General features: G+C 38.4%; 11 protein-coding genes across 18 annotated transcripts in view; 4 read left to right on the forward strand and 7 right to left on the reverse strand.

Moving 5' to 3' along the window:
• Positions 1-9,997: 9,997 nt before the first annotated feature.
• Positions 9,998-11,796, forward strand: LOC103705801 (transcription factor MYB54-like). Of its 2 annotated transcripts, none has more exons than XM_026804151.2 (3): positions 9,998-10,508; positions 10,733-11,152; positions 11,240-11,796. In XM_026804151.2, the coding sequence occupies exons 1-3, from the start codon at positions 10,394-10,396 to the stop codon at positions 11,413-11,415; spliced, it is 711 nt and encodes a 236-aa protein (XP_026659952.2). In that variant the 5' UTR covers positions 9,998-10,393; the 3' UTR covers positions 11,416-11,796. The 2 variants fall into 2 exon arrangements, with proteins under 2 accessions (XP_026659952.2, XP_008787882.2); XM_008789660.3 differs by having other exon boundaries at positions 10,001-10,508; positions 10,736-11,152.
• Positions 11,797-17,317: 5,521 nt separating this feature from the next.
• LOC103705802 lies at positions 17,318-35,711 on the forward strand. 3 transcript variants are annotated; one of them, XR_003385417.2, is made up of 9 exons: positions 17,318-17,562; positions 17,910-19,024; positions 23,510-24,866; positions 25,425-25,704; positions 32,698-32,805; positions 32,917-33,195; positions 33,754-33,811; positions 34,268-34,411; positions 34,964-35,711. XR_003385417.2 is itself a non-coding variant. In XM_008789661.3 (8 exons), exons 2-8 carry the CDS (start codon positions 17,950-17,952, stop codon positions 35,150-35,152), a joined length of 3,432 nt encoding a protein of 1,143 aa, XP_008787883.2. In that variant the 5' UTR covers positions 17,318-17,562; positions 17,910-17,949; the 3' UTR covers positions 35,153-35,711. The 3 variants fall into 3 exon arrangements, 2 of the variants coding, with proteins under 2 accessions (XP_008787883.2, XP_017697946.2); XM_008789661.3 differs by lacking the exon at positions 33,754-33,811; XM_017842457.3 differs by lacking the exon at positions 34,964-35,711 and having other exon boundaries at positions 33,754-33,961; positions 34,268-34,365.
• Positions 35,712-41,654: 5,943 nt separating this feature from the next.
• LOC103705864 (fasciclin-like arabinogalactan protein 21) lies at positions 41,655-42,677 on the reverse strand. The gene has a single exon (XM_008789748.2). The coding sequence runs from the start codon at positions 42,675-42,677 to the stop codon at positions 41,655-41,657; it is 1,023 nt and encodes a 340-aa protein (XP_008787970.2).
• Positions 42,678-43,668: 991 nt separating this feature from the next.
• Positions 43,669-59,512, reverse strand: LOC103705803 (anaphase-promoting complex subunit 6). 3 transcript variants are annotated; one of them, XM_026804164.2, is made up of 16 exons: positions 59,178-59,512; positions 58,465-58,599; positions 57,839-57,915; positions 56,354-56,393; positions 53,488-53,533; positions 51,646-51,725; positions 51,326-51,507; positions 51,113-51,238; positions 50,045-50,119; positions 48,153-48,278; positions 47,695-47,764; positions 46,457-46,527; positions 45,942-46,055; positions 45,276-45,375; positions 44,777-44,812; positions 43,669-44,010 (listed from the first exon to the last, which is right to left on the reverse strand). In XM_026804164.2, exons 1-16 carry the CDS (start codon positions 59,424-59,426, stop codon positions 43,918-43,920), a joined length of 1,620 nt encoding a protein of 539 aa, XP_026659965.1. In that variant the 5' UTR covers positions 59,427-59,512; the 3' UTR covers positions 43,669-43,917. The 3 variants fall into 3 exon arrangements, with proteins under 3 accessions (XP_026659965.1, XP_008787886.1, XP_026659964.1); XM_008789664.3 differs by having other exon boundaries at positions 46,457-46,539; positions 57,839-57,912; positions 59,178-59,511; XM_026804163.2 differs by having other exon boundaries at positions 46,457-46,539; positions 59,178-59,511.
• Positions 59,513-63,872: 4,360 nt separating this feature from the next.
• Positions 63,873-77,558, forward strand: LOC103705804 (transmembrane 9 superfamily member 3-like). Its single transcript, XM_039134368.1, has 8 exons — positions 63,873-63,887; positions 69,132-69,392; positions 70,227-70,267; positions 70,368-70,950; positions 72,940-73,077; positions 73,285-73,441; positions 73,644-74,128; positions 76,962-77,558. Exons 2-8 carry the CDS (start codon positions 69,238-69,240, stop codon positions 77,179-77,181), a joined length of 1,779 nt encoding a protein of 592 aa, XP_038990296.1. The 5' UTR covers positions 63,873-63,887; positions 69,132-69,237; the 3' UTR covers positions 77,182-77,558.
• Positions 77,559-80,182: 2,624 nt separating this feature from the next.
• Positions 80,183-83,246, reverse strand: LOC103705805 (protein indeterminate-domain 16-like). The gene is made up of 4 exons (XM_017842442.3): positions 82,564-83,246; positions 82,045-82,444; positions 80,425-81,189; positions 80,183-80,326 (listed from the first exon to the last, which is right to left on the reverse strand). Exons 1-4 carry the CDS (start codon positions 82,688-82,690, stop codon positions 80,230-80,232), a joined length of 1,389 nt encoding a protein of 462 aa, XP_017697931.2. The 5' UTR covers positions 82,691-83,246; the 3' UTR covers positions 80,183-80,229.
• Positions 83,247-105,367: 22,121 nt separating this feature from the next.
• On the reverse strand, positions 105,368-107,314 carry LOC103705807 (protein Barley B recombinant-like). Its single transcript, XM_008789668.4, has 2 exons — positions 107,204-107,314; positions 105,368-106,851 (listed from the first exon to the last, which is right to left on the reverse strand). Exon 2 carries the CDS (start codon positions 106,736-106,738, stop codon positions 105,905-105,907), a length of 834 nt encoding a protein of 277 aa, XP_008787890.1. The 5' UTR covers positions 106,739-106,851; positions 107,204-107,314; the 3' UTR covers positions 105,368-105,904.
• A 6,404-nt stretch (positions 107,315-113,718) lies between these two features.
• LOC103705808 (homeobox-leucine zipper protein ROC8-like) lies at positions 113,719-121,341 on the reverse strand. 2 transcript variants are annotated; one of them, XM_008789670.4, is made up of 10 exons: positions 120,532-121,341; positions 120,287-120,404; positions 119,978-120,166; positions 116,416-116,877; positions 116,225-116,326; positions 115,942-116,145; positions 115,666-115,846; positions 115,269-115,546; positions 114,932-114,988; positions 113,719-114,649 (listed from the first exon to the last, which is right to left on the reverse strand). In XM_008789670.4, exons 1-10 carry the CDS (start codon positions 120,624-120,626, stop codon positions 114,272-114,274), a joined length of 2,064 nt encoding a protein of 687 aa, XP_008787892.2. In that variant the 5' UTR covers positions 120,627-121,341; the 3' UTR covers positions 113,719-114,271. The 2 variants fall into 2 exon arrangements, with proteins under 2 accessions (XP_008787892.2, XP_008787891.2); XM_008789669.4 differs by having other exon boundaries at positions 114,932-115,021.
• Positions 121,342-131,412: 10,071 nt separating this feature from the next.
• On the forward strand, positions 131,413-132,340 carry LOC103705865 (zinc-finger homeodomain protein 11-like). The gene has a single exon (XM_008789749.4). It carries the CDS (start codon positions 131,458-131,460, stop codon positions 132,037-132,039), a length of 582 nt encoding a protein of 193 aa, XP_008787971.2. The 5' UTR covers positions 131,413-131,457; the 3' UTR covers positions 132,040-132,340.
• A 1,095-nt stretch (positions 132,341-133,435) lies between these two features.
• Positions 133,436-133,867, reverse strand: LOC103705866 (E3 ubiquitin-protein ligase ATL23-like). Its single transcript, XM_008789751.2, has one exon. It carries the CDS (start codon positions 133,865-133,867, stop codon positions 133,436-133,438), a length of 432 nt encoding a protein of 143 aa, XP_008787973.2.
• A 6,282-nt stretch (positions 133,868-140,149) lies between these two features.
• Positions 140,150-144,179, reverse strand: part of LOC103705809 (calmodulin-like) — a 7,049-nt gene continuing 3,019 nt past the window's right edge. Inside the window, exons 3-4 of one of the 2 annotated variants that reach the window (XM_008789672.4) lie at positions 140,896-140,976; positions 140,150-140,721 (exon numbers count right to left, since the gene is read on the reverse strand). In XM_008789672.4, coding sequence (XP_008787894.1) covers positions 140,587-140,721; positions 140,896-140,976 — 216 coding nt within the window. In that variant the 3' untranslated portion in view covers positions 140,150-140,586. The remainder of the gene's footprint in view (positions 140,722-140,895; positions 140,977-144,179) is intronic. The other variant, XM_039134369.1, reaches the window with a different exon arrangement.

Below are 144,179 nucleotides of genomic sequence, written 5' to 3' on the forward strand. Positions count from 1 at the left end.
TGATAGAGAAGAGCTATTTTCTATTTTACTTTAGCAGTGAAAGAAAAGTAATCCCTTTTTTAGCTCACTTCGTTTTCACGTTTCCATAAAAATACACTAAAGAGAAGATGTATGTTCCAAAGGTTTGAAAACAATGTATGGCGACGGTTACCAGTCTCATGCGCCTCTCTTCTCTTTGAATGCATGAAAGGAAGCTAATTGTATATTGCTTTGTTTACAAGAATTTATTCAATTATTCCCTACCATGGAGGAGGGTGTTACGTCAATAGTTAAAGTAGACTTCGTACCCTTCAAGAACCTAGAATGCCTCGGGCTTAACAATTAATATTTGAAGTTAACGGATAACGGTACCATAGTTCAGTTCCACTGCTCCCGTATCAGGCTATACTACAATAAAACGGAAATTATTCACCCTCTTAGAAGACAAAACCACCACCATCCCATCGCCGTCTTGGTGGGAATGCCACAATCTAGCTTTGTAGTTTAGGACCTTTGTAGGTGCCTGGCTGCTGATCTAAATACTATCGGCCTTATTATTTTTGAAACTACTTTTGAACTTTTAAGAACTCTCTCTCTCTCTCTCTCTCTCTCTCTCTCTCTCTCTCTCTCTCTCTCTCTCTCTCTCTATACACACACACATACATACATTATATACATGTATATGGTCTTTTGAGATAAAAAAATCATCTTCCAGATATGTATACTATGATGACTCGTATGGGCATGTGTTTAGTCCTACATTGATTATTTGTTGGATAAATTTTGGATACTTATACAGGATTAAGGAATCAAAATAATATCTTCTAACCAATCTTTTTGAGTGAGATTCTGAGTTGTGACAAATAGCATCAGAGCGGACCCGATCCATAACTTATGTGGACTAAAAGACACTGCAGTACGAATCTAAATAATACCTTCCGGCTAGCCTTTTTGGATGAAATCTTAGATTGTGACATATACGGTCTGCATTTGCAGCACATACCTCAAAGCAATTTTATATGGCATCCACAATGTTTCCTAATATGTAGTCTCTAGCTTAATTAACTTGCATGCCCAAACCATCTTTCATTACATTTGAAATGATTCAGTCACGCTGGCTGTAGATTCTTGGTGTGTATGTGTTGGAGCATCTGGATCTTTACCTCTAGACTAGTTAAATTAGACCAAAGCAGCTTACATAGCTTTCTCAAATTTCCTACATTGGCAATATTCCTAACCGTAACTTTTTTTCTTTTTTGAGAAAGTATTCCTAATCTTAATATAACTAACATACTAGCATAGAAATCTTTGGTACTATGTGCTGCGATATTTATTGTGATCCTACGACCTATTGTAAATCACTTGAATATTTAGTTAGATTTAGTCATGGCAGATGGATGTAGAGAGGATTCGATCACAGCTAACCATGAAACTCTAGGTCTCTTGAAGGCCTTGACAATAAATTAAGAAACATGGGCGTGTTTTTTTTTTTTTTTCCCTTGCATGCATTTATGAAATGGCCATTCATGTAATAAAAACACAAGTATGGGGTGTTTTGTCAAACATGTACCCATGACAGCAACAACTCACTGGGTAGTTCTAAATACACCCCCCCGATTGCTCAGGACACCCCCCAAAAATTAAAAAAAAATTAAATACTCTCTACACCCCCCCATTTGCTAAGGACACCCCTAAAAAATTAAAAAATCCTAAATTACCCTTCACCCTCCCCACCCCCTCACCTAAATTGCTCTCTACACCCCCCAAACCCCCCCCCCCAACCCCGCTCTTCCCCTCCAAAACTCCACTCCAGCCGGCTTCTCCCTTCCGCCCAAAAAACTTCGCCTCAAGCACCTCAAGCACCTCGCCGGCGGCCAAACCCCCTCCGTCTCCCCCTTCTCCCTCGCCCAAAACCCCCCCGTTCCCCCTTCTCCCTCTCGTCGCCGCGGCATTCTCCCCTTCTCCCTCTCGTCGCCGGCATTCTCCCGGAACCACCTCCCCGGCCATCTCCCGAGCAACGAGCACCTCGCCGGCGCCTCCACGACCACGTCGAGGTAGCTCCCCGCCCCCCCGCCTCCAGTGCTCCGTTCGGCACTGGATCGCCGAACAGAACCCTTCTGTTCGGCTGAACAGTGCCGAACAGAAGCCCTCTGTTCGGCAACACTCAACCGAACAGAAGCCTTCTGTTCGGCTGCACGGTGCCGAACAGAAGCCTTCTGTTCGGCTGCACAGTGCCGAACAGAATGGTTCTGTCCGGCTCTGAGCAGCCGAACAGAAGCCTTCTGTTCGGCTCTGTGCAGCCGAACAGAAGCCTTCTGTTCGGCTCTGTGCAGCCGAACAGAAGCCTTCTGTTCGGCACTGTGCAGCCGAACAGAAGGGTTCTGGTGCCAAATCGCGTGCCGTGCTGAATTTTGTGCCGAACATTTATGTATGCAATTGAATTATTTTCTTTGATATAGCCTAACATTGAATTTCTATATTTTCAGACATGGATCCCCGTCCCGCCAGAGTTAGACCTACGGCGTCAGCTAGGAGACGTCGTGCTAGGATTGCTTCTCCCGAGCCTGCTCATATGCCATCGGACTCTCCTGAGTCAGAGCATGATGATATGCCCGCTAGGGGCGAAGACGATGAGTCTGTTGGACCATGTCCAGGAGGTCCAGAGGATGAGTCCGTCCTGATCAGTTTCAGGACGCATATAGCAGCTTCCATCTGGAGGCAACAGGTATTGTTTATTTGTTATAGCATTATATTTTGTTTATTGATGTTTTATAAAGTAGTAGTAATTATACATTTATATTACAGGAACGAGCTCCACTAAAGTGCATGAACCATACTGCCAAGGTTGGTGAATGGAAGTGGTGGTCTTCAAACCAACCAAATACCAGGTTCAGAGCACTATTGAGGCAGTCGGGCCTCGTAGAGTTAGTACAGTGCTCTTATCGATTCATCGATAAGATTCTGATTTCGGGCTTCGTAGAGAGATGGCAGCCCGAGACGAACACCTTCCATATACCATTTGGCGAGATCACTATCACGTTGGATGATGTATCCGCCATTTTAGGGATTCCTGTCGCAGGTTCCTCAGTATCAGTTTCTCCTGAGAGGATGAGTGATCGGGATGCTGAGGAGCTACTTGTGGAGTTGTTGGGGGTGTCAGCTGGAGACGCGCGTCAGGAGGTACTGTCATCGCGCGGTCAGTCTGTGAGGATGGAGTGGCTGAGGACTCAGTTTCACTCTGTATCTGATAGAGACAGGCAGCAGAGGATAGAGTGTGCAGCACGAGCCTATTTGTTATTTTTGTTAGGCTGCACACTCTTTGCTGATAAGAGTGGGACCAGGGTGCCTATAGCGTATCTGTGTTTACTGCGGGATCTGGATAGGGTGAGCACATATGCCTGGGGTACAGCTGCCTTAGCATATTTGTATCGGCAGTTGGGGATTGCGTCGAGGTCATCAGTGAGACAGATCAGTGGTTATATGACGCTTCTGCAGGCATGGATTTATGAGCATTTTCCAGCACTCAGTCCTCACCCGTCGCTCGAGTATACTGATGCCAGTCCCCGCGTGCACCGCTGGATGCCCGGTACTCCATCCCGTACCATGATGGACCATTTAGTGGTTCTACGTGAGTCATTGGACCTTTTGAGCATCGATGAGGTACGTATCATATTACCATTTGCTTGTGTTTGTCAGTACTTTTAATATGCGATATAGTATAAAACTGAAATGGACCTTTTGTTTTACAGGTTATTTGGGATCCCCATCATCGGCTTCGGGGAGATCGCCCATATATACCCGTCGCATTTTTTAGTGGCTCCATCAAGTGCCTTGATATCGTAGAACCCTATCATCCAGAAAGGGTTCTTAGACAGTTTGGTCGTATTCAGACCATCCCTCGAGCGCCACTAGCCCCTACGCGAGCCAACAGAGGTTCCACAGCAGGCTCGTACCGGATACATTACTCCTATATGGATCAGCTTTGGGAGCGGTGGGAGGACCACGTGCTGAGCCAGGCGAGCAGGAGCTACCCAGTTACCCGGCCATCAGACAGCGTACCGGGATACATGGAGTGGTATCTCCGTATCACGCACGTTGCAGTTCAGCCTCCTCATCTGCGCTCGAGTACTCATTCTGGAGCTAGGGGAGGTCATGATGATGCTGACATGCACCGGCGGCGTAATGCAGCTGCCCTCGGTATCAGTACCGACATTGTACGGATGGGTCCCTCAGAGGCTACGTCACTAGGTGCCGGGCACCTATATGATGCTATTTCTCAGATGCATCAGGTACTTCTGGGTGATGAGCCTGGCCCGAGTACAGCACCCTCTCATTCGGATCCAGGACCCTCTCATTCGGACGTACAGCAGTACACACGTCGACGATGGCGTCATAGGGATTGATGATGGAGCCTTTGTAATCTTTGTAAAGCCTTTGATATTAATGAAAAATATATATTTTTGGTACATTTACGTGTAATCTTTGTAAAGCCTGGCCCGTTCTATTTTACACAAATATAACAGTGCACATAACAATCAATCTAACAATGCGAAGACAGATATTTTTTGATTTATATTGATGATGGAGTTTCACAGTACATGACTCTAAGAGGCCAAAAAAATTTACAACTTTCAAAAATTGTACATATATAAATAATCAATCTAACTCTACTGTCTCGCTAATTATAACATTAGGTGAGATGCTCTCTTTGAACTGTTGAATCCGTGCTTCATATGAATTTTCCCATCCGGTAGCACAAGAAAGATGATATTTTCGCCAGTTGGTCGCTACTGGCGGAACGGGATGTCCCGGCAACAAGAACACCTTCAAAATTAGAAATAAGAAAATATTAATAGCTACAAAATTATAAATAAGCAAAATTAAATAAGCAAAATTAAATATTCGCAAGTGTTGTGAACGTAGTACCTCAACAAAATGATTTCCATTTACGAATCCGATAGCGATATCTTTGCGGGATAGAAGAGGTACTGGCACAGAACGGAGAGGTAGGAAGGTCAGACATTGTTGCAACGAGAGATGGTATAGGACAACATTATAGCAGGATGCTATAAGATGACCCATGTCCGGCATAGTCATCCATCTGTCATATGGTGGACAATCATCATAATATGATAATGCATGAGTGATCTCAGCAATCGTCCCTTCCACACCATATAATGTGCGATAGTGGTCCGAATGACATTGCAACTCTTGCAATAAATCCTTCCTAACACGCACCCAGTCATCTTCTCCAAATCCCAGTAAGTCAGCTATTGCCCTAAATCCGCAATTCCCATCAGCTTTTACATCCTTGATATGCTGGATGTATGGTCTCAAGGCAGAAGGAATAGCATCAATATAGATAATGGGCGTATGTGACTGGGCTCTAGTACGAAAAACCTGCAAATAATATCAAATGATAGAAAATATGTAACAATGGCAGAACATGTCCCGTATCGGCACATCTCGGCACGGCACATCCCGTATCGGCACATCTCGGCACGGCACATCCCGTATCGGCACATCTCGGCACGGCACGTCCCGACATGTCCCGTATCGGCACATCTCGGCACGGCACGTCCCGACATGTCCCGTATCGGCACATGACATACCGGCACGGCACGGACCGTCCCGTAGACGTTGTGATACCTATTGTAAGGAAATAAATATTTGGTACTTACCTTTTGCTTGGGCCGTCTCTTTTGAATCTGAGTAGATGGATTGCGGATGGTAACTTTCTCAACACCAGGTGAATAACTATCCTGTCCAGATAGAACCAACTCAAACGCAGATGGGTCACGTCGAGTAGACGTATCAACCTTCAGTGAAGCGCGCCCACGTGAACCGGTCTTCCGTTTTGCAGGCTCTAAAAGAGGTGTACTATCTGGACTTGCAATCTCTCGTAACTTCTTGATCATCTGCAATTGAGAAGCCCCATCTAACTTCTTGAATCGTAGCGCAATCAAATCTAACTCTGCATCACAACTCAACTGAATTGGCTGCACAGGGGGGATAGGCAGAATATCAAGTTTCCTCCAATGAGGATCTATGCAGTCGAGAGGAATGGGCCGACCTTCCACCCTGTACCGCGCAATCTGGTGAGCACATGGTATACCATGTGTGCGTCGAATAGCGCACCCACAATTTGAATCATCAAACCCAACTGAATTGGCTCGTTTCGATTGGGCGAGGACATGATTTAACGCACTTATAGATATGAAACCTCGCAACTCTTTGAATTCAGCTGGCTTGAAGTTGTGCTGCACTACCAATAAACTCTTCTCCAATGAGGCTTTAACGGAGCTGTGCTGCAACTCAATCAATCCATGTATTCTAGTCCAAGATGACTCGAAACTTCCTTGGCTTGATCCAAGCTGCTTTTTGAGCTTTGCATGTGCACTCTCGACCCTAGTAAACAAATGAAAGTTAGATATAAGAATTGAGGCAAATTAAAATTAAATGAGTCTTTATTTGTGATACCTATTTGTCGTCACATTTCCGTAGTGCCTGCATGTATCAGTCCACGCCGCAACAAATCTTTCCTTGTATTTGCTCAGCCAAGTATCTGACACATACTGTAGTGCATCTGGATAGGTACCGAACTCTCTCTGCAGTGCACTCCAGCGATCATTATACTCGTCTTCCGTGGAGGACAGCACTAGTACATTCCAACTCATAATAAATTTATCCCATTTCTCCTTCAATTCGAAAAATTTTTTGCACTTGGCCAAAACATTCCTACTAATATGCCATCTACATAATAAATGTCTAGCAGTAGGAAATACTCTATGAATTGCATTCATCAAAGCCAAGTCTCTATCTGTAACAATCAACTCAGGCAAAACATCATCAGCTATGACACTGCGCAATCTCTCTAATGCCCAAGTATAGCTTTCTTCCCCCTCAGAATTTAAGTATACAAAAGCAACTGAAACATGTCAGTAGATGTCACCCCCACAATCTCTAAGAGCGGAAGACGATACCTATTCGTCTTGTACGTGCAATCCATTATCAACACACGGGGAAATGCACGGAACAAATCAATGCTGCCAGGGTGTGCCCAAAATAAGTCATGCACAACATCCGTATTAGTACAATTCCTATGCCACTCAATATATTTAGCCTCTGATAATTTACCTAATAGATGTTGCATTTCAGACCTCCCGGCTTTCTCTGCAACCTTAAACCGTTGACGTACATTGTAGATAGTCTTGATAGTCGTAACATTGAGGGCATCTCTTTCCTTCAATGTGGATAATATGTCCTTTGGACGAACCAAACTCTTCGACATATCCACTAACAATTCCGTCTCCTGCTCAGATAATCTCCCTGCATATGAGTGCCCCTCCAGATTCTCTGCAGCGGGATGATTGTGCACTCCACATACGACCAGTAATATCCAATCATCCGCAGTATCCAATTTCTTTCCTCTTAATGCAAAAGGGCATCCACACTTCTTTGTCCCACAGGCAGTCTTTATTCGCTTTTCTTTTGTGGTTCGGTACGTCCCACCCCTCTCACAACCTAACGTAATTCTGGGTTTCTTAGAAATGGTACCTGCATCGGATGATTTGATTACAACAACAAAACCATTTCGCCTCCCAGCTTCACGACACCAATTACACAAGTCCTCTCTACTCTTGAAGATCTATACATTAAACAATTTATGTAAGTACACAGTTGTAAAAATAGCTCGCTAAACTAATACAAAATTGCACAATATATTATAATACCTCGTAAGTTGTAAATTCGCTTGTGTAATCCAGTACAAATTCTGATCCAATTATACTCGATTCGGTTGTAGCATAGCCCTACATATAAAATAATTTATCACCAAGAATTAATGAATCAGAGGATCTGTTCGGCACAAAATTCAGCACGGCACGCGATTTGGCACGAGAAGGCTTCTGTTCGGCTGCAGAGTGCCGAACAGAAGCCTTCCGTTCGGCTGCAGTGTGCCGGACAGAAGCCTTATGTTCGGCACTGTGCAGCCGAACAGAAGCCTTCTGTTCGGTAGAGCGTTGCCGAACAGAAGGCTTCTGTTCGGCACTATGCAGCCGAACAGAAGCCTTTTGTTCGGCGATCCAGTGCCGAACGGAGCACGAACCGTGAAAAAAAAAACTTTCGAAACAAGGTGGAACACGTACCTTTGCGGCCGATTCTTCGTCCCAAATCACTAGTTGCTTGTCCATGCTTCGAATGGGGCTTAAATCTCCTTCAAAGATCGCCTAAACGATGTAAATGGATCGAGGGGTTTAAGGGGGGTTTGAGGGGTGGTTTTTTTTTTTCCTTTTCAAAACGAAACGGAGGAGGAGACGGAGGAGGAGGAAGGGGGGTGTACTGAGAAAATTTCAAGGGCAATATGGTAATTACACTAAAGGGGGTGTCCTGAGCAATCCGGGGGTGTCCTGAGCAATCCGGGGGGTGTATTTAGAACTCCCCCAACTCACTCTATGCTCGACCCTCGACCACATATTGGCTCCAAGTTTGCACGTGCCATCTGATTATACCATTATTATCTAGCTTAAATATAACGATCTAAATGTAGGAAAGGAAAACACGTACGAGCCCTCCCGGGTCATCTGATCACTTTAATTTGTTGATAACTGATAGACTACTATAAAATAACTTACATAGAGGCCACCATTTGTGTATCAGGGTTACATGCGGTGACTTGAATATATATATATATATATATATATATATATATATATATATATATATATATATATATATATATATATATATATATATATATATTGCTGGAAACTGGATCCGGAGATGACCGGTCCGCTGGGAAGGAGGAGCTCCGGCAAGAACTGGCGGGCGGCGATCCGTCAACGGGCGTCGTCCTCCGCAAGTGGCCTGCAAAAAGCCGGTGGCCGGGGTTTCTGGCGCCGGCCCTCTGATGGCTAAGTCAGAGGGGGCAAGTGTATTCAAAAGTGGGAGGGGAGAAAAAATAACTCTGAATTTTTTCTTTCATATATATATATTCGATATGTATTAATGGCTTGCCGTGTGAGATCAGGTCGGAGCCAAGGAGCTGTCATGACGGATCGGACGTAGCCGAGCTAAGTTGCCGTGAAGAGCTTGAGGCCCATAGATAACAGGAGTCGCGTGCATTAATTGTTGAGTGAGCTGAGGGTCTGCAGAGACCATGTGCATTAATTGTTGAGTGAGCCGAGGGTCTGCAGGGACCATGCTCATTAATGGTTGAGTAAGCCAGAAGTCATGCGCGTTAATTGTTAGCGGCGGTGACAGGGTATGGCCTCTGGTTAAGCTTCAGAAGGATGTGACCGTGGTGAGTAGGCGGCGAGGTCGGGCTTCCGAGGTCGGCGAACTCCGAGGTCGTGCGCCTGGTCGGGCGTCAGGCCGGGCGTCCGAGGTAGGGTGCTTAGACCGTAGTTGCATGTCAGGTTGGGCGCCTTCAGTTCGGCCGCCCTCAGGTCAGACACTTAGAGGTCGGACGTTCTCAGGTCGGGCGCTGGCAGCCGGTTTACGGGCCTTGGGGCTGTTTATTTTCCCCCAACAATATATATATGTATTTGTGTGTGAGAGAGAGAGAAATAGAGAGAGATGGAGGGATGGGAACTATACTCTTCGTGTAAAAGTAGATTCGTCTTCCTTCCAACCCATCTATCATTTGATCATCTATTGTTTATGCAGGTGGATGCATGATTGAGGTTGGAGTGCTTTCAGATTTGTGCAATCGATGATCTAATGGTGCAAGAGCATGAACGTGAAGGTGAAACCTTCTTTCGCCCTAACGATACAACCTCGTTCCAAAGAGTGAGATTTTTTTTTTTTTGCGCATGCGGAGAAAAGAGGTAGGTTGGTTTTGGGCAGCTGTAGGTTGGAAACATTGATGAGGTCGAAAGCGGATCGGTGTCCACCCCACCAAGCAGCCCTATCCCACCTCTCCCTCTCTCTCTCTCTCTGTCGCCCCCACCTATATATAATAAAAATACTGTTTGTCAGCCCTCTCTCCCCCATCTATACATAATAAAAATACTGCTTTTCAGCCCCCACGTACCATCAGTCCCTGGTGTGACAGTCTCCTAACTCTCTCTCTTCTCTCAGACTAACCAGAAAAGCTCTTTCTTTATATACCTCCTCTCAAATCTTCACACCATTTTATGCCTTTGTCTTCTTCCTCTCAAAATATATTCCCCCCAACCATATCTATCCCCATCCATATCTTCTCCACCGATAGAGATTCTTAAGGGCAGCTAACAAAAAGAACTCCCACCACCTGGTGCAATAAACTTCGCCTTTAGCTTCTTGGTCTCTCTTGGCCCTTCTCACGGTTGGAGAAAATCTATCAAAACTAAAGAAGGAGAAGCTTTATCAATAGATATATTGAAGTGTTTTCTTTATCTTTCCCTCTAGCTCTTCTTTGTATTCTTCAGATAAGATGTGCAGCAGAGGCCATTGGAGGCCAGCGGAGGATGAGAAGCTCAAGGAATTGGTCGGCCAATATGGCCCTCATAACTGGAATGCAATCGCTAAGAAGCTTCAAGGGAGATCAGGTTCAATTTAGTTCATCTGTGACTATTTCTTCTTTTTCTTTTTTCCTTTTCTTGGCAGAGAGAACTGCTTTTTCTAGCATATTTTCCTTCTAATGTTTCTTCTTTTGAAAAAAAAGAAGAAAAGAACGTATTGTGTAAACTTGAAGATTTGTTTTTCTTTTGCATATGTTCAAAGTTTTGAGTTCGCTTGTGAAAGTTAGTAACATGTTAAACAAAATCTAAAGCAGGCAAGAGTTGCAGGCTGAGATGGCTCAATCAGTTGGACCCAAGGATCAATCGCAGCCCCTTCACCCCAGAGGAAGAAGAACGGCTCCTTGCTTCTCACAGAATTCTTGGGAACCGATGGGCCATCATCGCAAGGCTCTTCCCAGGTCGTACTGACAACGCGGTCAAGAATCATTGGCATGTGATCATGGCACGAAGGTGTAAAGAGAGGTCGAGACTTTACTCCAAGAGAGCTTATCGCACTGCAGTCAAAGATGAGAAATCCAAACAGAATAAAGAGAGGAAATCCGAGTCTAGAAATATTGTTATATTGGTGGAGAAACATTGTAGAGGGTACAGTAGCTCCATAGCTACTAACCATCAGAAGCACAAAGAGTTTTATTCTGAGATCCATGGTTATTATCCCAGCATGGTTGCAGGTAACTGAATTTGTAAAATTTAGTTTTATTGCATGGTGAATTCATTACAACATAGTTCTCACTGTGTTGGTATGCTAATCATTGCAGATGGAGATAGACATGGAGAGAACTCAATTGAGTTTTATGATTTTCTCCAAGTAAACACTGACTCTAATGATACTAGGTGTTGCTCGAGCATAGTGGAACAGGAGGAGACCAAGGAGAATTGCAGCGAGGCTGTTGTTCCTTTCATAGATTTCTTGGCAGTTGGAAGTTCCTCTTAACGATGGGTATTAGCAAAGACAAGCAGACACATTTGATAGCTATCATTTTAGTGCACATAAACCCTAACATCGTAGATCTTACTATAAATCTGTAAATGATGCACAATATATATAGCAGAACTTAGCTATATAAATTGCATCAGTGGTGTGTGAAAAAAAATTCCACTGCCTTATACTTGGTCTTCTTGACAAATGGTGATAGGTTGCCAATCAATTTGACCATGTACGTATGTGCAAATAAGGATTCGTGAAAGTATGTTCATGCTTGGAGTATATCTTAAACAAAGAGTATTTCCAAATGTACATTTGCATCGAAGTTCAAGTCTTCTGAAATGGACTGACAGCTTATATCTCTTAGTACTTGCAATAAAACGCAGTTGAACTCCAATTTCTCTTCTTCCTTGTAATAACCTAAGAAGATATATATATATATATATATATATATATATATATATATATATATATATATATATATATGGACATTTACATATATGTATGCATGTATATGTAATTTATGTGCAAGAATCCTATTTGTGCTATTTTCCTCACAACATTAGTCATGGTCGGCACCCTTTTTTTGGGTAGTGATTGTGCAACTGCTTGTTCGAATGTGGTTAGTGGTTACTCAGTGCGCAGACAATTATGCTATGTCCAAATTGGTCACCATCTTCTATAGTTATTGGCACCTGTTTTTTATTGTGGAGATTCTTGATAAGTCTCATGTTAATTAAGTCTCACATCAAAAGAATTTTTTTCACTATTGACCTTATTGTCATGTAGGCTAATGACTAGTACTCTATTGGATGGTAAGCACAATATAAAAGATCATATTCTGAGTGGTAGTTGGTAGTTTGCAGCAATCCTTCGAGCAAGTGGAATGATCCTTGTGTCTTGTAAAGCCTTAAGCTTTATCGAGCATTACGGTCACATATCATCTTAGACTTTCAACAAATTAGTAGTAAGGAAGCAATGATGTCATGATATGACATCTAACAACCTTGGACAGCTATCTCCATACTAATAGCAAAGCCACCATTTGGAATATTCCCACTTACTTGTCTCTTAGAGATGATGGGCACATTTTGACATGGGCTTCCATGGATTATTCTCGGCCAAAGTTGCATCTTATTTAAATTCTGTCGTTCATTCATTTAGTAACAATCATGAGTTCCCTAGTGAGAGTGACAATATTGGACAGTCATTAGCAACTCAATATGCAATTTTCTGAGGTATGATGTATTTATCCATGTCTTCGTAGATGCATAATTTTTTCGATAAATAGCATCCAATCTCTCCTGTTGAAGTGCTTTGCCAAGATTTTGCTTTCACTTTGTAAGAACTTCTTCCATAATTACAATTTTCTTTTATCTTTTGAGGTATCAAATGTATGAAATCCTCTTAAATGCTCATGCTTTCGTGGTTACTCTCAAGAAATCTAATCATTAGTTGCTGCATACATTGGCAAGAGAGGATTATTCAAGACTTACCACAATGGGCATCCATGAAGAAGCTAAGGGTGCCATGCAACTAGCCAGGTTGGTAACCTCTCTTGTGTTGATGAAAGAAATATAGGATTCATCTTTTCACATACACACACAAAGAGAGAACTAGGTTTGATCACTCTAATATTTGGCTAGGTTTCCGCCCATTCTAGTGAATGAAGAAGCTTCTGTAAAGGTTGCTAATAATTTGGTGGATTCGTATCCTAGAAAGTTTAATGAGGAGCTATATAGAAGTCAGTTGATTCTTGATGGCATGAAACAAATGATTGTCCCAAACCAATTTGTAAAAGTCCATGAGTCTGATAGAGAAATAAATACTTTGAGGTTTGTGTAGGTTTTGTTTATTTCTTAATAATAAAAAGAAATACTTATCATCTATTGATGATTTGTCCAGTGAAATAGGTTTTAACCATCTTGGTCTTGTGGTGTAAACTTTAAGATGGGTACTATGGGAGGATATTGATGGCAAATTTATTATGTGAAATCCACTTAGTAAAGTCGATTTGATGCGGGCCGGACTCCACCTCTCACAATCACAAAACCTTGGGGCGATCTCTAGAGCACTCTTAATCCAACTAAAAAAAATAACAAGGTGATATATAATTCATATATATTCAAAGGACTTAACATTCTGTCTCAGATACTTTCCAGTGCACAATAGTCCGAAACATGACTTCATCCTGGTTGACACAAGATTTGATGCTCAAAATACTTTCATGACATTCCCATTGTGTAAGCTTTCCAACATCATTTAATCGCCTCAATTGGAGCTCAAGTGAAAAGTTATAGTTGAATTACTAAAGTGGTGTTAGTGCAATCTAGGCTAGAAATTTGATGGCAGATTTTATGGTGTGAGAAAGTACACCATCTGATGATAGCTAGTGTGCTATCAGATTGTTATGATGACAGAAACTTTCCATCAAATTATTTTTCATCCAAAATTCTCCTAAGTCTAAGTATTTATTTTTAGATTTCTTAGTTTGCAAGTTATTTGATCCTAGTTAAACTCTATATGGACAACCACTCATCCCTATCAATGTAAGAAGCTTTAGAGTCTATAAATACTCTCCTATATACTCAATTTTTCCACATAAATAAAATCTTGCTTATCTAAATGACGTTAACTTGTGTCTACTCTAAATTCTTTTTGGGTGGTGGATTTTATGTCATCCCTAGTGGATCTTAGAGCAAACACCGATGGATTTGGGGATCATCGGCAGCAATTATGGTCATCTAGTGGATTATGGTCATCTTTGATGAAGCTTGGTGGATTCTAGTAATAGTGAAGACCTTCGAAAGCAAGGCAAGCGACTAGTTACCTTAGGTAGCCTATAGTTTTGCCTAGTTATCCCTCTACCTTTAGTTTTAAAAATCAAAATCTACAAAACCGACACTGATAACTGTACTGATACATTACCAGTTCAGTATAGTACAATTGATGTAGTACAATATGCATCCTATATTGACATAAGTTCTTAATAATTTTTCTCACTTTCAGCCATGGTATCACCCAAAATTAGATAGCACAACATAGTTTTGCTTGGTTTAGACTATTACAAATCAGTTCAGTATATAAATTGAACTGAATCTCAATATCATAATGATACCTCATTGGTATGATTCTACATGAAATGGTCTTCTACTGACTTTATACAAACATTTTAACTTACCTTGGGGGTGGAAAGGAGAGTTGAAGATCTTTACTCGTCAATGAAAACTAAGGATAAATTGTGCCATTCATATTCGCATTTCTCCAAGCTATTGGTACTCCACTGTTTTATTCAAAAAACAAGTATCAGACAATAAGGTATCATGAAGTTTACAACTCAGGGGCCAAATTAGACTTTATTTTGTACTTTTTAAGTAGTTTTCTCATTAAATGCTACACATATCGAGAATGTAATTCAATTGCAGGCTTTACAAGGAATTAGGGACCACAAGATTTCGGAGTAATTACAATTTTAGTTAGGAACTAGCAGAGAGTATAACGTCCTAAATGTTCAGCAACCCAACCTCTCCCCCATCCCTTCGTCCTCCTCTTCTTCTACCTTTCCTTCTCCTTCGTGTTCTTTCACTTAGAATTAATTCATGGCAACCGCTGCTCTCGAATTCATCCTCTCTCCTTATCCGTCATGGCCCATCTCATGGTGATACTAATGCGCAAGCCACAAGCTGCTTAAAAGGCCGGCGAGGAGCTCACAGGAGCATCGCCACACATTTTTTTCCTTCCTTCTTTTTACTCTCTCACTAAGGAAAAAGCTATCTTTTTTCTTCCTTTCTGAAAGACAAAAAAAAAATTAATTCAATGAGCTTTCAATTATATGTCGGCTGCCTATCTTAATATCCTAGAATTCTTTGGTGACATAGATATAGATTTTATCTTCCCCTGTTAGTTTATTACTGAATGCCTGATCTTGCATTAGCACCGAAGGAATCGATCCACATATAAATTTGTGACACGAAGCAGGTGAATAGTTCTTTCTCTGTATTTTTGGTAGAATATCGAAGCTCGTGATCTCAAAAAATGTCAAACTCTCATGTGAGCCAAAAAAAAATCTCGTTAACAGGATATTCTTTTTTTCTTTTATGTCATTGTCCGTGAGATTTCTGAGTGCATGAAATCACGGGCTACTGGTCATGGACGGATGGTTGGCTCCTCACTCGAAGAAGTACATGGAAAAGTGGATTCCACAGCATGGTCCCCTCCCTTGGCCCTCCTTCTCTCTCTTTCTTCTCTGTTTTTTTTTTTGGTACAGTGGGGGGTGGGGGCCATAAGCCCCAAAGGAAAGAAGAAACATAAGAAAACGTTGAAGCGAGTAAATTGAGAGAGCGTAGAAGAAGACCGAAAGTGATCCCTTGGCCCTCCTTTGGTTGTTCCTGGAAGCATCACTTTATAGCAAGAACACCATAATATTGAATGAGAACTTTTACACTCCACACAGGCAGCAATAGTGCTCGTGGACAGATGCAAGGCTTCTACCAATTAGTTAAGAACAATAGACTTCATGTTACCAGGAATGTGATGCCAGTTTTAATTTCTTTTTTTCTTGAGGAAAAGTCCTACTATTAGCTTTTCCTGATCACTTACAGCAGCAGGTTTCCATCCATCACAAATTTGAAATTGAATGACTTGTGGCACATATATATTGAACGCATGGTGGTTTACTTTAGGTTTGAGTTACCCGTGATCTTAATATTTTAGGAAGCAAACACAAAATAAAAACTAGAACTAAACAACTCTTTGGGAAGACACAGAAAAATATGGGTCAATCCTTGAAGGCTAGAAGAGATGATAAACAAAGAAATGAGCTAAATAAATAGGAAGAGGAAGGGGATTGGAGTAACTCGAACACTGAAATCCACTTCCTCGTTTAGTTAGAAACTTGATACAAGCAGAGAGGCCACCTGCCAAGAGATTGAGATATGTGGGAACTAAAGAAAAGGTAGCTGGAATCGGATTTCGTATGAAATATATGTTGAGAAGTGTGTATAGCAATCATATAGCATTATTACTTCGATCTGGACTAAATTGATTAAAATTTGTTATTGAATACATAGACATACTATTGATGAATATTTTACATATTCATCAATTAGATACATTTTGCTTCATCTCTTTTGTTATTTCAAAAGGTTGGTCCATGTCTATGGTTGCTGCAACATATGTAGTGACTGCTCTAGGTTGGATTCCATCTACTGTGCAACATATGCACAATATATTTTGTGCTTCCCACATGTAAAACGTGTGTGAGATTTCCATATTTTCTATATATTGGTCAAAATACTGGATACACCAACTTTCCACCATAACATAAATCCATATATTAATGTCTGCCCCATTTGGTTTGAAACCTAGCGGCCAACATTGTGGATACAAGCATCCCATGACAAAAATATGTGCGAGACTCATAGGAGTGTATATTTAGTCCTACATCTGTTATTCGCTAGTAGATCTTGTATACTTATATATAATCAAGAAATTCAAATAATACCTTCCGGTTAGCTATTTTTGGTAAAATTCTAAATTATTAAAAATTGTATCTAAACAGACTCGACCTATAACGTATGTGGAGTAAGAGATACTGCAACACGAATTTATTGGGACTGATCACGGACTAATCATAATACTAGTGATTAAATTTGAATGAATTTGAACTTCTAGCAATATGCTTCTAATGTCTTATGTTTTTAACAAAATCTAGTTTTTAGAAGCAAATTGGGTCCATGCTCATCGAACCAAGAGTAGCATAAAAACCTGCACTTCTGATGGATCTTGATGCAGGATCCTGGATCCATGGAAGCATCAAACGGTCGGAAGAAATCCCCAAAACAAACATATTTACATCCGTAATTTAATATTGCGCAAGTCAATAACCTGAGCACTTTCTTGAATGCTAATATTTCCGGTCTGAGGCTCGGCTCCAGAAAGCGCGAGGCCTAATTCCTAAATCCCAACGGGAAAAAAATGACGTCCTGCTCTCGCCGCCTCGCCCCACCCCTCCCCCTCCTCCTCCTCCGCGTGCTCCGCTCCTAATGGCGGTGGACAGCGTCGCCCACGGCCGCGCGATCATCTCCGCCACCGCCCTCGAAGGTCGCCGAGCCTCGCCCAATCTCCGCCCTGAGGGAAATCCATCTCTCTCGATCCGTAAGCCCTCAATCTCCTCCTCATTCGCTCCGTTCAGAGCCCTTCCTTTTCCTTCAGTTTCTTCCACGATTTCGATCCCCTTAGCTAGGGTTTCGGACCGGCTCCTAGGACTCGCTTGAAGCACCGATGTCGAGGGGAATGGGCGCTCGATTTGCGGCCCCCCGATTCTAGAATCGCCGGTTCTAGGGTTTCTTTCCGAGGAAAGTCAGGTTTTGGATGCTCGGTTTAGGCTTTTCCCGCTCGATTCTGGCTTTTTATTTTTTTTGCCTTTTTTTCTTTAGGTTTTAAGTTGATTTGAGAAGGAATTGGAGCGCGAGAAACAGGTTGTTTTTTTGTTTGATTTGCAGGTGTTTCTGCCTTCTAACATTTGGGTGGATTCTTTGAGAGATGGCGGACTCCGTGGATGTGGTGTTGGAGTTCTTGAGGAAGAACCGGTTTGCGAAGGCTGAGGCTGCTTTGCGAGGGGAGCTTAATAGCCGGCCGGACTTGAATGGGACGCTTCAGAGACACCTTTCTGAGGAGAAAGATGAAGTGGGAGAAGATACTGGAGGAGTTAGTAAAGCGGGACGGCAAGGTACAGGCATGCGGAGTGGAGAGATGTCCAAGGAGTTTATTGTCAAGGAGATTGAAGTAGGTGGCATTGGTAATGGGTCCGAAAGCAAGAAAGGCTCTAGTTCTAATCAGGGCCAAGGCACAACTGATCTGTACCCTTGGAATTTTGGTTCTGCTAATAGTGCTTCCAATTCTATTTCAAGGGCAAGTGGTGCCACTGCCAACAACTTTGCAGAGCTCTTGATATCTGAGGAACCTAGGCATCACCGTGGTTTGTTGGCATTAGAAAAGAGGAATTCTGCTCTAGAAACTGATCCTGACGCGTCTGCAGAGCAAAGAATTTCTTCTATCGGGGGTAAAAGTAAAACTGAGATTGAAGTGAAGCCTGAAGTCAGTCAAATGAGTGTTTCTAAGGCTGAAAATACTTACTCCAAAGACCATTTGCTAGATAGCCTGTGGTTGAAAAGTGAGGAGCCATCAAAGGATTGCTCCATGAAGACAGTTTTTCCATTTCCTGTGGACAATGCCTCATCTAGTTATGATGGTGCTTCAGGCCATGGTAATGATAGAAAAGAGTTAAACAAGAAAGTGGAAAGCAATGATAATATAGAAGTCACAAAGGAACAGCTAGATAATGTGGGTAGGCCATGCTTCTCAGGGAAGTCTCAAGAAAGTACAGAGCAAAAGAATACCAAGAGTTTTGATTTACTGCATATTGGTAAAAACCAAAGGGAGGAGCTACCAAGGCTGCCTCCTGTAAGGCTTAAGTCCGAAGACAAGTTAGTAAATCTTCATTTGGAGGAAAAGGTTGACCATCAGGCATCTGGAACAAAGCTCTCAGGTCCAGACAACACCTTTATGATTGGGTCTTTTCTTGATGTCCCTATTGGGCAAGATATCAACTCTTCAGGTAAAGTAGTAGTTAAGCCATCCGGTAACTATAGTTTAGATTTATTATATATAAAACATAATGTCTATGTTATGATGTTCTTGTGGCACTTAAAAGGATTTATGACCATCCACTTGATTCTCATGACTCTTACCTCTTTTCTCTGCTATTCTTTCTTCTTGTGCGACAATAAAACTAGTTTTATTTTTATGTATACTGCCTTATGCCTATTCCTTTTTGTACTCCCTTATACCTATGTCTTTTTGTACTCTCAAACTATAGGTGGGATCAAGGTTCGCCATACCGACCGTACCGACGTACCGGTGCGGTCTGATATTGGTACGGTACCGGTACCAAACCGAGCCGATCCGGTACCATACCGAAAGTGCCACAGCTCATGGCACTTAGCGTGTGGCTTTAGCCACACGTTGTCTCCCGTGAAGAACACCCCGTACCATGCGCTGTCTCCCATGAAGAACACCTCGTACCGGTGCAAACCAAGCCGGTTCGCACCGGTACAGGCCATGAACCGATTGGGTTGGTCGGAACCGATTTCAATAGCCGTACCGTACTGGTGCCTATCGGCACCCGTACGGTACAGGCTGAACCGACTCGTACCGGTCGGTTTAGCAAACCATGGATGAGATATTATTTCAACATTGAATGCATCATGCATGAATATGTCATGCATTTCAGGACCATATTTAATCTCTCAGTGGCACGTAATTTGTTGGATGGGAATATGTCATGCATTTCAGGACCTTTTATCCAACTTGGTAGAAGCACAATGAGGAGAATCCTGGGTTCAGCTCCATCACACATTTGTAGTTCCCCTTAACTTTGCATGGGAAGACTTCATCTTCTGCCCTTTCAGTAATTGATTCCTAGCAAAAAAGCATTCCATGCTTCAGAATCCATATAGAAAGTTCCTCAAGTTCATCTTTCCCAAGAAATTTGGCACTTCTTATTTGATGCTTTCTCCTATCCGTAGCGTATTAATCACTAGCTGTGTCATGCCAGGACCCACACAGATTGATTATTACATTGCCAATCACTTCGTCAAGTACCTGTTTATAATATTGGATTCAAATTACTTGCTACATGTTGGATGTATGCTACTAAATATTGCAATATAATGATAAAAAGGCTGTTTTGGGTTCAGATTTTGGAAACAAGAGCATACCGGGGGTTTAGGATCAGTTTAGCAAATCAAGGATTGATCTCATGATGGTTAAATTTCTGGGTAATAATTAAATTGTTGACCACATCTAATCAGAATTATTTTTTAGTGTTCGTTTGATTTATAGTACTTATAGATTAAGAATCTAGTAGTAGTTTCGAATAGAAATGAGACTAGAACCTGTGACAGATACCTTAGAGTTCATTTTTTTATATAGTATCAAAATCTTTATCACTACATTCCCTCTTTCTATGCTCTCTCCTGAAGAAATCAAAGAGGTTGCTAGATGTAGGCTTTGGTGTCACAAAGAAACAAGGAAAATGAGCCTTTTAAATCATAGCTAAAAGCTTCTTAAGTTCCTACTAGGAGTCTGAAGCACTTAAAATCCAATATCCTCTAGTTGAATGTACAAAAGTAATTGAATTGGACAAGCCAGTCAACTACATTGCAGGGTTCATTAAGATGGGGCGAGGGTCAATGTGGACCTGTGCATTGAAAGGACTGGTGCTCTCTAGGTAATCTGGTATATAGTTGAAAATTTAAGTGAGCAGTTTTAAGTCAATAATCCTGAAGCAGGTAAATTACATGTTAATGCATTCTAGAAAATAAAACACATCCTTGATTGCTGGACATCTTAAAAGTAGGAGTTTTTCTTCTTGGAATAATTGGGATCCTCCAAGTGGAATCAGATATCACTAAATAGTTGAACTGCTGAATGTCCTCTTCATATACTCTGCAATCTGCATATAGCTAATCTCACCGAAAGTCCTATAACTCTAGAAGGAATTTTGATGCCTTTTTCTCGCCTTAGAGGTCCTTCATTTTTCTCTTTCCATCCCCTTCTTTTTTATCTTTAGGTCTTCTGCTTAGCATCTCTGAAAATTTACGCTGTTTCTCTTTTGCATTTTTTGTAGATAAGTAGTTTGTATGATTGTTGTCTCTTACATGCATCACTGTAGACGCGTGAGCAGTTACTTTTCTAGTGTTTCTTGGATTTCACTATCGTATTGTTGCATCTAAATGAAATAGAAACAGTCCTCAGTCTTTCCATGAACCAAGCTGCATTATAATCATCACCTGAGTGTTCTTGGAAAGCCAGGTTATTTGATTTGCAAATATTTAAGTATCATATGAGTGCAATTTTCCTCTTAGGGCAGTAATTGATCACCTGATCAAATTAAAGGACCAATTTATCAGATCCGAGAAGATTCTAAATTAGCTGGTGAGTTGTAGATCCACATTAGGAAGTCAGCATTATTACCAGGATCCAAAAAAAGCAAAGGGATGGTGTGGCATTTGATTCAGAGTTCCCATTTAAGTTTTAGGCCCTATGAACGTGACAGAACTTATGGGAAACTTGGTTCAGCCATATTGTTTAAAGGTCCTGGACTCCAAGCCTCATCTAGGTACTTTCTTCTATATAATTGGAATTCTGTTGTGAGTCATCAGAGTTCTCATGTGGCTTCTTGAGGTGCACTTGGCTTACTGTGTAATTATTGATTTTCATGCTGGCTTTAATTAATAATGTAGGTGTCTCTTTTTTATATTATTTTCTACGAGAAATATAATACCAAGTCATCAAGAATCATCCGTCCCTTCTTTTTTTTTGTGAAATTATGACAAAATAAAGGAAGAGGAATTTTCTGCTATCTTTTTTCAGTTTATTCTTCAGAAAGGATGATGATAAATCATCACATGACCAAATCATCTATTAGTTTTGGGACCTACAATGCATCCAATAGGTGTTGAAGCCTTTGCTGATCCCATCTTTCCTTGAAACCTCTGATGCATCCGAATAGGCATATGGCCAGACAATCAGATCAGATGGATGTGCTACTAGTTAACAACGCATATTCTCTAATGACCAAGTAAGACACAATTAAGGGCATATGTGCTTGACAGGAAAGAGAGACAGAAAGGCATTTAGAATTAAGTGGATTGAGACATGGGTTTCGATGCAGTACTGTCTCCCATTTCAAGAATTCTATAATCCCCATCTTTCTATTTTTTTTAGACAAAATTAGGACCTGTATTCTCCCTCCTCATTTTTATGGTATAGAAAGAAGCGTCAAAGAAGTGTTGTACTCCTTTTCTTATTCATCAAAGTGTTGTTTAATGCTCTTTTGGCACAAGAATTGGGGTCAGCAGTAAAGGTGTCTTGCCGGCTCAGGTGACTTGGTTGAGCAAAAGAAACATCTAACCATAGAGCAATAGTTGGGACCTCCTTAAAGGGGCCTGTGCAAATCTATTTAAAAGAAAGTTGTTATTGGGGTGAAGACAGATTCGTTTCATGTAGAAGAATTTATCATTCTCTGAAAATAAAGATTGTTAGTTAGAAGATAACGGTTATTCAAAAGTGGTGGAATTGATTGAAATTGTTGTTATCATGAAATTTTTAAGGATGGTTTTCTTTCAAGGTGAGATGAAGGGTCCTTTAAAGTAGAGGATTAGCAAATTGGGTTGGATAAGTGTTCAGCATTGATGAAGTGTTGGCCTCAGGTAGAGAGCAGATGATTTATATTGTTCAATAACGGACATGATTCAGCAAAGATGATATTGTTTTTTTTCCTGATCATTTTGATCATGGAAAGACCACTAGTCTTGTATGCACATCTATTTTTATTAGTGCAACTGGCCAATTGTAAGGCTATTCTGGATATCGTTGCAGCATGTTCTTACACATTCTAATATCATTTGTGGAATTCAGGTTCAATCTTTTGAGTTATGTAAGTCATTTGACTTGTGATAGAACTTTTAAGAGGTGTCATGAATTTTAGTGGTTCTATTGTCCATTGGATCATTAAGAAATGGCCTAATGATTTCTCTTGTTCTTTGAGTGTATGAGTTAGCCATAGCATCAGGATTTTTAGTCAGTGTTCTTTTTTATTTACTTTTGAGCAGTCCTGCTCTTAAAGGCTAAATGTGATCACAAATAGACAAAGCAACCTCTGCCTCCCTCTCCAAAAAAAGGAAGCCTCACTCCTCTCTTATGCTTTCCCTTGTTGTTTTTGACTCCAAACCCTGGGAGGTTATCCTGCCTTTTAACCTTCTCTTGAAATTGTTTTCTCAAGAAGTCCAGTAGGGTTTGCTTCTTTATGTAACATGGTGATTGAGCCTGTATAATTGTGTGTTCGACTAGAATATATGCCCATTCTGCACTCTGTCAAGAATATTTTCAAGCTTTTCCTTGTTGATCTTTAGTTAGAGAATAAGTGGTTCTGTGTCTGCTGTCACATTTCTTTTATGGTATATCATCAGTTTATGCATTTATTTTGTTATTTATATTATAGTTTTGCTTCAAGCTCACAAATTCAGTGTGGCAACAGGTGGGAAACGAACAATTGGAAGCAGCTGGCTATCTGTAAGTCAAGGAATTGCTGAGGATGCTTCTGACTTGGTATCTGGTTTTGCTACTGTTGGTGACGACTCAGTTGATTACCTAAATGAGTATTGGGATTCTGATGAATATGATGATGATGATGATGTTGGGTACATGCGACAGCCTATTGAAGATGAATCCTGGTTTCTAGCACACGAGATTGATTATCCAAGTGACAATGAAAAGGGAGCAGGTCATGGGAGTGTTCCTGATCAGCACGAGCGTGTTCCAAGAAAGGATGAGGATGATGAGCATTCTTTTGCTGAAGAGGATTCATACTTATCAGGGGAGCAGTATTTACATTCAAAAAACATTGAACAAGTTGCTGGTTCAGAGGGACCAATGGGACTGAGAATGTCTGAAATGTATGGAAGAAGAGATGAAAATGATTTGATAGCTCAGTATGATGGGCAACTGATGGACGTTGAAGAGCTAAATTTGATGCGTGCAGAACCTGTTTGGCAGGGCTTTGTTACCCAGGGTAATGAACTTGTTAGGTTAGAAAATGGGAAAGTCCTCAATGAGTCTGAACGGGGTTATCCTGATGATCCTTCTATTGAAGATGATCAGCATGGTTCAGTTAGGTCAATTGGCTTGGGCATGAACAGTGATGCTGCTGAAATTGGCAGTGAAGTCCGTGAAAGCTTGGTCGGAGGAAGTAGCGTGGGGGACATAGAATACATTCATGTACATGATGCTGGTATAAGTGGCAGACGGCTCTCTCAATATGATACAGACAAGAGCTACTTGAATAGTTCTAAGAAGGATAAAGTAAGGGGAAATAAACAGGATCCAGATAACTTTATTTTGGCTTCCGGAAAGGGTAGTCGCCTGCCAGATGTGAGTTATATTGATGGTGGGTTTTCTTTTCCACCACCTACAAGAACTGGAGATGTGTTGGAGGCTGATTCTGGTAAGTCCTTATGGTCAACCAGGGGTAATACTGTTGTCGATGATGATGCTGGCGAATGTGCAAATGGCGTGGTTACAGAGGATATGCTTGCCACATGGAGGCGAAGAAGCAACAATTCTACTCCTCTAAGGAACCTCAGAGACGAGAAAACTTCTGATCCTGTTAGATCATCAAGAAATTCAACTGCATCATCAACCTCAAATTACGCTTATGCTGAAAGAGAGGATATTAATGGACAAGAGTACAAAGCAAATGATGCTAGAGAAGAAGACCCTGGGACAACGCTTGAGGATGAAGAAGCTGCTGCATTGCAGGAGCAAGTAAGACAGATAACAGCTCAGGAGGAGGAATTTGAAATCTTCAATCTTAAGATTGTGCATAGAAAAAACAGGCATGTTTAACCTCGTATTCTGCTTAGACCATGCCATATTCTAACTTGATTAAAGATTATATTTGCTGTTTTCATTAATGCCAGTTTACTTTAGGGCCAGTTTTGGTTGCCTGACCATCCCCTATGAGATATATTGCATTTTAAGTAGGAGTTACAAAGTGGGAATAGGCCATTGCTCCCCCAATCCTGAGTTTTTAGGTATACTGGAGTCCATCTAAAAGGTGATTTGGGTATCCCATAATTCTTGGGATTGCCGAATCAGTGGGCTTCTGCGAACCCCCATCCTCAGCCCCCCTCTCAAGAAAAAGGGAAAAAAGAAAAAGAAAATCATCCTCCTGCCTCTCTTTACACCTTGCCAAGATATCACAAGCTTGTTATCTATCCAAACAGGCCTCTACTGCTAATGCTATCTGGAATTTGTGCCGAGGACAACCCATTTATTTCTTTTTTTTCTTTTGTTTTCAGAAAATAGTTTATTCTTATTTTCTTTTCTGAATATTCTTTTTCTTCCTTTTGGTCTAACCCTGTTTTTGTTCCTGCTTGACTACAATTTATCAGAACTGGCTTCGAAGAAGATAAAAATTTCCATGTTGTTCTAAATTCAGTAATTGCTGGACGTTATCATGTTACTGAATACCTAGGATCAGCAGCATTCAGCAAAGCTATTCAGGCACATGACTTGCATACAGGCATGGATGTTTGCGTGAAAATTATAAAGAATAACAAAGATTTTTTTGATCAGAGCCTTGATGAAATTAAGCTTCTGAAATTTGTTAGCAAGAATGATCCTGCTGACAAGTATCACATCTTGCGCTTGTATGATTATTTCTATTACCGGGTGAGTATTCTTTTTTTAAAAAAAATGTTCTGGTACATATATTTGTGCTTATCTCACTTAATATTTCTGGCGTAATGAGTCTCCTTTATCAAATGAAACTAAGTTCCATCTGTTTGTTAATTTGTCATTATTATACAATACTTAGTTATGCTCCACAAAATTCTGAAAAGAGGCATTTAGTAGGGATTTATTCTTAGGATGTTCTTTTGTTAAGTTGTATAACTTCATTTGTTTTACATGTTGTCAAATTTAGGTTGTATTACTTGGATATTGATGTCATTCTGACTCGTTTTGTTTATTTATGTTATATTGTAACCCAGTGATGATGGGCTGTGGCCATGCCTGGGTCTTCTAGGATGTTGTCTTTATTAGTTTATTATCTTAAGATGAAACACCACTGTCTCCCTTCTATCTTGTTGTAGACATTTGGTCTTATTTTACATGGGAAGCCCATCTCTTGCCTAAAGTTTCCATGGTTGCTAATTCTGCACCAACCCATAGAGGGTTAACATCATCTTATATGGTCATGAAAGTTGTGAGAATTTGATGGGTCATGCTTTGATTTGTAAAGCTGAACCCATGTCGATGGAAGCCTGTCTGGTCAAAGTTTATTGAGGTCATCTAGGCCAGTCTTACATTATTAAAATCTTTAGTGGTATGGTCTGCTAGTAAATAAATGAAAAGTGGGTAGAAAGATATAGATATAATTTCTTTAGATGTATCACTGTGTGTTTTAGTCAATGAATTGGTACACTACATTACAGGGAGATACCAAGAGGCACCAAGCATATGCTTATTATATGCATTATTGTAGCAAGATATGGTCAATTGATTTTATAGTTCAATGCATGTTTTCAGAGTTATCAAAGTATCCTTGCTGCAATACATCTTAAGTGATCTGCACCTTTAGTTTAACTTTATTTTAGCTATTAATTGCCTCTTATGGTGAGCGAATAATCATTTTTCCTTGCTTGTCACTTTTATTGCACTATCAGCAATTTTATACTTCTGTTCATCATGTCTTGAAACTTGATCTTTCACATAAATGCATTTGGATCTTAAATCCATTTTTTCCTTTTATTTCTTTTGTTATGTTCATTGCTTTGTACTTGACATAATTTATCATCATAGTTCATAGACAAGCAACAACATATATAAAAGTATAAAAATACCAACTAGAGACCGATAGCTTCGAGATAAACAACTAAGGTTTGTCGTACCGGTTGAGTCCGGTGCGTATGACCATACCATAGTGGTACCGAATTAGTACGTGGTACGAGGGGTGTACCGACATTCGGTAATGCTGAACCGGCCTCCATACCAAATGTACCAATACTGTAATAGGATGGTATCGGTATAGGGTCCGGTATCGAGACGACGTCAACAAAGATAGCACTGGGCACTTTCTGGAACTCATTTGCAAAAGCAATATGCTTTATGACTTTAAGAAAATTGTTTTGGTTTTCTTAACAATATCCAGTTATCTACTGAAATAATTTCAGCTTGCTAAAATGATATATACATCATGATATTTTCAAAGTCTTGATCATATATACCACCATGCCAAGGTTTAGAATATGTGGATAGTGGAAATATTGGTTCAGGCATCATAATATGATGTACGATGCCATGCCATGTGTCAAAAACCGGTAAAACATACAGATGAGATACTTTATAATCCAGTCTAGTTTGTCAAAAGTTGTTTGAAAGTGATAAGTAAACATGCTTTAAGCATGTAAACTTCTTCTTTGACTCATTTGAACATTCCAGAGTTTTGAATGAGGTTGAGAAAAGTATATTGGTCTTGGTGGGCATGATTGTTTAACACAACGATCATCGAACCAACTCGAACCAGGCTGTTCGGCCTATATGGAACCGAACTGATACCAAGTCGGGTCAGTTCAGCAATATGGGTCAATTATAAAAGTTCTCCCTTCCACCTATCTCTCCGCCGAAGAGTCGCCTCCCCCCCCCCCCCCTCTTCAATGCCGCAACATTGTCAACCGAAAAGCCACCCCTCCCTCGCTCTCTCCCTCCCTCCCTCTATCCGTCGGATGCTTGTCTCTTGCTCTCTCTCCCCTCTCTTTGATGTCATGATGTCGGCGGCCGGTAAGCCTCCCCTCTCTCTCTCCCTCCCTCTTCCTTCCCACTCCTTCCTCTCTCTCTCTCTCTTCTTCCTCCCTCTCCTTCTCCCTCTCCCTCCCAATGGATTGGTACGCCTTGGCTCAGTATGGTATGTACCAGTACTGTACCCAACTGGTCATGGCCAATACGAGCCTCTACACATATAATGAACTATACATATTACCATATACAGATGTTGAGATTGACATGTTCAACGCAGTTGCATTATCTATAAGTAGAGAAACATTAAAGTACATGCGTAAGATAAAGTGCATATTTCTACTGCTTGTGGTTGATGAATGGTAAAGCTATTTGACACCGAGTCATATTTGACTCACATTAAAACCTTGCTCTGTGGTTGATTCATAAAGAATTCTTATGAGTTGATTCTACTTAGATTATTTTATGAGGTATTATAAAACTGTTAGACCTTGATCTTGAGTACTCTAGTTAGGGCTGATATGTCATCATGCTTGGAACAAGCCATCATGGCTTAGGCCCAACACAAGATGTTTTGAACATGCCCAGGTCAAGCTCGAGGAACAATTAAATTCTTGCGTTAGGGTAGGGCCTAGCCTCAAACTTGGGAAGTTCTACCCAATCAATTAGTCGGGGCTTGGATATAAGGCAAATCTGTAGGCATTGCAAGAGGGACCAATAGGGGTTACTGGGATTGGTGTGGGCCGGTTGCATGGTGGGGTTAGGGGCTATGGTGTGACAGGATGGTCAAGACCCTATGAAGGTGGAGTAGGATAAAGAGGAGAGAAGAGGAGTTGATGACAAGAGAAAGCAGAAATTGATAAAGTCGGGCTGAGACGGGACTAAGGCTAGCCATGAACATAATCTAGACCTAACAATTTGAACCCAGCTCGAGCAAGAGCCCAAATATAAGTAGCTTAAGCATAGCATAATTGCCCTAGGGTTGACCCAATCCCTTTCATAGACTAGATTTAGTGGTTGCCAGATAATGAGTCTTACTTGAAACCAAGGTTTGCCATATCGGTCTGTATCGTACTGTACTGATACCGAACCGATATATGATACCATACTGTACCAACACCCAGTACGCCGAACCTTACCATATTGTACCATATATCAAAACTGCAATAGGATGGTACTAATACGGGTTTGGTACCAAGACAGCGAACCTTGCTTGAAACTTTATCCTCTAAAAAGCATTGCAAGAATTATATCATCAACATGCAAAGGAGGGACCTGAGATTGAATAAGCCCCAACAAACTTCATGCTTAATGCGTTAAGGAAATTGTGTGCTGCTGCTAAAAGACAAGGGAGAGAGTGGAGATGACAAAATAAGAAGGAACTAGACTCTTACAGTTGATTTTTGTCCAAACCACATAGTTGTGAAACTTTTTATACTCGTACATTCTCTCCTTCCAAATTTCTCGCAAAAAACATATGAGATGACACCTCCTGTTTTCTTTCTTCTAGTCTGTTGCTGAGTGCAAAATCCCCAATTTATGCAAAGATGGGATTGCATTGGCAAGTATCTTGCACCACATGAACCATGAGGTATAATTATGCAATAGTAAATGTGGAACGGTTTTGTGCCCTTTGTACATTGCATTTGCTTTTGCAAGAGATTCCTCTTCTTGCAAGATTTTTGTAGGCAAGAATTTTTCCAAGCACAATTGTTGGAGCAAAACCTTAAGCTTTGGGCAAAACTGAGACACCACATGTTTCAACAACTGGCCCTAATACAAATGAGGCAACTGATTAGTTATGGATAGTTAATTGTTTGCTTATCACAGAATCATAGAATATGATATCACAGTGAGCATCATCAATTTTATGATTCAAAATGGCAAAGTGGTCACAAATTTCACCACATTGTCATTCAAGTGTCTCTTGAACAATGATTCCATGTGCCCCCAAGGTTGACCTCTAGCTAATGTTTCCTTTTTATTACATCCTAATTAATAGCCATCATAGGGCACCCAGAAGTTACAAACACCTTTGCAAGCATCCTATCACCTATTCCTCTGAATTTTTCTACCTAGGAGTATAATGCCTTCCTAAAGCTCTGAATGTCTATGATGTCGTTTTAGCACCTGAAAGAAGCACTTGGCCATCATACATCTGGTCATCTCTCTCATTGGTCAATCATTATGAGAAGAACCTTTCCACATTGTTGATTCTCATTGATTTTATACTTTAGAGACTTATCTCAAGTCTCTGACATGCTTTGCTCCTAAACCTTTTTGCCTTTTCAGGCAGCAACAATTTTCCAAATGATCAACAAAGACTGTTCTGATTATGCCTTTTCCTCCAATATGTGAGGAATGCCTCTGGCATTCGGCTAGCTGCAAATATTTTGAATGCCTAACAAATTGGCACCTTACATGCATGAGCATCAGAAGAAACGATGCCTTGATGAGCATAGTCTTCTCTCTTTACAGTATTCTACCTGTCCTACTTACAAAAGTAAGACTTAATACGATAGCATCCACATCATGAGCTTTTAACTCTCCCAGTTCTTGGCATACGGCCTAGGTATCTAAGATAATAAGCAATTATTCCACTTTCCACTTTTAGAAGCAGGCAACTTTTTTCCATTTTCTTAATATTAGTATTAGCTTCATGCATTGTATTTCGTGTCAATGTTTACCCTCTGTTGTTAAGAAAGTGAATTTCACTATCTTCTCCAGATAATTTCTTGCAGTTAAAAATATTGTTAGATATTGGAATGAATAATTAAGCCCCATCTCTGCCATCTTTTGCTGCCAATAAAACTGTCATCTTCTGATTTGCAAAGCCTATTAAGTAAATTAAAGAGGGGAAATGAGATGCTCTTAGCACTAAATGGATCTGCAAAGTTAGCAATGATGGCGGTTGTTTCCGTCAAGTATTCAAATTTTGAGGATCGGTATCATATCGATGCCTGCCTGGTACGATAAAAACCTTGATATGGGATTGATGCAGGGGCGGTATGCCTCAATATGTCTCAGCATAAATGAGCAAAAAAGTTATAAAAAAAAACATGCAGCGAGTGGTCGAGTTGGTATAAGGTTGATATGACCCAATATGGTGCGCTATGGGTCTGGTTCTCCCTGCTGCTTCTGGCACCTATTTACTGGCTCATGGCTGGTACGGTCTGACCTGTGTGGGGCTTGTGTGCACAATGTTTCAGTCCTTGGTGTCAACCAAGCAATGCATCCAACTTCAAACTCACAGACCTACTATGTACCATGGGTAGTTCATCATATGCTTGACCAAACTCCACCGTACAAAGAAACCTGGGCCTTCACTCCTTCATTTTACATTACTACACTCGGTAGTGGTGGGAAATATTCTAGTAATCTTGCTCTTATGGCAACAGTCTGCTTCTCAAAAACAATATTTTCAATTCTGATCTTCATTTTTACACCAGTGTTTTAGAGATTTCTGAAAAACCCTACACTAGCAAAAGTTACTTGAATTGACATCATCACAACCTCTTTCTTAGCAACCAAAAGCATGAAAACTGATGATTACTTTTTTTCTTTGAGAATATATACTATTGTCTGATGATGTTCATGAAAAGTTATGATGTTCTTTTATCTCTTCATATTTTACTCGCAACTTGCAAGGACATGTCAGGTTAAATGAAGGAAGCTCATTCTGTCTAGAACTTTTTGGCCCTGTTTTCAGAATAATCCTTTGCCTCCTCATTATCTCGTCACTCATTTGCAATGATTTTGATCTTATCCTCCCAGTATCATTTTTCTGCAATTCTTATACCCTACTGTTGACACGCAAATCATAATCCATGCATACAAGCATGATTCCCTTCCCGAGATCATTTCATGTATTCCAACTTCGGAGTAACTTATGTCACAGGAATAATTGAAAGGTTAGATTCTAATTGATATAATCAATGCATAATCTCTATAAAATATTTTCTGTGTCTTATTATAAATATGGTGAATTAAAATTTTTGCTAGTTGCAATACATTATGGTGATTATTAAGCTTCCCGACTCTAAACTGAAAAATGTTGGCTGAACCTCCAAAATTAAATCCCAACAGTTGCTTGCATTTAAGGCCGCACAGCTTAGCTGAAAATTGGAAGTATTACTCGAGCGCAAAAGCACCCTATGCTCCTTTTTGACTTTCCGGGTTTCATTTCAGAATATTAATAAACTCTGGAATTTTTCTCTGGTCTAATGGACTCTTCGTAAATTCCATGCTTTCCTCTGATAAAATTCATATTGTGATTCTAGATTAAACGCTGACATTTCTGTAATCAATTCTAGGAAAGCAGGATAATCATCACTGATTAAATACCTGACTTCTCCCTAACCTAAATACTCGAGTTCTCCCTGTGAAATTTGATCTTCTGTCTTTCTGATCTGTGCCAATATTTCACTTTACTAACATCTGATTTGCTGATTCTATGAATCATCAGCAGGTGATCTTAAGCTGTGAAATGACATTTCTTCTACTCCTTTTTTAACTTTTTTCGTGTATGTTGAAGTCGGTTTAACATTGCGCTTCCTTTTTGCATATTGCAGTTTAGAATAACTTTGATTGCTAACATGTTTGATTATCTTAAGATCCCATAGCTCATTCTCACTGTCAAGGTTGTGCATGCTTAAAGTTGGAAATGTCTTTGTAATTTAAATATATCTCTTTCTAGGAGCCTCCTCACTCTCTCTCTAATCTACTCTGAATTTGAAGTTCGTTTATATGGACAGTGTAGCCTCCATCTCCACTTCTCCATTAAAATATGCTTATGAATTTGGTGTTGCCTTTGAAGTATTTCTAGTTGAATGGCCAATACTTTGATTCAAGTTATCAAAAGTCAGCGTGCTATTTGTTTTATGTCTTCCTTGGCTATTGTTGTTTAGCTGATTCTCTTGATTTTTGCAGGAACACTTACTGATAGTTTGTGAACTTCTCAAGGCAAACTTGTATGAATTCCACAAGTTTAACAGAGAATCTGGAGGGGAGGTTTATTTTACAATGCCAAGATTGCAGGTTGTATGCCACAAGTTTATTGCTTTAACCTTGAAATTCATTATTTACGTTTTTATTTCTCATTGCATGTACTAATACTCTTTTAAATATTGAAAATATTTTTGCGTGCAGTCAATAACTATCCAATGCCTGGAGGCACTTCAGTTTTTACATGGTCTTGGTCTTATTCATTGTGACTTGAAGCCTGAGAATATATTGGTGAAGAGCTATAGTAGGTGTGAAGTAAAGGTCATTGACCTTGGTAGTAGTTGCTTCGAAACGGATCATTTATGTTCTTATGTACAGTCACGATCCTATCGTGCACCTGAGGTTATTCTGGGCCTCCCTTATGATAAAAAGATAGATATATGGTCACTTGGATGCATTCTGGCTGAACTCTGCACAGGAAATGTAAGTTTCTAGGTTTGTTTACTTTCAGTTTTGTATATAACAAATATTCTATTTGATTGTGCACTGTATAGGTCAAAAAATATATGTAAACTTTAAATGTGCCATTTTCATATTCTGTCCCATCACTTCTTCATAGTTTGGGGCAAGGATTCAAGACCCAGGACCGTCCCTCCATTATCCTAGCATCCCGATCGACATGCCTTGGGACATCCCCCGTCCCAAGTATTGGGATGGGGCAGGGCAGTGGCATGTTCTGTTCTATGGGAAAACCGGGACAGCCCTATCCCACAGGATTCTAAACTTTAGTTAACATGAATGTTGCCTTTCTCTTTTAACCTTTCTTAAGATATTAAGAATAAGATATTGGTTTTGAGTAAAAAGTTACACATCTTGACTTACCCTGTTGTAGCCCACTTTTGAGGAAGAAAATGAACTTCTTGGTATGTATGGAATTTTAGCGACCTTTTGTTATCTATCTCTACTTGCTGTAAGAATTCACTCAGTTGAATTTTGCTGCATTTCTGTCTCCTGAAACAATTAACCCTGTGCCTCATGCAGGGAATTTACAACTGGCTTACCATGAACTACTACTATATCATGGTTTTAATAGCATACTGTACGTATTCCATGGAAGCTCTTGCCTATGCAAAATTAAGGAATTTTGTCAGGAAGGAGTGGTCTCTTTTGCTGATGTTTCTTATGGTGCTGGTGACTTTGACAGTTTTTGCTTTTTAAAGAAGAGGTCTAAAAGGGTGGTCTTTCTGATGTAACCTCATTTAAAGCTCTCTTTTTCTCAATCCAGCTACCTCTTTGAATGTTCTTGTTCATCTTTTTCAAAATTATACTTTCCATAGAAATCCCACTTTGAATTGCTCTCAGAGAGCTGAATAGAAAATCCTAGCCACATAATGACCTATATGGTAAAGAAGATTCTCTAAATTTGTTAACCAAAAGAATTATTTGAAAAAATCTTGATCATATCAGACTTATTTATGTTTGTTCTCTTAGTAAACATATTTATAAATTAATTGTAACTGCAGGTAAAAGGAATTAATTATTCATTTTTTGACAGGTTCTCTTCCAAAATGATTCTCCAGCAACATTACTTGCACGTGTGATGGGAATCATAAGCCCTATTGACCAGGACATGCTTGCAAAGGGGCGAGATACATACAAATATTTCACAAAAAACCACATGTTATACGAAAAGAATCAGGTTTGAGTTCTTTCTTAATAGGTGATCTCTTCATGTACTGAGAATGAACTGTTGCAAGTTATTTTCTTCAAGTGCATCATCTGATTTGCTGCAACAATAGTGAATTAAAAGTAATAGTTTTACTACCTGAATAAGTCATTATTAAACTTCAAAGTAGCCTATTTCTTTGTTGTATATACAGTTTCCAAAGACAAAATACCAGGAGCATCTCTTCCAACAATCTTCATATAATTTCCTTGTCAAATTGTTTTGACATCACATGGTATATCTAGGGCTCTAGAAATGGCAAATTGTTTTGGCATCACATGGAGTTGTATAGTTTCTTCTTAAAATGGACTAGTGTCGTCGATGAAGTTATTTGCATCTTGGGTGGAGCAAATTGTCCATCTTTGTGTTGTTTCAGAAGTGGCCATCATTTTATAGAAGCTTTGATGGCTTCCACTTTTGTCAGTATGCATATCAGTCACATCAGGAATCTCACTTTATGAATAAAATTCTCTGTCCTGTTTCATGATATCATCTAACCATAGAGCTGTTTCGACTCCTTTTCAGGAAATCAATAGGCTAGAGTATTTGATTCCAAAAAAGACATCGCTGCGACATCGGCTGCGTATGGGTGATCAAGGTTTTGTTGATTTTGTTGCTTATCTTCTTGAAATAAACCCAAGGAAGCGTCCATCGGCATCTGAAGCATTGAAGCATCCATGGCTCTCTTTTCCTTATGAACCAATATCCTCGTGAACCGTCTTCACTGATGAATGCATTATGCTGCTGGAGAATGTTTTTGTCTGCCTCATCAGCGCATGCTAAATTATGACATTAAGATTGCAGACCTGTCAGATTCTACCAGGACTGGATAAGCATATCGAAGCAGCAACAGCTGCCTCAAGAAAAAGCTCAGGGTCTTATCTTCTCATGGGTTTGCTGCTTCGAAGGTTGTTTGATCACATTGACAGCAGGTGCCGACAGTCCTCTTGGTGCTGCAGAGCTGTGTTGTAGTCTAACTTTTGTTTGTTGTAACCAGAATGTAATTGGGCATGCACTGATTTGTGTCTTCACCTGGATAAGGACTGTCCTGTTGTATATGATGTGATTATTATTTGAGGCCTTTCAGTGTTGGCTGTGCCCCGGTTCTGACTTGTGTTTCTTTAGAGGTCTTGTTAACAGTTTTTTTTTTGGGGGAATATTGGCCCGAAAAAAAGAATCAAAAGTTGAGTGTACTATCATCCGGTTCAACATTTTTAACTGCAACCATCATGGAATTAGCAGTGAGCGTTATAATGTCTGACGTGAGTTTTCCACATCTCAGCTTATTCAGTAGCGTTGGATCTTTTTTTGGGAAGTTGTGTGGGTTGTTATTTAAAGTCCTAAACTTTTGAATTGTGTGGGTGCATATTTAATGGAACAATATCTAATGAAATTCCTTAAAGCCACTTGATCGTCGTTATGCTCATCTTTGGCCCAACATCTCCACTTTTGTTTCTTTTTTATTCGGTCGAAGGGATATACTTGTATGAATATGCTCATGGGAGTCACCATACAAAAATTCCAAAATACGAGAAGGGAAAATAGAGAAAATCTTCTAGAGCAACTCACCTGCCGCACAATTCGTGTCCTGAGCCATGACAAAAGAACCAAAACTGATCTTGAATCCCTCTTAAGCACAATATGTGATGTCCACAAGAACCTTCTGGTGTAGCTTAGCCCTTCTCCAACATGTAACTCGGCCATGGAACAAAAGCCATGCTTGAGGAAGCTAGGGGGTGGTGGCTCCCAGGAAAAGATAATCATACGGTGAAATGCAGAATCTGCAGGAGGTGAGCCTGCCAGAAAGGATCATTTGGAGAAGCAAAGGATGGGGAATTTAGGTTGGCCAAAGATTCAAAAAAACTGAGGAAAACGTGGAGAACGGACGAAACTTATGGAGGAGATAAAAGGATAAAAATTAAATTTTTATCTATTTGTTCTTCAGAGAATGAACCAACGCCTTCCGAGTTGGGACAACAAAAACCGCTTCTGTTCTTTCGTTTTAATTTAACCCTAACCCTCGTCTCCTGTAACACTCACCCTCCCCGCGAAGGCAACTCCGCTACAGAGCTTAATGTACACGTGAGCATATATATATAGACTAGAGAGAGAGAGAGAGAGAGAGAGAGCGAGTACATCGTCCAAAGGGCGTGTCTCCTCCTTTCTAAATCAAAACCACTTTCAGTAATAATTAATAAAACTGCACCTAAAGTCCCCTCAGTTTCCCGCCCAAATCAACAAGCAATGAATTGAAACAGAACACGATCACACTAATAAAAGAACTAACGAAAGAGATAAGCTATGCGATCAAGAACACCATCGCACAGAGAAAAAGAAAAGAAGACGAAAAAGAGAGAGAATCCGAGGACTCGATGCAAACCTGACACGGTTCTTGATTCATTCAACCTTCTCCTTTGTTTTTCTTTTGGAACAGCCACCGACAAAAAGAAATGGGCCGTCCCAATTCCCATTTCGTGCAACGAAGAGATCACAGAAACAAAACAGAAAGCAAAGAGAAGATCTTGCGAAAAACTCTCAAGCAAAATAATTTTATACCACGATGATAATATTGATGATGCATATATCCAACCATAATTGTTCAAGTATTTAATTAAAGTCTCTCCATAAATAAACTCGGAGTCTTCTAGCTCATGCCTTCGGAAAAGCCATAAAATCGATGGATATTATATACCTAAAAATAGACTAGGCAAGGGATCCTTATAGTATAACCAAAACATCTTCGGCGTCTTTCAATCAAAGAAACTACCTTATGTATAACTATAAATCATGGATAGTTACCTAACAACCAAGATTAGCCAACTAAACTATGTATGTGGACCACATAGAGACTTATCTAACATTCTTCCACTTGGCCCATATGACGTAGCCAGACAATCTTTATGAGTGACAGTTAACACAATAATATGGCTACAATCACTTTATTGTCACTCAACTAATCAACTAGTTATATAACTATTACCTAAATAGAAATTCTCTATACACGGTCATGCTCTCTAGGCGAGTACTTTCTTCAATGTATTACAATACATGATACTTTATGAATGATTTCCATTTAATAGTTATTTCATGAGGTGGCTCCTTATGAGATGGTTGTTGTTGAATTGATTGTTGTTCAATGAAACATAGAGGATTACTTTGAAAAGATACCAACTCTTGTGTATTTAAGGGTGCCACAAGTGATCCCTTTATTTTCTTAAATTCCACCATACAAGAAAATTCACTCCTACTAAATTCATGATCCTCATCAAATTTTGTATTTCTAGCCTCAACAATTCTTGAAGTATATGAGGGACAATAAAACGTATATCGTTTGGAATTAACTACATATCCAATGAAAAAATCACTTATGGTTCTGTCATCCAATTTCTATAGGAGTGGATTATAAACCCTTCAACTAGATATGAACAACTGCATATGTGTAAATGTCTTAAATTTAGTTTCCATCCATTTCAAAAGATATTTTAGAAATAACCTTAAATAGAATTTTACTTAAGATATACACAGCAATGTTATTAAAGCTTCACTCCATAAGGATAATAGTAAAGTTGAATTTCTTATCATGCTCCTAATCATATATATAAGTATGCAGTTCCTTCTTTCAACCACACTATTTTATTGTGGAGCACCTGGCATCGTGGCATCGAGTATTGAGCAATAATGTCCTCTTCTTCAAGAAACTTTGCAAATGGACTGCGTACCTATCCTTTTTTTGTGCATCTTTCATAATATTTTTCACCTCTATCTGATCTTATAATTTTTACTTTTTGTTTCTTTTGTTTCTCTACCTCTACTTTGAAAATCTTAAAAGCATCAAGTGCTTCTGCTTTATCAAATAAGAGATATACATATATCTTGAATGGTCATCAATAAATAAAATGAAATAATTTTGACCATTCAGACATGGTGTAGAAAATGGTCCACGGATATCTATGCATATGATCTCTAGAAGCTCAGTACTTTTTTTGGCACCCTTAGTGGTCTTATTGGTCTGCTTTTTCTTTATGCAGTCTACACAAGTACTAGAGTCCATAAAGTCAAGAGCCTTTACAACTGTATCGTCTGCCAACTATTTAATTCTCTCTATTGAAATTTGTCCCAATCTCCCGTGCCAAAGTTTAGAGGAGCATTCATTAATAATACCATGTTTAATGCCAACTTCATTATCATGCAGAGCTAAAAGACAAAGTTCATAAGTGGCGTCTAATTCAAATTTAAATAAATTATAAAACAGAATTACAAAACCAACAATTTTTTTGTTTTTCAGAAAATCCATAACTGAACCATGAAAATTAAATTCAAATCTAACACAAACCAATCTTGAAATAAAAACCATTTTTTAGAAAATGATGGAACATAGAAGGTATTTACAAGGTCTAACTGAAACCAGATTTTAAAAATAATCTATAAGTCCTCACTACTTCCACATGCGAACACAGCCGATTTCATGAATAGGCGCTTTGTTCACTTTCCACTGGTTTTCTCAAGTTTAGAAAACCCTACACATTATTAGCAATGTGAATTATAATAGCTGAATCAATCTACTATATAGTATTATCAAAAGTTTCAATAAAACAAGATCCATGAGCATACAAATGTGAGATTACTTTTCTTTTCAAGTCATTTCTTATACTTTGTACAGTCCTTAAAATATCAATTTTCTTGCAAACATGGCATTTATCCTTATTACCATCTCGCTTTAATTGCACACATGCTTTCTTTTTTCAAGGAACATCGTTACTATCCTTAGCATTTTCTTTAGCACAGTTTACATAATGAACACTCGCAGGTGTCTCATGCTTCAATCTCTCTTCTTGTACACACATGGTCAGAAGTTGATCAATTGAGCATTTTCTTTATTTGTGTTATAAGATATTTTAAATGGTCTATATTATGTAGGGAGAGAGTTGAGAAGAAAGGCACTAAAAATGACTCAAAAATCTCGACCTCTAGGGACCTCAATTAAGCAGCAATATCCCTCATTTTCTTAATATGTTCTTGCACACTCCTGCTTTTGTCATGTATCATGCCCAAAAACTTCTTCATTAGAGTATTGGCTAATACTTTGTCAGAGCTTACAAATTGTTCCTCGATAGCTTTCATGTACTCTCTAACGTTATCGCATTCTAGGATTGAACCCCTAATGCTCCTACTCCCATAGGACTTAATGAGCGTAAGACTTAGACTATTAGATTGCTTTCACAACTCAAAAGTAGCCCACTCAAAAGTAGCCCTCTCATTTGACGTACTTGATTCCATAGGAATGCATGGTTCATCCACATGGAGAGCCAAATACAAATCCATACACCCCAGAGTCAAGAGAATCTTATCCTTCCAATCAGAATATTTATCATCCAATAATATTGGAATATGAGAAGAATAGTTAAGAAAAGTAGTAATAGAAATAATTGCACTAACTAAAGGCAAATATGCATCAATGCTATAAAACATAAACTTAATTTGAACTAACCAATTGTTAAATTCAACAGTAAATTCTAAACCTTCCTATGGGTAGAGGTTGAAAACATGCATAGAATTTACTTAATTCTTCATTAATAAGATTAGTAAACATAAACACCAAAACAAAATATTCCATACCTGTGGACCTAGGAAAATTCCTATTTTGATATTTAGTTTACTATCTTATTCCAATTAATGCACCAAAATGGCCACCTTCATGTAGCATCAGGTAATCATGCCAAATAATCATTTATCCATATGTGACTAAAATTGATTATACATCACAATGACTTAAGATTCTGTGGCTATTCCTAAGCCTATGATATCTCAGAACATTATATTATAAATAAATTATCAACTTATCCAAATGTTGATAAAATAAAATAAACAAACTAATCATGTAATGTGCAAAACAAACATGCTATTACATATAGGTTCCTGATGTCCTTAACTGTAAACTAAAATTTATAAATAGATCTCCAAAACTTATTCACTTATCCTTGTTTTCTTTATTCTGTTACAAGATTGATCCTTATGGTTCAGATAAACCCAAGCCAGATTGGTTCATGCAAACCGCACTCAAATTCAATCAATAATGTGTCTATCTCAATTTAATCAGATAGAATTAATCAAGTATTAAGAAAAAAGATACAAATTAAACAATAATGCAGTCCTAAATTAGATTAATTAAGTTCGAATTGACCAACTGCATGTGAAGCACAGTAAACCAAAATGAACTGAGTCAATTTGATTTGGTTTAGTTATTTAGTTAAAAGCCTAAAGTTATCAGACCATACCCGAAATATATACGTACGGAGATAGCTTCTATAATTGGCCTAATCACCCAAGTCTAGTAAGGATTTAGCCCAAAAAAGGTTAAGTCACTTTCTACAATGACCATTTAGAAAGGCTCTGAATATCCTATGGGCTAGGACACTTCTTTTAAGTTTAGGACACAAAAAAACCTCTCGTTAATACTCATCGAGTGATCCCTTTCAAAGGTAATAAATGACATAGAAATCCAGAACTGTTTACATTTCTTGACACTATAGATATTCTATGCTCCGAAACTATCAACAACGATAAAAACAGCTGTTTTGTTATTTCAGATAATTAATGGATACAAGGCAGCCATGAGTTTCCGGTCGCCAGATTGAAGGATGGACAAATAGTGGCACCGGTCGTGGCTTCACCATCGTCCGTTATTCCCCTTCTTTTTATTTTAATGAAAACAAAACAAAAATCTTGCTTGAAAGATATTCCACAACATTGTTTACAAAATTTCTACTATGCTAGAATAAACGTACAAATATGGTACATAAAAACTAACCGCATAATATCAAGATCATATACGATTCAAATCTAAATACTAAACAATAAGGCTAGAGGATGCTCTGATACCACAATATAAGAAACTATCTTAAGCAAAATAATTTTATACAGCGATGATATTAGTAATATGTACCTCCAGCTATAATTGTACGTATTTGATTAGAGACTATCCACACAAAAAAATTAAAAAAAAAAAAAAAAAAACGTTTTCTAACCTATGCCTCCATAAAATCATAAAATTGATAGCATCACAGGCTTAAAAATAGACTAGACTAGGGATGCTTATCAATATTATCAGTTTTCTTTCCACTAGCAAACTCCTTTAGGTAGGTAGTTACCGTCCAAAGTTGTCCAACTAATCTATGTATGTGGGCCACGTAGAGCCTTTTCCAACAGATCTCACACATCACGGCCCATCGTCCATGAAATCGACGAACTCGGTAGCCACCGCGCACTCTACGGAACCCAGCCCCTTCCCCTCTCCATAGATCCCGCCCTCCGCTGCTGCCGCAGACGGCTGAACCGGCAGGTAGAGGTGCGGGAACGGCAGGAAGATGCTATGGACCGCGATCCGGGCGTTGGTCACCACGTCGGGAACCTTGATCGGGACGTAGTTTATCCGGAGGCCGGAGGCGGGGCCCAGTGCCGCGGGGCCGGTGGCGACGGCGGCGGCGTGCGTCACCATCAGGTGCTGGCCCCGGCCCAGCGTCGGCAGGACGGCCCGCGGCGGAAGCCTAAGGAGGTCGGCGTGGGTCAGGAGGCGGTTGGGGACGACGTGGAACTGCACCTCCGTCACGTACGCATGCCCGCCGGCGAAGATCGAGGGGTCGTCGAGGGCGAACACCGTCATGTTCTGGAGGCCCGAGAGCTCCGCGTGCTTGACGCGCATCGCCAGGGAGAGGATGCTGAACCCGCTGTCGCGGAGGCGGACGATGGCGTCGCGCAGCATCAGCCGCACGATCGACGACCCGGGGCGATCGGAGGCACCGGCGGCGGCAATCTCCGGGGCGAAGGCGGGTTGGGGGTCCCCGGGGCTGCAAGAAAGAGGGGAGAGAGGGGCGACGAAGGCGCCGATGCCGTGGATCACGAAGCGGCCGTCGTTGAAGAGGTCCGGGCGGGTGACTTCGACGTCGTCGACGAAGATCTTGACGTCAGAGGAGTTGGCTGTCGATCCGGGACGGAGATCGGCGGCAGCTGAGGAGGAGGTGACGGTGAGGCAGCGGCCGGGGCTGGCGGTCTCGAGCTTGGTGCCGAAGGCGAGCTTGGAGAGGTACGGGAGGGAGAAGAGGCCGGGGACGAGATGCTCTCGGAGGAGGCGGAGGGGGGAACAGGAGGGGCAGGAGTGGAGGGAGTCGTCGGATGAGGCGAAGAGGGTGAGGGGGCCGGACCAGGCGGAGAGGACCGGCGAGTAGAGGGCGGGCACGGCCATGGCGAGCTCCTGGAAGCCGAGGTTGGAGAGGATCGGGGCCAGGAGGAAGGCCTGGTGCGGTTCTTGGGGAGGCGGAGCTAGCGATCCGGCCGCGGCGGACGAGAGAAGGAGGGAGGCGGTGAAGAGGGCGAGGACGCCCATAACGGAGGAGGAGGAAGCCATGGAAGCTTCGAGTGAGAGAGAGAGAGAGATAGAGGTGTTGGAGGAACAGAGGAGGAGAGAGGGTATTTATCGGCGGGCGAGGGTGGAAGGAGGAAGTGCCGCATGGAGCCGTACTTCCGTACAGCTTCTTGATTGGATTTACGAAAATGGCATGGAAAGGCGGGAAAGAGTTTTGGCTGGGGGGGACTTGCGGCGATTCCGGCTCCAGGTCTCGTAGAGCGAAAGACGTGGCAGTGAGCAAATGATACCAGGCAGGTCATATCAGATGCGGTTCATGTACTGCGGGACTTCATCTCATGAACCACCCACGCATGCCCAGGGGAAGAGGGCCACAAATTTCACATCCCCTGTGAGTCCTTTTGCTCGCATAACAAAACGGATCCCATCGAATAATTGCTGCTTCTAGTGCACGCCATTTGAGAAAACCATGCAGCACGACAGTGGAAATTTCATTCAAATTGCATTAGTCGGGGTCAATTTTTATTCCAATATACCCTGTGTATTTTCAAACGGAGCATGCTTTGTTACACTACTGTTTTTAAGGAGGCGCGATTCCATGAGATCGTGGATGTGGTGAGCTTATTAGCTACGGCTTCCAACCACAACTTTGCCAGGATCGCGATGATGCCAGTGCACATTCATTTCAATAGCCACCCCTAATAGCGTGACCTACTTAAAAATAGATTATTCGACACCATAACAAAAATTGGAACTATTGAGGATATGAGACCTTGCGATAGTTCTGCACACACGTTTATAAGCAAAATATCCTTTAAGTGACTCTGGCATTGCCAGCGACAATGATCATCAATCAATTGCTACTCAAATCTTAAACATAATATGGCTAAAATTGCACCTAAATTAGGTGTCATTTCAAAACTTTGGTCAAGTAAAATAGCTCAACAAGAGGACATAAAACTTGGAAAAAATGTGAATTCGCTTAAATATTCCAAAGGAACAGAAAAAATAAGATAATTTTACAGAATAATCAGTGGTATAAACTATATCAGGATCATTGCTGCCAATTGTACAGAATGTTTTTGTTACATACATCGGCTGATGCAGCAACATATACCATTCACTTTCTCCGGTTAGTGCCTCGGCATTCATCCTCCAGGGCGAATGTCAGCATTTCTGTACAAAACTGGTCATCCGGTTTCAACCATAGAGCCTGAAAGCATAACGAGATTTAAGTGGTTACTTAAGCTCGAGTAGATGGAACCAAAAACAGCACAACAAACGGACAAAAGAGAAACTGCAACTACCAGGGTGAGGACCTAATAAGATGATATAGCGAGCCCTTGTTAATACTTGCCACTCCTTATTTCCTAATTCTCTTGGATAGAAGTGGATGTAGAAAAGTACAGGCCATTCCCTTCGTGCACAAGCATTCATGCTGTAGTACAAGATGATCATATTCTAAACCAATGTCGGGGTCTAATCGGTCATTAACATATTCTGATGACATATTATATGTGGGTGAGAAATATAGCCTTCAGCCATTGGCCAGCTCAGTGAGAGCGAGGAAAAATACAAAATCACAGATGCAGACCTCTCAATACCATGATTTCTGGCTGACTAGATCACTTCTTCAATGGAATGCTCAATTTATCTGCTTAAACATTATTGTGTTGTCGGACAGTCCAACCTCAACTCTACAACCATGCACCTACCCCACAGTCCTCACCATTCCCTTCTCCCTGCATTCCAAGAGAATCTCCTTTCTTTTTCAATATTATCATGCTCTTGACGAGCATCCTAGAAGGGAAATAGCCCCTAGAAGAATTATTCTGCCATGTCCAGTCCAGATGGGCATACCCCGGGTCTACGAAATGCTGCTTCCTCATAAATGAATCTCGGCGACATCTATGTAATAATTTTTTTACTGACTTCTGTGAAATCACAATTACAATCAGAAAGTATTCCCGTTAATTTACCTTGTGATAATAAGTAATTGCAGCATCAAAGTTATCCTGCAAACAGAAAATAAATAATTGTGAGTAAACTACCAAATAAAGAGCTCTCAATAAAAGAACTTGTTCATTTAGGTGATCAACATCCCCAGTTTTGCGGATAAATTCTAAAATTTACTACTGGTGTTCTAGAGATGGAGCTTTCAATAGGTTGTGATCATCGTGTACTCTAGTGCATAAAGTTGGCTGTACACCAATGACAGTAGCCCCCAGTTTTCCACCCCTGTAACTTCTCTAATTAGTGGATGTCTCGGTACAGCCTTGTTAAGTCATAACTTCCTAATTTCAATTCACAATGCTGTTACACAGTCCGAGCATGCCACAAATAATGAGAATGTAGCAACTGGTGCAACTTTATAAACCACCTTTGTTCTCTTACAGAAAGCTTCTGTTTCATGACCGCTAAGGGATAAAAATATATAATACAGGCAAAGTAAAATAAAACAAGAAGCTGTGAAGATACCTGCAGGTGATAAGTGTAAGCCAGACCTGCAAATGCACTCAAATTTCGAGTTGAAAGAGTCAGCGCCTTCTCATAATAGGAGATTGCCTTATGGTACCTCCTGTAAGAATTATTTACCTGAATATCAGGGCTTTGTAATAAAATTAATGATCCAAAATTAATCTCTTTCCTCTTCAAATGTTACAACCAATCTAAACAGCATCTTCATATTCATCCTCCATGAGAAGAGAATTAAGCAACTAAATGATGTAAGAGCAAAAAACGAGTTGTATGGGATCCCTCAAGTGTACAACAATTATTCAGAATCTAAAAAGAGAGAGAGAGAGAGAGAGAACATCTTCAATATCTTGTATTGATTTATCAAGTATTATTCAGCAATTTTTTTGATTGTAAATAATTTTTATCATATGACAATCTCACAAATGCACACTTCATATAAACAAGCCCATGATTTTATCCTAGGATATTATATGCTTTTAAACTTCTATAATGAACTAAGATGATCAGAAATTTCATCACTAGAATTATGCAAAATCTTAAAGCAATATAATTAGAACATTAAAGCAATTATTGATGTGGCAGCCATCAAGAAAATTGAAGGTATAGCTTCAATGCTTGTTCGATGAAAGGTATGACTCAATATCCTGCAGAGTCATGTCAACATACTTTAGCTTCCTCTGTGCATGTGCAAGATTCACCAAAGTTGGTTCCCACAATTCACTTAGCGAAGATGCAACATGGTCCAATGTCATCTCAAACCATAGAACAGCTTTCTGATACCTATAAGCACAAGAAAGAGAAACAAATTTTCAGATGCATGTTATGCTTGAACGTCTATATTAAAAGGTTTCAAAAGGACTAATAAAAGCTGCAGACCATCTAAAGCAGTCAAGCGATATTACTGAATAAGATAAGTAACGCATGCACATCCATAAACAGATGCATGACTGTATATCTGACTGGGAGATGCTTATTAGACATCGTGATAGATTGTGCACATCCCTCAAATAAAAATACAAGTTCTTAGTGATAACAAGAGCACAACCACGCCAATTCTCAAAAACTTCCTAAACTAAAAGTCATTAAAATAATTATGTTCACACGCAAACTAGATGATAATTCAATTACCACAATAAAGAATTCTATCCAAAAAAAAAAAGCCTGGCCGGAAATTTTCTTACTCTTTCATGTGATAGGCTACAACTCCAAGCTCGTTGTAAACAAAAGGATCAGAAGGGCAGACTGCTTTTGCCTGCAGAAAAAACTGAAGAAAAGGCATACTGAAAACTTCAACAAGTTGTTTCTATTGTTAACTAAAATGAAAAAGATAGTATCACTTTCTAATTCAATTTTTACATTGTCATATATCTGATAAATTAAAAATTAAATTCATCACATAGAATAGATAGTTCCCTTGAACAGTTTTAAGGTAACTTATTTGGGAAATACAAGAGCAGGTTAAACTAATTGAGAAATGCAGAATATGGACCTTCCGTCGTGCATCATGAAGAAAAAAGTTAAATTAAATAGAGAACTTACACCATACAAGTATACAACAACACAATCTTTGTAAGATGCTAATCAGAACTGAAATAAACATAAGAAGGAAGTGTTTGCAAGATAAGAGAAAGAACATGCAGAGACACATATCTGTGATAAGTTCCAAACAATTGTTTACTTGAGAATAACCAAAAAATAAGAGAAAAGAAAGAAAGAAGCCTCCCAAATCCCAACACTTGGTTGCCACCTTCGCCATATTATGATGCAATAACTTATTTCTATTAGCCCCCATCTTCACCTTCACCACTCATTTGATAGTGAAATAGGACAGAACATGATCTAAATTTCTAGCAGTTTTTTCTTCGCATCTTTACTTTAGGAATTACACCAAAAATTGGATTTCCGAAGATTGAAATCACAACCAATATATTTCTTTGATTTACCTTGGACATAATTTACTCTCAATTTCATATATTGTTAGCTATGATTTATTAGAGCATTTTTTAAGAGATTCGAAGACAAGTGACCAAAGTTGAAACAGAATTCTCTCATGTAGATTAGGTTTTGCAGGGTAACAACAGAATCATCAACAACAAGCCATAACGCATACATGTGGAGCAGCTTATCAATCCTTTTCACCATTTGCTCATGTCAAGGGCTGAATTATCTGCAACATATGCTTTCTCAAGTCCTAACATTTTTATCAAGTTTACTACTCTCAAAAACATTTTATCCAGATTGATTTAGATCTTCTCTCTCCTTTCTGAGCGTCCTGCAAATAGGAGCCCTTCGTACAGGCACAACCTCCAGTATACCAAATAAGCACAGTAACTGAATAATAAAAAAAGTGATTGAGTAACGAATATCCTAGAACCACTAAATTTCTGATAAACTATCCAGTACAAAAAGTTACATATACCTGTTCTGCAAGTTTGAAATTGTGTGTTCGCATGTATTCCATCCCCATGTATAATGCTGGCAAATGGCACCTGTAATTACAGAACATCAAGAATTTACGTGCTAATCATAACAGATGCCTATAAAAGTTTTCCCTCTCAATCAAAAGCAGCAAAGCCATTAAATCCATTATTTGTTACTTGAAATACAGCCAATAACCTAAATGTTGCATGCCTTTGAGAATAAAAAGACAAGATTCAACTGCAACGACCATGAGAATTTAGGCTGTACTGTATTAAACAAATGAACAGATATAAAAGGTAACAACAGAGAGACCTACTAAAATCCTCAGATCACCAATCCTAGTAATGTACCAGATCAAACTTGGTACAGAAAAAAAGAAAATAGAAAATTTTGGTTTCATTTAACATGAAGCACTAGCAAAGCAGAAATCACAACCTATATGTGCAAGAATTTTACCCAGGAAACAAACGAGCTGCTGTGCGAAATGCAGACATTGCTTGATCACTCTCTTCTTGGGCAGCATAAGCATTACCAGTACCTATCCAAGCAGGAGCAAATGTCCCATCTACACTTGTAGACTTGCTGCACAATGAAATGCAATTGAAGGAGTGATAATTAATAGGATAAAAATTTCAGCCCATGACATCCTTACAAGCATTCAGTTTGTTCTGCATTATGAGGTAGATGGCCTAACGGTGAGAAGCTGAAGTGAATAGTAGATGTAGGGAAAGAACATAACAGAAATCATATTGAATAACTAACAATAAGCACCAAAAAAACCAAAACAAATGTTTCATAGCGAGAAATAAAACTTACAATAGAATAAATACATTATTAACAATCGCATGGCATCCAAATAATTAAAATACAAATGAGCTAGCCAACATTGAATTAAATCACCTGGCAGCTATTGCGGCAAACAAGTAATATTTGCAACATCAATCAAAATCAAACATCAACTCAGATTCCAAATTTAGTATCTGCAAGTGATATCTGTATGTGTTGTCTTCTTAGACACCAATTTTCATCCAGCTTACATTTTATTTTAACTGCTGGTGTGTCTTCAACAGCCCTTAAGCTATGGCTATGCAGGCTTGGTCAAAAGGTCAAATATATCAAGCATGATGGTGCCATTAGTTTTGTACCTCATCTTTATACATGCAAACTAACAATCCGTAAACACTTTTCTTTTCCTAGAGATTGCTTCTATTGGTAGTTTGATATTTGTAGGCGTGCTCCTGTTGTTTCTAAAGAAGATATATATTATGGTTTCTATGTGGATGATTATTTTGAGATGAGTTTCTTGTATTTCTATTTAGTGCTCTAGCTAGAGATATCAGCAATTCACTACATTACATACCCAATTTCAGAAATCTATCGAGGTCTTGTATTTAGATTCTAGGGGTGAGTGTTTACCCGGCAAGTTTCTTGTATTCCTTAACATCTGCAGTATTAGCTCTCAGCTCTCATCTCCAAGGGTGCCTGAGCAAAATAAATTTTTAGGTACATTGACAACCAGATGAACTTAACAGGTAGACAGTATTTTTGTTCAAAAACTTAGGTTTCAATGTTTTATGCTTGTTATTTAGAGGACAAAAGGTCCAAGGTGTGACACTTTGAGTTTACTCTGAACAAAATTACAGCAATAGCTCTCAGAAGGTGTGACACTTTGAGTTTATTCTGAGCAAAAATACAGCAACAACTCTCACAGAGATGATGTCAAGTTGACAACCGATCGTAAAAATCTTTTCAAAATGCTTCAGAGCTGGATACCATTTTCATAACTTTCTTGGATGATGAGATGTAAAAGCACTAACCAGCACTTTACTGCTTTTACAATCACATGCCAAACTGATGTTGTCTATTATTTCATTGACCAATCTCCTTCCTTTGCCTTTTGACCAATCTCACATGAAACCTTTTACTAAACAAATAAGCATGAAGCAGAATTGATTGTTTTTGGTAGATGACAGCACCACAATACAAGTTTTTTTTTCATTTTTTTCCTTACCAAACAGGGTAAGTTTTTTACCAGAGTTCTTCACCAGTCTCTAGAGTTGCCATTAATTCAAGTTATACAAGAAGTTGAAAACACACAGGCAGTATTTTTCAAGGAACACGATATGCAAGACAACTGCATGGAACTGATAGAGATAATTAGACACAAACTGGTATTTCACAATCACTTTCAAAAGAAAAAGGGGGAGAAGGGAAGGATAAATCAAAAGATGTAAATACATAAATGACGAAATAGTTGCCTTTTGAAAAAATAGCATTGGGCAACAAGTAAACAAATTTTATGGATTTTTTTAAAAAAAAAATCATCCTGAGAAGCATGCAGTACTTACCAAAAATATCTTCGTGCTTGGTCATATTTCTTGATGCAATAGTAGTAGCATCCCACAGCAAACCAAGATAGAGCTCTAGAAAACAATGGTGAGTTATGATGTCAAGAAAATGGGTGCATCTCAAGTCAGACAATGGCATCATGAAAGAACAAAATATAGAAACATGTGTGCAACAATTTCATCCATATTTAGACATTTTATCTTCAGCTGAACTAATTGTTAAGGATATATTTTAGAACATTGTGTATACTTGAAAGGCTTCACTCATGTACAGTAACTTGCTTTTATCAAACTTGAAGGTAACACTGCAATTCCTTCAGTTGAACCTACAACACTAAGAGGCAATCCAGTGAAAAGGCTATTGATAGAAAATCAAATGTGAAAGCTAGACAAACATCACTCTCTTCAGTTTATGGATTAGGTGTAGATTGCAACATCTCTCCATTTACTGAAATGTAAAAATGCTGTAGAAAAATCAGAGAATGCAAGATGGAGAATAAAGAAAGGTTTTCCCAACGTATTATTACTGCAATGATGTGTGAGGAAGACCCAAAAAGAAAGCAAACAAACATAACACTGGATCACACTCCAAACACAAGAAGCCACTTGTCTCCGTCAAACAGCAAATGATAGACCATATGTCACTACAAATATCATTTAAGATTCAGTCTTTTGTTAGATTCTTCATCCCTCTTGCCACATTTCCCACCAAACTGCATAAGCAATAACAACGCACAGCTGATGGTGTACAAGCGCAGGTAAGATCATTCTTTGTTTTTGATGTATGTACTACATAGGTACATCTAGGTAATTCATAGGAGAAAGTGGCAAATCTATAAGTCTCAATCTCTGCCCATGAATTGGAAACCTGCAGTAGATCGATTTACTTTATAAATAAATGAAATAAATGAAGTGGTAGTATGTATCAGGCTGTCATGTCACGTAGTTGCCTGTCTTAACATATCAGAAGACTCTTTATCGAGCAACCCACTTCAACATGGGCAAAAGATGGAACGAGGCAACAGATCAACAAGAACCATGAAACTATAAAGCAGGGCAAACACATACTTTTGAGGATAATCCTTGACCAAATTGCATGCCATCATATAGATATCATTTGAGCGGCCAAGCTCCACAGCAGCTGCCAAATAAACTAATGTGCATTTGGAATGGAAAGGGTCCCTTTCTAATAACCTGAAATAGATGCAGATTGGAACAAATTTGAAGAACTTCAAATCAAGTTAGTCAGTCAAAATGGTCAAAAGTTATTGAGCAACTTACGCAGAAGTGAGTTCAAAACATTTGTGATACTCTCCACATTGATGGTAGTATTCAGCTTTGCAAGCCAACAAGTCGGCGTTGTTTCTTAATGTGCGACCAAATGATGAATCTGAAGGAGCAGAAGCAGAAGTTTCTCTTTCAAGCTCCCTGAACTTTTCTTCTACAACTTGCTCTTTGTCATGCTTTAAAAAAATAAAAATAAAAAGTATGAAACTCATATGTGCAGAATAAAAGGCATCAAGATGTGTGAACTATGAAATCTAGTCATCATACTTTTCATTATCAAATACTATATTCACAAACACACCATAATATGTTACCTTCTTTATCAAGCATGAATAAAATGTTGATAGCCACCTATCATCTTTCCCAAATTGCAGAGATGACAACAATCTCGATTCTGAAACATGCCACTATGTTCAGTATATTAGGCTTTAAAATTCCAGATTTACACAGCTGCAAATTTTAAGTACAATAAAATCAGCAACTATTAATTAATATATAAGAGAAAAGGTACAGGTTTAAAGAAAATATCGAGCATATTTTCTCATGATACATTTTAACTAGTATTGCTAGAAATCCCATTGCGCTTGTTTAGGACAAAAGGTCCAGGCAAGCTGCTACCTAATATGGGCCTAACTCTTCAAACTCTCACTAAAAGCTATATTAATTAGAGAAAGTGAAAAATTAAAAATGAGGGCACAGGTACTATTTACAAGATGTAAAGATATTAATAAAATTCTATACTTCTAGAGCTTTTTCTTGTAAATTATAATGCACCAGATACATACATGTGGTTATTCATAAAATATATCTTGGCCACACTAGCTAACAGAAAACCTTTTACATACATGTGGTTACTCATAAAATATATCTTGGCCACGCTAGCTAACAGAAAACCTTTTAGCTTGCCAGGCAAGGTGTAGCCAACCAACTCATGTCATCCTCCAACTCAAGCATTTTTTGTCTATGCAAGATTGGAGTTGAGAAAATCAAATTAATAACTCCTACATATTTTAAAAAATGTCCAGAGAAGTAAATATACAATCAAAAAGATTTCATAAATGTAAGGCTAATCGTGATAATATCATAATATATCATGTTTTTCATGGAGTAGTGAAACAACAATTGTCAAATTTACAAAATATAAAGTACAATTATATTATTATTCTGCTTCTCGTTGTATTTTAATTTTAGTATACATTTTATTAAACTAGAGTGGATGAGCCTTGACACGATTGTAAGATTGCTCCACTGTGACCTGGCAGTCACAGCTTTAAAACAAGAAAATAGCCTCTCCGCATGCGGGGTAAAGCTACGTATATCTAACCCTCCTCATACCCCATAATGGCAAAAGCCTCGTGCACTAGGCCACCCTTCTTTATAAATTATGTTAAACTAGACAATAAACTATGGCAAGGTTCAAATGCATGTTTTAGCACATTGGCCAACGATATTTTGGTGTTTCATTTTCTTCTAGTCATTTCAAATAGAATGCATTAAAAGTAAAACATGATAAATTTCAATTAAACATAGGCCACTACAAGGAAGCAATCTAAGGTATTTTGATGCATCTTAGTATAGTCACACTTAATTTCCGCATAATGGCAATGCTATATTACTCTATAATGTTACAGCAGTGCTATTATTAAGCAATAAAGATAAATATTTAGAGATGCACGAAACAAATTAAACACCACACTTTGAACATAACCAGTGTAAGATATGATATTATGGATAATAATTAGAACATTGATTAGGTAATGGAACTTGGTCCAAATTTGTACAATTTGATCACAATAAATCCATTTTTCTTTAAACCTGCATATTTAGAGGAAAGCTGGAGTGCTTGACATGGTCTGTCTGTAAACATGCTAGCAAAGTGTCAAATCACATCCATACACCTTTTAGACTGGTCAGCCAAAATTAAACAGTTTGGACAAATTATAAATATCCAAATGTAGTTCCAGAGCACTACAAGTTATATGATGTGACATCTAAACAAAGATAACAATAGTAATTTTTTTGTCAAAATAATCTATAAATTGTTATTAACAATGAAACCTCTACCTCATTAAACACAATATAGTAGTGATACGAATTAAATCATATAATCATAAAGCTCAAATATGCGACGAACATGATCAGTTTTCTCATATTACCTTCCTCGCAAGTCAGCATGTAATTGTCAACCAAACATTCCAAAGCCTGAGAGATGCAATAAAAGGGCATAAGCCAGATGTAGTGAAAGAAGACAGCTTTCTTTACAAAAAAGCAATCATAGGAACATTTTAAAGTCCGTAGATACAAGTTCCCAAAACAAGCAAATCACTTTATCTCAAAGTAAAAGATATGGCAGCTAATACTGACCTTGGCTAGTTAACCATGCTAATTAAATAAGTTAAAAAAAAATAAGTCACTATTGTATAATTATGTTCACTATGAACTACATGCAGATAAACAAAGAAAATAAGAAATTTGGAGTAAAATTGGGCGCCAAGGTCAGTCATACCAACATTTATCGACCCACACCAATTGTACCATACTGTATCAGTAAAATATCAGTATAGTACCAAAGTTCTGTTTGGTATATGAGTCAAACAGGTACATACAAGTGCGAACCGAGTGGAACCGTACTATACCGCTCGATACCACTCCAAACCGGGGTGCGTGCTGTACCATATCGATCTATACCATCTAGTTTTGAATGGTACCATGATATAAAATGAGAAAAAAGAGGTCGAGAGCTGTCTCGGTATGGGATGCACACCATATCGTACCGTACCAAACCAGTAACGTATCAATACAATAACCGATAACAAGATTGCGGACCTTGGTTGAGTGTATTGTATTAATGGTCAAATTGTTCAACAAATGGTTCTAAAATTGTATGACTTTTACGAAGCTTGTCTTGTGAACTTATATTGTCAAGTTGTGAAGGAGTATGACCTTATTAAAACAAATAAGGGGAAACCAGTGACCCTGTAGAAACCAAAGTGATCCCAAAAAATAGGTATAATTTATTCCAATTTTCTTTTTCAATATGAAAATTTAAGGGATCCAGCTAAACATCATTTCCCTTGAAGTGAAATTCATATAGAAGCCATTTGCTTGCCTGTAATTGGACAGGATGTAATTAAAAATACTGCAATTGAATTGCATGCATCCAAAATAACTGATTGGATGCCTAAAATTGCAATTGTAGGTTGCAATTGAACTACAAAAAAACCCCAAATCTTGTAATTGGAACTTCAGGCGAAATTGGCAGCAATTCCAATTACAAGATTTGTTGCAATTGGAAGCGGCCCTTAAAGGAGTCCTCTCACCACTCTCCAACCAATGAAATTTAATATTGTATAATTTTAATATATTAAATATATGTTAACTATTTCTGTAAATATATTATGAATATAAATATGTTACAATGATATATAAAATTATTATAATTTTAAAAAATTATAATAGTGTATTAATATAATAATTGTTGTTAACATTATAACTATTTTTTATTATGATCATAATACACTTATCTTATTGTTATTAGTTTCATAGTGATTATTAATATAATCTATATAATATACAATAATAATTAAATTATAATTTCAATTCTAATAATTATTATTTATTATAATAAAACATATTATAAATATGTTTATGGTTATTACATTATATGTCATTACTATATTATCAAATTATTATAGTGATATAATTACTATAGCAGTTACTGTTACAGTAATTCAACAAATATTTAAAAATATTAATTTTTCCATTAATGTAATTATTATATTATCAAATTATTATAGAGATATAATTACTATAGCAGTAACTGCTATAGTAATTCAACAAAAAACTAACAATATTATTTTTTGATTAAAATACTTGTTAAAATATTATAATAATCATTTGATAATATCACTATTGTTATAGTCGTAATATACTTGTTTAACTATTCTTATTACATCGTAATAATTCTTACTACAAACTATTATAGTCTATGATCATTGTTATAGTATAATAATAATTATATAATAATTATTAGCTATTATAATACATATTATTGACACATGATTATAACATATCTAATTATTATAGTAGTAAAGATTATTTTATAGTTACTAACTATTGTTATAATAATCAAATACTATTTAATAATAACACTAACTTTCCATTATAACTATAAAAAATCATCATTCAATAATATAATTTTTTTTATTATGATCATATTATGCTTATTTAATTATTACTATTATATCACAATTATTCTTAATATAATCTATATAATATAATAATAATAATCATAATCATATTATAATAAATATTATGCAAGAATTAATAGCTATTGTAATAATATATTTAACTGATATAACATTAAATTATTTTATATTGACATAGTTTCTATAGTGATTATTGTTATCATAGTTCAATAATGATTTAATAATATTACTAAAATGATATGATAATTATTATATTAGGATAGAAAAAGTAAACAGATCACTATTTTCAGGGGGATAATCTCATCAGATCATTTGCAGGTTACTATACTTCTTTGACATCTTACAACCAAATAGATGCAAATGTATTTGTAGTTTTCATTTACAAACGCTAGATAGACAGTTTTTGCAACAACAAATTCAATTGTAGCATTTCAATTGCAGCCTGTATCTGAAGTGCATTCAATTGAATTACGGGCAAACAAACGGCCCCATAGTAAAGGGCTTAAGCTGTTGGCAAATTCTCAAATGTTGGATTTTTGCTTTTCAAAACTTGCTCAAGATAACTAGAACTGAAAGGATCATAGCACGGCTACACCATCTATAATCATGTTCCACATGGAGAATAGCTAATGAAAAAAAATACTAGGTATTTAGCATGTCGGTTCTATTGAAATGTATTTTGGCCAGTTAATCATGTTTTCATCTTCTTCTGTGTCAAGGGAGACCGTATCCTTCGGCCTGTCACCTTCAGCCTTTCTGTTCAATAGATGCTGATTAAACATATACTTCCACAAAAGCCAACATCTCAGCATACCTCATAGCATAGGGGATCTGCCTTAACAGCCGCTTTGTACCTGAGAACCATCAACAAGGCAAACTAGATAAGCATATTTGTGCAACATGCAGTGTCAAAACCTCATGACAAAACTAAAATTAGCAACCCGGAGAGGTGGAGACAATGATCATATTTCTCAAAATTATATGGCATTGCATCAAACAATTAATGTAATAACTAAAGCACTGAATGTAAATCAGATAAAGCAAGCTGCTTATTTGAACATGCAAGTTAATCATTGAAGAACAGCAATCCAATTTTCAGCATTTAAACAACTACCAGAAGTTGCCTAGCAATGCAAACAAAGATGATATTGTAAATAATAGATAAGCAAAGATAACACAATATTAATACCAAAATGAGGAAAATCATCGATAAAATATGTTTACATGTTTGTATGCCATCATCTTGTCATGAATCCAAAATGCCCTAAAGTTATCAATTTCTAATCCGACAGATATCCTTTTTTAGCCAGGCATGGTCTGCACCAAGTTTCAAATATCCTGTTTTCAGTTTGAATCAATTTGGAATGGGGGCATCAATCCAGACCCTGTTTCTACAATAAGACACCCACGATATGTTGATAATGAGTTCTACGTATTGTATATGACATTCCACACAAAAGCCATGAAGCAACTAGGAATTCAGCCGGGGTCGGTTACTCCTTTTGTCACTATTTGAGCCAATCAGCAGCAGTATTGGTTTGTATTTTGCCTACAGAAAAGCAGTAGAGCACAATGAAGATATGTTGCATGTCAAACAAACAGAACAAGAACAGGCCTTTAGTGGGTTGTAGATTATTAATGAGGTAAGGTTAAAGAGCCAGAGATTTTACAATAAAAAATCAATTTAAAGCCTCCACTATGTTTCCTGCTTATTTATAACATCATCTTTTCTACCATATATGCCATAAGAAATAGACATTTAAACACATTGTACCATTTTTTTAATTTAATGGTTTGCAGGGATTATCTCCCAAGTCTATCTAAAAATTAACTGTGCAGTCCTAAGATTATTTTAAAAGCAATATAAGATAACTTTGTTATACAGACATTTTTGCCTTTAGGGACAGTAAACTTTCATGCATCTGCCATTTTCTGAACATAGCTACTATGTTGATATTAAACAGGCATTCATTCCAAGTGTTTGACCAAATGGAGCTGAAGGCTAAAACCAACATGGCCTGAGAATTGAACACCATCCTGTTGGTCGGGTAACTGTCAATGACTCAGTTAACCTGGTCCTAGGTTGAAATCCATGATATTTTTACTACTGTCACTCTTTTAGTATATTTTGTACAGTTACATGTAATGCAAATGTGGACGAAAAGCTTGATTAGCCATGAACTACCACGACAATCATATGTTTTGAATGTGAGAGAAAGATGTCGTGCTACTGAAAGAGATAATGACACTGACAATCAAGAAAACACAGCTGCTGAAAGTAATAACAACAACAACTTACCATAGTCGGGCTTGGGCACGATTCTCCAAAGCTTCATATGCCTTTCCACGTAAAAAACAAATTGCTGCTGTAATCTGCTGAGAGAAATGAGGACTTGAACTTTGTACCTCAAAGTGAAAATAGTTTCACTTGGATGGAAAAGTAACAATCAATCATAACTAAAATTGATGCAGTTTAAAACAAACAAACCACAAAGGTATGAGGAGAAGTGGTTTCATGAAAATGGAAAGAAAGAACAGGATAGAGTACAGAGCAGCATGAGCATTCTACACATGCAAATGACATGGTAAAGCAATACTTCGTGGATGCTTTTTCACCCATATACATTATACTCCACGAGTTTGTTTAATCTGATTTGGGGTTATACTTTTCATCAAACAAAAAACCCTCCAATGGAAATTGTGTAATCAAAAATGAAAAATATAAGAAAAACGGAAATAAGTTTTAAGAAATTGTTTTTTGCAAAATAGCATTAGCATTATGCAGTCAAGGATGGCTCAAATTACCCAAATACATCCAAAAAACTTGGTCAACTATTTTTGCTCCCGCATACTAATGAGAAATCTCATTAGTCATGAATTAAATAGGCTTTGCATTATAGGCTGGAAAATAAAGTAACGTCTTACATTGATTTCATGATTTTCACCATCTTTGTCCAAGTACATTGCACTATTATCCGTTTGGGCATGAACATTCCCATGTTCATCGACTTTAGCATCTCCAAGCATCATCAAGCATCGATGCCAATCCTTCAATTCCTCCTAATCGAACATAAAAGTTGGGAAAAGGAATGGAAAAACATCAGCCTGCAAGCTTCATACATTCCAATACACAATACATCATATTATGATATTATAATGCTGCAGTAAAATCTACTCCAGGATATGATCAAATCAAAATCTAACACGTTCTTTAATTTGTTGTTAGATGGAAGTCTTATTTTTTACTATCTTCTTACAAAATACGGCAGAAAAATGTATAACCGTTTCATTCAAAGAAGAGGCTACTAACATATTAATGAATTTTTCGAAACCAGAGATTAAACTTTGTTGAGTTATTTTTAGATTGCTGTAGACGAAAATCAGTAAAAATTTTGGTTAACTTCCCAATAAAAAGATAATCATAATATGTTGGTTTTGGTGCCCATTCATCCATAGAAATACGCGGTTATCAAGAATGGTGCCCTTCAGCCAATTAGACAACACGTAGTGGGACAAAGTTCAGATGCAGGCCAGGCAATCGAAAAAATGCCCGATAAAACAAATGACCCCGGGATCAAGATTCCATGCCGGAAAGCGAATAAAAGGGAGCGGGAGCGAGAAAACGGGTGAGGGGGTACCAAGCACTTGGCGGCGAGGTAGCGGAAGCGGAGATCCTGGAGAAGGACGGGGGAGGAGTTAAGGAGGTGGTGGGCGCGGTGATACTGGCGGCCGAGGAAGAGGGCCTGGGCCTGCATGTAGATGTCGGCGGGGTCGCCGGTGGCCGCCGCCACCTTGTCCGCGAAGAAGATCGCCGACGAGTACAGGTGCTTGCTCACGCAGTCCCGAACCACCCCTCGAATCCGCTCCACCTCCTCCTCCCTCATCATGCCCTCTCCCTCTCCCTCTCCCTCTCTCTCTCTCTCTCCACAAAAAGAGAACGAAATTTTAAAAGGAAACTGAGGGACAAGAAGCAGGAGACCGGACCGTCGACATTTCGCTCTCTTTATTAGGGTTCAAAATAGAGTGCGGTGAGCCGGTGAGTAAACAATATTGCATCAAAGGCCGTGAAAAAATAGTTGGGCCTTAGGAAAAAGAGGGCCGCCCTAATTTTGACTTTCCATGGGAACAGCCATTTTTTTGTAATTTTACATAAAATAATCATCTGTTTTTTCATAGATTGAGATATTCTTAATCATATGGCATGCCAATATACGATATATATGAAATAAAATATATATAGATAAGCTTAAGTAAAAGAAGAGAGGAAGATAAAGAATCTCTCACTATCCATCATTACCCACCACCATTAGTCATCCTCATCATCATTCATTACCAAAAGTGATATACACAACCATCTCTCATCCACTACTTACCATCTCTTCCAATCTCCACTAGCACCTATCATCGTCTATCACCTCTAACCTCTAACATCATTAGCGATCTTTATAACTACCATCATTGAAAATTTCTACCATCATCAACTATCGCCTACAAAATACCACCCACAACCTCCTACAATCTTCGCATTAGCCATCAACATCGATAATCTTCACTACAACACATCATCATTGATGATCTTTGCTGCTACATCTATCTTTTGCAATTTCCACTATTGTACACCACCACTAAAAATCTCTACAACTACTTACTATCTTTATCATCACCTATTATTGCTAACGATCTCCACTACTGCCTACAATTGTTGATAATAGTTGTGGTTGCTAGTGATCCAGTTGAAAGTCAATGTAGATATTGGATGACAGTTAATGCATGTATTTTAAATTGAAAATGCAAAACATGTTAAGTACCTAATACACAAGAATCTAATGCAAAATTTTTTAAGAAAGTGACGCACATATTATAAAATTTTAGTGCATACGTTTGAAAAAGGTGATCTACACGTGCTTAGTTTTGCTATAAGATTTATTATTATGTTTCAAGTCATGCAAGTGACCTAGTTCTCTAAAAAAATATACGCACCAATGATTAAGAATGTATAGATCATCCATTTAGAAATATGTACATTAGCAGTTTATAATGTAATCCTTTAAAAATATGCGCATCATTATTTAAAGCATGTGTATCAGCTCCCAACCAAATAGTGTGTTGCTTAATTAAAACGTGTGAATCTCTTGCTTAAAATACATGCATCGATAATTAAGCATGTATAGATTGACCATTTTAATATAGGTATCAAAAGTTTATAATGTTTGCATCGTCTTTTTAAAACATGTGCACTAGATTTTTATGCATCAACTATTTAAGATGCATATACCACCAATTTAAAACATGCACATCATATATTTAAAATATATACTTGTAACTCTTTAATATCTTATAATATATGCATTAACTATCATCCCATCCAATAAGCATATTATCCAATGCAATGCCTGTTTAAATTGTGAATTGACAATTAAGCATTAGCTATTTAAGATATTTACATCACCAATTTAAAACATGAACGTCAATTTCATCTAATACACATTACCTTTTTAAAACCTATGCATCAACAATCTCCACCACCACCAATGGTTGTTATGGATGATGGTGTAAATTACCAATGGTGGTGGGCAATGATACATGATGGTGTGTATTATCATGTGGTGATAGAGAACATTTTTGGTGGTGAGTAGAAGTGGAGATTTTCAATAATAGCGAGATGTGGTGGAGATCAATGACAATGTTGGTGGATGGCGTTAGAGATCTTCCGTGATGGTGGATAATAGTGGGTGATCTACCACCATAGCAGATGGTTGTGGATGGTGGTAAAGATTGTTGACGATTATGGATGATATTAAAGATTGTCGACAATAATGGGTGGTATTCGAGATTGCAAGTAGTGATGGGTGGTGATAAAGACGTTAGCATGATAATGAAAATCTTTGGCAATGGTAAATGGTGGTAGAAATTGATGAAGGTCGAGGTAGATGGTGGTAGAGATAAACAAATATGATAGTAAGTAGTGATAAAATTTTTTAGTGATGGTGGTGGTGGTGGTAGAGATTGATGATGATAGTGGAGATCTACTATGATAATGGTGAATGACAATAGCAACAGTGATCGATAGTAATGGGTTGTGATGGAGATTGACAGTGATAGTAGTGGATGGGTGTGGAGATTATCAGTGATGGTAGGTTGCGATGAATAGCAAGAGAGAAACTGGTCATGAAATGTTCACTTTTTCTCTCCTTTTATTCTCTCCAAGCATTTTTCTTATTTCCTATATTTTATACATCTTTTTTGCAAAAATGGTATTTCCAAATTAGAAAATGACTATTTATGCAAGAAATAAAAATAAAATGTCTGTTTTTGCAAAACATCCTAAATAGTTTGCTCAATGCACATGAAAGGATCATGCTTAGATATCCATAAAGAGTGGGACCCATAAATTTATCTTTGTTGAGATGCAGATTGGTTATTTTATCTTCCTTGGTTTTATCTTGAACCCTTTCTACATTGCATCCAAAAAAATATACAAAAAGAGGGGGGAAGGAGATCCATCCAAGTTTGGATAAGAGGAAAAATGTTTTTCTTTTTGTGAAAAAATTGAGTTGACTTTTTAGAAAATATATGGAGCGGCTTGATTGAAAGATGTTTTTTTGCATTTATTTTCTTGAACTTTTTCTAAATTTTGGACTGTCATGCTTCTTCTCTATTTCCTATAAAGATAAGATTCCTAGAACTGTAAAATAATTATGAATTGTGCAGAGATTTCAGTAATTGGATGGCTTTATTGATTAGTGCTATGACCAGCTTTCCTAATGCTAATCTTTTTTTACACTTGGGAGAAATAACTAGCTTACATTTGATAAAAGGAGCTCATCGACTTTATTTTTACTTATGAAAATTATTTTTTATTGTGAGCTTAGATTCTTTTTGAACTTTACCTGATGCTTATTCCTTGGGCATTCAGAGCACTCATGGAATATATTTTTGCATGTTTATAATTACGTGCGCATTTATTGCAAATAGTCATGGACTAGGTCAATTGGGTGCTTCATTTGAGACACAGACATGATTGTCCATTGGATCATCTCTACACATATAAGTAGACGCCAACTCAAGCGGGCATCATCTCCTTGCAATTGTACCATAAACCAAGCTCAAAATCCATTATCTACGAGCCTCTTCCATTTAATAATATAAATAATTTTACTTTTTTCTCTTTTTGCAAAAACCTCTTTTGTAAAAGTGAATAATAGGAAAAGAGAATGAAGAAAATAATATAGATTATTTCTCCATTTTATCATATGCTCATTATGTCATGCAACGAAAGCTATATACTCCCATATGGTGACATATATGAACAGATAATATGTATTTGGGTAACCAACTAATTGTTTTGGCATAAGTGAAACCTCACCAGCCGCAAATGTACTTTGTTTGCAAAATATATGACTATTGATTGCAGTCATAATGTCCCAAGTCAATTGATGCATGGAGGCTACCTAATGTACAAGGCCACAAATAGGTCAAGCAGAATTCTGGACTGCTTAAGCTCAAATCCAAGTACCACAATGCTGATTAAGATCAACTTAAGCTTGAATTTTTAACTCAACCAAATATTTTCAAGCTTTACTAAAGAATTGCTTGCATGAAACAATTCTTGGGTCCGGTAAGGGCTAGTATTAAGATGTGTTAAGTATTGGCTCTTTATCAACCAAGTTATCAAACTCAACTTAAGCCCCAAAGCAAGTTATCAAGCTCATGATCATTTCAAAAATCAAATAATCTTGTAGAACAATAAAATAATGTAATATATTCATCGAAACTGCCGAGCAATTGCACAAGATTTCATTTTTCATATGAATTTCTTCCTAGAGTCTTGGTGCCATCTTAAGCTCCTTCTCTTGTTTGATTTTATTAGCCCTTAATGTTGAACTTGTGTAACCCAAGTGAGATAGCATGGGATCCTTGTCCAATTAAAAATTTTGTCTATCATTCACGTTTGCAGCTAAACACATTATAACTTTTAATCTTTCTTCTTCTTTTTCTTTTTTAAATCTTAAAGACGGCAAGAGGAGTATACTCACAAACAATGTGCAAAGTTTTGGAAAGCAAAGCCATCACTCATTTTAGTAAAGAACACAATTGCCTAGGTGAAGATCCAGAATTGTATTTTTTGATTAGAAGGTTGGTAAATTGTTGGTCATCTACATGCAAACTTAGGATAATGGGCTCCAATCTGGCTTATTTTGCCTTCAATTATGCACACCAGTGGAAGCATTAATTATATAACAATCATATAATCCACTCTTAAATACTGAGTACCGAATTTCTCATATTTCTCCTTCAAAGGTGAGTATTAAATCAAGAAGAGGAGGACATGTAAAAGGATGGATAGTATACTGTTGGCCAAGTCCCACCTTATGTGAGGTGGGACCCAGCAATTTAAATAAAGAAAAAAAAAAGGGGAAACAAAAAGAGGGAAAAGAGGGGTTAGGGTTAATTATTCTATTAGAGGGTGGATGAGAAGAAAACAAAATAAGGTAGCCGTCTTGGGAGAAGTGCTTGTGGAATCCATCTCAAGGAGGAGGTGAAGATCTTATTCAAGGCATTTCAAGAGGAAGAAGAACCTTGTGCAAACCTACACTCGGTGAGATTGTTCTCATTTTATTATTGGAGCCTAAACTCTTTTTCATATAAACTCTTTGTTTGTGATCCAAGGAAGAGATCCTTGATGTATGTGATCCTCTAGCTTAGCCTAGAGAAGATACTTTGTAAGCCCATTATTGTTGATAGTGGAGGTTTGTGGTGGACTTAGGTCCGGTGGTTTTTTCCCCTCATATTGGAGGGTTTTCCACCTAAAAATTCTTGTCTCTTTCTTGTGGTTTGTTTTTTTTGGTGGTTCTTACATTGATTAATTATTGTGGTATTCTCATTCTACTCACACAAAGATAGGAAAGTTTTCATCTAGTGAAGGGGTCTTTCCTAACAAGTGGTATCAGAGCAAGGTTTTGTGCCTACAAGGTGTTTGATAAAATTCTTGTGTGACTCGAATGGAGGATTCTATGGGAGGCATGATTAAATTGACATCTTCCAACTATGCCATTTGGAAACCTAGGATGGAGGATATCCTTTATTGTAAGGATTTGTATGAACCTATCCATGGAGATGAGGCTAGGCCAAAAGAGAAGACTGACAAGGAATGGGAGATAATGAATAGAAAGACAGTTGCACAAATTAGACAATGGGTTGATCAGACTGTGTTTCATCATGTTGCTCAAGAAACCAATGCCTTCTCTTTGTGGAAGAAATTAGAGGCCATGTATGAGAGAAAGACTGCACAGAATAAAGCCTCTTTGATTAGGAGGCTTGTCAACTTGAAGTATAAAGATGGGAAAAGTGTGACAGAACACTTGAATGACTTCCAAGGCTTGGTGAATCAGTTGACTACTATGAAGCTTGTCCTAGATGAGGAGTTGCAGGCTTTGTTACTTCTTAGTTCTTTGCCAGACAGTTGGGAGACTCTTGTGGTGTCTCTAAGCAATTCTGCACCTGACGGCAAGGTCACTTTGGATATGGTAAAGGATAGCATGCTAAATGAAGAGGTTAGAAGAAAAGAACAGGGAATATCTCCTGAAGCTGAGGCTCTTGTGACAGAAAGAAGAGGTAGAAGCAAAAGCAAGTATCCTTACAATAGAGATAAATCCAGGGGCAGGTCAAAGTCAAGGAAAGGCATAAAATGCTATCATTGTGGCAAACTAGGACACATGAAAAGAGAGTGCAGAGCATTGAAAAGAGAGCAGAACACAGAAAAAGGTGAAGCAAAGACAGAGGAAAAGGATGTTACAGCAGTTGCAGCTGATGCAGATGTCATTGTTGTTAGTGATGGTTGTGTCAACCTTGCATATGAAGATAGTAACTGGGTGATTGATTCTGGTGCTTCTTTTCATATCACTCCACATGGTGGTTTCTTCACATCCTATACTTCTGGTGATTTTGGTTGTGTTAGGATGGGAAATGATGGTTTATCCAAAATTGTTGGCATGGGGAGTGTATGTTTAGAGACCAATACAGGGTGCAAGTTGCTACTCAAAGATGTTAGACATGTTCCGGATATCCGCCTCAATTTAATCTCCACCGGCAAGCTTGATGATGAAGGTTATAGCAATCATTTTGGTGAAGGAAAATGGAAGCTCACAAAAGGCTCTTTGTTGATAGCAAGAGGAAAGAAAAATAATACTCTCTACATGATGCAAGCAAAGCTAAAGAAAGGAGAGGTGAATACAATTGATGATGATTTCTCTACAAAGCTTTGGCACAAAAGGCTTGGGCACATGAGTGAGAAAGGACTTCAAATTCTAGCCAAGAAGGAGTTGCTACCAAATACCAAAGGTGTGTCTTTGAAAACTTGTGTTGATTGTTTAGCCGGAAAACAACATAGAGTTGCATTTCATAGAACACCTATATCTAGAAAAATTAACATTCTAGATTTGATACATAGTGATGTATGCATGATGGATAGTAGAACTCTTGGTGGTGCACTTTATTTTGTTACCTTTATTGATGATCATTCTAGAAAGGTATGGGCTTTTGCTTTGAAATCCAAGGATCAAGTCTTGGATATATTTAAACACTTTCATGTCATGGTTAAAAGAGAGACAGGCAAGAAGCTAAAGTGCATCAGGGCAGATAATGGAGGTGAGTACAGAGGGCCATTTGAAAAATATTGCAAAGACTATGGCATTAAGCTCCAAAAGACAGTTCCTAAAACACCGCAAGAAAATGGAGTTGCAGAGAGAATGAATAGAACAATTGTAGAGAGAATCAGATGTATGCTCTCTCATGCAAAGTTGCCAAAATCATTTTGGGGTGAAGCTATGAGGACTGCAGTGGATTTGATCAACCTTTCTCCATCGGCTCCTTTGGATGGTGATGTGCCAGAAAGAGTTTGGACAGGAAAAGATGTATCCTACAGTCATTTGAAGGTGTTTGGATGCAAGACATTTGTTCACATTCCAAAAGATGAAAGGTCTAAGCTTGATGGAAAGTCTAAAGAATGTATTTTCTTAGGTTATGGCCATGAAGAATTTGGATACAGGTTGTGGGATCCAAAAGACAAAAAGGTGATCAGGAGTAGAGATGTTGTCTTCTTTGAAGATCAGTTTATTGAAGACTTTGGAAAGCAAGAGAAGCCAAAGTATTTGAACAGTTCTCCAATTAATCTTGATCCAGTTCCTCCACCTATGGTCCATGATGATGATAGGGGAGATGTGCAGGATGACAGTGAGCATAGTGATACAGGTGCTAGTGAGGGTTCTACAGGTGATAATGGTCACAGTGAAGCTTCAGAATATGGTGAACTATCAAGTCAGTCTGAAATGACAGAACCAGAGGTCAGAAGGTCTACTAGACAGCACAGAGCATCATCTAGATATCCTGCTTCAGAGTATATTTTTCTTACAGATGAGGGGGAGCCAGAATGCATCCAAGAAGTGCAGAATCATAAGGACAAGGATAAATGGTTTCAAGCTATGCAAGAAGAAATAAAATCCTTATATGAAAATCATACTTTTGATTTGGTAAAGCTTCCTAAGGGTAAGAGACTACTCAAGAACAAATGGGTATACAGATTAAAGGAGGATGAGAGCGGCTTAAAACCTAAGTACAAAGCAAGATTAGTTGTGAAGGGCTTTGGTCAGAAGAAAGGTATAGATTTTGATGAAATTTTTGCTCCGGTTGTGAAAATGTCATCTCTTCGGATTATATTGGGTTTGGCAGCTAGTATGGACCTTGAGATTGAACAACTTGATGTGAAGACAGCCTTCTTGCATGGAGACCTTGAGGAAGAAATTTATATGGAGCAACCTGAGGGGTTTAAAACTAAGGGCAAAGAACATCTTGTTTGCAAGTTGAAGAAAAGCTTATATGGGCTTAAACAAGCACCAAGGCAATGGTATAAAAAGTTCGATTCTTTCATGATGGGCCACGACTACAAGAGGACAAAATCCGATCATTGCGTCTATGTGCAAAGGTTTAGTGATGGTGATTTTATCATTCTATTGCTTTATGTAGATGATATGTTGATTATTGGCCGTGATACTAACAAAATTGATAGGTTGAAGAAAGACTTAAGCAAGTCGTTTGCCATGAAAGATATGGGGCCCGTAAAGCAAATGCTTGGCATGAGAATTTCTCGTGATAGAAAGATCAAGAAGCTTTGGCTATCACAAGAAAAGTATATTGAAAGGATGCTCGAGCGGTTTAATATGGAAAAGGCTAAACCGATTTCCTCTCCACTTGCAAATCATTTCAAACTCACAAACAAGCAATGTCCTACAAATGAAAGGGAGAAAGAGGAGATGCAAAAGGTACCATATGCTTCAGCAGTAGGAAGTTTGATGTATGCCATGGTGTGTACAAGACCAGACATAGCATATACAGTTGGTGTTGTGAGCAGATTTCTCTCGAATCCTGGCAAAGAACATTGGGCTGCAGTTAAATGGATATTTAGATACCTTAGAGGTACTTCCAAAGCTTGCTTATGCTTTGGAAATGGAAAAACTATGCTAGAAGGATTCACAGATGCAGATATGGCTGGTGATATTGATACTCGAAAGTCTACATCGGGATACATGATGACTTTTGCAGGGGGAGCTGTTTCATGGCAGTCCAAATTGCAGAAATGTGTTGCTTTGTCCACTACAGAGGCCGAATATATTGCGGTGACAGAGGCATGTAAGGAAATGTTGTGGATGAAAAGATTCCTCCAAGAATTGGGCTTGAAACAAGACAAGTATACTCTTTTTTGTGATAATCAGAGTGCCATTCATCTTAGCAAGAATCCCAGCTTTCATTCAAGGTCGAAGCACATTGATGTAAGGTATCATTGGATTCGGGATGTGTTGGAAGAAAAGCTTTTGCATCTAGAGAAAATCCATACCGATGAGAATGGGTCGGATATGATGACTAAAATTTTGCTTAAGAAGAAGCATGATATTTGTATGCTTAAGGCAAGCTTGGTGGAGCCTCTCACATAAGATGGGAGGGGGAGAATTGTTGGCCAAGTCCCACCTTATGTGAGGTGGGACCCAGCAATTTAAATAAAGAAAAAAAAAAGGGGAAACAAAAAGAGGGAAAAGAGGGGTTAGGGTTAATTATTCTATTAGAGGGTGGATGAGAAGAAAACAAAATAAGGTAGCCGTCTTGGGAGAAGTGCTTGTGGAATCCATCTCAAGGAGGAGGTGAAGATCTTATTCAAGGCATTTCAAGAGGAAGAAGAACCTTGTGCAAACCTACACTCGGTGAGATTGTTCTCATTTTATTATTGGAGCCTAAACTCTTTTTCATATAAACTCTTTGTTTGTGATCCAAGGAAGAGATCCTTGATGTATGTGATCCTCTAGCTTAGCCTAGAGAAGATACTTTGTAAGCCCATTATTGTTGATAGTGGAGGTTTGTGGTGGACTTAGGTCCGGTGGTTTTTTCCCCTCATATTGGAGGGTTTTCCACCTAAAAATTCTTGTCTCTTTCTTGTGGTTTGTTTTTTTTGGTGGTTCTTACATTGATTAATTATTGTGGTATTCTCATTCTACTCACACAAAGATAGGAAAGTTTTCATCTAGTGAAGGGGTCTTTCCTAACATATACGAATCCATACGTGTGCAGTTGGTCTTCGTACGCCGGGGGGCTCTCGTTGTTATAGTGCACGGAAGAGGTACATCTCTTCACGTCAAGGGAGTGGAAAGAGGGATGAGGAAGAGGGCGGTGGCTCCGGCGGCGGTGGCGGCGCTGCTGCTGTGTTTCGAGATCGCCGGAGTCGTATTGGGCGCCTCCGACCGCCGCTACAAGCCGGAGGATCCGGTCCCCCTATATGCCAACAAGGTCGGTCCCTTCCACAACCCTAGGTGAGACCGCTGCTCTCTTTTCTCCTCTTCTCTTTAGCCGGAAGGTCCTCAGATCTTTTTTTTTTCCTTTCCGATACGGGAGATTTCTAGGGTTTAGATGATCCCGGTCTCCCAGATACGCTGCTCTTTTGGATCCTATGCAGTATAGGGAGTGATATTTCTTATCTTTTTTCCGCTTTTAAGTAGAAGTGTTTCTTTCTCTTATTGGAGTTTAGAGATCTATAAATGCTGTGAAATTTATTGGATAATGATGGTCTTGAATCAAGCGGTCTCTGTTCCAGATCTGCGAAAAAAATGGGAACTTTGGGGGATTTGATTCTTGATTTATTTCGAGGTGGAGTGCTAATGGGTGGGTCTTATGTGGATGTCTTGGGTCCTAATCGTAGGCTTATATTCTTCTTAGCCTCATGTGATGTTTTGGATAGTTTTGATAAAAAGCTAATTTCGCGGGAACTACATTGCTGTCCTTCAGTTGTTTCTTATTTAGTAGTTAGAAGTGAGTACCTTAACAAGTATGACGATGCAGGAACCACTAATTGTGATCATACGTTATCAAATCGAATTCCTTAATTACTAACCTGGATATTAATAAAAATCCTGCAATAAGAAAACAAAGAAACAAACTACTGAAAATTTTAATAGATTTAAAAAAAAATGACGGAATAATCTTATCACATAATTGAAAATCATTTTTTTTGAGCTGTTTGAGGATTTAAAAGTCTTCGAATTATTGTGATTATTTTTATTAATAAAGCTTAATTGTCGGGTCATATGTCGTTCATATTCAGTATTTTTGCTTACATCGCCCAGATAACATTTGCTTATGTTTTCCAGTGAGACCTATCGGTACTTTGATCTCCCCTTCTGCACCCCAGGTTAGTTTCTGGTCCATAGACTTCAACCCTCTTATCTCTTTCCATCATGTTCTTTATGTACATATTTTTCCCATGATTCATACATAAACATTATCAACAGAGCATGTGACCGAGAAAAAAGAGGACCTTGGTGAAGTTTTGAATGGGGACCGCCTTGTTATTGCCCCATACAAGCTTGATTTTCGTGTCGATCGAGATTCCAAAGTGGTCTGCAAGAAGCAGCTCAAAAAAGAAGACGTGGCCAAGTTCAGGAATGCCATAATCAAAGACTACTATTTTCAGATGTACTATGATGACCTCCCTATTTGGGGATACATTGGAAAGGTTGACAAGGAAGGCAAGGACCCAAGCGAGTTCAAGTACTTCCTTTACAAGCATATCCACTTTGACATTCTCTACAACGATGACCGTGTGATCGAGATTAATGTTCATACCGATCCCAGTGCACTGGTGGATGTCACGGAGGACAGGGATATTGAAGTAGAGTTTTTATATTCTGTGAAGTGGAAAGAGACAACCACACCCTTTGAGAAGAGAATGGATAAGTATTCACAGTCCTCTTCGCTGCCACACCACTTGGAGATCCATTGGTTCTCGATAATTAATTCATGCATCACAGTTCTTCTCTTGACTGGCTTTCTTGCCACAATTCTCATGCGGGTGCTGAAGAATGATTTCGTCAAGTAAGAAGTCTTTTAAATCCCTGAAACTTATGTTTTATGCTTCATGTTTGTGTATGTGAGATGATTGTCATGGTATATAAAAGAAAGTGGCTAGACAAAATCTTGAAACACCTCAAAGGATACAATTATTTTAGATTTAAATATGGAGAAACTATTAACTTTACATCCAACCCATTTTGTGAAACTTTTCAATTTTCACCCTCATAGTATCTGTATTACATTCATTGCTCGTTCAGTTGAAGTATCTCTGCTTTCTTTTGAATGCAGTGATTTTTGTCAAAAACATGTTTCATAATTTTTGCATATGACTAAGTCTTCACATTGCTGGAAAATATTGATTATGCTCGGTAAGTATGGTCAGATAAAGTGTCATGTAAGAGAAAATAAATATGCTGAACTATATTTTATAATACACTGGATGTAATTGTCTATAGCAAAATTATGTCTCGAGATTATTGAAGACAAAAGGATATTAGTTTGTGCACTATGCATTAAAGCTCGAAAATCAGTATAGACAGTTGACAAATCCAAATCATATTTGATAATGTGAAGCTTGTAACTGTGTTTAATAAGGCTTCAATTCGATCAGCTGAAGTCGCCAAGTCTCTTTCCTCTACATCACTTCATGATGCATTTGCTGCCACCATGATCAAAAGAAGCTGATTTTTCCCTGTTTTGTGATGGTGCTTCTATCTATTTTTTTTTTTTTTCGCTCGACATTGTAGCTTACCACACTCTCTTCTTTTTTTTGTAAATACTTTTGAATTTTTGAATAAAGGCTGGGTGGCATCTTTTTTCCTCCCTTATCATGAAAAACAAAACTTATAGTAAATTGCCATTCATTCTTAAAATTAACCAATGGCAAATGTACCACTAACATATCCTATTTTTTATAGTGCGCACTCTTTTTTAAGCTACATAATTAGGATAGTATGCCATGGAATCAGTAAATTATTAAATATATGTTAGTGCTTGAATGTCTGGGCATGTTCAATTAATAGACAGGGAGCAATAGATGATGAAGGTCATGAGCCTTCGGGTTCATCAAGTTTCCAAAGTAAAAAAAAAAGAGGAGGGTCAAAGCTCAACTTTGTTTCGCGCATGGTGTTGGCATGGCATTTGTAAAACTAGAAATTCCGACCGCAAATTTTTTTAATATACAATCAAATATCTATGCTCATCGTGTCGTTCTGGTATCTCCCACATGCCTATTATTTATTATCATGGACTAAAATAACTTGCAAAGATGGTGTAAGCTTCATTTTCATCTACTTGGACTTTTTAAAGACTAGAAGCATGACCTCTTATTTGCCTACAAGTCATATTCAGTACTCCTGCAGCAGCTTTTATGAGCTGTATGGTTGAACAACTAGAGATACAGACATTTTGTCATCCCTAGTCTATTTGTATCTACTACTTTGTGGCTTTATCTGGTGATCTGTTAGTCTGGATATGTTAATATATTGGGTCAGATGATACGGGATCTGACAGGTGGGAGGATGGAGGGTGAGGGAATGGAGGAACCTAGGCCAATGACCTTATTTTAACCAGTGGATAAGGCAGATACTCGCATATATCAGCAGACAAATTGCTATACTGAAACTCATATTTCTATTGTCTCAATAAGTTTCTGACCTTGAGATACAGATTATATTTGAAAAATTATATTCTGATGCTTACATTGTGCTCCTAACCTGTATTACCTGGACTGTTCATTGAAACTTAAACATGGGTATGGGTAAGGCACCTACCTGAGTCTGGGTTCTCAGGAAATAATTCTAAGAGCTTAGTGAGAACCAACACCTGAGCATCCACACGAACCTGACATAGCATGTATATAACTTTTAATACTTTGCATTGGTAGATTGTCTTGCTTTATACTTCTGCAATGGTAGAGTGATTTTGCTTTGTTATTAAATGTTCTGTATGCAAAGTCTATAAATACATTGCTGGACTGACAAATTATGCTTTCATTTTTTTGTGTCAAAGGTATGCTCATGACGAGGAGTCTGCTGATGACCAAGAGGAGACTGGGTGGAAATATATTCATGGGGATGTCTTTAGGTTCCCAAAGAACAAGTCACTTTTTGCTGCATGTCTTGGTTCTGGCACCCAGTTATTTGCTCTGTAAGTTAAAATTTGATTGCTCCATAAGCATAAGTTAAGCATGAATGTTTACAAACCTTTTGATTTCTAAGTTCTAGATTTTTGAAAAGTACTAATATTAGTTCTTGTGGGTTAACTAGCATTTTTTTATGATATTGGAGCTTTACTGAGACTATAAATTGCGTACTTGGATTTATCTTACACCTTTTTTCCTGACCTTCCTTGCAGCACGGTTTTTATTTTTGTTCTTGCACTTGTTGGGGTATTCTATCCCTACAATCGTGGAGCTCTTTTTACAGCTCTGGTGGTCATCTACGCACTTACATCAGGCATTGCTGGTTATACTGCTACCTCTTTCTATTGTCAGCTTGAAGGGACAAACTGGGTGCGCCTGATATATCTTTTGCACTAACATGAATTTTTTTGTTCTTGTACATTTACAGACTTACATACATGTGCTCATGCATAAAAAATAAGTCGTTTTTGCATGCATTTAAACCCATTCACAAACACAAAACCTGTATGGGTAGGTGCACATATGATACTTAAGTTATTCTCTTTTTTTTTTTTGTCTTTCTGTTTTGCAGGTGAGGAATTTGCTGTTGACTGGATGCCTGTTTTGTGGGCCTCTTTTCCTGACATTTTGCTTCCTGAATACTGTTGCCATCATTTATAGTGCTACTGCAGCATTACCATTTGGCACCATCATTGTTATTGCTCTCATATGGACACTGGTGACTGCTCCTTTGCTTGTTTTGGGTGGAATTTCCGGTAAAAACAGCAAGACAGAGTTCCAAGCTCCTTGTCGTACCACCAAGTATCCTAGAGAGATTCCACCATTGCCCTGGTATCGAGAAACTATCCCACAGATGGCAATGGCTGGGTTTCTACCTTTCAGTGCCATCTACATTGAACTTTACTACATATTTGCAAGTGTATGGGGCCACAGGATTTACACCATATATAGCATTCTCTTTGTAGTTTTCATTATTCTCCTCATTGTCACTGCTTTCATTACCGTAGCACTGATCTACTTTCAGCTGGCTGCTGAAGATCATGAATGGTGGTGGAGGTAAGCCAGATGTTTTGTCCTTAATTTATTAACCAAACTATCTATACCCTGCATCTCTCTACTTCAGATGTCTTTTCTTTTTCTCTCTGATTTTTTGTGGGGAGCAGCAAGGGTTTCCTAATTGAGGATTCTCCCATGCCTGCTGCAGATGTTCTATTTCTTCATTTCTGCTTATGTTCTTCAATTTCTGATATATGTAAAACTGCAGTCAGGATTATTTTGTACACGGTCAAAAATTAATTTGGACCATAAGTTTGCTTTTAATTCTGATATATCTTTGCTGCCTTTTTGAAAGCCTTGTGGCATAAGTAATTTATAATGTTAGATTTCTTAAACCATAGGCTAGTGCGTGTTTTGTGTCCCTCAGCTTGCTGTTGAATGCATATCCTCAACTGCTATTCAACCTTTTAATGGTACATTTCTGATGACAAATAGTAAAATAAATTGTCTTAATATGAATCCTCATTTTTTGCTCGTTTGATATTGTGGTGATTGATGAACCATATGACCATCACCATAACATTAAGCCTGTGGGCCAACTTTGTGAATCCTATTTGCTAGTTGTTTCTCTCAAATTTCTTGATTAAGCTGTGTCTCTTCTTTACAAATTTCTCAAGTAGAGTCCTCAGTAAGCAATTTCTGAAAATACATTTACATCTTTCTTTATTTTTTGTCCATATTTCTCGAGAATCTAATTTCTTCCCTCCGATCCATCTAACTTGTTTCAATGTCTCTAAATTTCCTTTTCCTTATTTTGGCTAATTTATAGATTTCATTCCCGTCCTTAACTCTCTCTAACTTTCACTGATCACTGAACATATATCGATGACTCCACATTTTCTTTTTCATGGATGTAAGCATCATGCTCACGTATGTTTTGCTCTATGATGTTTTTTTATGGTGTTTTAAACTCACTTGCCTTTTCATTCTTTTTTTTTTGAGCAATAAAAATTCACCTTTACAACACTCTGCCATCTACTATAAATTTATTTTTCTGCTTCATCCTATATTTGAAGAGTAAGGTGTAAATATTGTAATTAGTTCTATTAGAAGTTCAGTTTGGGCCCATCAGGCTATGAAACCACAACCTAAGGAGTGTTCAATCTTGTGCTGGGTTTACATTCTTGTTTGTTGAACATATATCTTTCACTGATGTCCACAGAACATTGAAATTTCATGTGGCACAAAACTATAGATGTAAGTTCTGACTACTGAGTTACTGCCATAGAATTGGTATCACTACCTATAATATTGTTTGTCATATCAATTTGAATATGCAAATTCAAATGCCCCAAACTATAATTCATGGTCCAGATGCCTGTGCACTAGTACTTCCTTTGCCCTTGCTTTACTGCCCAACTCGCAAAAGGATTTGCTTTATCTTTTAAGTTTGGACATGTCGCCACTTGCTCTTTAATTTTGTTCATATACAACCCTTAAAATACTTGATATTAAATAATTATTCCAACTTCTTTAGCTGTTTATGTTTTTTTGACTTGCAATTTCTAATGTTGCCTTTGCTTTTGTTCTTCCCCACTTTCATGGATATGTTGAAACTAATGCCAAAAGATAGGCGAGAAATAATGCAATCATTTATTCCAATGGCTTCAGCTGCTCGGCTTATTAGTAGTTATTCTGCTTATTCTGTTGTTAATAGAACAGTTTGTTATGAGCAACGGCTTCTAATTGTTGGCTTCTATCCTTTATTATTCATATCCCATATCTTTTTTATTATAGGCACACAGCATTTGTTTACCTGTCTGCTTGATGTTATATCATTAATGGTTGCAATTTTTTTTAACTTTTAACTATTGGAGTGGATTTCTAGTAGTTTTGTCTACTAGAATTTTCATACACAAAATATAAAAATGTGTCAATTATATTTTTTGCCTCAAGCCATTACAAGACCTTGCTAAGCTTCACAGACATTAGATTTCACTTCAAAAAAAGCTTATTGTTGCTTAATGAGATTTGTAAGCTTGGTTAGTGTGTTCTCAGCTCCCAGTTGAGATTCTTAATGCTGCATCTGAACTAATTGTAATTCTTATTGCTTCAGCCATCTACTGTTGATGTTGTGTTTTGATATGGGTTTTTGAATTCATACTATATGTTTTCATTTGAATTTTGGTGTTATGTATATATAACACATTTTGTACAATTAATAATTTTTTTTTTAATAATAACATTTCTGCAAACATTTACAACTGATCTTTCACCAGAAGCATTTGGTTGCGTGTCTCAAGTTGCAGCCCATGAATATAGTTGTCTGGGTTAGCAACTGGTCTTTTGTGTAAATATACTCTCTTGTCATTACATGTGTAAAATGAGGCTCTTGTTTTTTGAGTGCTTGCTTGTTTGTCCAAGAAAGTATGGATACTAGTAATTAGACCAATAGGGACATCTTAGTGGAAAAAAGTCCTAATTGTTTGTTAATTAAATAGTTTTCTTTTTTTTGATCTTTTGGCCATCTGCCCTCCTGTTGTATATGTGAACATAGAAAGTAGATTTGGTGCTGCATGTTCTTCACAGATATGAACTGAACTTGTTCCATATCCATGATCGACTTCATAAAATTTTGATCAAACATGATTCAGAAGGGTGCCAAGCTGAAGCAGGAGGCACTTAGTAGATATAGACATTTATTCGGAAGTATACCCGCTTACCGTAGGGCCGATATTTTTTGAATGTCTTTTCCTAAGACACCCTCCCGTCTTTTTTTTTTGTGTAAAAAACAACCCTTTCTTTTTCAAATATCAAGAAATACATCTGCTGTACTACTTATACATGATGCTCCTTGCATAATGATGATGTATTTCTGCTTAACCTGATGCAGGTCTTTCCTTTGTGGAGGGTCGACTGGCTTATTTATTTATGGATACTGCTTGTACTACTACTATGCTCGCTCAGATATGTCAGGTTTCATGCAAACTTCTTTCTTCTTCGGGTATATGGCTTGCATCTGTTACGGTTTCTTCCTAATGCTCGGGATGGTGGGCTTCCGTGCTGCCTTGCTGTTTGTCCGTCACATATACCGGTCCATCAAGTGTGAGTAGCCAGTTCCCGGATTGCGATCAGATGCATGCTTCTCTTTTCAGTTATGTAAATGTTGCTTACGGTGAAAAGAACATGTATGTGATCTGTTGAAGGCTGAAATTACATGCAGATTGGAAGCAGCAGCAACAGTTAAGTAGGACCATTACTTCTAGAAATAGGTACTTCCTATGAATCATAAAGTTTGGTAGGATAGCACCTGGACATTTCCTGAAACAGATTCCTTCTGATACCTGGACCTATCATCGAAGTCATTGTTTTCTATACTTATGATGAACTTATGTTTGCATGGATTATTCTGTTTGATGCAGTAGTTACATTTCAAAGCTACACGCAGAGAATCTTATCAATGGATCTGTCAATTTTGACACTTGTCTGAGTTAAATGTGGATATTTTTTTGCCTGCTTTAGTAAAGGCTGGGTTGCTGACAATGGGATAAAATGGATATTTTTTTTTCCCAAATTCTTTATAACAGATTATGGATGGATAGTCTAATTGTGGAATTCCTTTGCAAGTTTACATGTTTGTAGAGTTGTTGGGTTGGACCATGTGGTTTTATACCTTCTTCATTATCCATTTAGATTACTATCATCAAAGATTATCCAGTTAGATTAAAAGGTAAGAAGAAAATGGTATTGTCAAGACGACATGCTTTCAGTTGACATGACAAGTGTATGGAAAGGGATGGAGGAGTGCCAACAGCTAGGTCTGGCCATGGGAATTGCTTCGCATGTATCTAATAGATACAAGTACATGTACGTTAAAATGTAGATGTGGGCACACCTATAAATTTCAGAAATGTCAAAAGATACAACATGATATTTATAAATGAATCTCGGCATCAAACTTGATAGTCCTTTCTTAGATTGTTGGACCTTTCATGAGGATTAACATTAAGCCTGAAGCTAATTTAGATAGGAAATTAATCATGAATAGACTAAATAACCTTTGAATTAACTCGAAAAGAACATTCTTCTAACTTGCATAACTCAAATCCAGCGTTAGTCAAAATAGAAAATTTGATTTTTGTTAGACAATTTACTTTTATTTATCTGCAAAATAAGGGAAGATTGATTATTTTGATGACCTTTATTTTCCCTTGTTTTTTAACAATAATAACTTTAGCAAAAGAAAGAAACTGAACCCTGTAATGATATTATTTTTCTTATTCTTTATGAAAGTTGGGAGACCCATCTAAAATTCGTTATGATAAATGAAAAAGTCCATAAAAAAAAAACCAACGGGACAAAAAGAGATGAAACTGTGGAACATATTACAGATGGGCTAGGAGATTTTTCGACAGTAACGACAATTCAAAGTTGGACATCTGACGGAAGATTACTAATTCTTTGAGCCTTTTAGATTGTATACAGTTTTTTCCAGGTTATTGATGGGGGTGCAACTCTGTAAGTTTAAATAAAGATATTCAGCTGCTATGGTTTGATGATTTTATCTGAATTAAGAGTAATAGATGAGTAACAGTAGCATTACATGTTTTCTAAAATTTTATTTTTGTTCTTTGTTTAACTCCTTTATCCTAGTGTCAAAAAAAAATGCTGGATGAATGAGTTCTGTTCATACTTTTTTTCCATGTTATCCAAGAATTAGAAATGTTCAGAGAGATCTACAGTGTTGCTACTATGATAGCACCACCTTCTGTAGCCCAGTCACTTCCAACGGCATCCATAACCCCAGCTTTCATGTTTCAGTCTGGAAAGATGATCACCAGAAAGGCTCCAAAGACTGAATGATGATATCCAAAAGACTCCAAGGAGTAAGCTAACAACTCTTTTCTTTCTTTTTCCCATGAAAAGTAAGCTGACAACTCTCTAGTAATTATTATGTTCCCCACCCAAGTGGCCATAAACTAGCTACTGTTCATCCGAAAAATGCACTCAGACCATACCCACAGAGAGAGCCTATCAGCCATTTACTGCGGTGAAAAACAACAGAAGGCCCTCTAATTCTATAATTTTTCTGATTGTACTTTTAAATATAGATCTAACGGAGCCTCAAATTCTTTAATTTTTTTGATCGTACTTTTGAATATAAGTCTAACCTAGCTCCAAATTTTATATTTTTTTGATTATATTGGTCCAACTTATGAATCCAATAAAAGTTTCAGTGCGACATCCAAACGGATCCTTAAAATTATCACACTTGCCCGGAAAAGAGAGCCAAAATAAAAACCAAAAATGAAACCGAAGCTAGCTTAATCTCTAGTAGTGCTCATGTTTATATATAGCAGACAAGTTGCTCCCAGCCCTTTCCCCCCTCTACTCGTCTCAGAAATTTATACGTCAGTATCCATCAGGAAAAGAAGTATGTCTTTATATAAGTTGGCACTGAAAACCATGGCCTGAGGGGGGTTCGTGTTTATCGGTTGGACCCCTCTGAGCATTTCCCATACTTGCATACGGAGAGAGACACATCCTACGTAACGGAAGAGGACAGTTGAAAGAAAAAGACTATAGCTACAGGAACTCTGACCCTCTCTCTCTCTCTCTCTCTCTCTCTCTGTGCGTGTGCGTGTATGCGTATGTGCGTGTGTGGTGTGGTGCCCATCACTGTGTACTCGGGCAGTGACATACTCGATTGGATTTGTGTCAGGGGCTCATAGATCTCAGTGTTCTCTCTATTCCACCACTTCAGTCGTCCTACCGAGCGGCTTTCAAATGGAGAGCGCCTCCAATGGAGAAAATCTTACTCTTTGGAACATGGGAAGATGGCGACTTTTAACAAAGATCATGAAGAACATAAGCCAACCGTAAACCTTATTTTTCTAATTTTCTTCCTCTTAAAATAATAATCATCTCATGACGCCACGAACAGCTTTACGTACGACTGGTCTATTGGAAGAGTGGTACACAAAAAGCCATATAGATATGCACAAACTCATAGGGTGTTTGACAGAAAGAGAGAGATTTGCACGAGTCATTAAGTACTTTTTTTTTCCTTAAAAAACAAACACCCCATAAAAAAAATACAACAAAGAAGAGATCAAACCCATCATCATCATCATTGTCACCTTCTTCCTTGGTTCAAATAATTAACAAAAAAATAGAAGCAAACGAGCACAAGGTTGGTTGTTGCTAGATCCACGCCCCTCTCCCCTCTCCCACCTCTCATGTTCAACTTCCGAATATCTGAGGCAACATAAGAGGTAATTACATCACTCTTTTAATTAGTATGGTAAAGCAAGAAAAAAGTGAAAAGGGAGTCTAGATTGAGGATTGAGGGCTACGCGTTGAAGATCTTCAGGGGGTGGCGCTGGTTGCTATTTTCATCTCCGTCGCCCTCAGTTACAACCGATGACACAAAGCTCACTGCAGGGAGTTCGTTCTCGTCGGCGGGCACGACGGAATTAGCCCGGAACTGCTGCCTGCAAGCACGGCAAGTCATCTGGAGAAGCATCGAGTTGATTCGCTTCATTGTGTTGTCCCTGATGACACAAGCATTCTCAAGCTCAGCCATTGCTTGCTGTCGAATCCTCTTAGCATCGGCGAATTCCTGCTCGGCCAACTCCACTTGCCTCTTGGCTTGCAGCCTTGCTTCATCAGCCAATGCCTTCTCAGTCATTGCAAGCCTTTGCTTCTCCTGAGCCTTGCCGTTGGTCCTTGATGTCCGTTCACCATTGACCGGGGCCCGTTTGCTGTCGCTAGGTCCGATCGACAGCTGCAATTTGGTGGCATGGGCCTCGTGGGAGGCGGGGGAGAGGGTCGCGGTGGTGGTGGTGGTGGCGGGGTGGGAATTGGATGCGGGGAGAAGTTGGAGCTCGACGCTGTGGGGGCGGCGGTGGTCGGATGGTGGAGGAGGTTGGAAAGCAGAGGCGGAAGCCGGCGTTCGCAGGCTGGGCCATGTGGGCGCCCCACTGCTGAAATTGGTGTCACTAGAAGGGCTCGGGCTCGATGCGGTCCGCGTTAGGCAGGCGCGCGGCGGAGTTTGTTGCAGGTCGGCACGAGCTCGGCCGCCATTGCAGGCATCCTGGTGCTCTATGAAGCTCTCCACCCTGCAGCGATGAAAAGAGGAAAGGGATTACAACAGAGTGCGACAGTTCAGCTGTTTCTGGCCTGATGCTAACGATCGCTTACTATAAAGCTATGTGATCTTTGTGAAAAGATGGAAAGGCTAAAGAAAGAGGAGATGATCCTGGAGGGAGAGCTTTCAAAATTTAAGTTTTTTTTTTTTTGAAAAAAAAAAGCAGTCAACAGGAACTCGGACTTGAAAACAAGGAAGAAAGCAACCAGTAAGCATCGGTGTTGGGAAATGTGTATCAGTTCAAGATTTACGTTGATGCCTTGGAATCCTAATAGAAGACCTCCTCGCAGGGTGGTGAGATGACATCAAATTCTAGATTCTAAAAAGCCAAAGGATAATGATTAGCAAACCACATCGTCGGAACTCCATATTTAACACACAAAAATCATCAACAAACAAACAAGAAGAATGAACCAAAATCCTGCCAAAAAAAAAAACAAACAGAATAAGCCAAGCATATGCAAGATTAGGCTAAAAAAAAAAAGAAACAGACAAAACAGGTATGCGTTGGGAATTGTGTATGTGTTTTATCTGCATTGGTTCCTTATGATAAATCCAGAAAAGGAAAACCAAATTAATGAGAGAAATGGAAGCAAGCTCGAGATTTGGATGCTGCTTATTTCGTTAACTCCAAAGGTTCATCTGAAAGCCAAATCGATACATAAAAACTGCATGGAAAGAAAGAAAAAGAAAATAGAAAAAAAAAAAAAATCCAAGGATCGAAATCTTTGCGATTTTGTGGGGGGGAAATTAAACCAACCAACCAACCACAGATGAGCTTTCCGACAGGGTGATTCGGGAGAGAAGATAAAACGAATGCACTCACCGGGAGAAGACGCGGCCGCAGTCGCAGGAGTGGCCACGGGTGCCGCAGGTCTTGAGGTGGGCCTTGTAGTCGGACTGGACGGCGTAGGCCTTGGAGCAGCGGGCGCAGACCCACTGCTTGTGGCTGCTGTGCTTGCGCCGGAAGTGCTTCTTGATGCCGACGAGGTCGCCGAGGGCGTGGCACGGGTCATGGTGCAGGCAGCTCGGCTCCGGGCACACGAACACCCGCTTCCGCACCTCCGCCGCGTCCCGCTTCAGCAGCTTCCACGGCACCTTGTGCCGCCGCCGGTGCATCTGCAGGTTCTGGTCCCTCTGAAACCCCTGGTTGCAGATCTCGCACACGTAGCGGTCCGACTCCAGCAGCGTCCTCGGCGACAGCGACACCACCTCCGCATCCGGGTCTACCCAACGATCAAATTAGCCAATTTAATCGAAACAAACAATTCGAGGCGACTCCATTAATCGGTAGTCACTGGTAGTACGATTCCTTAACAAAAATTCTTGGTTATATGATAAGTACCTGGAGTTCCTGCTGGCCTTCTCTTCCTCTTGCTATTGGTGGCGTCCTCCAAGCAGGGGAAGGAGGAGGAGGTGATGTTATTGTTGCTGGGGAGGGCCGGGGTTGCCGGCACTGTCGAACCTAGCATTTGGTGGTGTCTGATGTTTAGAGCTTTGACCGCACTCCAAAAAATTTTCGAAAAATTTGATGTTTATATATTCAGCATTGGATGTAAAGGTTATGCAATAAAAGAGTTTGAGAGGTGGTATGGGACAGGGGGATGGCTCAGGAGATGAAGAGATAGGAAAGAGATGGGGTTGGAAAAACAGGGGGAGACAGAGCTTGAGGAACCCGAGGAAGAAAAGGCTCTCTCTTACGCTGCGTTCCCTATTGTTTTATTTTTTATTTTGATGGGGAAATGAGCCTGTCTCATGCTCAATGGAAGGCAGCTTTTCAACTGCTTTGGGAGTTCATGGATGGAGGGGGTTGGGGCTGCTCTCTTATAAGGTTGTGTTGCACCTGAATTACTATTAATTAATAAAACGTTTCTAATCTTGCAAGAAATAGAGTGAGGGGTCTGAACCAATCATGAAACTTGAGCCCACCACAGACAAGGGTTGGGTTGGAGCAGGGGAAGAAAAACATCCCCACATAGAAACAAAAGCCCTAGTCACCAAAAATAAAAACCAATATCAGCACTCTTCCCATCAGTAATTCGCATCCACTTATGCTGCCCTCATCCCAATTACAGGTGAGCAGAATTCTCTCTCTCTCAATTATACCCTATACCATATGCAGCAACATGACCGGCCGTGCACCATGCCAATGGTTGAGATGTATTTTTATAGGCCGATCATCAAGATCAGCATATGATGAACGGGGGCTCAGAGAAAATATCTTGGTGATTCGCATGGTGCATATAACCACATGGTGTATACAGCGCAGGATATAATTTCTTCTTTCCTTCTCTCTCTCACACACATATATACACACATCTGCTACGACTATTAGTGATTCTATGCAACAATATGGTACATTTATATGTTGTACACTACTTTCTCTCTCTATCGGTCACTATTCTATCAAAAGCACTACTGCTGCGAAGTCTGTAGTGTCATATTGCGTTTATACATATGTTGGTATACATTACTCTTTCTCTTTATCTTACTCTCTCTCTTTAATTCTTTTACTATTCAGGCACACCATAATTTAAATCTTTAACTAACTTTTCGACATAAGCCAACAGATAAGTCTTGAATTAACTGGTTGTCATGCTTCTGAGAAGAAGTTCTTGGTTCCAATTCTGAAAGGTAGCATTTCTATCATGCTTTTCCATCGCATAAAAAAAGGCAATAGTTATACATCATATCTAGTTTGTATATGTTAGTTTTTGAGAAAGCAAAGCTTGTGTATATGTGCATGCTTGCTGTGCATTGTAAGAGTGGCATATGGCTGAATTTGGATAATAATCATGTACGAACATATACATATTTGATGGTATAATCATGTATGAACTTGTGCTGCATTTATACTTGTATGTACTTGTTGCTGGAAATTGGACCCGGGGGCTGCCGCGAACCAAAGGGGGAGGAGCTCCGCTGTCGGAATGGTGGATGGCGGTGCGCCGGCTGGTGGTGTCCTCCTGGAGAGTCCTGCAAAAAAGCCGGTGGCCGGGCTTTCCGGCGCCGGCCCTCCGAAGCTTAAGTCAGAGGGGGCTAATATGTGGGGGGAGTAAGGAGAGGAGTGTCTGTTCTTTCTGTGTGTATATTTGTGTCTGTTTTGTGTTGTCCCCCCCCCTCTTCTTCCTCCCAGGTTCCCTTTTATAGAAGGATATTATGTTACCTGGGAGGTGACAGGGGAATTTGTCATCTTTTGTGATAATTGGGTACGATTTGGCTCATTAATGGCGTAGTAGAGAATAAGGCGGGATCAGACCGGAATCAGAGAGTTGTCACGGTTGATCGGACCCGCTGGAGTGGTTGAACCGCCGGCCGTAGTGGGCCTGGGGTTCGTAGATGGTAAGTGCATTAATTGCTGAGTGAACCGGCGGTCAGGGAGAGCCATACACTTTGATGGTTCAGTGATCCGGAGATCATCTTGAGCCGTGTTCATTTAATGACTGAGTGCATCGGAGGCCTGAGGGGGTTTCATGCATTAATGACAGGTTGTGCCGAGTACCTGCGGAAATCTCGCGCTTTGATGACTTAGAGATAGTGGTAGATTGTAGTGGAGTCGTGTATCTAGCCGTCAGATCCTTTAGAGGGTTAGGCGGAGATTGAGTATTTGGTTAGGCTCGGGCTCGGCACGGGTGCCGAGCCGAGCTGGTCGCCCAGCGGAGTGTCCTGTGGCGGGGTTACTTCTGGTCGGCGCTTTCTGGTCGGCTCTTTTTAGTCGGGCGCCTTTATTCAGGCTCTTTGGTTGAGTACCTTGCTGGCCGGCGCTATTTGGTTGAGCGCCTCTGGTCGGCGCTCTTTGGTCGAGCGCCTTGCTGGTCGGCGCTATTTGGTTGAACGCCTTCGAGGTGGCATGACTTGGGGTTTCTCCCCCAATAGTACTCATATACATACTCTTCCTTTCTCTTTTGACATGTGTTGAGTTGTTTGCCCTTCCATTGGACTTGGTCGAAAGCCGCCCTTGAATAATTAAAAGATCTATTCCCAAGCCTAGTGATTAACTTACCCCCATGCATCCTATAACGTTTACTTTTAAATGATATAGTTTTCCTGAAAAACATGATTTAACTTTCCTTAAAAGTTGCTATAACTACACAAAAAATGATATAATTTTCCTAAAAGAAGCTGTATCCAATCCTCCCGGTGAGTTCACCAACATACCCTTTTCAACCAGGTCTGGTGCAGGAGCCCATTCTATCACATCAAAAGCCGGCCAACTGACCTCATGATTATTAATGGCCTCTGCTGCTGCTGCTGCTGCTTTCTTCTTCTTCTTCTTCTTCTTCTTCTTCTTCTTCTTCTTCTTCTTCTTCTTCTTTTCTTTTTTTTTTTTTTTTTTTTTGCGCTAAAGTAGATATTTCATACAAGATGGATACGAATATATCCAAACAAATCTGTAAACAAAATATCTCAAAATGTACCGGACAAGTCATCCTCACCAACCCAAAGAATGTATTCCGAGTGGCTAGTAACATACGTCGCCACGCAATCCGCGGCCCCGTTAGCCTCCCGATATACATGCATAACCCGAAAGATGATCCCCTTCGGCCCCCACCATCGACCCTATGTCACGGAACAAAGGATGGACTCCTCCTCCATCACCATGAGGGCCCTGCTGGATCCAGCTGATCACCGTGGACGAGTCACCCTTCAGGAGGATAGAACTCGCCCGAAGAACCCGTCATGCATATCGCAATCCCATCGAAGCCGCTCGTAGCTCTGCCTCTGGGACCGAGGTCTTGAAGATCTGACACCCCTCTGCTGCTACCATGCATGGCCTCTGCTTCTTTGTAGAGTACAAATTAAGCAGTTAAGTCTTACAGGTTTTAGCTGACTGCGTGTATGGATTAATGCGTTGCATTAGCTCATGCTCACTGTGGGTGATCATAACCGGAATATGTGTGGTGGCTACTGGCTGCTGTGTTCAAATTCAAAATGATGGGTTGGACCCATGAGGAGGCTCAAGCCATGATTCCACCACTTCTGGGCCACTCTGGCCGATTAACTTAAATCCAAGAGGGGATGTCTTCTGAAAAATATCTCATGCTTTGCAGATAACAATAATAATAATAATAATAAGCAGAACGTTTGGACTCTTTAGTAAGACACTAGTTGTAATGAAATGGGAGCTCATTGGTCGAAATCGGCGGTGCTTGCTAAGTAGGAGGGAATGATTTAGTTGTAGGAACAATTGAGTCTAGATAGGTATTGATATCGTCTCTCGCACCTAAGTGAGCATATATTTTGAGAATTTGGATGAATTTAGGTGTCAAGCATGGCCAATTGCTAGAGAAATGTTCGCCACATTGATGAACATTTTTCGAATAAACTTTCTATCTTGAGAGAATAGATCAAACCATAAGACAATTTTTGAGAAATTAGGGATTCATTTTCTAGTGTTTTCTTCCAAATTATTGTAAGGAAGAGTAGTGTCAAAATACAGTAATAGGTTAGAATAAAAGCTTAAATCTCCAAGCACATCAACCAAAAAAAAAACCCTCTGGGTATCTATAGTAGAGTTTACTTCTCCCAGGATATATGAAACCCTCTTTCACATAAATAATCATGTGTCACACATACTAATTATTTTACACTCATAGGTATGTACACACACACACACACACACACACACACACACACACACACACACACACACACATATATATATATATAATATACAAATTTCCAGTAGTTTTTGTTTATTGATCTTGGGAGGCTAACTTTTGGCGTTATATTTGTCCCCTTGTATAAGCAAAAAGTGAAAAAGCAAACTCTGTTTACCTTGGTTTAATATTGGAGGAAAAAGTTGCCCTTTTTATGGATGAGCTTGAGCTTCCTTTATTTTAGGGGAGGAGAGGACCGTGAGATGATGGGAGAAAGATTCTTCACACATGCAACACTACAAGGAGGATATCGCTGGCAATCATCCATCCCAAGCGTCCTCAATCCTAACTCTAATTATAACATACTAAACTAAGTTTTAGTTCGATATTTAATTTGCTATCTACCCACTAAATTATATTTCTTCCTTCTTTTTCCACAAAAAAAATATTTTTCACCTTTCCTTCTCTCTCCTTTTTAGCAGTACACAAAGAAGCTCGCATGTGTAGCCAGTGACTGAGACTAGGATCGATCTTTATGTTATTAATTTCGGGCAATGACTCATATTGCATCGCCAGACCATGTTAGTTGCTTCCAATGGTCTTACAAAAGAGCCAACACCTTGCAGTGGAGTTTCTTTTCACTCTCAATAAAATTTTGAGGAGAGTCTCTCACTTCCTCCTATTTGTATCAAAAAGAAAAGAAAAGAAAAAAACAAGCCGACAGGAGTGAACATAAAGAGCTTTTGCTCAGAAATGGACCACTGGGTTGCACAGAGACTGTTTAAATTATCTTGCGAAAGTAATGGTTGGTGATGTTGATAAAAACATTAACTTATGGTGTATATGGAAGTAATATTAGATAGACACGAAGAGCTTTCTAGCAAATAGAGTTTAAGACGAATGGATGAGTACCAGCAAAACGGTGGCCAACTTTAGGTAGGAAGCCACTGCGAACTTTCTCCATCTGCTCTCTCATCTTCTTTCTATTTCTTTTGTAACTTTTGGATCGTCTACCATGGCAGGCTACGGAAGATGTCCCTCCGAAGGTGCACCTGTTTCCTTACACCGTTCTATTAATCTACAGTCTCTGTTCCCCTTACCCTTTTTCTTTCCTTTTTTTATTATTCGATGGAAGCATCCGAGCTAACCAGATCCCAAATGAAAGTTGAAGGTCTAATGGAGTACAGAAGAGAGGTGCGCAGGGAGACGATCATTTTTTTCTTTTTAGATGCACTATCTTCGTGTCCATCTCTCTGCAGTCTTGCTTCTACGTCATTTCTGAGCTATTAAAATCATGCACCGTAAGGAATGGTACATCAGACGATCAAACAAGGGGAAAAATCCATTGCGTCCTATCATTGAGTGGGTGGTAGTGTGTGATTTTTCTTTTTGGTAAGTAGCATTTGTAGCTCAAGCCAAGTAGCGTGGGCTTGACGAGCTCGACTTATATGGAACAAAAGCATGCTATCTGTATCCATTCGGATAAGACGCAGCACCTGAATTGGCACGTACGAAATCAAGACTCAATTGATCTGCTGACCCGAGTCCCCCAAGCCATGTTGAATGACCCGCAATCAAGGTCCCATTTGAACATTGGCCAACATCTCCCACAGTGCACGTAAATAGAAGTCTAATAGATCAGCTCGCTAATCAAGCCATAAAAGAGAAGCTACCCCTGTAATTGAAAGTCTTGGATATCTCTGATGCTAATGTTTATATAGACTGGCGATTAAAAGTATTGTTCATATCTGAGAATCTTTCCTTGATAAGTTCCATATATCTCGTCTTCGAAATTAAGCGGTATTTAAACTACTCCCATGCTTTGGATTACACCAAGCTTTCTCCTTGATGTTTCAGGGATCAGTGAGGAAGGGGAGTTCTGAAAGTCCAGTATATGTAAAGCAAAATAACAGGGAATTCATTTGTACATGCACTACCCTTTTTCTTCGAGAAAGCCATATGTGCAACACATGCATGCATGTACGCACGCATGCATGCACATGCATGCGGTCACAAGCCCATCCCCTTGAGACACAGATGCACACTAGCCTGCAGATGCTTGGTAGCATCTTACCTGTGCCTCTCTTGACACAGAGACACGTACGTACACCACCCTTCAACAGCATTCTCCTATTGCCCCTCCCAGGAGAGGCAAGGAGGGGCCCAAAAGAAAAGATAAAAGGAAAGCAAATAGGAAAGGTGGGAGACACGGGTTATTAGGTAGCTGCCTCTGGCTTCAAAAAGAACAGCAAGTGAACCTCACTTCCTCATGGAGCATGGAGGACCATTGCATCATGATTTTTCTACTAATATCTATACAAGCACATACATGCGTAGAAGACATTGGCGAAGCCCTGCAAGTCTATACGTTAGGTAGTAACATTGAGAGCTGCTCCATGTAAACGTTTATTCGTTGTTTATTTGGATGATTTTTCTGAGATTGTGTAATTACGGGATCTCTATGCCTATACGTACCCGAGCAAACTCCATCTCCTGTACTCCTCTAAATTCACTACTTATTAGAATACTAATAATTTGCTAGAAAACTAACGGACGTTACCTTATCTTTTAAAGATACGAAACTTATATGAAACCTGGTGATTCAAATCCAATGGAATTAACCACATCAATTGGGTATCCTGGAGAAGAAGATAGAGAGGGAAATAACAAAAAGAAGGGATAGGAAGCATGAAGGACCGGCAAGACATGGCTCCACCCCCACCCGTGCAAACCATCTTGATTGATCTCTTCCCATGTTAGGGATCTTCGTGTTTCTCCAACGTTTCTTTATAGGATTTGAAGATTGATCTACTTAGAACCTCATGTGTTAATTCTCAATCAGTGATATGGCACTTACTCTTTGTGGTGTTGATGCTTTAACACCAAGAAGTTGAGTTCGATCGGAAAAAAGAAAAAGAAAAAGTTAAAGCGACCCAAAATTATATATTGTGCCAACACTTTATTTGTGATTTGTGCACTTGTTATGGGAACAATCAATTTGATGGGTATATTATGATTATTTTTTTATTTTTTTAATATTTTATTTGAAAATAAATTAAAAACCACAAATTATTATTTTGTTGAATCCTAGCTCTGCCTTGGTAGAAGGTATATTAAGAGAGGAGAATGCATTTATTTCTTATAATAATATTTTTTTAATAGAACAAAAAGATTACACCATTTGTGTATGAATACATTCTAAAATATTGAAAAATAAAATATAATAAAATGAAGAAGGAATAGATATAAAATCAGCCATGTAGAAAGTCCAATCTGCAGCGCCATTCACCTCACAATAGATACGAACAGTGCAACACGTAGCTATTCTCAAGAACAACAACATCAACACACACACATACACAACACAAAAAAAAAGAAAAGAAAAGAAAAGAAAAGAAAAGAAAAGGCCATTCGCCCACTGGGCCTGTCTCCAAATCCATGCATTTATGAGTAACCACGATCCGGTTAGCACAAGCTCCCCAAAAAAGCTTTGCATCATATGCTGAAAGACTGGAAGTCTGTCGCCAGTCATGTTCCTAGAGTAAGGATTTCCACTCTTTTTTTTTCCGATGAGAAAAACGAGGTTTATTTTTTCCCAGTAGGCGTGGACCCCATTAGTGGTGCCAGGATGGCCTCAGTACCAACCGGAGCCTGTGGATGACAATGACAAAATTCAAGGCAATATACTCGTTTGAGGTGATATTTACCTTTTTTTTTTTTCCTCTCTCTCTTTTGCTTTTATTCTGCACGCAATGAAAAATGTAACAAAATGTTATGGCCTATGGGTATACGTCCTCAGCTGACAAGATTTGTTGATGGGTTTATAATTTGCTCAAATGCAGCTCGTTTACTTAACGGGTCGCGTTTGTACTGAGTTTCTCCTTTTTGTTTTTTTTTTCCTTTCTTCAAAGAGAAACAGTAGGATTGCCATCATTTAGGTTTCAGCATTGGAACTGGTCTCTTTGGAGGGAAAAAAAAAAAAAAAAGTGTCAACCAACTGACCTAAATTATGATTCTCTACACAGTTTCAATATCTTGAACTTGAATTTGATTTTGGTAGACCCAGAAGGGTCGAGTCGGGTCTATTCAGGTATTATGTTATTTGCAAGACAAATACTCATTCCTCTAGAAAGAGTATCGGGTCAGAATTAATTGCTTATAAACCTAGATAAACATATGGGAAGAACCTAGTTAAATTTCTAAAACATCTGCGACCAATGGCTAAATTTCTTCTGGCATTGGTCCCATTTTCTGAGCATTTTATTAAGGCCGGTCATTTACCTCAGATACTTCTTTTTAGCTGGCCCTTATAAAATAAGGGAGGTAAGACTAATAAAGCACAAGGGCAGAGCACAGATAAAGGCTGCTCAAAAAGAGTGGGGGATAAGCAAAAGAGAAATGGTCGGAGTATAGACCCATACTCATGATCATCCCATACAACTCCACCTAGGAATTGTTGGTCTGCGGGGGGAAAAAAAGCATGGTCAATAGAAAAATAAAAAAATACCTTTTGATCAGTTAAAATTTTTAAAAAAGAGAGATAAAAAAGTTTCATTTTCATAAAAATAAAAATTTTATAGTTTATGGAAAAAAATTTAATGAAAAATATGAAAAAGCTACTTTTCCACCAATTGAAATAAAATTATTTTTTTTCTAAAACTATCGTTAAGCAATCAAAATCTATAGATAAGATCTTTTCCTTTATTAAGAATATAATTAATGCTCAACCAAACATAAGCCACTCTTGAAATGTACCACCTTTTCATGGTTAACCAAACATGCCAAAATTATTTTTTTAGGCATCATATTTTTAGAAATTAGCTTTTCATAAAAAAATATTTCAATAAAACCTTTTTTTCGCAAATCAAATGAGTCCCTAATATTGGTCCAAACATTCCCTTGGTGCTATTTTGACTTTTTCTTCACCTTGCCTTGGGATAAAGGAAAGCGTATATGTTTTTTATATATATAATTTTAAAATCTCTACTTTTCATCTTATCTTTCACCCACCCACCCACTAAAAGCAAAATTTTGGAGTTCTAAACGAAACCTATATAAAAAAATTGTACTAATTATATTAGGACCATTCATGCATATATTTAGTTCTACATTGATTATATAATAGATAAATTTTGGATATTTATGCAGGATTATAATTAAAGAACCAAAATAACACCTTTCAACTAGCTTTTTTAGATGAGATTTTCGGTTATTACAGATGGTATCAAAGCAAATATGGTCTATGGTTTATGCAGATTAGAAAATTTTGCAATGTGGACCTATTTGGATTGACCAAAGTTGATTATAGTGTTTGTGATTAGATTTGAATAAATTTGAATTCTTAGTTTGGGAAGGACGATGGGACTGAAATGGAGAAAGTATGTGAGGACCCGTGAGAGCATGTATTTAATTCCATATCGACCATGTACTCGATAAATCTTTAGTACTTATACAAAATCAAGAAATTCAAATATCACATTCCAACTAGCTTTTCAGATAAAGAGCTTAATGGTCATCCGCTAGCATGCATGTTTCGGATTAGGACCAACTTAAAAAAAAAAAAAAATCCTCTTGAAATGCATAATTACTAAGGTCCCACTAGATTAGTAATACTATTTTATTTTTTTATTCTTTTTTTTCTTTGATAGGATGTGTACCAGTTTTTTTTAGGTGTATCTTGTGTTGCTAGCATAAAAATGATTCGATTAGGGAGAAGAAAAATTTTATTCAACCCGCTCAACTCAAATCTCTCAAAAAAAAATAGAAAAAGATGAAGAAATTTCAAAAAGTAGGGCTTTAAGTCTCTTTTTTTATTGATGATTCACCAAAATGAGCTACATAGCCTCTATTTATAATGTAAGATTCGTCCTAATACAATTTGGCTGAGATTCCTCTTCCTAATTCCAGTAGGACTCTTTTTTCTAAAATAGAGATTTCTAGTAGAAAAAAGCTAAAAATCTCGAGGAGGTAGATCACGATTTATACATCAACTCTGCTTATTTTAGAATCTAAACGATAGAATTTCAGTCCGATTCAACCTTGAGGTTGGCCCAAAATTGTAGATCTCAAAAAGATACCCAATTTCAAAAAAAAAATCATCTTAATCGGGCATGTATCACCAAATTATGGCCTCTTAAAGTTTGGCCTACGACTCGACTTCTTGATGTGACAAATCTCGCTTCTAAACCCTGTCTAGCTCTGCTCGTAGTGGTGAAAGTATTCTACATCGAGTCTGGTGATCCTTCTGAATACTCGTAGTAGCCAAAATATTCTACATCAAGTTTGTGATTCTCTTGGATACTCGTAGTGACCAAAGTGACCCACATCGAGTTTGGTGATCCTTCTAAATACTCATAGTGGCCGAAGTATTCCGCATCAAGTTCAGTGATCCTCCTAAATCATAAAATATCTTGAAATATTGAAACCCTTGATAGAACAATGCAACTTGGCTTAAGGATATAAAACTTAACTAAGACTATCTTTTAAAAATAAGGAATAAAATAAAAATAGAAATTATTTGAAAAGATAAACTTGTAACTAAAAATATTTAAAATATTGTTTTGGAGCAAAAGTGACATGATCACCATCATTTCTTCTACATCAATGGAACCCGGTCTGCCTGACCAGCCCAATCAGAGTTTAGCTTAGCCCAGCTGAAGCTGGATATGCCTCACACATGATGGGTTGAAGACTTCCATTAGGAATCTTCCTTCCCTTCTTCTCCTCTGACGACTTGGGTTAAGAGTTGGAGATCTAGGGCTACTAAAGCCCTAGGGCTCCTCTATAAATAAACCTCCCTTCTCCTTCGTGACCGTCCACCACCGAGCAGTGTCCCTCGTACTCCTTCTTTCTCCCTCTTTTTCCCCTTTGAGTTTGCCATTTCCTAGCACTATACCTATCGAAAATTAGGACCATAGAGCCCGCCCGGGCCAAGGTAAACCCCAATGTCCCTTCTCTTTGGTTTCCCCTCCGGTCGTCGAATGAGAAATTCGCTAAAAATCGATCAAAGAGATAGCCCGGTTTGCTTCTCTTGTTTTTTTGGCCTTTCTTTTCCTTTTTCTAGCCACCAACACTAGTCTCTTGACACTAGACCCTTGGTCGAACTCCTTAACCTCCTTATGTTTTTCCATGGTAGAGCCATAGCTGCTGATCAATGGTGAACAACCAAAAATGAGTTAAAACCTCTGCTCGCATATTTTTTGGTCCTTTGCCCCCTATTTTCTCATCGGTCGATCACTGCTGCTAGTTGTTCACCACCTTCGGCCACTGATCTTGACCTCTAGCATGGCCCCTGGCAACTCCGGCCTCCCCTTCCTCTTCTAAGAAAGACAAAGCATCTATCTTTCTCTCTCTTATTTCTCTTTTCTTCTCTCTTTCTCTCTCTACTAGATCTAGGAACCATAGTGAAGGGTCCCATCTCCCTTTTACTATAGACCAAAGTTGACTCTAGAAAAAGAGATGTTGAATTGTTCGATATATGGCCAATATGTTGACCTCTAATCCTAATCCTTGTTGAGTATCTCTGAAACCCATTATTGATGATCCATGTTAAACAATTTTGGCTTCGAATCGAGTCCCTACTTCATGATTTATCGATCAAATCGCTTAAATCTAACCCAATGGAACTGCTGAACATCGTCACCCAGCCAACTAGTCTCTTTTTTCTCTCTTGAAATTCTTATACCATTTAGATTAATGAATATGAATTAATTAGGCTTTGAATAGATTTATCCGATTTGTATAATTGAATTATAAGGGTTCAAAGTGAAAAAGGTAAGTAGGCCTTACACTTTTTATTAATATTAAAAGTATAATATGTTTTTCCATGCATATGGTTTGTCAATAATGATATCATATTTTTTTAAAACAAAAGGTCAACATATGTATTATGAAATTTATGCTTTGTTATGAAAAGTGGTTCTATGAATGTTTTAATAAAAATAATTTATTTATAAAATATAAAATTTATCATGCTATTTAGGTTTTTTTTACCTACTTATAAGAATGTTTTAAGAAAAATATATATATATATTAAAGGCTTTTAGATAGCTATATATGGCCTCTAGAATTGGTGTAAATTGACACTCGAAACTAGTTCCGTACAATGACGACCTTGCTAGTGGGTATAAAGTTGGCAGACAAACTAGAAAACATGCTACTTTGTTGATTATGAATAAAGCCCTATCATGGATATAAAGTGATCTTAGCACGAATACATGTGAGTAATAGTTTGAAATATAATACGGCTACATGGAAAAATAATTTATGATTTTAATTACAATATATACTTGGAACTATGTTTATAAAATATTAATGATTTGTGCATACATGATTGGCTTTATGACTTACTTTGTTATACTATATTATAAAATATTTTATTTTGTAATAATTATTATTTTTAAATAATAAATTATGATAGAGATAAATTATGATGGATTTATGAATTTTGAGATTATGGGATGCACTGAACTAGCATTTATTTATTTAATAGATGGTGGATGTGGATTCTTTATTATATTTTATTTGAGATAAATTTGTACGTAAGAATATTATTGTTGGCTTTATGACCCTGCAAGAAAGAAAAAGAAGACAAAAAGAAAAAAAATTAGTCCTGCCCCAAGGATTAGCTCCAGATCCCTAAAACTTTGTCCTTGGAATTAAAACAAACAGAAAAGGGGCAGCAGAAGGCTACAAAGGGCAGTCAAAGGAAGAGGGCCCGCAGCCGAAACCGGGTCCCTTGTCGGAAGGTGCATGCATAGCCGTTGTGTCTCGGCTTCACCTGCTCCCAAGTCGGTGCGGCCCAAGCCCAGGAAGGCACAAACAACTAAACAAGTTCCTTAGGACCGTCAATAAACATGTCGATTTCCCAATGAAAATATGTGCGTTAAACTCGTGCCAATCATATTCCTTGACATCTTTGATAGGCACCCAAATTGGCATCTCAAGTTCAAGGGATTCTCGTTACCTCGTAGCCATTTGCATAGGTTGTCGACCGTAAGTAATTAGTTGGAAACTTCCCACCGGACCCTATTCTTTTCGGCCTATTTGCATGGTCCCTCATCTAGGTTCGGCCTTCACCTAGTTGGGCCCATTGGATATCTTCCAGCATTGGAAACCTTAGCTCTTGGACTCTTCTGCGGAGGCCGCTTCCTCTAACTTTTACGCATGGACGCTTGTGGTCTCTCTCTTGATCGATCACGACTGTCCGTATCATGGGCCACCATGGCAGATCATCATGGCCGTTTGATTGCCCCGCCTGATTGTCGCATGTATCCATCTAGCTAGTTCTAAATAAGATTATACTCAAGAAATCATGTGCAAACAAGACACTAGGTTTCGATCTTGGGTTAGGGTTTCCGGCCGCCCTAGGCTTGCAATTGGTGGGTGTATCTGATTCGAGCCTTGTCCTTGGGCCATTTGGACATGGTCATGGATCCGATCACTGATAACGTCCATCCAGAAAGCATGAAAGATGAGTACTTCTTTTTCTTCCTGTAGGATATATTAGCATCATACGGTTTGGTTTGGGTTGGTTTCTATGGTGACTTGTCATGGAAAGCCTTTTAGGTGGGCTCCTGGAAGCAATAATACATGGCAAGAAAAGAGATGTAGATGTCAGTACAATATCTTAGCACTGTTCTGGAGATTGGATCATAAAATTCACATAGATCAGTACAATAATCAATCATGCATCAAAGACTGACATCCCGAGGGCCACCACTTGCTGGTACATTTTTGGATATGTGAAGCCAAGGATGATTGTGAATTTAAACATCCCATCATCCTCAATATGTCATGTTGGACTAACTATTATAAATTTAACCTTGAACAGATCATGCTTTATCTCTCCACGAATGTCCGCATGGATGCATGTCTGGTTGTGCGTTCTGTGTCTGTCTTAGGAAAGATGGATCTGCACGAGCTAGGCTGTAACCCAATGGTTGCGCCGATCCGCCATTTAGAAAAGGTTTACTTCTCCTAGGAACCTTCACCCTCCAGCTTCTTCAAGACCAACTTCGACGATAGCGTGAAAAAGAAAGATCATCATGGTGGACCAGGTTTTGTCATTCGTGACTGCAGATTATCTTTGGTGGTGACTGAAGGGTCCCCACTGTTTGATACGATGGTTCCCTATGATGAGCTAAGAATTGCATGGGAGGAACTTGTCTGTGCCATCTCGATTTTACGAGTGGATGGTCTAATTCTTGAAGGGGACTTTAAGATTATGGTATCATAGATTCGCACAGGGATGGAGCGTCAGAACTGCTATCTCCACTTATTAGCTAATATTTAGAGACTTTTTATTGCTAGGTGCATTACTTGTACGGTTACACACGCTCATGGAATGGTCAACAATGCAACTAATTGGGTAGCATCCTATATGGCGGAGCACAACAGTACCTAAACGGCTATTAGGTAGAGACAACAATTGCAAGTTGAAATCGATGCTTCGGTCCCAGGCATTCGGTAGCTGATACAACGCATGGTGCACTATTGAAGACATGTCCACCTTGATAGCATATGGCATCCAACGGATTAAGCCAATGAAACCAGCAAGCTTGAGCCAATTATCATTAGCAGAGAACGCATAAGATGCTCAGAATGGTGCAAAATTAGGTGCTTAATCCTAACTTTTGTGCTGGATTGCACTCTACAGCTCTGCTGTATAATATTCCACTTGGCATGCATCAAATATCACATGCCACCTTCATGCTCTGCCAGAATCCCAACTCATAGATCCATGGTACAAACAATCCGCTTTCAGATCAAAGCCGGATTTAACGTGGATATGTCCTCCATGCAGGATGAAGACAAATGCTTGGGGGAAGCCATTTGCTATGATGGTGGATATTATTGATAGTCCTAAGTAAATCTCTTCCAAGAAAATAATAATCATAATACAGCTAGTAAGTTAGACCCGATGCCTATGCCTTGGCCCGACCCAGCCCGACCGTTTGGCTTAAAGTTTTGCCCTTGGCCCACTAGGCTTGATTTCCTCTTTTCCCTCCACTATTAATTAGTTTACTAACTACAAAATATATTTTTATTATTTCATTATAATATATAATTAGTTAATATAAGTAACATATAGGTCTACTTTTAGTGCCCAAGTTTACTAAATTTCGGGCTAGGCTGTTCGAGCCACCTGACACGTGATCAGCTTACACCTATGAATAATTGTATTAGATGTTCGATAAGGAATTAAAAGGAAGTAGGATGTATCTGGACCTAAATATACTGACATTGTCTTTGCTGAAGGCCCCAGTTGCTGGAATAAAATTATAAAAGGCAAGAATGGAATAAGAAATGGCATTGGGAAAATCATGGTAACATATCTTGTTTTAGGGAAAATCATGGTAACATATCTTGTTTTAGTCCTCTAACTCCACATGCAACGTCTAAGAGGATAGTTCTGTTATATTCACTACTTCTCTTTTCTCTATTTAGTTGTTCTCTTTAAGCATAGCTATCCATATTTGGAAACTTATAAAATGCAAATATTAGAATAAGAAGCCATCATCTAAATCATGCCAGGTTTTAAGATTCAAATCTCAATACTGGTTAAGCAAAAAGTCTTGAAAAATGTTGGCGAAGAAGAAATCGATCCAAGTTGCGATAGTGCTTGGTAGTTTCAAAATCAGGAGTCATGTTGAAAAATGATTTAGTGTGATCTAACAAGAACTCTCTGCAGGAAATGGTCAAGGATCATGCAAACCACAAATGGCCCAAAGATTCCTTGATGAGAATAAATGTGGGGCAACCTGGGCTCAGCATCCTGAAGGATTCTAGTAGTTTCTATATTCCAAAAATCTGAAAACGATTTGCTCGTCCTCACACCAAGTGCCATTTATGGTGGGAGAAAAAAAGAAACAAAAAATAACTCGTGCTCTGTTAGTAATTATGCAAATGATTAAGGAGTTTCAAAGAGATAGTAAGAACCTAATATCATTTTTATAGGTTGACAAGTATGAAATAATATCTATCCATCCATCCATCTAAATTATCAACCCTCCAAGACTACTTAAATAGGAATCCCAACTATCTGTTTACTATTTATGCACTTAAGCCTGAAAGAGATAATATCATTTATAGGAACACTCAAAAACCACTTTTGGGTATTTATGAATATAGACCTAGTCCAATTGATTTTATGATTTTGTTGGTTGTATTGGTTTAACCCACAAATCCTATAGAATTTGCTGCCCAATCATCCAAACATGCCATTTATGAGAAAGAAAACCCATGAGAAGTCACTTTTCTACCTGCTGAAAATTAGGATAAATTTTTTTTTTCAAAAGTACCCTTAAGTCTTTAGATAAAATGAGGTAAGATCTTTTCCTTTATTAAAGGCATAATAGGTATTTCATATAACCTTTTCAGCAAAGTAAATGCTTAATCAAACATAAGACATTCTGAAATGTATTACTCTTTCCATGGTCAAGCAAACACACAAAAACCACTTTTCCAAATATCATATACCCAAGCATCCTAGAAGCCTTTTGGGTATTCCTGTAGCAATGGCTTGGGAGCCTATCCAGCCACAATCTATTCAAGTCTTAGCTTAAATTTCGATCTATAAACATGTTAAGCTAGAAATCTTTTTCCCCTTCCACATGATTTGAGTTAGAAGGGTATTAGGTTGATATAGATACTACCCAATCTACGAATCTAGGAGGAAGTCCACTCCAATAATATTGGAATTCCTAAACAGGCCCTAAGTAGTTTAGGCTCCCTTTGCTCGGGCTGCATAAAGCTCATGGCAAATGGGCTTCACTTTAGTGCTTTATGGCAAAGGCCCTTGCGAGAGGACAAAGAATTCAAAAACAGACCATGTCATGCCTCCCTATTAAATGCACAAGCCGAAACAATGGATTCGTTGGCATCCATGTTAGCTTGCTAATCTCTTGTTAGCTTCTAAGTCATGTAAAATGATGGAGGTAGAGATAAAAGTGGATTGGCTAATATGGATTCGTTTTTGTATCCAAATCTATTTAGATATAAATAGAAATTTGAGGACCAGACTAATATCCATATTCGTATCTATATCCATAAAAAATAATAAATATGGATATGGATAAACAACTATTCAATTCATATCCGAATATCCGATTCCATTTGTAACAATATTTAATTTTATATAGTACTCGTAAACTTTTAGAAAAATAAATAACCATATTAACATCCTATTAACTTGATTTATCATCCACTTAGTAATGTCTTTGATTGTGGTCATAAAGTTTAATTATCCAATCTATATCTATAGTTTTGTCTTCGATTTATATCTGTATCTATTTAAAATAAATATGAATATGAATTTTCACATCCGACTAACATCCGTATTTGTATCTATATTTATCAAATAAAATAAATATAGATATACATATTGTTAGTACCTAATCTGTATTCGATCGAATTTCAACTCTAGATGGAGGTGATGTGGTGACTCGGTAAATGGTAACCTACCTTGAGGGTTGAAGTGGTGCTGCTATAGATCGTTCCTCATGTAAGTGATGTTTCAATGCCTAACTAAGATCAGCGTACATGAGATATATGTTTGCGAACAATCGAAATGATGCCTTTGGATGCCTAATGATTGATTTGGCCTAAAGTTTCAGGGTATGTCCGACCAAAGATTTTACCCACCCAATAGTAAAATCCTTTGGATCTTGGTCTCTCAGATTACATCCGTACATGGAGTGAATCTTCCAATCTCTAGCTTTCTAATTATTTCATAAAACCTGGGGTTTATCTTTGGCCTACCAGCCTTCTGCTCGAGCATGCACATGCATGACTGCATGTGCCAACATGCATGCATGCACCTAAGCACATACAAATCTCTTACTGAAAACTTTGGATTTTCCTTGGCCTCCACCACGCCCATTTGCACCCTTATTTTGACCAGCGTATATTTTAATTCGAAATTTAAAACAAAACAACCAAGCATATCAGCCTTTGCTTTTCACTTGGGGATTGCAGGGTTTTTTTTTTTTTCCTCTCTCTCTCTCTCTCTCATGTGTTCATAAAGAGGAATCAAACGGAGATGCTGAGAGGGACTGTGGCTGTGATCCTTATCGTAACATCTTTTCATCTCTGGCTGACATGCTAAGTTGTACTTTTTCTGTGCCGTTGATTTGCTGCCCCCCCACTTGATGTTGATATGCCAGGTCGTCACGTGAACCGGCAAACCGATACCCGACCTGAATGCCATAATGAACTGGTGGGTAGGAGTCCAAGTCAAGACATCAGGGAGCCGTCACTTGGGAGTCTAATTCTGGCATATGACGATTGCCATTGCTTGACAAGCTCTAGAAGGTCTCTAGGGTCCTTGAACCTTGGCTGCAGCATCAAAAAGGAACACCATATGGGCTAAACCTATTGCTGAAGCAGAACACACTCAATAAGGATTGAGAATGTAATATAATTCATCGACCGAAACACCATACACAGCCATACTTCCAATCAAGTAGTTCATAATTCCAAATGCACGAGCATCGATTAAATTATGAAGATCGGATACTTCCTGCTCGAACACGAGATTTAAAAGGGCTACTGGTCCGCTGGTAACCTCCGTGGTGCCAGATGTGACATACTCACACAAAAAAATTCGTACCAGAGCCCAGAAGAATATCCGAGTCGAGCCCACGAGTAGAAAAGGTATGAGTAAAACCGGCCGGAATACTCAATACACGGTCATTTCTGCCCGCATCGAATATTCTCCTAACAGGATGGAGACTGCTACGCGTGAGAGGGCACGTGCCTTCCTCCCCTCTTCCCCTTTCTTTCAGCCAAAAAAAAACCGACACACATTCCTGATTATTGAGGGAATCAGGTTCTACGTATCATGCCTAACTATGAGGAAAATTTATTACTTCAACTGGAAAGGTATAGTTTTTTAAATGCGTTCCACAGTCAGATGCTGCAGATCAAAGTCAGAAGGAAAAATTCACTGCATGCAGAGGGCCAGAATAAGCAGCTGATATACTGTTACTGATCTGCCATTATGCATGAACTCCCAAATGGCTGGTAAGAACATCCATCGCTACACAGCCATTACTGATCTGCCATGCTAAACAGCAGCCAAGACAAAAGGTTACAGACTTGAACTAAGCACAAACACATCAGCAAAGACACAGGTTACTCAATTCTGCTTGCCAACTCCCGGCTAATTGCGGTGATGCGTATGGTCACAAGTAGGTGTATCTGCGAAAAGTACCGTATGTTGTCAACTTTAGTAGAGATACTCGTAGAGACATGCCATGGAAACCCCTGTCATCATTAACCAAACATCAACTTTGTTCCATTATTTTAATTCACTGTTGTGTCCGTATTCTGACATAACTATCATCTAAATGTTAAACCAGCCATGGATGTGACAGAGATACAAAGGCCATAATCAGATGAGCAAAAGGACCAACACTTTCAAATGTTCAGAGTCATCATTGGTTCATACTCTGATAACAGTTTTTCCCCCAAAAACATCACCCCTACTTTGTTTTTCTAAGACACAAGATCTCCCAAATATTCATTAAGCAATTTCCATACATGGTACATGAAATCTATAAATCCGACACCATGCAGCACATTATTTAATACATAATAGGAAAACTACCAATGTTCAAAATAAAAATCTAGTTCATAACAATCACTGCTCTGACTCCAACAAATTGCTGAAAATTATATATGATCTCAAGCTCCAGTTATCATTTCAGCAATTTCTCCAAAGTGGATAACGAGCACGGAACACGCCAAAGCTTTCCAATTTTAATTTTTGAAACCACAATTTAAACAGTTCCTACACTTTCTTCTAAAGATCACATAGCTTTTGCATATTAACATATTGCATTCATTACTAGAAGATGGCTCTCATGAATCATCGCATTGTACTTAGTCCAGGTCATAAATAATTGCAATAAAAACAAGTACGAAGTTACCTAAAAATAGTCAATGATTACTTGACTATTCCATCAATCTGCAAATGTACTCAGTTTTTGCCGGTTAGCAATAACACCAAACTTGAAAAATCAACCATCTCCGGTTGTTGTTGGTCAAGCTCACAAAGACATGCTCTCATGATCTAGCATGAAATCAATCATGCCAAAGTTGCTAAATGGTATTCAAAGTGCTCCTCTTCAAATTGATTTAGAAAATTATACTCCCCTTCTGCGTATGGCAGTCCCATCTTAAAATTTGTTTTGCCACTTAGATAATGATAACCAAGTCTATCCCAGAAACATTTCATGACGTTTCACTGTATATGGTAATGATTTCATATCAATTAGAACTATCATCAATATTTCTTTCTCCTAAATACCACACCTATAAACCTTCTAATATCAATTGCAAATCTTAGACGTGATATCCTAGTGAATAGAAGACCTGCCATAATGGCCCTTCAGCGAGTATAGGGGATACATGGAAACATTTTAGGTCACCACACCTAGCAACTTCAACAGCTGCAAGAATGGTGGATCGGGAGCATAGTTAAAGATCCAAAACCCCCGTGTCCTAGTGTGTCCTAGTGAGCACTTTACAATAGATCTTAGCAAGACTCAGTTTTTATATTGCTTCTTGTCAATGAAGTACATCCATCATCAAGAACGCAAATCCACTCCAAACTATTGAAAGTTTGCCAAGTCAATAACCAATCAAGTTTCTGATGAAAACTCAAAATTTCTGATATTACTAGGAAGTTAGGTTCATATTCCTCTACTCCATGGTGTATGGGTAATAAAGATAATACTTGGGGCCAATTGAGAGTGTGAATATGAGAACTTCACACATTTATAAACCTTGCTATTGATCAATCTTCATATTTTTAAAATCCAGACCACCCACTGTGGGACGTTCAATAGGTCCATGCTTATCAATACACTTTCATACCCTCTATTTCTCGAATCCACACTGCACATAGGGTCTCTTGCATCCATTCAACATCTCAAAATGTAGATTCACCACTATATAAACTAAATTTATGTAAGTTAGCATAATTGTTATGGATTTGTATAGGATTTTAGATTTATATTAGTTCGATACAAAGCTTAGTAACTTCATTGCATTGTATCATTTTTTTTCCTCTTGAACAAAATCCTCAGAGTTCAAAAAATTAGGACAGATCTAAAAGTCATCAATATTGGTCAACTAGAATCTAAATTCGCTTCTTAAAAGAAAATTTCATCTTTTTTTGCTTTTGTCTTTGCATAATCTATGAGACCACAGAGTTGGTCATATTCATAGTCATGACTAAAGGCTTTCAAATGGATAAGGTATAGTAGATGCTTGATATACTTTCTACTTAGCCTGGTTCATTGAATTTCAACACCCAACAAATAATCTGCCACCAAAATTGAACTCCCTGTAGGAAAATGAACCAAACCTTCCTAGGCTGATTCAAGTGAAGTCCTGAACAACTTCAAAGATGATCAATCAGTGACAGACACTGAGTCATAGTAAAACTCCAAGGATTGATTCGAGAAAGGCAGAATGATGCCTCAGTTGGAAGGGAAAAATTACTGCTGTACAGGCCAATTTCAAATGAAAAGTCTCTAAGCCCTCAAAAAAGATTGAAGTTAAGTTTCCTTTTAACTGGCAACATAAAAAACCTCAAGAAAGAGTATAGAAAGGTTTAAAGATACCAAAGATGCAAACACTAGATCAGATGCACTTAGATAAAATAATGATACTCATAGACAACACTTAAACATGATACATCAAAAAACAAACATATATTATACAGCTGCATGATCTAATATCGCTCAAACCATCAAAACTCTAAATATAAAATTATTTCAATTATTTCGACCAACATGACTTCCCATTATAGACCATCATTAAATTCTGAAAGGCCTCCACTAATAGGTCCACATCATTAAACCCTGTGATATTCCTCTAGGTGACTAACAGGTGTTTTCATAACAAGCATGATGACTAGCAAGATCTCAATCTTTAGATTTTTCTTGCCAAATCATATCACAGGTTGCAACAAAAGAGTCTGTTCACTTCTTGGGTTTGCTAATTTTATCTATTTTGTAAACACAAGGGTTACATCACTTAACCCATAACTAGAGGCCATTTATAAGAAAGAGACATCTTAAAAGATCAACACCAATATTGAGCTGAATTCGATGAGAACCAACTATGCCACAATCTCACGTAGTGTATCAAACTTAGACCCTTTAGACTACATAATAGACAACACTAGAATTAAATATCAACCTTGATCTTGCTCAAGTAAACAAAGAATCTGATAATTCTCAGCTAAATCTGATGGGCACAGCAGTTAATACTATTGGTGACAGATAACTCTCAAGAATGCAACATAATAATAATAAAAATAATAACAACAACATTAATCCATATGATAAGGAAAAATTGGATTTTGATTAAAAAATACCCATGTAATAAGCATAATTGATCATGAGTCAATGGCAAAGCCGGTAGGTGATGCCTATAACAGGGTATTTAAAGAATTGACGTTCAGAAATGCAGTCAATTTCTTGTGCTTGAACGCTGCTGAACCTGTCACTGACTACATGAGGGGGAACAAACAAATTTAATGATAAAATTATATCTGAGATTCAAATATACAAGATATCACAAAAATAACATTAAACTAACCGGTGACACCATCATGGCTACAAGAACATATTATCGCAACTTTATCCAGTCATCTATAATAAAACACTTCAGATTATGAAGCCACAAAGAATTAAGACACCGATTATAACCCTTCTCAGAATCTTCATAATTCGAGTGAGATCTTAAAGCAAGGAGTGAAAAGAAGTCAGGAAAACGTTCTACCCATTAACTGAAAAGCCATCTAAATTAGACAGCACTCTTTCTCTTAAAACTACAGGCTGTAAAGAGAAAAGAAGGCATCAACATGTCCGCATAACTCCAATATCTGAACCTCAAAAAGCATGTAAATATGTTTTAGCAAAAAAAAAAAAAGCATGTAAATATGGCTGATAAAGAAATCTGGCTACAAGCTATTCAGAGTGCCTCTGCAAATGGAGACAAATATACATATACAGGAGATGCAGACCAAATGCAGAGGCGAAGCTTAACAAAGCCAGATATTGTACATGTTTACCTGATAGTCACAAACTTGTTGGTACCATGCTTAGCCCAGAAAGTCCTCAAGTCAATTGGATTAGAAAGATTATGCCCTTCTCCTGCAAGCTTCTCCAGCACCTTCTTGAATGCACCCTGGCTCATCTTCCGGCCGGCAATGCGAGCCCCCCGCCTCTTGGTGCTCATAGGGAGGGGGTAACATGAGATGCTAGTGGTGCAGCATGCTGATTGCCACCCTCCAACGCCCCACCTGTAGCACTGTTGCGGTGTGCCTGTGCAAGAGCATATTGGAGTAGGGATACCTGAGATGTCCAGATCAATTCCATTAATAACCAACCCAGTGCTCTTCTTCCCAGCCTTCCCACGCGAGACTGAACCATTGGTGGCCTCGTCTCTTGGTGCAGCAACTTTCTTCGGCTTCTTTGGCTTCGGGGATTTGTGCGGGCGGCCCTGGGATCTCTTCTTCAAAGGAGTCTCATTTCTGCCTCCAGGGTCCTCCATCATCAGGACCTTGTCATCCCTAGGCGGCTCAGGCGGCTGCAGAATTTGGAGGGTGTGGGCGCCGGGGGGATCCGGGAGCATGCCATAATTGTGTTGGTGGTGGTTCATCGGCAGCACATGGAGGATCTTGTTGTCCCTATTATGGTGGATCCACCCGTCCCTCACAAAGTCCATCGGGATCGACGGCTCGGCGACCCCGCAGTCCCGATGGAGGAACCCCCCGTTGGATAGCAAAGGCTTCGTATCACGCTCTGGCACCGAGGACATGAGCTGCAGCCCCAGATTCCCCTTCAAGGGCTGGTCGTAGTAGCCCCAATTCCGAATACCTAATCCCTCATCGTCATCCATATTGGCCGAGCCGCAAGAACCACCCCGAGATTCAACAGAAAACACCAAAAAGATCGAATTTTTCCACCGGTTTCAACCAGCCCATCTACCACATTGCCTTCTCCCCGTCGCTCCTAGAAAATCCATTACGCAAAACGGATCAAAGATCAACGAAAACGGAGAAAATCGAAGAATAATGAAGGATAATACCACATAGGAGCCATCTTGGAAGAAACCCTAATTCTAAAAACCGATCAAACAAACGAGAAAAGAGTCGGAGCGCCCGCCGAAAGAAACCCTAAATGTCCGCATTCTCGAACGCAAGGTAAAAGATTCGGCTTTAGGGTTCCAAGGTGGGATCTTTGCGTCAGAAAACAAGATATCGCGAGAAAACGCAAAAAAAAAAAAAAAAGGTGAAAGCCTTAAAAAAATGGCGATTTGAAGAGTTCTTGATGAGGAAGGAAATAAAGGGAAGAGAGGGCTTGCCTTGGAGAGAGCTGCCTCTTGGGGTTCTTTGCAGCGGTGTGATATGGAGAGAGAGGAAGAGGAAACATAGATTTTCCTATAATATAAGCCTGTAATAAATGAGTATTTTGTAATTTATGATCTTTTTAGAGGTACGTTGGGCTTTTCCGTATCTAACTGATAAAGAAATGGATTTTGAAAAATAATAAAAAAAAAGATGAAAATTGGGAGGGAAACACCTGTAAGTTGTATTTGCTACACCGCCATACTTATCCCCTCTCATTTCTTTTCAATTTGAGGCATATTTATCTCTTCCTTCAAAAGGTTTTTTTTGGTGCTTAGCATCATATTTTTCGTTCCTTGGGTGAAGGGAACTATCGTCCCTCACGCGGATCTTATAGGTGTTTGAATATTTTCTCTTTTTTTGTCCCTCTTATTCTAATCTTAGGAAGCTACTTCGGATCATTTTAGATGAATCAAGGTCTTTTCTTTTATGCAAAAAGATTTAACTTTAGTGTAATAGTAAGTATATAAAAAAAAAAAGTATGCCGTGAAACTATTAATATCATCTTTCATCTTTCAAATAATCTATTTTATGCTATTGGTTTTTGTTATTTGTTTGAATATAAAATTTTTATTTGGTATGCAAAGGCAAAGCAATTGATTAAGAGTTATACGAATAATTTTTGTTTGTCATCATATTTTAGACCAGTGAATTACATGTAAAGCATAATTTCCATATCACCTGTAGAAGCAACATGCATACTTCTCACTTATATCTCAACAAAGTTTGATAAAATAATTTGTCTGGAACTGACATTTTTTTAACACCTAGTTAATGATCAGCGCATGTATTGTGTTAAAGAGAATGTTATTTCATGTAGAAAACTGAAAAGACTTGAGGAAAGATAATGTGAGATATAGTGGTATCAAATATAACTATATAAGTACATAGAGGAGCAGTAGAAGTACATGTGTAGATTTCTCGAGTAGAACAAACTACAGTCTCCCCGTGAGCAAGCCCCTTGGTTAAGTTCTTACAGGAAATTCAAGTCTCAAGTCAGTCATTCTGGCAGGCTTGGATGCTTACACGTGTATGTATATTAAAGTCTTTTTTTCCTGAACACATATAATACTGTTGGAGAAAGCTGCAATTAAATTTTTTTATATATACCCCTCTAAATATATAAATATATAAATATTTTTATAAAATTATTATTTATATGTATATTCTTGTTTTCTTTTTTTTATATGTATATCTATATCATCTAACACCGTTAAAAAATGAACAAGTTAAAATAAAATGACTGAAATATTTTTATAGATAGATATGTAAAAAAAATTATAAGAATATATACGTAAATAGCAACAAGAATATTTATACAATTTCTCATATTTAGAAGAGTATACAGTTAAAAAATTTATTAAAAAAATCAAAACTTAGTAAAAAAAAAGCAAAAAAAGATTAAAACTACATTATCAATTTTTTTTAAAGATCATGGTTCGATCAAGTTGGAATATTAGATGATCATTTTGGTAATGCTATTCTATATTTGATTTTAATATAATTATCATTATTGAATATATGACATCTATATATTCTTCATTATTTTTAAAAAAAATAAAATATATCAAATTTAAATTAAATATAGATGCTTAGATTAGTATAAATGTTGAGTTGTTATTTATTTTTTAAGTGAGAATTTCGTAAAAACAACACAATTCATTCTATAAGAGTTAATATTAATATGAAATAATATGACATGACAATATTAATCATTTTTTTTGCTATCTTTTTATTAAGAACAGTTGAATTATCTTTACTAAATTTTGATCATTTTTATTGAATTTTTCAACGTGTATACCCTCTTAAATATGCATAATTACATTAATACCCTTGCAAAGTTGCTATTTGTATGTGTATCCTTATAAAGTTTTCTTTTTGTGCTTCTATCTATAAGGATATTTCAGTCATTTCAAAATTAAAATATTTATTTTTCAACAGCGTTAGATGGTATGGATGCGCGCGTACACACACACATATATATATATAAAGGTATCCATGCAAAATAAGTATTTTATAAGGATATATATGTAAATAACAATTTTACAAAGGTATTTATATAATTTTATATATTTTGGAGGATATATATGCAAAAAAAATCTAAAAATAAAGATGTAAGTTGTATAGGATTTTAAGAACCGTTTATTAGTTGCATGAAGAGCTAATTTATTGCTAACGCAACTACTTGATAAGATATAAACTTAGTTTTTTTGTTTGAAGTAATGCTATTTTTTTTGGTACATCAGCGCTTCATATGACACGCATGTGAGTACAACCAACAAAGCCAGAAAAAAGAGGCTGTTGAAGAAAGTAAGAAACATCCGCTTGGTTCTCCTAGAAAAATCCACCAAAATAATGCGCCGTAAAGGAGGTCATCCAGCTAGTCACATTGTTTATCTTTCTGGATAGCCCGGAAGTAATGCTATTCCTTGATCCTGTTTTAAGTACACCAAATTCTCATGTTACATTCCATGAGTGGCTGGTGTAAATTTCAAGAGGGTGTAGTTAAATATGTAGTCATTAGACCCATAAAAATAGGTCCAAAAATTTTTATTGTGCACATAACAGGCACCACGCACATTTTCCTTTTCTTTTCTTTTCTTTTTCTTTTCTTTTTGCAATCATAAGTGTGGAACATGGTGTTGTATATACACCAAGCATTAATCATTATAATGGTGACAACTTGCAGCTAAGTTAGTAATGATTATACATGAATAATAATAATAATAATAATAATAATAATAATAATAATAATAATAATAATAATAGTCAGTTATCAAGCTAAACTATGTCAATATCATCAACTACCAATTATTGGGGATGGCATGGAACAGTTAGAAATGAAATGCATATTCCTGGAGTCACCCAATGGCATGATTTTGTTACCATATGGACCAAATTTTAGTCATAATGCTTACAATTTAAAATTTATATTGAATGAGTCAAACTCAAGCGAAAATTGTTGTGCAAGGGAGAGTTCCAATAAATGGCGATGCAAAGCCATCATTAACTATAGTAGACCAACACATGTATAGTGTTAATGGAAGGAAATATAAAATTAAAAGCACCAACACATGTATACCGTTAATTGAAGGAAACATAAGATAAAATTAAAAGCATCTACTCATGCTTCCATGCAAGTTTTTTTGTCCAGTCCTAGGGATTAAGTTGCAAATCTTTAGGTCTAACTGGGGATCAATAATTGACCCATGAGTCCATTTGGAAGCAGATATTGAAGTTGGCCGAATCCCTTCAAGCCATATTATTTTAACCTAAATAAACTTGCATTGTAGTGTCCCTAGTCCACAAATGTCATAAGTTGGATCTGCTTTAATACTATTTGTAATAAATCAAACTTCGCCCAAATAAGCTAGCTAGAAGAACGTAGTATTTAATTTTTTTAGTCTTGTATAAGTACCTAAAATTTATTTAGTGCATAGCTGATGTGAAACTAAACATACACACGTATGAGTCTTTACATGCCATGCCATGTCCAACTCTTACCTAATAAAGGGAATACTAAGGCTTGTACCCAAAAAAAAAAAAAAAAAAAATCTAATGCTTTGTACTCATACGGTCCAATAGCCACTTCACGTAAGAGCTAAGACCAAAATGGCCCAGAGATTTGAGCCTCGTAACCAGGCCAAACCATGTATAATCTGGGCCAGACTTGTTGGGTTATCAGCTTTTTTGTTTCTTGGGAGATATCAGTTCTTGTTTCTTAAACTCCACTTTTGCCAGCCGAAAGTTGTTGTTGAAAATACACAAAGCAAAATTTTGACATAAATCTCGCACAATTTTAACTTTTTTTTTTTTTTTTTTTCATTAGAGCAGGCGTGTCATACTATACGAGTACGGACACACCCAATAAAGTCCCTAATTCTACTCTTAAATAAGGTGCATTGTGTGAAGATAAGCAATCAAGTGCTTTAGCATAATTCCAATGGTGGTGGACATATTTATGGCATCATTCCATATGGTTGATTCTGATTATGTTTTTTATAAACATTAATCATGCAGATAAGCTGCTCTAATATGACATGGTGAACCATTGCCCTCTACTTTTAAAAAAGGTATGAGATCGTATATATGGTGAACCATTGCTCTAATATGAGATCCCAAGGCATTCATAGGATATTTCCTCAACCCTCCGCAGCACAAACATGGTAACATATTCATATATTTGGACTAGTTAACCTGGGAGAAGGCAATTCCTTCTCAACAGAGTCTCTAACATTTTCTCAAAGAAGCATTTATTTTTCAATTCTAAAATCATGCAAAGTCTGCGATATTTCTACCCATCAAGTTGGAGAGTTTAGCAAGAACTACAAAAAAAAAGAGAAGGAAATCTTCATACCCCACAGATTTATTGAAGTTAAATGCCATATGCCACGAGTTGGCACTCCATAAAATTTGGATTTCCCTACCATTCCAATTGTAGATTTGTTAATATAAGAGTTTTCGAACTGCCCAAAAGCAACTAATTGCTCATGGAACAAGTAGGATCCATAAGATAAAACTGTGAGCACTCCATAAAATTTGGATTTCCCTACCATTCCAATTGTAGATTTGTTAATATAAAAGTTTTCGAACTGCCCAAAAGCAACTAATTGCTCATGGAACAAGTAGGATCCATAAGATAAAACTGTGACATAAAGGTCCCCCTTTTTATACTCCTCCTCAACAACTAATTACACAAGATCTTCTCGACAAATAATCGACGTGGGACTAAACACATGCCCGCATGAGTCCTCACAATAGGTACAAAGATCGTAATGTGTTTTTGAGATGAAGGAAGATCATAATGCATGATCATGCGCAAATTAGAAAAACTCCGCCAAGAATATCTCTTATTTATTATTGTGAATCATTATTTTAAACATTCTTGCTTCATGCCTGTAATCTCTCCTCCATATGCTCTTCATGTCACCCTGGCACTGACACCCATCCTTATCATCTACCTGCACGCATGCTGAATGTCCAGGACATGGCACATGCCCTTCATAACGCATTTCTAGGTGTCATAGAGATTTAAGAGCCTTTACATGGGAATTAATCCCTAACATCAAAAGAGGAAATGGGCTGAGAGGCACGGCATGGTTAAAGGCTTGTAGTAGATTTGCTGAAGAATATAGATCAAAAATCAATATTTGTGAACCATTCAATTAAGATGATAAGAGCAGCAAAAAAAAAGGTTGAAGTTTGAAAATTCAACAAAAAGTTGGAAAATGTTTTACAAATCACAAAATTGTAAAATGACCAACAGAAAGATATATTAATTAAGCAACATTTCAAAGAGTGTTCATAATCAGTGCAATGCATTCATCAAGAAATGAATTGCTCAATAAGTTAACAAATACAAGAATTGCACATAATTAATAGTTCTCACCTAAGTATTATACATTAAGGAGAAAAACTTAAGGTTTTGTACAAATACATCTACATCTAACAAAAATGCAAGCAGTGGCTAAAAAACTCTATAATCATCATTTAAACATTGTTTGTGAACCACCTGTGAATAGGTTATCGGAAAAGTTTGCAAAGTTTATGACCTTTCGACAAATCAGAAAGCTGTAGGTGTCTCCTTTTTTTTCTCTGTTTTTTTTTTTTTTTTAATGTTGAGAATACCTATGGGAACACCACGAATTACAATTACTTGGTTCAAATACGAAACAACATTAAAGTTCAAACACGGAGTGCAACCTTTAGTGAAAGCCCGGTTTGCTGTCAAATACTTTCTTTGAGAAAAACTCCTACAACTTTTGAATTATCATGGGATGATGCGATGAACTAGTAATACAACCTAAATCATTTGGTGGATAAAAAAAATGAATAACCTAGATTTTCTGATAATTGAAGTTTGTGACTTTGCTTGCAATGCTCTTAGATTAATTGTCTTTCCCAAATACATTATCATGCATTAAGGTGCATGTGAAGTGAACTGAAAACATTTTTTTATGAAGGAACAGAGAAAATAAAGAAACGGCCTTAATTATTTGGTTATGGCTATTAAAAATATCAGCAATTGATTCAAATTTATTTTATGTTCGTGTGCCAAGAAATAGATACCGTGCATCAAATGGAAGACACAAAACAATTCAAACAAAACAAACTGCTGAAAAATTAAAATCTAAAGAAGTTATAGCAGCAAGATGACTCTCAACAGAAAAAGAAACGAAAGCATAGATCAAGAGAGTAATTAAAGCAAGCAGAACTTCATTTTTGCCGAACAAATTCAACAAAGGCCTGGCGTCGAAGATAAGAAATAAAGCAGAATTAAATGACCTGCCCAATTTCAAGCGTACAACTCGTGTCAGGTTTACTCATTCATTTGCCACTGACAGAAGGACCACACTATCATCGAAGGCCCAGATGAACAGCTCGATCAAATTTAGGAACGGTACAAAACTCAGCTGTTCCCTATTACCACAGATCAAGCTAAATAACTAGAGGAACGCAAATAACACCAATGTAATAAAGATAAGTCATTTTATCATTTAATCTCTTTTCAAAAGTGAATGCTCATGATAAATGTTCATCGAGAGAAGTCAATACCCGAACCATTACCCCTTGCTGCATGAAAGAATCTGAGAATGGGACCAAAATGAAGGAGGGAAGAAGTGAAGCAGACCAAAAGGAGGACCTGAAAGCCAAGCCATAGTCATGACAGCAGAGGATGAGCGACAGCAATGGTGCGTTCTTGACTCCCCTATTTAAAGACTGATCAAAAGTCTGACTGGTTCCTGTAAAATTTTTTGAGCTGTATTGAAGCTGGCATCAGCAGCAGCAGCAGCAGCAGCAGCAGCAGCAGCAGTATTTGAAATCCCAGTACTAGCTTTGGATGGAAGCATTCAAGGCCAACCCACAGAAAGAAAGGAGAGGGCAAAAAAAAAAGAAAAGAAAGAGCTACATTAATCCCTTCTTAAATGCCTAACTTCAAGAGCCCCCCAAGCCCATCAGATATGCTGCAGTTAAGGAGGATGGTGGTGGGTGGGGGTGAAAAGGAATGCATTCTTTTCAAACTATTATATACTGGGACAGTTCAAGGCAGCCTTCATTTGCTGTACTGTGGTACTTATTAGTTGAGTGACAGTCGTCACTGACTCGATATCCAGTTTAGCAGATGGGGAGCTGCTCACAAGGAGTTGAAATAACACAGTGACCAGTGAGCCCGAGGTAACTCCCATCGGATTTGAGCTGGTGGAGGCCCCTCCCCCAACGGGTTGTCCATCGGGTAATATGGCGAAGCCTGATGGCAGAAGTGGTACATTTGATGGGTCTTCGCCACTCATCACATTGTTCAGGGACGGTAGATCGATGGAAGTGTAGACTACGAGTGAGCCAGATGCATCGATGCAGCTCTCTTGGAGTATCAACATGTTGCTTTGTGCAGAATTGAGAGCCTGCATCATTCGCCATCATAAAAGACATAGTATGAAAACCTTCTGACTCGAGACACTTGCATTTAGAACCAGCTCAGATTTGTAAAAAGAATGCTTAGGATAAGTTAATGGTGGAATTCTATAAAAAGTTAATAAATGATAGGTATAAAATGGATAATAAGACTAACACGTATGTAGGTGTTATCTGACTTCATGCACATATAACAGAGAACCAAAATCAAAAAATCTATAAGAGGAAGAATAAAATTTGAGGACAAGGAAAAAAACATTCACGGAACTTACACGAAGTAGAGAAATGCAGTTCCCTGGATGCGAACCATTTGTAATACGCGCGACCTCCTGCACCGAATTGCCATTCGAGAGAACATCCCACTAAAAAGTATTTGTATAAACATGGTTTTAGATTTTTTTTTCTTTTTATTTTACTTTTTAATTTTTGGTAAGAAAATCTGTGGCAGAACCACCAACCACTTCAAAAAAAAAAAAGATAGGAGAATTGCCTCCCCAGAATCTGGATCCCCAACCATGTGGAGGGGTGCGACCACCAGGCTGCTATATCTGAAATCCACTAATACTATATCTATTATGACCAAGATATCTTAAGAAGGTGAACACAAACCTCAGCTCGAGTTTTTTCATCTTTGAGGAAACTAAAGACCCTCTGTGATGGTACAGGTAGCCATATAGAGGTTGCGGCACTGAGGATGAGGCCACTGGGGTGGCTGGCAGGACCTGGGCTTCTGTAAATAGTGAGACGGACGCCAACATCAGTTAATCCAGAGGGATTGGTCCATTTGTGACCGTGGTTATTGGATGCAGTAATACTGGCACAGAAATTGTTCACCATTCTCTGGGCAAGCATCATCATGCTCCTTTTTCCATCAGGCCCGGGAATCACTGGTTGCCATAGTTGTAGTCACAGTCAAATGCAAGTTTCACAAACTCACTAAAGATTCTTTAAACCACCACAAGTAGTTAAAGCATTGGTTTATTCAAAAAAGTAGCTGATGTATTACCTCCTCCAAGGTCCCTGCTCGAAATCCCAGCCACCATCAAGCATGCAAACCTTTCGCACATCCTCTGTAGGGTGGAGAGCCAACGCTGTGCTCCAAATGCCATTCCACTATCTACTAGATTCCTATAAAGTTGATGGGTATGGTTCCTCTTATCGATTTCCATGTGTTCAACCCAAGTTATCTATGACAGCATTAACCAATATCCTCCTAATCAGTAAAGGTAGAATTCAAATCTATTAACTAAGCTTTTTATGTGCATAGGAAACTATGAATCACCTTAGAATAGCCATTGGGCATGTCTTGAATCAAGCAGCCAGAAGGAAGCCTCTGTGATCGAGAGGTCAGCTGATTCTCTCCAGGGTAGTCCACTGAAACATCAACTATCGCCCACAAACCCTGCTGAATTTGATGGCAGTAGCGCAGGAAGCAGAATTCACGGGTAGGGATGACTGGCGAAAGAACCTGTAGTTCCCCGTACATCTGCATTGAATTTGAATTAGAAAAAAATACAAGATGTCCGAGAGAATCAAAATTAGAAGGGAATGAGATGTTTAATTACCAATATCAAAGTCCCATTCTTACTGCCCGCAATTCCAGTTGAAAGTACTTCAATGTTCTTTGCCTTAGAAACAATTGTAGGAAATAGTTCCGCCCACTTGCTCTACAACCAAACCACATTCAACTCACTCCAAAGTCCAAACATAGATTAGTAAAAGAATATTGGTCAAATAATTAAGCTATGAAACTCACTGCATCAATGAACATATCAACCAATGCTGTGGAATTCATAATCACCACAGTGGAATCCCTTGAGGCCTCAGTATGGAAATCTGCGTACTTGAACTGCTGACCTGGCCTCGGGAAGATTCTCTCATAGGTTTCCAGATGAAGTACCTCCCTCCGATCACGCCCAACCGTCACCCAGAGGGGTTCATCAGTCTGTATTAACCTGATCAATTCCTCCATTGCCCTGGTGGCCAGATCCACCATAAGAGGTTTCTCAATCTCCGAAACTGCTGCAGGAAAAGGAAATGGCATAACAGTAGATGAACTTCCAGAGAGGAGATCAAGATCAATGGAAGAGCTAGGCCCTGGATTACTGTAACCCCCCATTGACAGATCTAGTGAAGACATTGCCATTGGCTGGACTGAGGGAAGTTGGGTAACAGGCCTTCCTAGATACTTAGATGCAAAGCTTGAGACACGATCAAGCTGCATCAAAATTTGATCAAATTAACATAAAGAAAATCAATTTCCTCCTTAGCTAAATGGAGGGAAAAGAATATCATAAACAGGTTGTCAGATAAACAGATTGTATGCAAAACTGACACTTTCACACACTAATATTAGATACCAAACCTGCTGCTACTAAAACTAATTCCTTGAATCTACATTGAGATGTAATCTTCAACAACCAGTAATGCAGTAATGGCATTAATATCATTAAATGACGCAAACAGACATCAAAACCAATTAATATAAGCCAGAACAATCTCCTATTCATATGGAGCTATAACAGGATCAAAAATAGCACGATTGGTCAAAAATATATTGCATTAAAAGAAGGTACAAAAGCTTACTCTTAAAAGACTGCTACTTAAAGTTTTACTTTAATCCATCATCATATTTAACCACTCATTTTGAAAAATGAAATCGCCACTATAACAACTGCTCCCTCTATCTTCAGATATAAATCCTAAAGATGCAATGAAGCTACAATGGCATTGGTATCGAGAAATTAACACTCTAATTTTGAAGTTGAAATTGCTCTAATGACAATTACTTGAGTCTACATTTAGACACAATTATCCGAACCTGATCAAGCAACAATAAGATTTTTTTTTCTGTTTTTGTTTCCCCTGAGAGAGAGAGTGCAATAGCACTAATATTGGGAAATTTAGTGAAGAAAATGAATTAACCAATGCTAGAATGATCTCTTCCTTCTACTCATATCGAGCTGTAGCAGTTTCAAAAATAGCATAATCAGAATGCTTAGTCTTGAAAGACTGCTTCTACAATGGTTTTACTTTTCATCCACCATTTATTTTAATCTTTAATACACCATTTATTTTAATCTTTAATACTTCGCGAGACAAAATTGATGCTATAACAGCTACTTACTCAAATCTTTAGTTTGATATACTCCTTGAGATATGCAAATGCTGCAATAGCATTAATACCAGGAAATGAAGAGAACAAATGTTAAATAAAGTTAACTGAAGCCAGAACAAGCTCTCCCTTCTGTTCATATGTAGCTATAGCATTATTAGATATGGTACCATCACACAAAAATATTGTATCAAAAGAGGACATAAATGCTTAGACTTAAATGACAACTATTATAAAGGTACACTTTAATTGTTTGTCAATTTTAACGAATTACTATCTGGCATTCTCATTCCGATATTCAAAATTGGAGCTACAACAACATCTTTTGCATATTTAAATATAAACATCAAAAAATGAAGAAGCTTCAAAGACATTAATACTGAGAAAACAAGCATGCATTTAATCAAATCAATTGAAGCTGGAATAACCTCTGCGCTCTATTTATACAATATGAAGCTACAGCAATATTAAAAATAGCATTATCAGATGAAAATATTGCTTCAAAAGAGGGTCAATGCTTATTCCTTAAAAAAAAAAGGCTTATTCTTGAAGACTCCTACTATGAAGTTTTACTTTTAATCTATCATCAAATTTTAAAAAGTGATCGTATTTCCCTCTAATTTGTAAGTGGAAATTGCTGTTAAACTACTTAAATATATATTTCGATATAATTCTTGAGACATGATCAAGCTGCAATGGTATTAATGCCTGGAAATGAACTGAATTTATATCAAACTAAGCTAACCAAAGCTACAAGAACCACTTCCTTCAATTCCTAGGGAGCTATAGCAAAAATAAAATCAGTGTGATCAGATAAGCATACTGAATCCAAGAGGGGCATAAATGCTTATTCTTAAAAGACAACAAGTGTTAAAGTTTACTTCCTATCATCAGTTTTAGTCATTGACTGTTTCCCATTCTACATATATTGACATAATCCTTAAGAGGTGATTAAGCTGCAGTCTCATTAATAACTGGGAAATGAAGCGAGCAAATAGTAAATCAAATTAACAGAAGCTCGAATTACCTCTGCCTCTGTTTATATGGAGGTACAGCAATATTGAAGATAATGTATGAGACAAGCAATATTGAATCAAAAGAGGGAATAAATGCCTACTCTAGTAAATTGGTACTGCTACAAAATATTGATTTTTAATCCTAATCAGACTTTAAACAATGAGTTCTAATTTTGACAGCAGAAACTGATGCTATAACCCCCACTTCCTTTAGCGAATATTTAAAGACATGATAAAAGCTGCTACGCCATTAATAGTAGGGAATGGAGCAAACAGAAATTCAATCAAATTGACTGAAGATAGATAATCTCTTCCATTTATATGAAAGTACAGAAATTTAGCAATACACATGACCAGACAAACAAATGAATAAAAAGAGAGTTTAATGCCAAGTTCTCAATACACCATAATTGTTTCATACCCTAACATTGAAAACCAAAATTGCTGATATAATGAATACTTCCTTTCACCTATATTTAGACAAAATCCTAGAGACACGATCAAGCTTCAATGACATTATACTGGGAAATGAAGCGAATAAATAATTAAACAAATCAACCAAAGCTATGGTGATAGGTTCTTCTGTCCACATGGAGCTATAAAAATAACCAAAAAGGGTATCATAACGAGAGATGCATATTGAATTAGAAAAGAGTATAGTAGTTTTCTCTTAAAATACATTCGCTGCGAAGTAGAAATTTTAATCTATCATCATATTTAAATCTAAGAATGTTTCAAACATGTCTTGAAATCTAAAACTCCGCAATAACAACTTCTTCCCCGGATCCACTATGAGATGTCATAGTTCAGACTTCAGACCCAATTAAGCTGCAATAAAACTACGACAAGGTTACAGGAGATAAAAACCACAATTCATCTACCTAAATGGAGCTATGACGATAATTAATATTGGCTGATTACATAAACAGATTTGCGAAGGCATGCGTTAGTCTTGATAGAATACTTGACCCTCTTTTTTTTTTTTTTTTGATCAACCATTTTGTCTTTCCTTCTTCTCAATGATGGAATCTAGAATCATCTACAAACTAACTTGAAAGATAACTGGAACGAGATTTTTCTAACAAATGGAAACAGAGTGAAATTTCACCATAGATACCACCACTGCCATCGCCTCTATGTGCAGATGAAAAGCGGAAATGGAAGTAGAACTGAAGCAGCTATGATACCTCTTCCTTCAACCGGGCGTTCTCCATCCGAAGCTTCTGCTCATCGACATAGGAGTCTTCATTGGTCGGCGGCCCACCGCAGGACGGGCAGATGGCGTTCTTGAGCGCCTCCTTCATCGCGATGTTCTCGCAACGGATCTTGTCGTTGTCGGCGCGGAGGGTGCAGTTACCGGCCCTCTCGTGCTGCGCCTGCAGGCCAACTCGGATCGATCAGACAAGCCAAAAGGTATCTCTTTTCCGGCACCAATCCATCTACCTCGAAATCCAATCAACAAAACAACAAAATCGAAGGGAAGAGGAGGCGCTTGCCTTCATCTGAGTCCTCCTGTTCTGGAACCAGAACTTGATCTGGCGGGCCTCCAGCCCCAACTCCCGGCTCAGCTGCATCCTCTGCTTCTCATCCGGGTGCGGGCACACCTTAAACATCCTAAAACAAACCAAAAGGAATTCCATCACCAAAACATCCCCCACCCCTCCCAAAACCCCGAAAACGGAGGAGGGGGGGAAAAGACATCAAAGAAAACGACGAAGAGGGAGAGAAGAACAGAGCATACGCTTCCAGCTCTTGAATCTGTTTCGGTGTGTGCCGGTGGCACCGTTTCTTCCTGCCCTGCTGCTCGAGCGTCTCTGGCTCGTCCCCGGAATCCATCTCCTCGGCCTCGTCCGCCTCGAAAAGTCGCTCCTTTTCCTAGAAACACTCGCCACTGGGGTCCCAATACACTCGAGAGAGCGTCCTCCAGGACCCATCCAGCCTTATATACATGGGCGAATCCTAAGTTAGAGGCAGCGGCGCTGCTGCCCAGCGAGAGGCTCGGGGCAGTGGCATCGCTCGTGTAGGGGCCTTTGTCGTTATCGACCACGTTCCTCCCTCCCTCCCCTGCCTCGCTGGGAGCTTATCTGGGTTCGGGCTCCGGGCGAGGCCAAATTCGGCAACCGGCGCTGCTGGCACCGGAAATATCGGCAGCAATCCGTGTGGATCCCCCCCGGACCATCCCGCGCATTAAAGTTCGAGAAATTCCCGGTCCTGCTTTCCCCTCTGAATTAAAAGCTCCCACCTTTCCTCTCTTTTCACTCTCTATCGAGCCGTCAGATCCCTTTCCTTCCAGAAATAGAGACCAAGGACTAGAGGAGAGATTCAAAGGTCGGGGTTTTGAATCGTTGGGCTCTTCTCTGGCTATCTTCGTTCCTCTGCTTCTTTTGTGGGCTTTCGCTTCTTCGACTTTGGTTTTGGTCTTGGCCTCGGTCTCTCTCTTCGTTTTTCTTTTTTTTCCTCCTTCACACATACCCCTGACTCTCTGCGCTATGCCCGCTGTCTGGGTATGGTACAGCTTCGAGAATTTAAGAAGAGACAGCAAAGAAGCGGGATGGGGTTTGTATTTATCTGCCAGCTCTCTCTCTCTCTCTCTCTCTCTGGGGTCGCTCATGGTAATAACTATTACTAAAAAATATACTAAATATAAGTGATTATTGCTAAAAATCCTTTTTTTCCTCCAGGGAGGAGGGGATTGAACTACTTTATAAGAAATTTATATGAATTATCCATTTAATAGAATCTATTTTCTTCTGAATTCATGCTTTTCTTGTTAAATGTGAGTGGGTGCAGTCCATGTGCCTTGGAGTAGTATACTAAATGCCCTGTAATCAATGACATTGTCAATAAATGATGACATGATAGTTACAAAAAAAAATTAGATTACATTTTCAATTATAATCACGGAGATATTACTAAAACTCATCGACTAACTATAGTTCTGTGGTCAAATTTATTTTGTGATGATATTGATCAAAATAATTATGGGATATGAATACTTACAATTTAAATGGTAAAGGTACATGAGTTACCACACCAGTGATGTTATGGAGCCCGATCATGACATCAAAAAGTTCGGTGCCACATGGCGTGAGGGAATTGGTGCAATTCACGTGACCACCAATGCAATGCTCAATGGGGTTGCGGTATAAAGCACAAATTACTTCATGACATGGAATAATGGAATTTGCTTTGGTATTAAGGTACGACCACCCTAAAGCATCCTTCGTCCTATAATAATCAATGTTGTAGCAACTAATTATACATGACACATCTAATATCGAGGTCTGGCTTGGAATACAAATATTTTTTAAAAAAAATTCTTAAATAAGTGCAAATTTAAATAATGTGCGCCCATGATTGAGTGATGATGTTCTTATTCGACTACTTGGAAACACACTCACCGGAATCATACCCATTAGCTCAAGAGTGTGGCACCTATTATGCAAAGTCAGCAGCCGAGCAAATCTTCGAACGATTAGCATAAGCAATTACAGCTTGACGCAATCTCGATGTACCAAATAAGGAAGATAGTGACCATCTAGAAGGGCAGATAAAGAAAGAGCATGGTAGCTTGTCAAGAGATTGCATGATCTAAATTGTGATAGATTAGCACCGTCTTTTCTATATAAACCAAGAGATTTTTGGCCTCATCACTTTTCTTTCATCCTTCCTTCAAAAAGCTCAAGCATTGGAGATTTTCCAGCCGAACATGTATTGACAATCTTTGATCAGCTCTCATACCGTATAACCCAGTTTCAACCAAGTTGAGAGATCAGTCTCCATCTACCAGATTACTTTATTTCATTAGATCGGATATTGGACGCAATTACTAATTATATCATGCATAGAAAAAATTGCACATAGAAAACCCTTTGTCCACCAAGAAAGGAAGTAGCCTCAACGACAGTGATCCAATCTCAGCTGAATATTCATTGAATGATCGACTCAACTGTCCCTGTGCCTACTGTCTCCCCAAACCCAGGAATGTTGAAAAAGGTCAACTATTGTAACTCTTGAATGCTGAGCCGTATAATTTGGAAGTAACTAGAGAAGAATATATATATATATATATATATATATATATATATATATATATATATATATATATATATATATATAATCTTACGCCCTCCATACCATTAAGGATTAACAAAATTAAACTTCCTTTCCTAAAAAGCAACCAGAAAACGGCAGCCGCTAAGGTGTGGATGCCTTGGTTATAAAATGCAGCAGAAAGATGGATGAGTGCAGAAAGAGCCATGATAATTCTCGCTTCCGTAAGCTTCAACTCCTAACCGTGTAATCCTTCTTGTCCCCACCTCCCAAAATCTAATCCCAGTCTATCCCTCGTTAACTTTTTCTCGCTTTATTCCATCCCAAAGTGGCGTAGAATAGCACGAGTGAATGGAAGAATGGTTGGGAAAATAGTTTAAAAAGCGCCCTATCGCTATCACGCCCGTACGAGGGGCTAATAGCTCGTCCTTTTTGGCCGACGGACGAGGGTTCGGTGGCTAAAGCCGAGTCAGAATAAATGGTCTATTTTTTTCTTCCCATTATACCCTGCCTTTTTTGTTCGTTTGCTCATCAGGACGGTGGTTCGATGCATCGGACGGCTGCATGTCCCCACGTGGTGCGGAAAAGAAAACCCGACAGGTGGCTCGACACGGGTCAGCGAGAGATCTGGGGTTGGATTCTAAAAAGCTGGAAAAGGATGAAGGGCCAGGGATCTTGATGATGTGGACGGCACATGCCGTCTTTTTAAAATAAATTATAGAGGGAAGAAAAGAATAATATTAAAGAGGAAAAATAGCACTTAATCAACTGTCGTTATGCCACGAGGGTATTTAGATATGTTTTATATGTTATAATGCACTGTTCCTTCTAAATAAAATAGTAGTACATCGATTTATAGTTTATATTGGTTAACAAATGACTGATTTACAGTGTATCCACATGGAGGATGACTCGGTCTCTATGATCGAGACGGTTCGTGGACGACATTTCGAGTCGGACAGGCAGGCTCCTTGATATATGGTAGATGGCTAGAGAGTGGGGCTCCTTCAAGGCCACTCATGTATATTAAAAGGCTAACATAGCTATTGATTGAGTGGCCTCCTATGCGGGGTGCACTGCTCCAAGAATTTTCTTTAGGAGAATTAGATGAATGTTTTCTACTTTCTTAGTCAGCTTCTTTTCTCTGATCTAAATAAGTGTACTCATATACGTATGATGTGAAGAGCCGGTGTACCAAAAAAATAATATTTTATTTTGAAAAAAATATATTTGAACAAATAATGGTTGTTGTGGCACACGTTCTTTTATTTCTTTTTGACGATAAAACATGCTTTTATTTCAAGATGGATGGTTTCATGATGTAATCCTACAAATAACATTATTCAAGTGGAGTTTGTATTTTAGGGATGCTAGCATTGAAATGTTAGTTTTTAGTTAGGGTTGGACCTAGTCGCCACTTGATAAGCTTGATTAAGTTCTAATTAACGCAAAAAAGGTCTGTGTATTGATTGTGCTCATTGGAAGTCCCCCCTAAATATGATGGGAGATGATTGGATTGGGAACCTTCCTATTCAGCAACATTTATAGTTTCCATGATTGTTGTAATGAGCTTCTCCTCATAATGTTCCATGATTGTTTCCCTAAGTAATTTTTGAACCTTGCATGACGGCAAAGTGCTTCTCATAGGGTGGTTTATGGAGGCATTTTAATTTTTCTCGCTGTGTGTCTGGAAAATTATGAAAATGAAGAAAGCACCATACAAGCAAGTTCGAAAGAAAATAAAAATTCTCTTCTAATGCTAATTACGTAAATTTATAATTCTACAAACATAGGAAAGATTTTATGTCAATTATCAAAATAAAAACTAGAGTTGCAAGTAAGAGTCCAAATTGTTGGATGTGAATTACAGGGTTTGTAATGACTACAAATAAGAAATCATATATCAAGAAGACTTCTCAACTATGCATCAAGTCATTTAAAAATTAGCACATTGTATTTTGCCAATATAATTATAAATTTGAGGTAATTTAATGTATAAATAGAAAATCTTCAAACATATATAAACTTTTTTTTTATTTACATGCATATTGGATGCTATAAAACATCCAAGTCCTCTGTCAGCAACTTGTATATGTTATAATCATTATAATTATTAAATGACTCAACTGTTTGCGGTAAAAGATGATACAACATTACATGTTTCAAATACTATTAACCTATACACCATCAGACCCAGGGCTGCAAATGGGTCGGATTTAGTCGGATTCTGAGTAACCCCGATCCAATCCGGTTTCTTGTTCGGGTCCTAATTTTGGACCCAGATCCGACCCGGTTGAAAATTGGGTCGGGTCGGATCCAAGTATATAAATTTTGACCCGACGGATCATTCGGATCGGATCCGAATCCGGACCGGGATTTATGTATTTTTATATTCAAAGTTCCACTATGTAATAGTAAATAACATTAAGAAAAAAAAATGGGTCGGGTTCGGGTCTGGGTCAAGATTGGGTGGATCCGATCCGAAAAATAGAATATGTCCAAATTTAGAGCCCAACCCAGCCCCGTGGGTCCTAAAATTCGGGTTGGATCGGTTCTTACGCGGGTCGGATCGTGTCGCAGGTCTACCCGACCGATTTGCAGCCCTAATCAGACCTACTCTGAAAGATTCTAACAGGCTGGCCTATGGCCCTTGGGCTACTAATATTAAAAATTTGAGATATTCTATGCTGAAAAGCACCCAATCCATATTTGTAACTGGCAACCTGTGTTTAAATACCATGAGATTAATGTAATATCAAGCAAGATTATAAGCTTCCATCCTAGTAAAACTGCATGAGCACTATGAAGCTTGCATAACCAATTGGCGTGGTAGCCAATCCATCTAAAGTTTGGGCCAAATCAAACCTCATTACCTTCTCTCTGAATATGAGAAACAAGCTTGGTAGATCAAGAATCCAGCAAACAAATAAGATCACGAGCAATCTACAACCCCAAAAGAATCTCCTCCTAGCCATAACTTTTGGTCACCCCAGGCATCTAGGTGCTGTAAGCCTACCCCCACCATCTCCAATGGCAAGTTCACGTACGCAGCCAAATTACGATCCCTCCATAATGCACCATCAGAATTCACTTCAACTGCCGTATTGTCTGGGGAAGCTCATTTAATGGAAATACTAGTAGTAGAAATGACCTTAAGGCTTGTTAACTTTCCGAGGCTGCGTTTGGTAGAGGGAATAAAGTTTGGGGGGATGTTCTTTGTACTGTAGAACGAATGGGCTATTCCATTGATAAGTTTTTTTTTTTTCTTCTTTTTTTAGCATTTGGTTGAAAGGTTGACTGTAGAAAATAATTAGTGCATCGATTTCTCAATAATTTGGATTTTTCTCACTGGCATAATTACCTTCGCATATTTTGGTGTGTCTAAATTAAGGGTGGATGAGAGTAAAATAGTAATCGGAGGGATAAGTTTTCCCTATTCCATTCCATGGAACAACTCCATTCCATTAAAATGATGGAATAAAGTTAATATATAGAACTCCTCTCTATTTTCTCTTCCCTTCGCTTTCTTGTTTTTCCATGTAAGAGACCTTTTCTACTATCTTGCATAAGACAGTCGTGACTTGTTACCATGATAGTGAGTTCTGTATACCTATTGTGGTCCACCTCAAAAGCCATGCATGGCTATGTCTTGTTGCCTAAAACTGGCTACAGGATGCATCTCATACAACTGGCCAAGCTCCTGCCAAGTTCAAAGCAAAAGCGACAAGGCTGCATGGATTCTGAATTTTAAATTTTGAATTTTAAAAATCAAATGATATTTAATATTTGTACGAAGGGGATTTTAAATGTTGAATTTTGAATTTCATAAGTATGTTGGATGGAAGTAGCGGAATTTTTCAGGTTTTTTTCTTTGTACTCTCTTCTCTTTTATATCTTTCTTTATCTTAATGAAGTATATAGGACGGCTCCCTCTTTTCTTTTCATCAAAATAAATAAAAATAATAAAACCCTTCTGTCTCTTACTTTTCCATTTGATCAAACGCAATCAAGGAGATCAATTTTTAATATCACACATGATGGTCAAGAGGATGATAACCAGCTTGACTTGCCGGGCAAAATAACAGAGTATGAGGGGAATCTTCTTTGATTTTGAGCAACACAAAGCTTCGACATACATTCATGCGACGCCTTCTCCAAAGAGAACTAGTGCGAAGCTCTTCCCCGACAAGCCTTCCACAAAACCATGGGAGACAAAGTCTCCACATCCTACTGAAATCCTTTAATTCCTATCAAAATGCTCCCGATCTACAAACAAAGCACAGGATCATTCCTATACTTGAACTCCAAACCTCTATCCCTCTCACTGATTGATTGATTGCAGCCGAGCATGATTAGCTAAGGTTTGTTTGTTTTTTTTTTTTTTCACCCTATTGTCTTAAACAATTAACCCACAGTTTCACTTTAGACCATCTAACCAAAACTAGCCTGCAATCTAAAATCACCATCCTGTGTCCCCCATCAGGTGTTGGAAACAGCCAATTCAGCCTCCAGGTGAGTTCAAGCTTAATAGCTCAATTTATTTCAAGGTCAGTCGAGATTCTTCCAGCATGCTTCCATCTCAATAAATAAATCTAGGGAAAGTATCTCACTTCATTACATTTCAGCCTAGTGATTTTACAAAGTAACTGCAAAGGCCGGAAAAAAACTCGTTCTTGAAAAAGAGAGAGAACCCAAAAACCTCCAAATCCAAAGCCCGATGTCCACCCTGCAGCCCCCCACCCCAAGCAGTTGGCAAATTGAAATTTCTTGTACATATACCTCAATTAAACTTTGGTGTCGAATCTCAATATAATAATAGTAAGATAAAAAATTATTTCAAATACGACATGCCTATAGAAAAGCTAATAGGGCTGCGGATCGACTAGGTAGTCTCATATGTAGCTAATCACTTTTTAATCTATTGTTTGTTGACTTTTTTGAATGCGTCCGTATCAAAACTGTATGAATTATCCATTGTAGCAAAAAAAAAAAAAAAAAAAGAGGGAAAGAATAATGACAGAGCTGACAAATATCACGCTCGGATCACTCATAAGACAGTCACAAACCCAAGCCATGCTGCCTTCGCGTGGGCTGGAAGAAGCTGTCCACCGCCAGCCCCAAGAAAGCCAACCAGAGCCCGTCACCTGATTATTTCCCAAATAATACGAATCAGCACATGTTCTCCTATAAACAATAACTGTTACTGCCAAAACAATATGTGGCCATATGATTTCTTTTTTACTTTGACCAAACGATCATATGGTAGCTCTGCTCTTCTTATTCTTCCTACAAAAGTTGTCTCAACCCCCAAGCAGGCTTATTGGCAAACAAACACCATGGTTAATTCATGAACCAATGGAACGTACGTGGGATTGAAATATATAATAATAATAATAGGAATAAAATATTTGTTATTATTGAAACCACGTCGATACCCGATACAAGTATATTATTCGTATTGAATTTGGAATTATCTTAATGGCATATCTATATATGCTGGATTTGATTCATGGACTTGGACGATTAGCAGAGTGGTTGACTGCAGAAGTGGCAAGAATGATGGATTAGAAAACTTTATCTCTTCTTCCATTCTAATGGAGACCTCCCCTCTTGTCCCCGACAACTGCTTCTCTAACTTCCTCTATGGAAACGTGCATTGGACCAGTGGAGGTTCCTCCAGCGTACGTTGCACCGAGCTCTACATGCAAGTAATGATACTATCTTTCATTACTTACTATTTTTCCTAATAGCAAATAACAACTGTTATGGTATAAGTTTATGCTCAAATACTTCCAGATCATTCAGATTTGGTCAAATGATGACTATTATTCCTGTCATATTGGCATAACAAAGGGTACCTGTTGCTTGAGGTTGATAGTGTTATTGAAGCTTTGTAAGGGACATAGGTTTTTACATGGTTTGAACCATACAAATTACTAGTGCATTTTTTATGAGTAAATGCTAGGGGAGCTTGTTAGGTCCTACAAAAAATGTCGCATAGGAAAGAAGATAAAACAAACTTTTCTATTTACCAAACATTAAAAAATTATGAATTTATTTTTTATATAAAATAATTTTTTTTTTGTCGAGCATAACATAAAGACTTAATTTGATAGTGTGGGCAGGTTTGCATTAATGAAAAAAACAACGATCTTGACGCTTCTGAACCAAAATTCTTTTCTTTCTGTCACTTTCCTTAGAATTGCTTTCATAAGAAAAGGCAGTTATAAACATGAAACGCTTTGGTGGGGTCTCACTATAGGCGAAAAAGGGCACCACGTAGAAGGCCAGGGGAGCACCAATTAAATAATAAACAATGCATATACTTTGTGCATTCACCAAATAAGAAGCCCTTTATAAATAAGTTATGGCCCATTTGGGCATCCTCTATAAATCTCATATTTTCATTTGACCAGCCAAGCAGCCAGGCCAAAAACAACGTGATGCATCTTGAAAAACTTTAGGGCTGCATCCTGAGAAGGATGACTTGGCTACTGTGATTGGATGGATTGATAGGCAGACCATACCAGTGGACAGACATTCTTTACTCCAAGATATTTGGTAGTGTGCGAGGGATTATGTTTCTTTCAAGATAAATGATGTTGACTACGAGGCTAATAGAGCTGCAGATTAGATTGCATCTTTTATTACTGATTACTCTAACGAAATGCTATGGATGGCTAGTATGGCCTTGCCACCTCTCTTTCAGAATTTATTTTTTCCTGAGTCATGTTGATGTAGGCATACTAGATACCTATCTTCATATTTCTATGCTGATGTAGTCATAGTAGATGCCTATCTTCATATCTCTATGCTGAATTATTGGACCAATCTCATGCAGCTCAAAAAAAGCAATGCGTATAACCCAATTTCCTCACACGACAAACTAGGAAATGTCCTCGTAAATTCAACAAAGCTAGCAATATATATATATATATATATATATATATATATATATATATATAGAGAGAGAGAGAGAGAGAGAGAGAGAGAGAGAGAGAGAGAGAGAGAGAGAGATTGGTCGGTTCATGAATCTTGCCCTTCAACAGGACAATAAGTCAACTCAGCCATTAAAACACTTTCTAAGTTGCCACACAGCTTAAGCATGCAGAATTTCTTAGCCTAACCTAGATCTCTTATTCGATATAGCCAATTTCGGTGTTCTTGTCAATGATGCAAAAAATAACTTCTAATATTAATAAGTTGTAATTAAGTTGGAAAGAGATCAACAAAACTCAAGCTGATTCTTGCTAAAGGTTCAATTCTTCTTTTTTTTCTTTTATCGTAAAATAGTTTAAAAGGGTCGTACAAGTCAACATATTCGGATCATTTAATTAAGAATGACTATTAGGTCAAAATAACTCCAACATAACCATCAAGAAAATATCTCTCTCTACTACTTCTGCTCATTTTCAGAAAATTAGACTAAAAAGAGTTGAAGTGAAAGTTTAAAAAACACAACTAAATGTTGGAAGTATTTTGTTTAGTTGGTGCAAGGAAAATGTTGAGGAAACAGAGTTTTGTTCAGTGGAATTGTAGCATCTATACTTTTTGTTGTTGAATGCCATCAATTATCCTTCAATTATTGCAACTAGATATACTATCCTCATACTATATAGTGTTCTAATATTTGTGCTAAGCATCTGAATCTAAATTAGCATCAAAATTTTGGACTTCTAAAAATTTAACGATAAATAAGTAATAGTTACGATCTAATTTGGAATGTGAATGGTTGAATTGGGTACAATCAAATATCAATTTTACTGCATGAAATCCAAAATAGAGAACTTTTCTACACTCTACGTTTCTATGCCCACATGTAGCATGTGCCATGCTATATTATTTTAAATGGACATATCAAAAACACACTAAATCATGCTGAAAGCGCGGTTAAGTGAATCATTGATGATTCTTTTTTCAATTTAGGAGTGGTTCTTAGTGTTATTTATGTGCTTGTGTAATGTAGGTTTCTCATCATCATTTCATGATTTTTACTCGCTTCAAACATCATTTCTAATATTGCTTCTTCAAATAGTAAATATGGTTTTTGTCTCCTTCTAAAAATATAGCATTGCATCAATCTAAGATATCGTGCATGTATTTGAACCATCGATCCATAATTTTCCTACCATGCAAATCTTGGAGAATTTTTTTCGCAATTTCATCTTCCTACTTTAATCTCAGAAGATGCAGCTCTCCTCAAAAATATCCTAATCCCATAACACTCGTTCATCATTTAGGAGAAATCATTTGGATAGTTTGATTAGCTAACGTCAGCACATCCTATATATACATCCTCCGAGAAGTTCGATTAGCTTATCTTGATGGCATCCATGAGAAAGATAATATTGTGAATTTCCACTTCAACATTGGAAGCATCTATATCATTGCCTTCCAAGGATTCCTTGCAGAAACCCTGATCATGTCTCAAAAACAAACACCTGAACCCACCCACAAAGCACAGTGGCACTACCATAAATAACTCAAAATTGCATGGCCATAATTGTCACCAAATTTATGATAAATAGCCCCCTCCCCACGTCACAAGAAGATGAAGAAATCCAGGGGGAGTGTATGTGTGAAAGGAGAGCAAGAGCACATCCCATCGTGAGCAATGGAACCAGAAAGGCTGAGCGAGGTCTATAGAGAGTGTATGAGGAACCATGCCGCCCTGCTGGGGGCCTACGACTCCGACGGGTGCTGCGAGTACACCTCAGACGCTCTTCACCCCAACGTGATGTTCTGCGCTGCATGCGGCTGCCACCGGAACTTTCACCGGAAGGGCCCGATGAACAACTCTGCCACCACCGGCGGCATCAACATCCGAGTGGGGACGGCCGGGGAGATCCACCGGGCAAGGAGACGACGTCGGAGGACCAAATTTACGGCGGAGCAGAAGGCTCGCATGGCGGCCTTTGCTGCCCAGATAGGCTGGAAAGTCCGGAAGCAAGATCGGTGCGGCGGCCAAGATGAGGTGTCGAGGTTCTGCGAGGACATTGGGATCACACGCCAGGTCTTCAAGATCTGGATCCACAATCACAAGGGTGGTGCTGCTGCGGCGACGACGTCGGCTGGGAACACCAGTACTGCTGCAGGGGCCGATTGGGGGAGAGAAGGAGATGGAGGGAGCAAAGGGGGTGGTGGGGAAGTGGAGGAGGAGATCGAGGGGAGTGCATCCATGGAGGAGGAAAAATAGGGAGGGAGCGTCCTTGTTCTTTTAAGTTGTCTTTGCTGCAAGCATCCGTGGTCTATTCATCCCTCTTGTCACCTTTTCTCTGTTCTGTTCTTTTCTACTCATCGTATTATTGTAGTGTTCTTCTTCACCTTTCCCAGTTAGAAAGAGAGAGAGCGAGAGAGAGTTGTGCACCTGCATGCATTGCATCTGGTCCATGCATCTTATAATATAAATAATATACGGAAGACTAGTTTTATTTTTAATGCCGTGGCTTGTGAACTGCTCTTGTTTCAAAGTCTCTTTGATAACTTGATGTTCCCTTTTCCTTTTAACTTCTGCTGTGCTTGAGAGCTCCATGGTACTAAACAGCATACTAAGATGATTGTTCTGGAAAGACTTTGTCATCAGTGACTGGATTTGGATGGGAAAAGATTGAAAATGTGGAGCCGTGGGTTGAATTTAGGCCCTATATATGCTTAAGACTTGATTCCCTGATCAGTTCCAAACTCGGGTAAAATTGAATCCTAAAAGCTTTGGGCCTCCCATAATTTTGCTCCACATGAATTAATAGAATCCATTTTTGGATTATTTTTTGCAACAGGCTGCAAACAGAACGACCACAATGATTGAAACTGGGCATTTAACACTTGACATTGTGATCACATATCAACGCCACACTTCAAATATGCATCTTTTCACACGTTTCTTAACTACTTCAAAAATCAGTGAATTCAACAACACGATCACACAACCCCCCATCAATTCCATTTTTTATAAACAAATTACTACCCTCCCATAAACAATTCAATCCTTTTAACTGAATGAAAATTATGTAAAATATCTTATAACCACCACAACTGAATCAAACACAAGAAACTAGAATCCATCTAATCGAGGCTAAACCATAAAATTGAGGAAGAAACGTATTTTGTCCGCGAGTCCAATAGAATAAGCAGTGATTGGGCTTAAAATCCTTGTCTTAATACCTATAACTTTGCCTGACATCCTTTCTCATAGTAATCGGCATACGAACAACTTTTACCGGGAATCGAGAGTAGACACAATAACTCAGGAACAGAGCCTTCTTCAAGCTCTCAATTCAGAGTATCTCTTTAAAGAAATCAACCAAGATATAAGAGAACAGGCATTAACAAAAGACAAAACAGAAAGAGAGCACAAATATGAAAATAGATAGCGACTGGATCTCAAAATACCCCATTAGAAAACTTTGTGTACACTAGTTCTCGGAGTACGGAAAGAAGGAAGAATAAAGAATCTTCTACATTGCAACACATACGTAGGACCTATATGAAAAACAAGAAGAAAGAAGAAAGAATCTTCTACATTGCGACAACTACATAAAAGCTGCATGAATGTAGAAAGAATTACTAAACTGCCTGCAGCAATGAAGGCATCATCAGACTCGTGAAGAAGGAGAGACCGGGGTTGGTGTTGGGGCTGGGGTTGCGGTTGAGAGAGGGAGAGGAGGAGGGAGGAGGCGGGCCCTACAGAGGGGGCAGGAGGATTGGCGCTGGAGCCAGGCGTCGGCACAGGATCGGTGGAACGCGTGGCGGCAGCCCGGCAGCACCCGCACCGCCTGGGCTCCCTCCATCTCGTCCCGGCACACCACGCACACTCCCCCGCCGCCCACCGCCATCGTTCCCTCCTCCAGCCTCTGCACCTCCTCCGCCGTCAAGCCTCTTTCTCCACCCCGCTCCCCTTCAGCCTCCGCCGCCGCTGCCGCCTCGCGGAGCAAGGCGGACAACTGCGTGCACAGGAACAAGCAATACAACACGATAAGCGCCGCGAACACACACACAGCCAATGGCAGAAGCCATGTCGGGAACATCTCTCTCTCCGTCCCTCTCTCACCAGGGCTCTCTTTGCTTTGCTCTGCTTACGTTCCTGGTATAGCTGGGTGCAAACAAAGGGAGGATGCGACCCTGTTGCGATTAAAAGGGGGCGCCTCCGCCGTTTTTGGCCGGTGGCGAGGGGAAGGGGGAGTCCTTGTCGGATTCGGAATCGATCAAGGCCGCCTAATCGAGAATGCATCTCATCCTTAGATCTTAAATTTCCGAGAAGATTTCGCAAGTAATTATGCAAACAAACATGCCATAGTAAAGGATCATCGGCAACGATCATCAATATTGCCTAGAGTGGACGTCAGACGTGGTGGCAATCATCAAAATGTGCTGATATTGTCTATTAGTATGAATAAATGGAGATTATACTTTGTACCCCTTCAACAATCAAATTAATATATTTTATCTTATCTTAGTTTACCGTAGTTCCCACCGCATAGGTAGCTATAACTTTACGTAAATCTCTAATATTGTAGTCCAACGCTATATCATTGTCCTATCCATATCCATCTTCTTCAAATAACGGTATGACAGTTGCAAAATTTTTTAAAGATTAAGGCATTGTACCCACATTACTCTCTATTCTTCTTTCGATCCCTATCACTTTTCCAGCTGATTTGGCGCTGGTGGCACACCCATGAATATTTATCCTTACTATTTGACTTATCACCACTTTCTTTTAGCATATCCGGATGGAACTCTACCAACAAATCCTGTGGCATGTTCGAACGAAATAGAAAGTGCACCAACATAAGTTAATTCAATTCATATCCGATCTGCAATAATAAGATTTTGGTTTGAATCTCTTTCTCCATTCATTCTGAAAACTATGTATCGATTTATCTAAAGACGTGCATTAAAATATTGGATAACTATTTTGTTAAGTGCATATCACCTAATAGAGCAATGTGTACTAGTGAATATTATATTTTGGAAACTATGTAGTAATTTACCTGAAAGTATGTATTCGATTGTTGTTGGATGTGTATCAGAAAAGTTTACATTAGATATCAAGAAGCCGATGAGTCTATATCATTATAGTGTGCACTAGTGAGCATCATATTATATAAACTATGCATCGATTTACTTAAATGTGTGTATGAAGATATTGAATGTCTATATTGCCAGTTGTGTATTAACTAGCCATATACTATTTTACTAGTGAATACCATATTTTAGAAACTATATATTGATTTACGTGGAGGTATGTATTGAGTTGCTATTAGCTATGTATCAAACGAGTTTGCAGAATATATCAAGAAGGAGATAAATGTGTCACCTGATGAGGAAGAAAGAGGAATTTTTATTTTTATAAGTTATAGAATTTATGGAGTTTATTACTTCGAGAAGTTCTATCTTTGTATAATTTCTGATTTTTTTTACTATGGAGCTGGAAAAACATGTCGAAAAAAAAAATCACAATCTATGTAACTTATTATGGTGCCCATCCCATATGATTTTTGTTTGCGCCAAGTACTTGCAACACAAAGCCTCTCGAGATCAACCAGCAGTGGGGAGACGGAGGACCTCCTTCATGTGGCGGGAGGTTGGAAGGTATTTGCCTATGGCCCTGGTGCATACTAGATGGTTGATTGGCGACGGTCGGAGCATTGACATGATGGAGGATCTATGGGTGGATGCACTTTCGTTGAGTTTGTGGCCGACGATGATCAGCGGTGAGGGGGCGGAAGGGCTACGGGTGTGCGACCTCATCATGCCAGGGGAGGCAGAGTGGGATGAGGACAGACTGGGCCAGTTATTTGGGGAGCACTTAGCCGAGCGAGTACGGGCTCTTCCTGTTTCGGAATCAGCAGGACCAGATGTCAGGGTATGGAGTACCACTTGCAGAGCCAGAGTTAGGGTGGGTGATGTCTCTCGGGTCCTCCAGCAGGGATCAGAGCTGGGCAGGGACTGTGGTTGGGTCTGGAGATTTGGGCTACACCAAAGGGTTGCACTTTTCCTCTAGAAGGTGGCATAGGACCGTCTGCCGGCGAGCTGGGCGCTGAGCCGACGTGGTGTTAGCATCCTCTCTGTGTGTCTGTCTTGTGAGGTGGATGAGACAGTGGATCATGCACTATTCCAGTGCGTATGGGCGAGGTGGACTTGGAGGCTGTCTGGGATCCCGGAGGGTGCCTGGAGCCGGAGGGATTGTTTTTTGGAAGAGGTTCGGCGGTGGTCTAGCTCCCCTCAGATGCGCCTTGTGGCTATTCGAGCGTCCTGCACAGCATACCAGGTATGGCTGGCCAGAAACGCCCGAGTTTTTGGCGAGCTCCGTCCGTCCCCACGGTTTGTGATGGAGCGAGCTCGGACACAGGCAGCAGAGCTCCTTCATACAGGGTTGGATGATAGATCTTTGATAGCTCAGGATATCTGGGCCCCCCATACTGCTTTGGCAGCTTCTCACGCAGTGTTTTTCACCTGGGAGCCCCCACCCCCGAGTTTTCTCAAGATCAATTTTGATGGTTCGGTCTTGGATGGAGGTAGGAGAGGAGGGGCAGGTTTTGTTATTAGGGGACCGAGCTCTACCATGGTGGCAGCGGGGGAGTGTCAGATCTTTGACACCTCGATCCCAGGGGCAGAGCTGCAAGCGGCTTGGCTGGGATTGCGACATGCGCGACGAGTGCTTCGGGCGAGCTCTATCCTCCTGGAGGGCGACTCGTCCACGGCGATCAGCTGGGCCCAGCAGGGCCCTCACAGTGATCGAGGAGGAATGCATCCTTTGCTGGGTCGATGGTGGGGGAGAGGATCACCTTTCGGGCTATGCATATATATCGGGAGGCCAACGGGGCTGCGGATTGGGTGGCGGCGTATGTTGCTAACCACTCGGAAGACACCCTATGGGTTGGTGAGGATGACTTGCCCGGTGCATTTCGGGACATTTTGTTTGCAGATTCGTCTGGATGTATTCGTACCAACTTGGATGAAACATCTGTTTTAGGGAAAAAAAAAAGAAAAGAAGAAGAAGAAGAACGTCAAGCTGCAAATCTAACGAAAGTTGACTTTGGAAACTATTTTATCAAGCAAGGACATATCCCAACCTAGTGCCATATGACTAACGGACTAAGGCCCTGTTTGGGGGAGCTTTTGAAGGGCCAGAAAGCACTTTCTGGCCCTCCAAAAGTACTTTTAGATGAAAAACTGTGTTTGGCAAATTTTTCAAAAAACTGTTTCAGCTTTTGCGGGAAGCTGAAAACAGCTTTTGGGAGGAAGCTCCAATTTGGAGCTTTTGGGAGGAAGCTGTTACAGCTTTTTCGGAAAGCTGTATTTTTGACAAATATGTCCATATTAAAATAACATAATTACATAGTTTGTCCCTTTATAAACTTAAAAATCTGCTGGAGCCAAGAACCCTAGCCGTCAGACTCCTTTCCATAAGAAAATATATTTTTCTTTTCAATTTTTGTATGCATCTCTTGAACCACATTTTAGAAGAAAAAAATTTTAATCCTTTTTCATACCTTCCAAAATCAATCTATTGTTTTTTTTTTATCATCAACCTCGCGGCCCACGCTGAGGTCCTCCTCGAGCGTGGACCACGAAGAAGAGCCCCTGGACCGCGGAAAATTATTGTATGAGAAATTATTATGAAAAATTATTTTATACTAATTTTATAATATTTTATACCTTTATTTTTGTGTTATACTATAAATATAATATCATATTATATTATATCATAATACATTAATATGTTATGTTAAATAATTTAATATTATGTTATGTTATGGAAAATTAATTTATACTAATAATTATAATATTTTATACCTTTATTTTTGTATTATACTATAAATATAATATCATATTATATTATATCATAATACATTAATATGTTATGTTAAATAATTTAATATTAGTTATATTATGGAAAATTAATTTATACTAATAATTATAATATTTTATAACTTTATTATTGTATTATACTATAAATATTATATTATATTACATTACATTATAATACATTAATATGTTATTTTAAATAATTTAATATTATGTTATATTATGAAAAATTAATTTATAATAATAATTATAATATTTTATACCTTTATTATTGTATTATACTATAAATATTGTATTATATTACATTACATTATAATACATTAATATGTTATTTTAAATAATTTAATATTATGTTATGATATGAGAAATTAATTTATACTAATAATTATAATAGTTTATACTTTTATTATTGTATTATACTATAAATATAATATATATTACATTATATCATAATACGTTATATTAAATAATTTAATATTATGTTATATTACCAAATATTAATTTACTCTAATAATTATATCACTATTTTGCTATATCAACATAATATTATTTTATATTACAATAATATTATACTATATCGTATATTTATGTATTAATTTATGTTATGTTTTATTATGTTCTATTGTATAATACTATGCAATGTCCTTCATGGTAATTTTGTCATACAAAAGTACTTCCTCAGTTTGTTTACCAAACACAAAACAAAGTACCACAGCACTTTACGAAGTTACCAAACAGCAAACAGCTTTTTATAACAGCTCTACTTCAGACAGCTCTACTTCCAACAGCTCTACTTCTAACAGCTCCCCCAAACAGGGCCTAAGGCTTAGTCCCACAGGACATACGTGGCAAAATTCTATTTGGAAACTACATGCGAATTTTTGCAAGAGCATATTGACACGTGTATGCCAGCTCTGCAGATTGATTACGTTTGGGTTGAGTTTTTGGGCTGCATTATCAACTTTTGCTCTTTTATGGGATTTCTTTTTTTTTTTTTTTTGCTAGTAAAAAGGGGTAGGGAGGAGGAAGGGACAAGTCCACCTCCGCGTAGCAGCCCTCACTGGGCCCCCGCCCCGCCAGAAGAATGTTCGATGCGGGCAGAAATGGCCGTATGTTGGGCACTCCGACCGGTTTTACTCATACCCTCCCCACCCGTAGGCCCGGCTCAGCTACTCCTCTGAGCTCTGGCTCGAGTCCCACGTGTGAGTACGTCACACCCGACACCACCCCGGCTACTAGCGGTTCAAGAGCGGTCCTACACCACAAGTCCAGGCAGTGGCCAAAGTAGTGAGCTCCGGTCCACAATTTAATCGTCGCCGCAGCGATTCGAACTTGGAACCTAATGGTTAGAATTGCTGCCCAGTACCACTAGGCTACCACCTTGGTGGCTTTATGGGATTTTTTAGCAGGACATATTTTCTAGTGTGGGGCCCATCTGATACGTCAACATGCTCGATCGGGCAGGTTGGTTGGAAAGAGATGATTAGAAAAAAAGAAAAAAGAAAAAAGATAGATTCTACTGTTTGGTCGTAGGACGAACGAGCGGCTGGCGGGGACCTGGGGTGGGTCTCAATGGCCTAGTCCACAAAAGACGTGTGGGAACACGCAAGTCAGCTGGAATTTTAGGCTCATGCTGCAAAAATCAACAAACTACATTTTCTTTTGTTTATATGAAGAATGTATTTATCAAATCTGCTTTTGTTTTAGAGTTGCGTTTTGAAGTAAATGCGGAGCAATGCAATCTGGTGCCAAACTTGCATTTTCTTTTATTTTGACATTGATTTCAGAAAAATAATATGTTTCAATAAAAAACTTTTCTAATCTGGTTCTGCAATTTGTGTTTCTTTTATTTAAGTATTGATTTTGGAAATAATTGAAAGTAGCAAATGATGAAACGTGCCAAACCGAATCAATCGGTTACTAGCACAATTCACTTGGTTCAAAAGTAAGATATAAAGCCAACTAGCCGAAACACTCTTTCCATGGCTGCTTTTATTTCAAAACCCTCGGTTGAAGGCACCGTTCATCACTGTGCTATATTCACCTTGCTAGAAGGCTAGAAAAACTCCGAAGGCCTCTTCGAAACTCTCCAACCTCTATCCCACTTCAAAACGATTTATCCTCTTTCAAAATTCAGTGGCAATTAGAGATAAATTTCTCTCCCTCCCTCTCCCTTTCTCTCTCTTTTCTCTCTCTCTCCTTCTTCTTTGGCTCTTCTTGTTCTGATACATTCTGAAAAAGCATAATACGGATCCATATTGTAAACTAGTAGCCCGCCAATATGCCCTTCAATATTGGTTTGATGAATTTTGATTACAAGTATAAAAGAGTGCAAAAAAAAAAAGATTTTTCATATTGAGGTTGCTTAATGATCATGCTTTCTTTGGACAAAAGTTTTCATAATGATCATTAGCAAAAGATTTTTCTACTTCATTAAGGATAAAACTTGAAATTAACAACCTAGTGCTAAATGAATCATCAAATTAAAGATGATGTAGAATAACTGAATAACCTTTAGAAAGAAAACACTGTCACAGAAAACATCTTGGACACAAATTTTTTCAAAGACAAAGCTGCACCGATTTTAGACATGAAATTGTTTACAACATGAGAAGTTTTGCATTTCACTAGATGCCACCACGCTTGTAGTCCTTGTTCATATTCTACTCTTATTGGATTAAGAGGATAAGCTCGTGTATTGTAAGTCTATTTGGTCATCTAGATAATTAAAAGCTCTAATTTAATTGGGCCGGAGATTAAGGCCATCTGTTTTTCATGCAAATAGAATCAAGACTGGCTAGCCTAATAACCTTCCCGACGTGCACATCAGTAACGCCACTTGAGGTATCATCATTTCGGATATCTTCATATGCTTCTCGTAGTTCACATGCACCCCCTCCCCTTTCCTTCCCACCGGAAAAAGATGGCAACCTCACCTGGCCAACATCATTATCACAAACTCCTCGTAGTTCACTTGCCCGTCACCATCAATATCCGCTTCTCGTATCATCTCGTTAGCTTCCTCATCTGTCAGCTTCTCTCCAAGGTTTGTCAACACATTACGGAGCTAGACATCAGAAAAACGATCAGGGTTTTGTCAGTCAGCAAAGATTATGACACCGAAGTGCCCGTATAGCTTTTTTTTTAAACGCAATACACTAGGGAAAAACAATTGATGATGGTCAAGTTCGCTTCTTCAGGACATAACATGGTCGAAACTTTGAAAGAAGAGGAAGCTCACATCTGTAGCAGATATAAAACCGTTCCGATCCTTGTCAAACACTTTGAATGCTTCCTTCAGTTCTTCCTCAGAATCAGTGTTCTTCAAATATTGAAGCTCCATATATTAGAAAAATTTGAATAAATAGATGCCGAAATCATTTGCTTTCATGTTCATGCGCATGACGCAAATATAACTATCATATGAATGGGCAAAAACTTTATGCACGACAAGATAACAGATTCATGGTACAAGAAATGCAAGAATATAAAAGAACAAAAGAAAATAAGAAGTGTTCAACAATATACAAACAAAACCAAGAAGTCTAGCAACGAGGCAGGGGCAGCTACAACTTAATTCAGATGCTTCCTTACAGCAATGTGCAAAAAATTAAATAAATTTACCAGAGAGGAATAAGGGAAATATTTATTATGAAAAAACTACCAACCAACAGCTTGCGGAAAACTCAGATCCAGTCCTCGTTAACCCAAGAATTACACAGTCAAATGAAGATGAATGATCCATAGGATATGGGGAATAAAGATGCACTAAAATTACGAAGTATTTGTTACTTCAAAAAATACTGGTATAGTTCTCTGAATGTGCAAGCTAACTTAAGTTACCTTAGTATCTTTTCCTGACATTAGCTCCTAAAACATATTTTAGACCAATAAAGATGCAATAAAACTGCAAAGTATTCATTAGTTCAAAAAATGCAGGAACAGTTCTCAGATCTGCAAGCCAACTTAAGATTACCCAAGTATCTTTTTCTCGACAGAGTTCCCAAGACATATTTTAGACCTTTCTATTCTCCATTTAAGTAATTTGAGATAGAGAAGAAATGTACATTGGATAAAGTGATGGTGTCCCCAAATTTTACCTTGCTTTCTGCCTTATGAATGAACAAACAGTCACTAACAGCTTACTAACAGAGGCAAAGTATTATTTCTAAAAGTTGATCATCTCTAAAATGATATTTGATACAAATGGAACTGCCAATTGTCAAAGGAGGATCATGGAGAAAACCTGAACCAGTGTGAAGCATTAAGCAATTTATGTGACAACATTACCATAAAGCACAAGCATTACTCCACCTATTAAGATCAATCTTATAAATCTTTATTTGCCACTCATTCTTAGGACTGACTAAACAATCTGATAGAAAAAACTTTTTCTTCCACATTTGTCCAGATTCGCTTTAGACAGGAAGTAAAGCCCTTCTCCTAAGGAGATTCTTCTGTGCTCTGTCACACATGCATCTTAGCTGGCTCTCCATCTCTTTATTGTCATGTGCTTGTATTGAACTTTCCTACTGCCAGAGCACACCCACCTCAGCATTCACATCTGTGGCTGGCTCACAATCTTCTGTGTTTAGACCTGGCTTATTGGTCCAATATTTCACAAAACTCTCAGCCTGAATTCATACTACAATTTATCCTTGTTTCTCAATGGCATTTAACAATCATATAAAATTTCATAACACCTTGGCTTCACCAAGACCACTAGTTAAGATCCCAAACTAGTTTAAGATCGGCTACATGAATACTTTTCCTCCATTTTGCTTGGTTTAGGACTATATTTTTTAAAAGATATTAAGATATCAAGTTCTCCCTTATTACTTCATCCCACATGATTTTAGATCTACCTATATTCCTCTTCATTCCTTTGACATGTTCTTTCTTATCTAACGCCCATCATAAGACTTCTTTAGGGACTCTATCATATACTTTCTCTCCATCCATAAAGACCATATGAAGATCTTGTCTTTTTTCTATATACTTCTGCATTAATCACCAAAGGAGAAAAATAGCTTTCATAGTCAACCTACCCAGCATAAAACCAAATTGGTTCTCTGATATTTTATGTCACACCTCAATATGTGTTCATGCACAGCAAGACCATTATACTCTAAAACTGAAAGTTCTAGTCTATGTCTCCATTCAGAAGTGCAAATGCACTGAAAAATCCCTGGTTATTAGATAGACATTTTCATGCTTAATTGGGACCTCAATTTCACTTGCTTTCCTCCACCAAATAGACATAAAGTTCACAATATAGCCTAGCTGTAGTAGTTACAATATGCAGCGATTGACAAAAGCATAACCAGAATCCAGATAATTGTGTACTGGCATCTAATGCAAGACACAACATGTATTTGGAATCTGCAAAGCTTATTGTGAGGACAGATATCCACATATTTATCCTTCAATCAATTGTTATTATTACAAAAATCAGTGATAAATGCATATAAGTCAACTTCACTGTTTCCACGATGGCGGGCCTGGCATAATAGTAAAGTTGCTCCATTGTGAGATTTGATGGTTACATATTTGAAACATGAAAACAGCCTCTTCGCATGCAAGATAAGGCTGCATATATCTGACTCTTCCGAGACCCTGCAGTGGCAAGAGTCTTGTGCACTAAGATGCCTTTTTTTTTACAATTTCCAATAATATGGTCCTTGCATATGCCATCTTACTTTTTTCCAAAAATTGGGAGAATGTGATTTTCAATCACATCTCACACGACCTAAGAAATTTTGCCAATTTTTTATTGAAGCAAGACATCATGTCAGTAAGCCCTTGTTCATTAACTTGTTATTTTCAGCATCTAGATTTCGCACTTGATCTAGGCCTCAGTCTTGATTCTACTTCCCAGAAATTCAATTCAATCAAATGAATATGATTACAACAAAACCCATTATCTACATATGACAAATATATTCAACTATACTAGAATATACCAAAATAGCAGATACCTACAGGATACAGAGCATAGACTTGAAACACTAATAAAATACAACTTCAAACCATTCATGCTAAAACTGCAGTAAGTTGCGCTAAAGACAACTTTCTTCAAGCTCTAATAACAAAAATAACACTTTTTACCATCCAACAATTTTAGTAGACTTACATGGCATCACCTGCATTATTGTGGGTAAAAAAGAGATACAAGCAATGGTTCAAAGTCAAAAGGAAAGTAGAGCTACAACACCACCATAATGGCAGGTAACGGTCATGCTGGTGGGGATAAGAGTCCTTGTGATGCTACAAATCTTATGTAAAAGCATACTAAAGTCAACTGATGTAATAACAGTCGACTAAAGTATCACAAAATAAGACTTATACAAAGATAAAATTAGATATCAAGTACAAGGATTATAGCTAGAGACGATGATCAAGATTAGGCTAAATTAACTTGGTCTTTAGAAAGTAATGGAGAAAATGGGAGAAACACACAAAGTCAGTTAATCATGACAACCTGAGCAAGGAGATATAGTCCACATATTCTACAAAGCAAAACAC

Source organism: Phoenix dactylifera, chromosome 15 (genome assembly GCF_009389715.1).
Source record: "Phoenix dactylifera cultivar Barhee BC4 chromosome 15, palm_55x_up_171113_PBpolish2nd_filt_p, whole genome shotgun sequence".
Taxonomy (NCBI): domain Eukaryota; kingdom Viridiplantae; phylum Streptophyta; class Magnoliopsida; order Arecales; family Arecaceae; genus Phoenix; species Phoenix dactylifera.

Excerpts from the sequence above, each read along its gene's own strand:
- LOC103705801 (XM_026804151.2), top strand. The coding sequence starts at position 10,394 with ATGTGCAGCAGAGGCCATTGGAGGCCAGCGGAGGATGAGAAGCTCAAG. Across the intron at positions 10,509-10,732 it reads GAAGCTTCAAGGGAGATCAG|CAGGCAAGAGTTGCAGGCTG; the intron begins GTTCAATTTAGT and ends CAAAATCTAAAG. Across the intron at positions 11,153-11,239 it reads TTATCCCAGCATGGTTGCAG|ATGGAGATAGACATGGAGAG; the intron begins GTAACTGAATTT and ends TAATCATTGCAG.
- LOC103705802 (XM_008789661.3), top strand. The coding sequence starts at position 17,950 with ATGGCGGACTCCGTGGATGTGGTGTTGGAGTTCTTGAGGAAGAACCGG. Across the intron at positions 19,025-23,509 it reads GCAAGATATCAACTCTTCAG|GTGGGAAACGAACAATTGGA; the intron begins GTAAAGTAGTAG and ends GTGTGGCAACAG. Across the intron at positions 25,705-32,697 it reads ATGATTATTTCTATTACCGG|GAACACTTACTGATAGTTTG; the intron begins GTGAGTATTCTT and ends TGATTTTTGCAG.
- LOC103705864 (XM_008789748.2), bottom strand. The coding sequence starts at position 42,677 with ATGGCCGTGCCCGCCCTCTACTCGCCGGTCCTCTCCGCCTGGTCCGGC.
- LOC103705803 (XM_026804163.2), bottom strand. The coding sequence starts at position 59,426 with ATGATGAGGGAGGAGGAGGTGGAGCGGATTCGAGGGGTGGTTCGGGAC. Across the intron at positions 57,916-58,464 it reads GTGAAAATCATGAAATCAAT|CAGATTACAGCAGCAATTTG; the intron begins GTAAGACGTTAC and ends CATTTCTCTCAG. Across the intron at positions 45,376-45,941 it reads CATGCACAGAGGAAGCTAAA|GAGGTACCATAAGGCAATCT; the intron begins GTATGTTGACAT and ends TAATTCTTACAG.
- LOC103705804 (XM_039134368.1), top strand. The coding sequence starts at position 69,238 with ATGAGGAAGAGGGCGGTGGCTCCGGCGGCGGTGGCGGCGCTGCTGCTG. Across the intron at positions 70,268-70,367 it reads TCTCCCCTTCTGCACCCCAG|AGCATGTGACCGAGAAAAAA; the intron begins GTTAGTTTCTGG and ends CATTATCAACAG. Across the intron at positions 74,129-76,961 it reads GATCATGAATGGTGGTGGAG|GTCTTTCCTTTGTGGAGGGT; the intron begins GTAAGCCAGATG and ends AACCTGATGCAG.
- LOC103705805 (XM_017842442.3), bottom strand. The coding sequence starts at position 82,690 with ATGCTAGGTTCGACAGTGCCGGCAACCCCGGCCCTCCCCAGCAACAAT. Across the intron at positions 82,445-82,563 it reads AAGGCCAGCAGGAACTCCAG|ACCCGGATGCGGAGGTGGTG; the intron begins GTACTTATCATA and ends ATCGTTGGGTAG. Across the intron at positions 81,190-82,044 it reads TGCGGCCGCGTCTTCTCCCG|GGTGGAGAGCTTCATAGAGC; the intron begins GTGAGTGCATTC and ends TCATCGCTGCAG.
- LOC103705807 (XM_008789668.4), bottom strand. The coding sequence starts at position 106,738 with ATGGATGACGATGAGGGATTAGGTATTCGGAATTGGGGCTACTACGAC.
- LOC103705808 (XM_008789669.4), bottom strand. The coding sequence starts at position 120,626 with ATGGATTCCGGGGACGAGCCAGAGACGCTCGAGCAGCAGGGCAGGAAG. Across the intron at positions 116,327-116,415 it reads TTGATATGTTCATTGATGCA|AGCAAGTGGGCGGAACTATT; the intron begins GTGAGTTTCATA and ends GTTTGGTTGTAG. Across the intron at positions 115,022-115,268 it reads ATGAAAAAACTCGAGCTGAG|TGGGATGTTCTCTCGAATGG; the intron begins GTTTGTGTTCAC and ends AATACTTTTTAG.
- LOC103705865 (XM_008789749.4), top strand. The coding sequence starts at position 131,458 with ATGGAACCAGAAAGGCTGAGCGAGGTCTATAGAGAGTGTATGAGGAAC.
- LOC103705866 (XM_008789751.2), bottom strand. The coding sequence starts at position 133,867 with ATGTTCCCGACATGGCTTCTGCCATTGGCTGTGTGTGTGTTCGCGGCG.